The sequence below is a fragment of the Phacochoerus africanus genome, chromosome 8, assembly GCF_016906955.1.
Source record: "Phacochoerus africanus isolate WHEZ1 chromosome 8, ROS_Pafr_v1, whole genome shotgun sequence".
NCBI classification, from domain to species: domain Eukaryota; kingdom Metazoa; phylum Chordata; class Mammalia; order Artiodactyla; family Suidae; genus Phacochoerus; species Phacochoerus africanus.
In genome coordinates, this window is record NC_062551.1 from 75,009,604 (window position 1) to 75,135,624 (window position 126,021).

The 126,021-nt window shown below is 45.9% G+C and overlaps 3 protein-coding genes across 11 annotated transcripts in view; all 3 read right to left on the bottom strand.

The window, feature by feature from the left end:
- Window positions 1–11,032, bottom strand: part of ARHGEF19 (Rho guanine nucleotide exchange factor 19) — a 17,132-nt gene extending 6,100 nt beyond the window's left edge. Inside the window, exons 1-10 of one of the 5 annotated variants that reach the window (XR_007136493.1) lie at window positions 8,029–8,204; window positions 3,872–4,315; window positions 2,933–3,214; window positions 2,654–2,762; window positions 2,502–2,578; window positions 1,925–2,187; window positions 987–1,147; window positions 751–903; window positions 338–467; window positions 118–192 (exon numbers count right to left, since the gene is read on the bottom strand). Coding sequence is in view for 4 of the 5 variants with exons in the window: in XM_047792052.1 (XP_047648008.1) it covers window positions 118–192; window positions 338–467; window positions 751–903; window positions 987–1,147; window positions 1,925–2,187; window positions 2,502–2,578; window positions 2,654–2,762; window positions 2,933–3,214; window positions 3,872–4,286 (1,665 nt within the window). In the remaining variant the exon portion in view is untranslated. Of the gene's footprint in view, window positions 1–117; window positions 193–337; window positions 468–750; window positions 904–986; window positions 1,148–1,924; window positions 2,188–2,501; window positions 2,579–2,653; window positions 2,763–2,932; window positions 3,215–3,871; window positions 4,316–5,375; window positions 6,370–8,028; window positions 8,205–10,926 lie in introns of those variants that run through there. The other 4 variants (XM_047792052.1, XM_047792053.1, XM_047792049.1 and 1 more) reach the window with 4 other exon arrangements.
- Window positions 11,033–21,581: 10,549 nt separating this feature from the next.
- CPLANE2 (ciliogenesis and planar polarity effector complex subunit 2) lies at window positions 21,582–26,652 on the bottom strand. 3 transcript variants are annotated; one of them, XM_047792946.1, is made up of 6 exons: window positions 26,542–26,652; window positions 25,974–26,087; window positions 23,893–24,045; window positions 23,237–23,361; window positions 22,798–22,934; window positions 21,582–22,290 (listed from the first exon to the last, which is right to left on the bottom strand). In XM_047792946.1, the coding sequence occupies exons 2-6, from the start codon at window positions 26,083–26,085 to the stop codon at window positions 22,041–22,043; spliced, it is 777 nt and encodes a 258-aa protein (XP_047648902.1). In that variant the 5' UTR covers window positions 26,086–26,087; window positions 26,542–26,652; the 3' UTR covers window positions 21,582–22,040. The 3 variants fall into 3 exon arrangements, with proteins under 3 accessions (XP_047648902.1, XP_047648901.1, XP_047648903.1); XM_047792945.1 differs by having other exon boundaries at window positions 25,974–26,123; XM_047792947.1 differs by having other exon boundaries at window positions 25,974–26,123; window positions 26,497–26,555.
- An 18,211-nt stretch (window positions 26,653–44,863) lies between these two features.
- Window positions 44,864–121,380, bottom strand: FBXO42 (F-box protein 42). Of its 3 annotated transcripts, XM_047792065.1 has the most exons (10): window positions 121,168–121,380; window positions 89,921–90,187; window positions 86,147–86,263; window positions 74,762–74,896; window positions 51,476–51,629; window positions 50,588–50,698; window positions 48,507–48,603; window positions 47,971–48,027; window positions 47,088–47,204; window positions 44,864–46,597 (listed from the first exon to the last, which is right to left on the bottom strand). In XM_047792065.1, exons 2-10 carry the CDS (start codon window positions 90,168–90,170, stop codon window positions 45,482–45,484), a joined length of 2,154 nt encoding a protein of 717 aa, XP_047648021.1. In that variant the 5' UTR covers window positions 90,171–90,187; window positions 121,168–121,380; the 3' UTR covers window positions 44,864–45,481. The 3 variants fall into 3 exon arrangements, with proteins under 3 accessions (XP_047648021.1, XP_047648023.1, XP_047648022.1); XM_047792067.1 differs by lacking the exons at window positions 86,147–86,263; window positions 89,921–90,187; window positions 121,168–121,380 and adding exons at window positions 65,987–66,087; window positions 66,378–66,508 and having other exon boundaries at window positions 74,762–74,865; XM_047792066.1 differs by lacking the exons at window positions 74,762–74,896; window positions 86,147–86,263; window positions 89,921–90,187; window positions 121,168–121,380 and adding exons at window positions 65,987–66,087; window positions 66,378–66,958.
- Window positions 121,381–126,021: the final 4,641 nt, after the last annotated feature.

Here is a 126,021-nt window from a genome sequence, read left to right on the forward strand (position 1 = left end):
CCTCGGGTTCCCACTGGGGAACCAGAGACTCTGAAGGCTGGGGTTCCCTTAGAGGTACCCAAAGGGTCGGGGGGGAGGCCCTTGGGGGCCAGACACCCCCTGTCCTGCCAAGCTTACCTCCTTGAGTGCATTGAAGGCCTTGGTGGCCATGTCTTCGTCTTCAGAGCCCTGTGCTGTCCGCTTCAGGATGTTCTGGAGGGTGAGGTCAGTGCAGTGAAGCAGGCTATGACCTCTCCCAGTGAGCCTGCCCAGCCGTGGGTGCCCAGAAGGGGCCATGGAAGGCACAGTGGCTTCTACCCCACCCAGCCCTCACCACAGCCTGGTGCTCTCTAGGTACCTCCACCAGCATCTTGAGGCGAGTGATCCTCTGGAACGGCAGGATGAGGAAGGAGGTGAGGGGCAGACGTTGGCACACGGGGGACTCCTCCAGGCGGGCCAGGATGCCGGGGAACTTGGGGTTCTCCAGGCTGGAAAATGGGGAGGGTCTGCGATCACAGGTGGCCCTGAACTCCTGGGCTCCATGACTCCAGCCACCCCACTGGCTCTTCAGGTGCCTTCTCAGTACATCCTTCCTGTCCCATAGGGTTGGGTCTAGCCTTCTTCTGGTCACAGAGCCTTTTCAGGTGCCCCTCCCCTCCCAGGCCACCCTTCCTCACTCAGCACCGCCCCCCCCCCAAGCACCCACCGCTGCCTGAGACTCCTCTATCCTCCCCACCCCCCACCCCCCACTTTCAGAGAGCCCAGCCCTACAGCAGGCGCTGGTAGGTGCGCTCCTGATAGGCCTGATTGGTGACATAGGGCAGGTAGACTCGACGGAAGGCAGGGTAGTGGTGCAACACAACATCGCAGACGCTGAAGCGGAGGACATCTGCCTCCAGCCGCTGCTCCAGGTCCTGTAGGAATCTGAAAGGTCAGCAAGGGGTCAGGGCCAGGAGCCAACTGCAGGTTCGGTCCCTGACCCTGGAGAGGCCAGAGCACTCCCTCACCTCTCGCTGGTGCTCTTGACCTCGGGCAGTTTGGAGAACAGCCACTGCTTGTCCTGCGCCCCCAGACACTCACTCAGCTCAGCTGAGCCTAAGAAGTGGCCCACAGCCACGGACAGACTGTGGATGTATGAGGCCTCGGACGTGATCAGCTCAAACTTGGCCTGAGCGAGGGCGGACACAGGGTTGAAAAGGCCGAAACAACCCATCCTGAACCCCCTGGCCTCGCACACCATAAACCCTGGACACCACATCTTTAGACTTAGCAGTACTCTCGTGTCTCCGCCCCTTGTCTAGCCCCACCCCACAATCTGGCGCCTGGGAGGGTTCGGGGGACTCTCCTCCTGCTGCTCCCAATCGTTCAAACCCAGCTGAAGCTCTAGTAAGCAGCCCTATCCCTGACCATCCGCCCATCCCGCTGGACCCTAGTCTTGGCAAAGAGCTGTCCCTCCCATTAGCCCCGCCCTCCCATCAAGCCCCGCCCCTGCCCTAGGCCCCGCCTGGTCCCGCGCACACCTTGCGTTTGGCGCTCTGGATGGCTCCCCTCCGTTTCAGAGACCTCCATCATAGGCCCCAGACAGATTCTGCCCCGCCTCTGTCTCTAGCCGTGCCCTATCCTAGGCCTTGCCCTGTTGGCCCCGCCCCTCCGTCCCGCTTTCCCACTCGCCTTTGGCTCCAGGGCTCCAGGGTCCTCGCTTGCAGCAGGTCCCGCTTTGTCAGGTCCTAGACCCACCTTCCCCATCGACAGTCCCCTTTTTGTGGCCCCACTTTCCCCTTTGCATCCCTTGCCCACCCACTGCAGTTTGCAGTCCCGCTGGCCTAGTACCCCTACGGCCCGGGTCGCCGAAAAGTCCAAGGACCACCTACTGCTGGCCCCACCCCTTCGGGGCCCCAGGGCTGGTAGCCCTGCCGGCCCCGCCCCACTGCGGCTTTGCGCCCACCTCCTGCAGTTTGCAGTCGCGCAGGCTCAGCGTGGCCAGGACGCCACTGCCGCGCACGTCGGGGATGTCTTGCCACAGCGAGAAGGTGGAGCCTCGCGCCGAGCGCTGCGCCCGGAAGGAGCTGCTCGGAGAGAGGTTGGCGCGCGGAGGCCCGGGCCCCTCCTCTGCGCCCTCGGCCTCGTCCCCCGGGCCCTCCTCCTCGCGCTGCTGCCGCCGCAGTTCTCGGGCGCTGGCCACGTCGCTGTATTCCTGGTAGAGGACGGCTGGGCGGGAAGAGGAGCGGGAGAGGGCCGTGGGGCGCCCGGCAGCCGGGCCCGGCTCCTCCCCGGCTCCCCCAAGGGCCCGCCTTACTTAACCAGCCTTTCCGACCTTTCGGATAGCGGGACACAGTGAACTCATTCATTCACTCATTCCACAAACACTGCGTGAGCACCAACTGCATACTAGCTCCTGTGCTGCATACCAAGAGTTCAATTCTTTCCCTCCTACAAGAGCCCTACCTTTCAACTCTCCGAACCCCAGTTTCCCAGCACCCCGAAGTCCCCAGCCCCTTAGTCGGTGACCCCCTCCCACGTACAGTTGAGGAGGAATCGAGACTGGCGCCGCTCACTGGCACTCCCGGAACCCAGAGCCGACTCTTCCTGCGCGCCCAGCCTAGGAAAGGGAGTGTCAGGGCCCTTCTTGTCCAGTACCCTGCCTCAGACTGGGTACTGGGCTGGGAGGTGGTACCTGGGCTCAGGCCAGCTGCCATGGCCCCCACTCGGGTCAACAGGTGCCGGCATCACGGTAGTGTCCAACCTCATTTCTACACTGCGTGACTCCCTTCCAGATGCTTTCCCTGGAGAGGGGGAGAGCTGAGGGAGGGTGGCCCTGACAGTGGCCCTGGGCATGGGGACACCACACTCCAGTTGACCAGCCCCCAGCCTCAAGGTCCAGTGTGTGTGAGTCGTGCCCCACCCCCCATCTGGCTCTTAGACTGCTCTTAGGGCCCAGAGGAGAAGCTGGTACCTTCCCGAGCAGTTCCAGTGCCTGGCCCTGGGGTCACTGCCCGGGCTGCTGAATTCCGCCCCAGGCGCAGGGACGAGTGCAGCCGGGTCATCAGCTCAGAGGCTGAGAAGCGCCTCCTCTCAGGCCCCTCAAGGCCCACTCGGGTGGGCCCAGGTAGCTCCAGCGGCCTCGGCTCCTCTGTGCTCAGGGCCTGCTCTGTCGCCTGGCTAGGCTCCAGGAAGACAGCGTGGGCCTCCGGACTGCCAAGGGCCTCTTCTCGCTGGTACACCCGCATCTTGCGCCCTGCAGAGGGGTAGGAGAGAGAGCACAGGCTGGCATCCACTGGGGTCTCTCCCCACCTCCTCCCTGCCACTGGCCCTGAGCACTGGGGACGGGGACAGGTGCCCAAGAGAGAGGCCAATGGTTTTTGTGTTTTTTTGCTTTTCAGGGACGCACTTGCAGCATATATAAGTTCCCAGGCTAGGGGTCAAATCAGAGCTACAGCTGCTGGCCACAGCCACAGCAACGCAGGATCCCAGCCGCATCTGCAACCTACACCACAGCTCATGGCATTGCCAGATCCTTAACCTGTTGAGTGAGGCCAGGGATGGAACCCACATCCTCATGGATACTAGTCAGGTTAATAACCTGCTAAGCCACAATAGGAACTCCTAGAGAAGCCAATGTTTTTGCCAGGATCTTTCCCCAGAGTAAGGGGATCAACAAGAAGGGTAGAGAGAAGGCAAAGTGCCTGACCGCAGTGGGCAGAGGGTCACGGAACCCAGGACAGCCACTCCTTGTGTAACCTCAGGCAAGTACCTCGGCTTCCCTGAGCCCTAGCTCTCTTATCACTAATGTCCTGCCTATTTGGGGGAACTCGGGGGCTTAAGGGTCCTAAAAGAGCCATCCAACCTCTCCCCAGTCCTCTCCACCAAGCCACCCCCCGCCCCAGTGACTCACAGGCTGACTTCTTCTCTGAGCCATGGCTGGCCCGGCGCTGTGGCTGTGGGTGATGGGGACTCCAGGATCCCTCCAGAGCTGGGGTCTGGGCACTAGGGCAGTGTGGCCAGCTGCCAGCCCTGCTGGGCCGCATCCCCCCACTGGTGGAGATCTCGGTGTCTGGGCCTCGTGGGGATGGTGGCCATAGCAGCCCTTGGAGAGGAGCCGGGGTCCCCAGGGACCAGCGGCTGCCAGGTGCCTGCAGCTCCTCTGGAGTGACGGGGAAGAGATCCAGACACACAGGACTGGGGGGCTGCAGAGTGGGCAGCTCCGCAAAGGACAGGCTCTCCTGCTGGCACACTGCTACTGGGTGGTGGGCAGTGCCAGGTGGCCCGGCCAAATGGGACTGGAGGGTAGCAGGTGGCCCACAGTCCATTCCTCCTTTGCTCTGCCACCCACCTGGGCCTGCAGGGGAGAAGGCATCAGAATGAGACACAGGACAGCAGGGCTGGCCAGCAAGTAGGTCCCGGAGTCCTGGACCAACCCTTTTGCACACAAGTATACACACAGCCATACAAGCACTCACACAGCTAATTATATAGTAATAACTAATGCTTACTTGGCACTTACTGAATGACAGGCTAAGTGCTTTACACATATTATTTCATTTAATCCTCACAACAACCCTGAGACGATGCTATTATTAGCCCCATTTTATAGATGAGGAAAGTGAGGCACAGAAAGTGTTATTTGGTAAATGCTGGAGCCAGGATTTAAACCCAGACAGTCTAGCCTCTGAGTTTGTGCTTTTAAACACCTTGCATATTGCCTAATTCTCACTGACATGTGATCAGACACACAGATACACAGGTTGTCACACAAATCCATGCCAGTTCCATGTACATCCACACACATCTTCTCCCAAGTACACAACTGACATGCACACTTTCAGATACACTCAGGCATTTTAAATTCACAGGCTCACACATTCACACACATTTTTTAATACAAGTACATATATCCACTCAGACTTCCACAAACACTTATACACTGGCCCATCAAGTATTTTCATGTCCACTCAAGCTTTCTCACACTCCTGCTCCATTCACACTCAAACACCATGATGCAGATACAAACACACAGGCCCAGAGGCCCTGGCTCTGGTGTTACCCAACCTCCCCTCCCATGCCCAGAGTCGCAGCCTTCAGCACTGTGTGGCGCCCACACCCATGCCAAGCTGGCTGGGAGGGTCACAGACTGGCAGGCGGGCCACCACCCCCATCAGCCTGGATCCTCCCAGGAGAAGGGCAGGGACGTGCCCCAGCCCTCCAGCTTTGGGTGAGAGAGGGGTTCTTCCCTACCCCAACTCCAGCCCCAGGATCGGGCCAGGCTGAGCAGGTCCTCTTCTCTGAGCAGGAAGTCATCCTGCCGGCGGAGGCTCCCAGAGCCTCAGGACCAGCCTAATGACCTGGAGCCCTCACCCCCAGCCCTCGCCCCCTGGCCCTTCCCTCCTCCAGCCCCTCACCTCTCCAGCCGAGGCCCGCTGCTGATGTCTTTCGGCTGCTCCGCCAGGGGAAGCCCTGTCTCTGCCCAGCTGGCTGGGGGAGATCCCACCCAGACAAAGAGTTTGATTCATCAAACCCTGTGGTGAGGCAAGCTGGTAGGGAGGGAGGGAACAAGCAGCGGGCTGGGCGGGGGCCTACCCGAGCCTGGCCTCGCTGTGGGAAGGCTGGGCAGTAAGGACCACCCCCCCCAGAGGCCCCCTTGGGCCAAAGGGGCAGCGCCCAGCCTGGCAGGCCCAGGAGACCCAGGAGGCAGAGCCTGATAGCCTGAGGGATTGAGACCTGGAGAACGGAGACCCTTTAGACAGCAGAAACCATGACCCCAAAACACTCAAAACCAGAAAACCACAGATGCTGAGACATTCAGAGACCCAGCGGTGGAGACAGAGAGACAGAGACACTGAAAATTTCAGACAGACCAGATACTCAGAGACAGATGTGAAGCTCAGAAAAAAACTCGAAGAGACAGATGGGCAAATATTTCATGCCCTGCGGGATTGCCAGTCTCATGGAGAAGCCAACAACAAAAACAGTTACAATCCCGGTTGGCAAGCACCAACTCAGAGGAACTGTCAGAGTAGGGTGCTGGGCTCAGCTGGACCTGGGCATTCCAGGAAGGCTTCCTGGAGGAAGCAGTAGCTAACTGTTCTGCCTGAAATACCCCGGGACCCAGTGCACAGAGATAGGGAGAAAGCATTGGTGTGAGGGAAACACTGACACTGTCAGGGACACAGGGAGAGAGGGAAGGAGGGGAGGACCCAGCGGGGGACAGCTGGAGCTGTGACTGGGCTCTCTGTTCAGCTCCTCACCCTGCTTCTTCCTGCTTTCTTCATCTCCTGCCTAGAGTGGAGACGGGATGGTTCCTCCCTCTTTCCTGGTCTGATAAATAGGATAGCCATGCTCCAAAATGCTAATACAAAAATTAATAGTAATGCTTATCAAGCACACAGCCCCAGTACACAGTGGAAGCTTTGCAGGTGATAGTCATTCTTTTTTTTCTTTGGTGATAGTCATTCTTTTTTTTCTTCTTTCTTTTTTTTTTTTTGCTTTTTAGGGCCTCACCCAAAGCATGTGAAAGTTCCCAGGCTAGGGGTCAAATCAGAGCCCTAGCCACCAGCCTACACCACAGGGACAGCAACTCGGGATCTGACCCCAAGTCTGTGATCTTACACTGCATCTTTATTTAACTCACTGAGCGAGGCCAGGAATTGAACCCACATCCTCATGGATCCTAGTCAGGCTCTTAACCCACTGAGCCACAACAGAAACTCCTGACAGTCATTCTTTGAAGTACTATCAGTCTTGCTCTAGTCAGAGGATGGCTTGGGCCCTGACCACATGGGTAGGAAAACTGAGATAGTGAAGGTGAGACACATCCTATTTAATAGGAGCATGTGGCAGGAGACACAGGAGGGCCACCGCCACCAGACAGGTCTCTTTCTGCTGGAATCAGCAGGCCTTAACACAGAAATCCCACTTGCTTCTGTGGGTACCCACATGCAGGAATACATACATGCCTCAGACCCCTCCTGCTATGGGCAATTCTCTCCACTTGGGCTCTGGAAGCCCCTGGAGGGCAGAGAGGAACCCTCCCAGCCTTGTCAGCTGCAGGGATAAATGAGAAAACCAGGGAACAACTTGGAGCAGGAGCACCTCCTATTAAACCCTCAGAGGAGAAGGCCGGGTCAACAGAGGGGGGCATGTAAGGCTTCCTGGGGTGGGGAGGGGGTTGACAAGGCTGGAGGCAGGTCCCTAGGGAGGAAGTCAGGAGTGGCTCAGCCTCCACCTCTGTCCAGGCCAAGGGGCAATGGGAATGACCCATCCAACTGGGATGCCAGCCCTGAGGTTGTGCCAAACTCAGTGCCAGGGCCCAGGAAAGGGCAAAGCTATATTCATTGTGTTTACGGCTTATCTCTGCTAGGAAAAAACAAAAACCTCAGGAAGAGACTGGCCCAGGTAACAGGGACATTACCTGCCCAAGAAATGATCACAAGATCCTCTACTGTCCACCAGACAAGGGTCGTTCTGGAGCCCACAGAGGAAAACCCCTGCCAATGTTCAAGGCCCTGTGTTGACCCTGACCAGCAGTGTGGTCTTAGGCCAATCATAGCCTGGGCCTGAGTGTCTCCATCTGTAGAGTAGCCCTTAGGGCCCCTCCCAGCTCCCCATCTAGGAAACCTGTGTCACCATGAGTGTCTCTGCGGGCTGAGAAGGATGGGCAGGGCCCAGGAGAGTCCCATCCAGGAGGCACTGCTAATTGCAGGGACCACGGGCCTCCGTGGCAAGGCTGGCAGAGGGTCCCTGGATACTACCGCAGTCTGGGGAGAGCGCCTCTGGCCTCCTGCGCCCAGCTTTTCCCTGCTCCCTCCCTGGTGCCCCTTGCCCTGCCGCCCACTGCCGGAGGGGTACGGCCCTGTCAGGGCTCATCTTCTCCTTAAGAGAGGAGGCCCAGTGGGAGGCCATGGCTGGAAAGGGGATCCAGGCCCAGCCAGCTGCGGAGCCCCCTTGGCCGTAAGTGGGGGCCTGGAGCAGAGACCAGGCAGGCAGCACAAAGGACTCACTCGGGAAGACTGGTGGGAGGAGGATGGGGTTGCTGGCAACCAGGTGGGGCCCTACCTCAGCCAGGGAGCTCCGTCCAGCTTCCAGCACGGTCCAGGGCTCCAGGCCACCCTGGGGGCTCTGGGCTTGCAGCCAGGTCCTCAGGGGGCGATGTCAGCATGGCCCCTGAGCCAGGCGATGCAAGCTCCTGGGTATTGTGTGGGGCAGGGAGGGGGGAGGCGAGGGCGGAGGGAACCTCGCAGGCGGGCAGGCGGCTGTCTCAACGTGCCTGCTCCCCGCCCCCCTTCCCCAGAACCGGTTAGTCCAGTCTGAGGTACAAGAGGGGGGCTGGAACAATGGCAGTCCTATGCCATTGAGAGGCTCTGAAGGACCCCAGACCAACATCCTAAAAATGAGGGAGGCACTGCTTTTCCTCCCAGGGAAGAGGTCACCCCTCTTCTGGGGCCTTCCAAATGTACTCAGCGGGGTTCTTGGGGCTGCTGAGCATCCTGGGAGCTTTGCAGAGAAACTTCCAAGCTCTGAACTCTGGACTTCTTAGGGACCCTGAGAACTCTGCAGTGTGCTGACCTTCTCTGAGCCAGCTACAGCATCTCTCATCTCTATGGCTGGGAGATGGAAATAGCGATGCAGCACAGCTGGCACTATCCTGGCCATCTGTCCAGCATCACAGCTCCTTATGTGCCTGTAATGACCCACTTCACTATCTCCAACACCCTCCTGCACCAGACCTCCCAGACTCTAGTCCACACTGACTGAGTGAGCCCTCAAAAAACCAATTCAAGGAGTTCGCCTGGCGGCACAGCAGAAAGGAATCCGACTAGGAACCACGAGGTTGCAGGTTAGATCCCTGACCTCAGTCAGCGGGTTAAGGATCTGGCATTGCCATGAGCTGTGGTGTAGGTCTCAGATGCAGCTGGGATCCCATGTTGCTATGGCTGTGGGTGTGGCCAGCAGCTGTAGCTCCAACTCAACCCCTAGCCTGGGAACTTCTATATGCTTCAAGTGCGTCCCTGAAAAGAAAAGAAAACAAAACAAAATAAAAACATTGGCCTCTCTCTTGGGCACCTGAGGTCAGATCCCAGGTTGCTGTGGCTGTGCCATAGGCTGGCAGCTGTAGCTCTGATTAGACCCTAGCCTGGGAACCACCATATGCCACAGGTGTGGCCCTAAAAAGCAAAACAACAACAACAAACAAACAAACAATTCAAGTAGCCCAAGTAGAACCTGCCTCCATTAAGGAACGCTTACTCTGTGCCTGGCAAGCAATCTTTGCAAGCCTGAGAAAGGGTAAGCTGCTTTCTCCTTAATACCACCTGGTTTTTGTGTGTTTGTTTGGCTTTTGTTTTGAGGTTTTTTTTGGTGGGTTTTTTTTTAGCATTTGCCAGGTACTTAATGTGAATATGTATACAAGTACACAAATACTAATACTCATGTCGCTAATAACATGAGTGCATCCAGTATGTGCCAGGTACTGTTCTAAGCACTTCACACTTTTTTTTTTTTTTTCCATTCCTGAAGCAGTTCTTGGGCCAGGTGCCAAACCAAGCCACAGCAGTTTCAACACCAGATCCTTAACCCGCTGCTCCACAATGAGACCTTAAGTGGAGTTCCCATTGTGGCTCAGGGAAAACAATCCAACTGGTATCTGTGAGGACGCAGGTTCGATCCCTGGGCCTCACTCAGTGGGTTAAGGATCTGGCATTGCCGTGAGCTGTGGTGTAGGTCACAGATGCAGCTGGGATCCCACGTTGCTGTGGCTGTGGCATAGGCCGGCAGTTGTAGCTTGGATTCAGCCCCTAGCCTGGGAACTTCCATATGCTTCGGGTGAGGCCCTAAAAAGCAGAAAGGAAGAAAAAAAGGAAGAAAGGAAGAAAGAAAGGGAGAGAGAGAAAAGAACTCCACTTCACACCTATTTATTCTTTTTTTTTTTTTTTGTCTTTTTGCCATTTCTTGGGCCGCTCCTGCTGCATATGGAGGTTCCCAGGCTAGGGGTCTAATCGGAGCTGTAGTCGCTGGCCTACACCAGAGCCACAGCAACACAGGACCCGAGCTGTGTCTGCGACCTACACCACAGTTCACGGCAATGCCGGATCGTTAACCCACTGAGCAAGGCCAGGGATCGAACCTGCAACCTCATGGTTCCTAGTCGGATTTGTTAACCACTGCGCCACGACGGGAACTCCCCCTATTTATTCATTTACTCTCCACCGCACAACCCTCTGGGATAGCCACTATTTCTGCTCCCACATCAGATGAGGACAGGTTAAATACACTATTCCATTTAAATCTCTCATCAGCTCTATAAAGTCCCTGTCGTACAGGTGATGAAACTGAACTTGTCCAAGGTCACACAGCAAATAAAAGTCAGAACTAATCTTCAGACCCAGGTGTGACTCCACCACTAATCTGTGCCCTTAACTATTGCCCAGTACTGCCTGCCCAGGCTTTGGGGAGGATCTAGTGAAAAGTGTGTGAAAGTCCATTGGGAGGTGTCTCAGCTGACCTAACTAAATTCTTTTATTATTCACACACCGCAGGCCTTGAGGAGCATATAGGAGCGTGAGCTCTCCCTTACCCACTGGTGACCATTCGGTTCAGAGCAGTCAGGTCCCCTCCCTCCTTCACATCTACCTTGGCCCCCCCCAGAGCATCATCCCACAATGAGAGGACATTGCACAGAGTGGGTGGGGAACCAGGTGTCCACGGAGAAGCGGCATGCTGGGGCACAAAGAGGTTTATTGTCAGCATTGCACACAGGGCAGGAGACCGGGGAACGTGGAGAGGGAGGCAATTCAAGACTAGGGGTTTTCAGAGAACCCTAGTCCCCCCATCCCAGCTCCAGGGCCAACCTCGGCACCGCTGGCCAAGGTACTGCCCAGACCCCTAGCTGGAAGCAGAGGACCCCAGTGGAGGAAGCATCCTGGGGGAGCTAGGGTCCTGAAAGGGCAATCTCACCTCACTCGCCCCTGCGTCCTGGGCTCCAGGGACAGAGACCCTGCTGCAGTGAACAGAAAGCACGGCTAGGTGAGTCTGAGCAGGAGGCCCTCCGGAGCTGAAATGACTTGGGTGGAAATAATGTGAAAGAAGGGGCGTGGCGTAGGCGGGGCCGTATGGAAATTAAAGGGTACGCAGCCCATCCTCCCTCTGAGCGAGGTCAAGCAAGAGGGCGGGACAAGAAAACTGAGCTTAGGCCTGGGAGCCGGCAAAGGGGCGTAGTCAGAGGGGGTGGGGCCAGAGGCCGCAGGCAGTGCCGACCGAAAGCAGCGCCTCCTGGTCGTCCGCCAGCGCCTGCTAGACCAGGGAGCGCTCGCAGTTTATCTTGGTGGCCAGGGCGGTTGGCACGTCGGGCAGGAGCCGGGCGGTGAGCCGAAGGAAGAACACCACATGCTGGGGAGAAGGGGGGCTCCAAAGAGAGTGATTGCTTTAGCAATCTTAATTTGCCGAGCGCTAAGTGCAAGGCACCATTCTGAGGGTTTCCAGATATTCATTCTTTTAATCATCACAACTCTAGGAGGTAAGTAAATTACTTCTTCTGTTTTACCTGTGAAGAAATCGAAGTATAAAGAGGTTATTTGCCCAAAGGCAGAGAGGTATAATACGAACCCCTTAATATTAGGGACCTTGTTAGAGCTAGAGAAAGAGGATCTTGAGCAAAGGTTGAAGGAGCAAGCTTGCTCCCCTTCCTCCAGGACTGTTGCCAAGGGATAATAATAGTAGTCGTGATATTAATTCACTGAGCACCAACTTGGCTGTGCAAGGGCTTGCCACTGAATCTTCATAGCGACTCTAAGTAGATCTTATTCCGTAATATACCCTTTCTACAGCTAGTTGGCTGTACAGCCTGAACTCGAACCCAGGTCTGTCCATTGCGCGAATGACTGAGCCTGCCTCGAAGGCAATGATGCAGCCAGACACACAACCATCAGCTTCCAGAAGAAGAGAGTGAGATTACCCTGCACATCGCAAAAGGCCTTGAACCTCGGGTCTGCAACTGGCACTCCCACCCCTCCCCGCCCTAGAGCCGGGAACTTCCGGGTTGGCAGTACACTCTGCCCTCTAATCTGCCCCTCCAGACTCAGCTTCCCACCCTCCCAGTTAGGCCCCCCTCCCCAGGTTCATCACCCCGCCTCCAGATTCAGCATCCCTGTCCCAGGCTGCAAGCCCAGGATCCCTCTCCTCAGGCGGGCCCCCGCCCTGCCCCAGCTGGTTCTCCCACCTTCAGGGCATGTGATTGCCCTGGGCAAGGTAAGCTGGAGGTGCGAGAGCCAGCCTGAAGTTGGCTGTGGTGTTCATACTGGTACAGGAGACTTGGCAGCACATCCGAGGTGAAGGCAAAGAGAAAAGCCTGCAGGGGGCTGCAGGGGGGAAGGTCCTCCAGCCTTGCAGGGCCCAGTCTCCTAACTCACCCCCACCTTGGTCCAGTCCCAGCCCTGCAGGCAAGATAAGCCTGTGCCCCAGGATTCTAGCCCTCTGCCCCTATTTCCCAGTCTCTGATCCTGATTTCTAGGCTCAGCCCCCATTTCCCTGTTCTGGAGCCTCCTCCCAGTCTCTGATTTTCATTCCCCCTCTGACCCTGAATTTCCTGCCCTTGCCCCACACTCACATTCATGATGACAGAGAGATGGGTCATGGCTTCAATCAGGAGCAGCCAGATCCCAAGGCTCTGGGCCCGGCCGCCTGTACTCACACACGAACTTGTAGGCATCCAGTCAGATCTCCACCCAGTTGCTGAGCAGAGCAAACAGGAGTGCCCGTGGGAAGACTGCCATGAAGATGGGGATGAATCCAAACTGCAGCAGTAGTTGTGGGGTGTTGGGCCAGGGTCACCTCCTCTGCTGGGCAGGCAGGCCCCCAGGGACCCTGCTGAGCCACTGCTCACCCATCTCCAGATATTCATCAAACAGGCCCTTGCACTCAGTGAGCTCAGAGTCCTCTTGCCAAGTGCCACTGCTCTTGCTCCATTTTGGTGTCCTGCAGCCTGGCCAGCTGTCTCCTATGCCAGCTGCTTCCTGACAATGTCAGGCCAGACAATGTCATTTCCATCCTCCCAGTCCCTTAGAGATAGGTACCGATCATTCCCACTTTATAGATGAGGTAATGGAGACTCAGAGACATTACCCAAGGCTCCCCAGGTTATAAATAGTGGAGCCAGACTCAAATCCTGTTTGTTGGACTTAGGAGTCCAGGGCTCTCTTAAATTCTGTGCTTCCTACCTGGCTATTCTCTGTCTCTGGAAGCCCCTTCCCTCTCCAAAATACTAATGGAAAGCCCCATTGTACAGGTGAGGAAACTGAGGCTTATTATTATTGGCCACACCCATAGCATGTGGAAGTTCCAGGGCCAGGGACTAAACCTGCACCACAGCAGGGACCAGAGCTGCTGTGTCATGATGCCACATCCTTAACCTGCTGCACCACAAGGGATCTCAGAGGAAACTGAGGTTTAGAGGGAAGCAAAGCCAGAGCTTAAAGGAGGCAGAACTAGGACTTTTGTCCATGTGTCCTGACTCCCCGTCAGGGGGATTTTCTGCTTTGCTCTCGTAAAAGCCCCCTACCCCAACCTGTGCACCCAGCACATCCCTTGCACTCATGGCGCAAGGAACTCGTCCACGTTGAGGACCAGTTGTTTGCCCACCATGATGATTAGAGCTGCTGAGTGAGCTCGAAAAGGCAGCCTCTGGGGCCGTGCTCTGGTCAACAGACACATGGCACCTTACTCACCGTATGTAGGTGCTGGCCCCTTACTCCTTGGAGGCCCCAGAGACAGATGCTGCTCTGCCAGACCTGAGGGTGTGATGCCCCCACCCTCCCTCAAGAGCTGGCTCTCCAGGGATACTCACATCCTCGTTCCAGATGCCAAGGTACTGACCAGGGTATCACCGTAAAACTGCAGCCCCAGGAGCTCCCGTTGTGGCTCAGTGGTTGGTGAACCCAGCTAGTATCCATGAGACTCGGGCTCAATCCCTGGGCTTGATCAGTGGGTTAGGGATCTGGTGTTGCCCTGCGCTGTGGTGTAGGTTGCAGATGTGGCTTGGATCTCGCGTTGCCATGGCTGTGGTGTAGGCCGGCAGCTACATCTTCGATTGGACCCCTAGCCTGGGAACCTCCATATGCCGCAGGTGCGGCTCTAAAAAGACAAACAAACAACAACCAAAAAACTGCAGGCCCGCTGCATCTGCTGGCAGTGTGCCCTCCCCTTCTGGAGCTAGGCCACAGCTACACTTCATCCCTTGGCTGACCCCTCTTCCTACGGTGCTCCTGATCCTCTGGCCTCCCATCCATTGAGAGGTAACCCTGGTGACTGGGCTGCTGGGAGGCCTTGTCCCATCACCCCCATTGAGGCTGTTCCCAAGGCCTGTTGGGACCACAGTCCATATCTATGGCTCAACCCGTGAGAAGCCAATGGGCATTTCTGTCCCAGGAAGAGGGAGTCATGCTGCTGGGCAGCAGGTTCCTTTGCTGATTCTCCCTCCCCTTCCTGCCAAATGACAATGGCAATTCCACAGTAACAACACTACCCAGGAGTCTAGCCCTTGGGGACTCCTGACCCATCCTTATTGAAATCTGGAAGCTCTTGGCAGGAAGACTCAGCTCTGGTTCATTCTTGTGTCCCCAGCATCCAGTCCAGAGTGCACAGTGGAAAAGACCACCACAAAGATGGCATTGAACCCAAATGTCAGCAACGGAAAGTGGGCGTGTCAGGCCTGGACCCTTCAGTGAGGGTTGTGTGAATGCATGAGTGCTGGTGTGAGAGTTTCACATTCACCCAGGGATTCGCTGATATATCACAGTTGAGAAAAATGGTGTCTCTTTCTTTAATTTTTTTATGGCTGCACCCACGACACAGAAATTCCTAGGCCAGGGATTGAATTTGAGCTACGGCTATGAACTATGCCACAGCTGCGGCAACACTAGATCCTTTAACCCACTGCGCTGGGTCAGGGATCAAATCTACACCTCCACAGCAACCTGAGCCACTGCAGTTGGATTCCTTTTTTTTTTTTTTTTTTTGTCTTTTTAAGGGCTACATCTGCAGTATATGGAAGTTCCCAGGCTGGGGTCAAATCGGAGCTACAATTGCCGGCCTACACTGCAGCCTCAGCAATTAGGGATCCAAGCCACGCCTGCAACCTATACCACAGCTCCTTTACTGAGCGAGGCCAAGGGTCGAACTTTCATCTTCATGGATACTAGTGGGGTTTGTTACCACTGAGCCACAACGAGAACTCCTGCAGCCGGATTCTTAACCCACTGTACCAAGCAGGAACTCCCACAGGTGAGAAAATCGAAGCCCAGGGAAATCAAGGACCAACTTCAAGGTCAACAGTAAGACCTTGGTAGAAATAAACCTACAGGCTCAAGGATGCTGCCACTCTGCTGGGCCACTTCACTCGGAGGCAGGAGACTTGGTATTGGGTGGGGGATGGTTCTCACCTGCCTTTGAAGAATGACATATAGAAGGGAGAGGAGTAGAAACTGACAAATAGGAAGATGAAAACTAAAAGTAAAGGCATCTTCACGGAGGGTCTGGATTCTGTGCATCTCTGGGCAAAGGGCAGAGCTGGTCAGTGTTCTATTGAGCGTAGGGGGGCGCACTGGGTCCACTCATATGCTTCTGTCCCCAGTCCACTTTCCCCTAAGGCCAGCCAAGTTCCCCTGGCCACTTTTATTTGAGGATGGTTGAGCAGGCTGTGGACACCAAGGCGGGGGCTGCAAGCTCTGAGGTGCAGGGAGCCCTGCATCAGGGTTCACAGTTCCCTGCTGATGCCAGGACACCCCTGCGATCCCCTGCCCTCATTCACCCCACCTGGTGAGCTGCTCAGCCAGCGAGGTACAGACCTGGCCCCAGAGAAGGATCAGTACCAGGTTGAACACAGTGCTGCTGGGATTGGCAATGCTGCCAGCCCAGGCAGAGTGATGGCCATCGCCTGGAGCACAGCCACGTCAGGGGTCAGAAGGAACCTGAGGATGCCCACGTTGTGCCTGGAGTCTGGGATGGTGGGTGGTCCCACTCTCCACTGCTCCAAGGGGCAATCATTCACTTGGGTCCTGAGCCCAGGGTTGTCTGCATGGAACAATACAGTGTGATGGTGCCATGACAAATGATGACAGACACCAGGAAAATCGTCACCACAGAGCTGGGGGCCAGCAGGAAGAGCCGCCAGAGCTGGAAGGCAGGTCCACCAGGGTCCTAGCCCACCCTGGAGGGGACGGTCCTTTCAGAGCAAGGGCCCAGTGCCTCTTTACCATAATGAGGATGGCTGCAGAGCTGATGAGTAGGTGGGAGAGATGGGTTCCAGGTGGGAAGTAGGGATCCTTCAGGGCTGTCACTGGGTTCTAGGCCATTTGTGGGGCCAGAGCAGCAAACTCTGAATGTAGGCACTTCTGCAGAGGGGGCAAGAGAAATATTCAGCCTGGGACCCAAGAGGCTGGGTGTCATGATCCTGGGATGGGGGAAACCTCCTGCCTTTTCCTGTTTGTGAAGGGAGCTCTGAAAACACAGGAATGAGTTCTGATTCATTTTTGTTTCAACAGGGCCTTTTTTCCCTAGGGGCCTGGCTAAGAGCCTGTGGGTGGATGGTGGGTGAATAGAAGAGAAGTAAACGATGGATGGATGCACATTTGGGAGAGGTCTGAATAGACTGAAGGATAGGTGGGCAGTAGGTGGACAGGTGGGTGGGCAGACCTGACAGGCAAACAACTGGCAAATCTTTAGAAGTGGGTGTGCAAATGGCTGGCTGGACAGGCAGATGCGTGGCTGGCTGGCTGGCTGGCTGGCTGGCCAGGTGGGGGAGCAGATGAGGGTGTGGTTGGATGGATGATGGGCATGAGGATGAATGGGTAGAGAGATAGTTGGCTGGATAAGTAGATCATGTATTAGGTTTATTCAATAACTATTAACTGACCTATACACTGCAGGAGATACTGGATATGCCGTGATGAACAAACTGGACAGAGCCTAAGCCCTAACAGAGTTTACAGTCCAGTTGGGGAGACAGAAATTGGATAAATGAACACACATATGTAATTGTGAATAAGCCCTAGGAGGGAGAACTGGTTTTCAGGAATGGTCGCTCAGAGGAAACGATGGTTTAGCTGAAAACTACAAGATAAACAAGTGTTAAGGGGAGAGTGTAGGGGAGGCATTCTGGGGGGGTTGGGAGGGGACTGTGTGCAGAGACAGGGCCACTCCTGGGGTCACATGAGCTGTATACTACACTGCTCCAAGAGGTGCCATTCACACCAGCTCTGTTCCTTCAGTGCCTCCTTCCTTCTTTTTCAGTCCTCCAGGACCTGTTTAACCGATCAATACCCATGTTAAATTATTTCTGTTGAAACATCTAGTCTGGTTTCTATTTTCTTTTTTCTTCTTCCTTTTAACACCTGCACCTGCGCCATAGGAAGGTCCCGGGTTAGGAGTCAAATTAGAGCGGCAGCTCCTGCCTACGCCACAACCACAGCCACGTGGGCTCCAAGCCTCATCCACGACTGACACCACAGCTCAGGGCAATGCCAGATCCTTAACCCACCGAGCAAGGCCAGGGATGGAACCCCAACCTCATGGATACTAGTCCGGTTGTAACCCACTGAGCTACAATGGGAACTCCCTGCAGTTGGATTCTTTTTTTTTTTAATTTTTGAATTATAGTGATTTACATTGTTCTGTCAATCAATTTCTGCTGTACAGCAAAGTGACCCAGTCATACATCTATACACACTCTCTTTCTCATATTATCTTTCACCATGTTCCATCACAAGTGACTGGACATAGTGCAGTTGGATTCTTTACTTTTTATGTCTTACTTTTTTTTTTTTTGGTCTTTTTGTCTTTCCAGGGCCGCACCTGTGGCATATGGAGGTTTCCCAGGCTAGGGGTCTAATTGGAGCTGTAGCCGCCGGCCTACGCCAGAGCCACAGCCACAGCCATGTCAGATCTGAGCCACGTCTGTGACCTACACCACAGCTCACGGCAACGCTGGATCCTTAACCCACTGAACGAGACCAGGGATTGAACCCGCAACCTCATGGTTCCTAGTTGGATTCATCTCTTGCTGTGCCATGACAGGAACTCCCTGTGTGTTTTACTTTTTAATTTATTTTGTATTATAGTTGATTTACAATGTTCTGTCAATTTCTGCTGTACTCCAATTGGATTCTTAACCCATTGCACCACAGTGGGAATTTTGGGGATTAGGATTTCAGTGCATAAATTTGGGGGTGGGGAACATTTAGTCCACAGCACTCCCCACTTGTAGGGAAGGGCTTGGGGGAGGGAAGAGGAGTCTGGCATGTCCTGACTCTGGGACAAAAGCACCAGGGCTGGGCTCCAGCACATGCACACCCCCACTCCTGCTCCCACGAGCTTCCCTCCAGAGCCCTAAAGTCTGTGGGTTCCAGGGTCCTGAAGAAGAAACAAGGCCACCCTTTCCCAATGGTCCCCCCTAGGTCAGGGCCCACCCGTCAACCAGCCTGGGGGCCTCATCACCACCCTTTCCCTCTATGGAGCTTCAGGGCCCACAGTGGGAGCAGCATGGTATTTGCCTTTGAGCTGTTGTGAGGCTTAACCTAATAGGGGGATTTTTGACATCAAAATGGAGAGAAGGCAACTTCCTGACTTCCCGTGGCCTTCTGACACTTCCCAGAACGTCCTCTGTCTCCAAGGCCCTAAGAGAGGGACTTTATCTGCAGTCCAGACCCTCTCCTCGTGCAGGACCTACCACATAATTTGTGGTGTCCAGTACAAACCTATTGAAAAATTAAGAATTTCAAGATGGGGGAGTCCCCGTTGCGGCTCAGCAGGTTAAGGACCCTACACAGTGTCCACAAGGATGCGAGTTCAATCCCTGGTCTTGCTCAGTGGTTTAAGGATCTGGCATTGCTGCAAGCTGCAGTGAAGGTTGCAGACACGTGTCAGACCCTGCATTGCTGTGGCTCTAGCATAGGCTGGCAGCTGCAGCTCTGATTTGACCCCTGGCCTGGGAACCTCCATATGCCACAGAGAGGCAGATTTCAAGATGGGAAGTTCCAGGAGTTCCCAGCGTGGCTCAGCAGAAACAAATCCTACTAGGAACCATGAGATTGTGGGTTTGATTCCTGGCCTTTTTCAGTGGGTTAAGGATCCGGCGTTGTTGTGAGCTATGGTGTAGTTTGCAGACGCGTCTTGGATCTGGCGTTGTTGCGGCTGTGGCATAGGCCGGCAGCTGTAGCTCTGATGCGACCTCTAGCCTGGGAACCTCCACATGCCGCGGGTGCAGCCCTAAAAAGTAAAAAAAAAAAAAAAAAAAAAAAATGTGGAGTTCCTGCTGTGGCACAGTGAGTTAAGAATCCAACTGCAGCAGCTCTGCCAGCAGAGTGAGTTAAAGGGTCCATCAAGCTCCAGCATTGCTGCAACTTGGATTCAATCCCTGGCCAGAGAACTTCCATGTGCAGCTGGTGCAGCCAGCAAAAAAAAAAAAAAAAAAAATCAAGATGCCAACAGCAGAGCATTAAACCAGGTGTGGGATCCCAAGTGCAGGGACCTGTGGACAGCGCAGGTGCCAGGCCCACAAAGCTGGCCTGAATAGTGTGTACACACCTCTCTTCTCACTCGCTCTCCACAGGCTGCCAAGAGACCACCCTGCAGGGACAGACACCAGCAACAGAATTATGGCTTTGCAGCTCCCTCTTCCCTCAGGTGGGTTCCCAGTTCTCTGCACTTTGGTGGAGGCCTCTAGGGAGTGGCCTACTAAATACTAAAGTGGCACTGGGCTTGGGCTCAGAAGGGCTGAGAAAGCAGCGCTAGGATGGCAGGTGGCCAGCTCCAAGACCCGCCCAGTTGCGGCCCCCACTTTGTTCTTATTCAGGAGAAAGGGACTCTCTCACCCCTTTGGGGTACAGGCGAGTGAGGGGTCGACTCTCTGGAGCAGGGCTAACCAGGAGAAAACAGCCCTGCCCTGCTCCACGGTGGGGAGGGCCTGGGTTAGTCCTCTGGAACAACTTCTGGCTCTTGGCTGAGCTGGTGCCCAAGAAGGATGCTGAAGCTTGAAGACCAGAGAGAAGTGGCTGGGATGTGGGATAGCTGGCGCTTACAACACAGGAATCCGAAGCTGGAAAGTCACACTCAGGCCCAGCATCCCACTTTGGTGGGGTAAGGTCTACTGGAGCTAAGAACCGAGGGCAACGGGCCAAAGCGGCATGGAAGGCGGCGGTGGGACACACCATCACCTGGGACCAGAAGCTGGCCTGTGGGCTGTGCTGTCTGTGCAGCCGGGGGTCTGCCCCGTGACCTTCCTTCTCCAGGGTATGGGATAAGCTGACGTATCAGCTCTGAACCTGAGTTGCAGGTAAGAAGGTGCTAAAATCAGTCCTTTAGACCCTGGAAGTTTCAATGAACCTACAGGCAGTGCCCAGCGTGGCCAGACTGGTAAGCAGTGCCATGCAGGCCATCAGGATGCTTGGTAGCATGAGCAAGGGAGGGCATGTAGGCGCCTCCTGTGTGTATCCGGAGGGCAGCGTTTTAGGACTGGTGTGTGTGGGCACATGATCATGTGTATGAGGGTGGAGCGGGCAAATCTACTGGTGCTGCTTTCTCAAGAGGGGCCTCTGAGAGTTCCCGTCGTGGCGCAGTGGAAACGAACCGACTAGGAACCATGAGGTTGCGGGTTCGATCCCGGGCCTCGCTCAGTGGGTTAAGGATCAGGCGCTGCTGTGAGTTGGGTGTAGGTCGAAGACTGGTCTCAGATCTGATGAGGCTGTGGTTGTGGCGGGCAGCTGGAGCTCCAAATGGATCCCTAGCCTGGGAACCTCCATATGCCATGGGTTCGGCCTTAAAAAAAAGAAAAAAGAAAAAAAAAAGAAAAGAGGCCTGAGAGTCAGCTGGCTGCCCCGGGCATGCAGGGCCCTTCCAGTTGGGTCAGAGGTCAGACTCAGACCAGCCCTCTGCCCAAGGGTCCATCTGTGGGTCTGGAGAGGGTATCACTGGAGAGGGTATAAAGGGCCTGCTTTGTAGGCACCTGTCCATCCCTCCCACCTCCCCACCCCCACCTACACCTTAGCCTGCCTTCGCTAGTGACTGGCTGATGGGGCAGGGGCACAAGTTCACTCACCTTCCTGCTCCCTGTTTTCCTGGCCTCCTGCAGGACAGAGCTGCCTGTCAGGCCCACTTACGCCTGACCCAAACTGGTCCAGTCCCGGCCCAATGATGCTTTTTGATTCCCCGAGGCTGGCAGGAGCCATCCTGAGCATAGCCTGACAGCTTTATGGTCAAAAAAGGCACTATAGATGAGGGAGGGGCTTCCGTCCCTGACACACAGGGGGACTACATTACCCAGCCTCCCCTGCAGCTGCATGACCATGTGACTAGGTGATGGCCAATGGAATGAGGGCAGAAAGGAGGCCTATCACCCTAGGCCTGGTCCATAGAAACCCGCTGCGTGACCTTCTACCTGCGCTCCTTCCCCGCCTGCTGTCTGACTGGATGTTGATGCCTGGCACAAACTGAGAAGAAACTCATTGAGGATCTCAGGGCCTGGGTCTTTGATGACCGTACAGAGCAGAGCCCCCGCACGCACTTCACCACCCACTGACGTGAGACATAAAGAAGGAAAAAAAAATTCTATAAAGTGAAGCCACTGAGAGTTCAGGGTTTATCTGGTACAGCAGATGGTGTTACCTCAACTAATACAGGCTTCTGATGGAAGTCACTTGTGGTCCAGGGCCCAGTTGAGGCCCCCACTCCCCAGTCACCCTCCATGGCTGCTGCAGAAGGGGAAGGGCAGCAGGAGGCGGGGGCAGACACCTGAGCCCTCCGGCCCTGCCCACACAGTTCCTCAGTTTCCAGAAGCCCAGACTCCTAGGGTGGAGGGAGAAGGCCAGAGGACACCTGATGCCCTCAGCCCTGCCCACCACTGCCACGAACGCCACGGGAAAGTGCTGCTGGGGCAGAGCCTTCTCAGGCCACCATCCTCCCTGACCAGGCCCCTCTGGCCAGTCCTCAGGATGACACCGATATTCCTGTCCCAGCCTTAGGCCCTGGGTCCTGTCCTGGGTCAACTGAGGGTCGGGAGTATCTGCTCATGATGCCACCACCCCTCAGCTGGGGGTGTCCTCTGGTGAACTGGGGAGCAGGCCGGCGGCCACCTGGTCCTGGTGCCACAGCTGCTCTGCCAGGCCATTGAGCACGTGGGCAACGTCGGCCAGCCCAGCCCGCCCATCCAGTGTGCGTCCATCTGCCAGTCGCCGCCCTGGCACACTCTTCACTCGCAGGAGGGGCAGCTCCCAGGCCTGCCTGAAGGCTGTGAGGTCACGCTCAGCCACGTCCGTGTGCATATACTGGTCAAATCTGGAAGAGGGTCAAGGAGCCTGTCTGGTGTCTCTGCTAACCACCCCATCAAACCCAGCCTGCTGCCTCTTGCCACACACCTAGGGTCTGGGGAAGGCCCTGCGGCAGCCTTTAAGATGAAGCCCATGGGGGAAGTTCCTGTCGTGGCTCCATGGAAACGAATCTGACTAGTATCCATGAGGACGCAGGTTCAATCCCTGGCCTCGCTCAATGGCTTAAGGATCCAGCGTTGCCGTGAGCTGTGGTGTAGGTCACAGACACGGCTCAGATCCTGCGTTGCTGTGGCTGTGGTGTAGGCCAGTGGCTACAGCTCCGATTTGACCCCTAGCCTGGAACTTCCATATGCCATGGGTGCAGCCCTAAAAAGACAAAAAGTAAGTAAATAAATAAAGATAAAGCCCATGGGACTGGAGCCCGTGGCTGGGTCAGGGCAGGGTCCCTGACCCCCTTGCTCCCTGCCTTGCCAAGTGTGGCCCCTGACAGTCCTAGGGGCCACCCAAAAGATACTTGGAGCCGATGACCATCCTGACCACACCAGGGGCCTCGCCTGCTACTCGGGCCAGCTGTCCAGGGAGGTCTTCAAAGGAGGCTCGGTCAGTGAAGGAGAAGAGGAAGAGGAAAGCATCTGCTTTCTCCTTGCAGGCCTGGGGATGGAGAGGCTGATGTGAGGCTCGTAACCTTGGGACCAGAACCTGCGGGCTGCAGGGCCCTGAAAGTCTCAGCACCTCCCTCCTTCCACAGCCTGGCAACTGAGACCGGGAGCAGGGAATGGCTGGTCTCAGGGCAGAGCTCGGGCTGGGGCCCAGTCCCCAGTGCCAGCTCAGAGCTCTCCCAGCAGGGAGCATCCTCAGTCCATTCATGCCCAATTCTGGCTCCTGCAGACCGGGAAGGCCAGGCTCGGACGAGCAGCCCCTTCTGGACCCACCCAGGCCCACCTACCACTCACCGGCAGCATGTGATCGAACTTTTTGAGCGCAGACTCCCCGCAGTCCCAGAACTCAAAGCGGAACATGATGACACGGTTGCTGGCCTGCAGCTTGGCCGGCCAAAATACCACGGTGGTCTGGATGCCTGGGGAGGCCGGGGTCAGCCACACAGCATGGGAGAGGCGGAGGTGGAGAGGAGTGGGGGACCAGGAAGGAAGAGGAAGAAGAGATATGGCCCTGCCTTGGTGGGTCCTCTGTCTGATGGGGAAGGCACAGTCCCTGAGGTGGGAGAAATCTCAGTCTGATGGGGGTATCGGCCCTGCCCTGGAGAAGCTGCCAGTCTACCAGGGAGATGCAGCCCTAGCCCTGGCCATGGCAAAGAAAGTTCCAGAATACTGTCAGATGTCGCAGCGTGATGGCCAATCAGCATCCAGTGGAAGGAAATAAGAAAGGAAGATTAGTGTTTCCTGAGCACCTGTGCCCACTCACTGCGAGGCATGTAACCACCACTATCTCTAACACCAACACCACAACAACCCCGAGGGGTTGGTACTATTATCCCTGTTGGACAGAGGAGCCAGTGTAGACTCAGAGGTGAAATGACTTTCCAAAGCTGCAGATAAATGGTGGGGCTGGTGACAAATCCACCCAGGGAAGGCCTCCTAGGGGGACTCACCAGTTGTTTCATGATGCACCACGGGCACCTCCAAGCCAGCCAGCTTGGCTACCAGTGCTGTCTTGCCCACGCCACTCTTCCCAGACACAAAGATCTTGTAGCTGGCAGTGTCAACGGCCACAGGAGGGGGCAGCACTGGTCGCTCGAGCAGCCCTGGGGCAAAGAGGGAGCCAGGTGGGGTCAGAGGGCCAACATGAGCTTGTCCCATCAGACCCTGGGTCATATAACCTCATCTCGCAGGGTTTTTTCAGTGACAATCCACCATTCTCTATATTTGTGACAGAGGCCTGGGACACAAACAGTATCCCCAGAGGAGAAGCTCTGCTAAGAACACCTGTGCTCTGTGAACCGGGCCAGTGCCTACCAAAAAATAACACCTTTTTTTTTTTTTTAAGTTTGATGCATGAGATGGTTTTTGTTGATACTATTATTGCATGTTCTGGATTTTTTTTTTGTCTTTTGTCTTTTTGTTGTTGTTGTTGTTGTTGTTGCTATTTCTTGGGCCGCTCCTGCGGCATATGGAGGTTCCCAGGCTAGGGGTTGAATCAGAGATGTAGCCACCGGCCTACGCCACAGCCACAGCAACGCGGGATCCGAGCCGCGTCTGCAACCTACACCACAGCTCACGGCAACGCCGGATCGTTAACCCACTGAGCAAGGGCAGGGACCGAACCCGCAACCTCATGGTTCCTAGTCGGATTCGTTAACCACTGCGCCACGACGGGAACTCCATGTTCTAGATTTAAACCTGGTAAAAGCAAGGTTTTTCATAGTTCTTTCCTCAATGGAGAAATATCAGCAAAAGTATTACCATAAATAAACTCCTTAGAATCAATATACTGAGTTCTTGGAGTTCCTCAGTGGGTTCTGAACCTGACTAGTATGGATATGGGTTCGATCCCTGGCCTCGCACAGTGGGTTAAGGATCCGGCGTTGCCACAAGCTGTGGTGTAGCTTGCAGACAGATGCACCTTGGATCTGGTGCTGCTGTGGCTGTGGTATAGGCTCACCCCTAATCTGGGAACTTCCATGTGCCACAGGTGCAGCCCTAAAAAGAAAAAGTGTGTGTGTGTATCTTGAGATGTTTATGAATGCTTTTATTTATTTATTTTTTGTCTTTTTTTTTTTGCCATTTCTTGGGCCGCTCCTGCTGCATATGGAGGTTCCCAGGCTAGGGGTCGAATCGGAGCTGTAGCCACCAGCCTATGCCACAGCCACAGCAATATGGGATCCGAGCCACGTCTGCACACACTATAGCTCACGGCAACGCCGGGTCCTTAACCCACTGAGCAAGGGCAGGGATTGAACCTGCAACCTCATGGTTCCTAGTCGGATTCATTAACCACGAGCCACGATGAGAACTCCTTTATGAATGCTTTTAATTTAAAACTTGTGGAAAAAAACAACCAACCAAAGAAAACAGAGAGTTCTCCCTGTGGCATAATGGGTTAATGATTTAGCTTGTCTCTGGGGCAGCAGGGAAAAAAAGGAAAAAAAAAAAAAAACAGTCTAAACTGACACATCTATAGGCATGAGACCTGGAAGCCCTAAAGTACAGGCTGCCCTCTCACTCTGGTCTTAGGACCCCTGGAGCTTTGCGTCTCCTGGCCAGAGCTGGCCTCATGCTGATGCCAGGCCCCTTCCTGGGTGAGTTAGTTTCACCCTGAGGACCATGAATGTCTTATCCTGGAGACAGCAGGGCATGGAAGAGTCTTTTCTCTGTACACCCAGGGATCCTGGACAAGCCTGCTATGTGCCGTTGAGACGGTTCAACTGGAGTCCATTGTATAAAGTGCCCAGCAGAGGGCCTGGCACTAGGCGAGGGGCTCAGTCAACAGCCTCTCTGGTGACAGTGGTTCTTGGCAGGGTTTCGGTTGTTTCCGTGTTCCTGACTCTGAGGATGGAATTAGCTCTAAGGAGATTTGGGGGTGGGCTCTGAGGACAGGGGTCCCCAAAGCTGAGGAGTATAGTGGAGCAGGCCCTCATTGCTCTGCTTCTCTGCTTCCCCACAGGGGAGGGACAGGTAACACTATTCTCCCCAGGGAGGAACAGGTGGCAGCCTGGGGGAGGAGGGTGCTTACCAAACACACGCCGGCGGTTCTTGCGCAGGATGCAGGCCAGGTACTCCTTGCCCTCAGCGCTCTCGTGCCAGTCTTGGACAATCACTGAGCCCGGGGTGGGTGGTCTGGCCATGGCTGGGCAACCCAACAGGGAGGGGAGATGGCAGAATGCTGAGAGTAGGAGATGAGAGAGGGCCACTGTCCCAAGCTGTACCTGTGATCCCTCTTCATCTGCCCAGGGACCCTCCAGGAGCCCTAACTCCCTCCTCAGGGGGTGGAGGAGCCCCACTCCTCTTATCCTAATTTTGGTATCCAAGCTCCCTTTCAATATCCTGAGGGGTGACACACCCAGACAGAGCAATTCCATGGCCCTTTCTCCTCTGCACTGCTCCCTGGCCGACAGCCATCCCATTATTGCCCGGAGAGCTTTAACACACCTCCTCACTCCCTAGTCCCCTCCTACTGGGGGAGGCGGCCACAGTCGCACAGCCCTGCTTTTCCTCTACCTCCTCGATTCCGACTCCCAAGGCCACCCAGCCCTCACCATCAGCAGTCCCGGCGGGCGAACGGGCCCAGGTGGAGACTGTACCTTTAAAAACTCGTCCCGCTCTCCCGCCGTCCAGCCCGCCGGGCCTGCTTCCGCCCAGCTTGCAAAAAAGCTGCAACTAGCTTCAGCTCCCGCTGCCCTCCCTGGCGCGCGTGCAGGAGGCGCATGTGCGGCGGCTGTTGTCATGGAGACGTCGGGGGCGGGGTTGGGCTGCCGGGTGGCCCGCAGGGCTGGTCTCTCCTAAATTTGCTGCTACCACCTCGCAGAGACAAGCTGAACAAGGACCCTTCCCCCGTGGGCCCTGCGGCCTATCCTCTTCTCCATTGCTCAGTCTGGGCCCCAGTCTTTCCTCCAAAACTTGATAATCCCCCTTCTCCAGGAGCCTTCCCTGCCTCTTTGTGCCCCAGTTTCGTCTTCTATAAAGTGGAGGTAAAATACTACTACCTCCTAGGGTTCTTTACAGCAGTGCCTGGTCCACAGCAGTGCTCAGTAAGTTTACTTATTATTATTAATCCTGCTCAGTAGGAACTTGAGGTGAATTAAACAACTATGGCGAAAACAAAAAAAAAAAAAAAACTATGGCTTCACAGATGGGAGAAAAAGCTGCTGAGAGAGGTCAAGGGACTTGCTCAGGTTCTTAAAAATGAATCAGAGGCCTTCCAGTCACTGATGGATGGATTGATTGATTGATGTCACTCATTCGACAAGTAACTTCTGAGCCCCTACTGCGGGCCTGGCCTTTTCCAGCTGCTGAGAAGGCAACGGCAGCAAAAAGTCACCGCGCTCCTGGAGCTGATGTTTCAGCACTGAGCTCCTCTCCACTGTTCCAACACTGGGCATGGGGCCTGTTCGTTACTCAGAAGATGGGTGCTCAGTAAATGCCTGGTAGTTGGACAGGATGCAGGTGGCTCATTAATGAGAGGTTGTCTGTTACACTTAATTTTTATCAGTATTTTCTTGCCATACCTTCAAGTAGGGCAAATCACTGTTTTGTAAGGAATAATCTAGAAGTTAACCCTTATTGAAGGCCAGTTTAGTTACTGCCAGATGGTGGGGGCTCTACAGAGGTTAGCTCATTTAATTCTAGAAACACACCCATGGAGGACCTATTATCCCTCGTTTCTTTCATAGATAGGGAAATTCAGAGATGATGTTATTGTCTGAAGTTACCACAAACATGGTCAGTGGGAAAATGAGACTCAGAACCCAGGGTTTTGGATTCTGAAGGACATCTCTGTTTGGTCAGATTGGGTCTTTTGTGATTTTTTTTTTTCTTTGTCCTTTTAGGACCGCACCCGTGGCAATTGGAGGTTCCCAGGCTAGGGGTCTAATAGGAGCTATAGCCGCCAGCCTATGCCACAGCCATAGCAACTTGGGATCTGAGCCGCGCCTTCGACCTGCAACACAGCTCACAGCAACACCAGATTGCTAACCCACTGAGCAAGGCCAGGGATCGAACCCGAAACCTTACGGTTCCTAGTCGGATTCGTTAACTATTGAGCCACGACGAACTCCCGGGTCTTTTGTTTTTTTAAGGCCACATCCAAGGCATATGTCAGTTCCTGGGCCAGGGGTTCAATCCAAGCCATAGCTGCAGCAACACCAGATCCTTTAACCCACTGTGCCCAGCCGAGGGATCAAACCCTCACCTCTTCAGCAACCCAAGCCACTAAAGTCAGATTCTTAACCCACTGCACCACAGCAAGAACCTGGGTTTTGTGTTTTTAAAACTTGCCCCCAGGAGTTCCCATCATGGCACAGTGGAAACGAATTCCACTAGGAAACTTGAGGTTGCAGGTTCAATCCCTGGCCCCCCTCATGGCTCAGCAGTTAACAAAGCTGACTAGGAGCCAAGAGGATGCGGGTTTGATCTCTGGCCTCACTCAGTGGGTTAAGGATCTGGTGTTGCTGTGAGCTGTGGTGTAGGTCGTAGATGCAGCTTGGATCCCGAGTTGCAGCGGCTGTGCTGTAGGTTGGCAGCTGTAGCTCCAATTTGACCCCTAGCCTGGGAACTTCCATATGCTGTGAGTGGGGCTCTAAAAAGCCAAAAAGAAAAAAAAAAAGAAAAGAAAAGAAACCATTCCTACAGGATTCTGCAACTAAGCAGGGCCCCGTAGGGCTCCTGGGCACATAAGCCTTTCTGTGCCTCCATTTCTTGTTTTTAGGGAACAAGCTTTAGCCTCCAAGACCTTCCTGAGTCCCAGAGGGCAGGTTCAAACAGTTGCTAATCAGGAAAGGGAGAGGTGGGGGAGAGGATGCAGAGACAAGGGAGGAGCAGTCAAGAAACCACGGTGCAGTCTTGGGACAGGGTCCTGGTTCCTCTTCAAGGGATATACATAACAAGATCTTCTGCAGAATTAAACCCCCCAACAGCTGAAAACTAGAGAGGAGGACCACCAGAACCAGTCCTGGGGCCACCAAACACCAGCTCTGAAGAGGAATGAAAGTGTGCATCTACCCTGATCCTTATCTGTGACCCTGTTTTCTACTCCCAAACTTACAAAACCACTTTCTGTTCTTTCCCAAAGGAGGGCACGGTCTTTAGGGCATTAGCCTGCTCTGGTCTCCTTTGTCTGGCAAAGCAGTAAAGCTATGTTTTTCTCCTTTGCCCAAAACTCTGTCTCTGTGTTTCTATTTGGCACCAGTGGACAGAGGCTGAGTTTCCGCAACAATTCTGCAGCCTGAAACCATTGCCCATAATCCCAGGTCACTCAGTTCCTGCTGCATCTGTCCAGACTCAGGGTTATCCACAGCTATGTGAAGCTCGCATTGTGGACCAGGAGTGCCTCGGCAGCAGAGTTCAGGTCTGACTTATCTCTGGGTTTCCCGACTTCACATCCAGCCCTTCCCTGGCTTGGCATGTGGAGGGCTCAGGAGAGTGTGAGGAAAGGGAGCAACTTGGCAGAATGAGCTTGCTAATTATCCTGGAGCCAGATAAGAGGTGAAGTCCCCTTGGGCGCAGAGAGGGAGGCTGGCAGTCGGAGGAGCTAGTGGCCAGAGGCTTGGGGGAATCAGTCTTCACCACCCTCAGGAGCCCATGGAGAGGACTTCAGTGGGCATCAGGAGCCTGTTCAAAACAGGGATTCTTGAGCATTCCCATCGTGGCTCAGCAGAAACTAATCTAACTAGAAACCAGGAGGGTGCAGGTTTGATTCCCTGGCCTTGCTCAGCAGGCTAAGGATCCAGCGTTGCTGTGAGCTGTGGTGTAGATTGCAGACTCGGCTTGGATCCAGAGTTCCTGTGGCTGTGGCATAAGCTGGCAGCTGCAGCTCCGATTGGACCCCTAGCCTGGGAACATCCATATGCCACAGGTGCAGCCCTAAAAAGACAAAACAACAGCAAAAACACCACAGGGATTCTTGGGCCTTGACCCCCAGAGATTTTGCTGGGGGGGTGGCGGTGGGTGGAATGGGTCTGTGAGCCTGCACATTCAACAAGAATAGTGGGCAGTTTGGAAGTTGGGTTCTGTATCTGTCTGCTTGGGCTGCCATACAGAGCACCACAGACTGGGTGGCTTAAACAAACAGAACTTTTTTCTCACAGTTCTCGCTGCTGGAAGTCCAAAATCAAGGTGCAAGCAGGGCTGGTTTCTGGTGGAGACTTTCCTCCTGGCTTGTAGGCAGCTGCCTCCTCACTGTGTCCTCACACGGCCTTTCCTCTGAGTACTCACACCTTTTCCGTTGCTTCCTCCTTTGGGAAGGACACCAATAATACTGGATTAAGGCTCCACCCTTTGACCTCATTTTTTTTTTGTCTTTTTGCCATTTCTTGGGCCGCTCCCACAGCATATGGAGGTTCCCATCAAACAGGCTAGGGGCTGAATCGGAGCCATAGCCACCGGCCTACGCCAGAGCCACAGCAACGCGGGATCCGAGCTGTGTCTGCAACCTACACCACAGCTCACGGCAACGCCGGATCGTTAACCCACTGAGCAAGGCCAGGGATCGAACCCGAAACCTCATGGTTCCTAGTCGGATTCGTTAACCATTGCGCCACGACAGGAATTCCCAATTTTTATTTTTTTTAATTTTTATTTATTTATTTATTTTGTCTTTTTGCCATTTCTTGGGCCGCTCCCGCAGCATATGGAGGTTCCCAGGCTAGGGATTGAATCGGAGCTGTAGCCACTGGGCAACACCAGAGCCACAGCAACGCAGGATCCGAGCCGTGTCTGCAACCTACACCACAGCTTACAGCAACGCTGGATCATTAACCCACTGAGCAAGGGCAGGGATTGAACCGGCAACCTCATGGTTCCTAGTCGGATTCATTAACCACTGCGCCACGACGGGAACTCCTTTATTTTTATTTTTCCTTTGACCTCATTAAACTTAATTACGTCCTTAAGGCCCTACCTGTAAATAAGTTGCATTTGGGGTTAGGACTTTAATATATGGATTTTGGGAGTGGTTGTTGGGCAACACAGTTCAGTCCAAAACAAGCCCCAAAAACCTCCCTTACATAATCACCACTGCTGGGGATGGGAGGCCAGTCAACAGTTGGCACTTGAGAGGGCTGCGGTGGGAACTGCATTTCAGAAAGATGCTATGAGGAGTTTCTGTTGTGGCTCAGCGGTAAAAACCCAACTAGTATCCATGAGGATGTGGGTTCAATCCCTGGCCCTGCCGGTTAAGGATCCAGCGTTGTTGTGAACTGTGATGTAGGTCGCAGACACAGCTCAGATCCTGTGTTGCTGTGGCTGTGGCATAGGCTGCTAGCTCTGATTCGACCCCTAGCCTCCCGGGAACTTCCATATTACGCAGGTACGGCCCTTAAAAAGAAAAGGAAGAAAAAAAAAGGAAGGATGCCATGAACATGGTTTAGTGAATTCCTCTCTCCTGTGGCCCTTTGATCATTAAATTGTGTGTCCTTGTAAAGGTATCCTCTGGGTCTCAGGTGAAACAGCTGGACCATCTACCTAAAGGCCCTTCTAGTGCAGAAATTTCTGTTTTTTTGTTTTGTTTTTGTTTTTGTTTGTTTGTTTATTGGCTTTTTAGGGCCACACCTGAGCCATATGGAGAGTTCCAGGCTAGGGGTCAGATTGGAGCTACAGCTGCCAGCCTACACCACAGCTCATGGCAACACCAGATCCTTAACCTACCGAGTGAGGCCAGGGAGTGAACCAGCAACCTCATGGTTACTAGTCAGATTCGTTTCCACTGAGCCACAACGGGAACTCCAGAATCTTCTGATCAATCCATTCATTTCTTCATGGCTTGGTCTCCCCCTCAGATTGAGCACCTCCTGGACAAGTCTCTACAAAGCCTCAAGCGGAAGATTTGTCAAGGCAAGGACACAGGTGGCCAGGTGGGTAGACACACACAGAGACACGAGGAGCTGGAGGGTGGGGTGGGGGCAGGGGGGTGCCCAGGGAGTGGACGTGGAGAAGGGACACCATCAGATTCCTGTTTCCACCTCTCGCCTGGACGCTGCCTCTGGGGCACCGCACAGGTCCCAGAGCAATCTTTCTGCAACAGAAAGCCAGCACTACCACAGTCCTGAGTACATCTTTCAGCAGTTTTCACTGTGCTCGGAATAAAATCCATACTCCATGGCTTCAAAGCCTGTGACTGGCCTCTGACTGAGACAGGCTGGGACCTGGGACCTGGGACACTTGCTGCAGTGGCTACAATGCTTGGACCTGGATGAACATCTCCTTGAGCAACAAAATACAAAAAAAAAAACTATAACTAAAAGTAACTGCAGACATGTGCAGCGGGGCCAATTATGAGCAAGAAGATACAAAAATACCCTCAAAACACCAACTGCCACCTCCGAAGAGCCAAGAGCAAAAGCGGGTACCATGCCTGCCCCCTGCACACGACACCACCAAAGGCCTGGGCCGACCACCAAAGCCACCTCTCTGACCCAACCCTTAGACTTCACCCCATATAAGGAACACCCCCCCACTCCCCCCAACTCCCCGCATGGAGCAAGGGAACCTATTGTTTGTTTTTGCTCCCCCTTCTGTAGCAGGGGCCCCCAATAAAAGCTTGCCTGGCCTCTTATCAATTTTTATTGATTAAGGAAGGTCAAGAACCCAGGCCGGTAACATGAGCACCTCTTGCTTTCATTTCAACCACCACCTTCTTCCCCGGGGCCTGCTGCACTCCAGCGACCCTGGCCTTTTTCTGTTCCCACTTAGGGCCTCTGTGTTGCACTCCCCACCCCTGGAGCTCTCAGCACCACCCCCGGTGACTCACCCAGTGGATGGCTGCTTCCCCTCAAAGTCAATGTTACCAGCACAGAAGCCTTCCACTATGACCACTCAAGGGTCATAGTGCACCCCAGGCTCACTTTCACATCATCCTGAAATGTTTTCAATCCTGAAATTTTGAAACGTATGGTCTGTCTCCCTCACCTAGGATGAAAGCTAGGATTGAGGGATCAGCTTTTTTTTTTGTCTTTTGCCTTTTCTAGGGCCACTCCCACGGCATTCCCAGGCTAGGGGTCTAATTGGAGCTGTAGTCGCCGGCCTACGCCAGAGCCACAGCAACGCCGGACCCTTAACCCACTGAGCAAGACCAGGGATCGAACCCGCAACCTCATGGTTCCTAGTCAGATTCGTTAACCACTGCGCCACAGTGGGAACTCCGCAGCTCGGTTTTTTGTTCTGTTATATCCCTGTACTAGTTTCCTGGAACTACAATAATAAAGTACCACAGGCTGGTGGCTTAAACAACAGACATGCATTTTCCTAGTTCTGGAGGTTAGAAATCTGAGATCAAGATCAAGGTGTTGGGAGGGTTATTTCCTTCTGAGGGCTGAGAGGGAAGGGTCTGTTCCAGGACCCTCTCTTTGGCTTTTCAGTGGCCATCTCCCTGGGTCTTCACATCGCTTTCCCTCTGTGTAAGTCCCTGTCCGCTTTCCTCTCTCTCTCTTTCCCCCCCCCTTTGGCTGCACCTGCAGCACACAGATGGTTCCTGGCCAAGGATCAAAACTGCACCACAGCAGTGACCCAAGTGGCTGCAGTGACAGCGCTGGATCCTTAACCTGCTGCTCCACAGGAGAACTGTTTCCTCTTCTTATACCAGTCAAATTCTCGTAGGGTCCACCCTAATGATCTCATTTCACTTTAATCACCTGATTTCCAAATAGCACATTCTGAGGTGCTAGCGTTTGGGACATCAACATAGGAATTTTTTTCAGGGTGAGGGAGACGTAATTCAGCCCATAACAACCCCTACTACCTAGGGTAGGTCTGAAATAAAATATAGTAAAAATTGGAAGCCCCCCATGGCACAGTGGGTTAAAAATACGGCATTGCTGCAGCTGTAGCAATGGTTGCAATTGTGGCACAGATACAATCCCTGGTCTGGGATGGATGCGGCCAAAAAAACCCACAAACAAAAAGAAACAAAAAAACACCCAAACAAACAAAGAAAAACAGCCTTAATGAAAGTGAGCTGACTGACAATGGCTACAGTGTGGAGAATGGCCTAAAGAGGATGAGCTTGGAAGAAGGGCCAGTTAGGAAGCAGGGTGAGGAGTTCCCATCGTGGCGCAGTGGTTAATGAATCCGGCTAGGAACCATGAGGTTGCTGGTTCGATCCCTGGCCTTGCTCAGCAGGTTAAGGATCCAGCGTTGCTGTGAGCTGTGGTGTAGGTTGCAGACGCAGCTCGGATCCGGCGTTGCTGTGAGCTCTGGTGTAGGTTGCAGACGCAGCTCGGATCCGGCGTTGCTGTGGCTCTGGTGTAGGCTGGCAGCTACAGCTCCGATTTGACCCCTAGCCTGGGAACCTCCATATGCCGTGGGAGTGGCCCAAGAAATAGCAAAAAAAAAAAAAAAAAAAAAGGAAGCAGGGCGAATATTCTAGGCACTAGTGGATGAGGACGTGTATTTGTCAAATATTTACGAGCACTCTCGAGTGCCAGGCCAGACACTAGGAAGACAAGTGAAAGAGATACAAGCTTTGCCTTGTGTGTTCCACACTCTGGTGGAGACAAACGAGCAGGGCAGTAGAGAGGATTCTAATCGGCAGATTTAAAATGTCCAGATTCCCTTTGAATATAGGATGTGGGGCTGGAGCTGCTTAAGCATCCCCCAGGCAGTTCTTTTTAGGCTGGGATGAGACAGGCCTGGGCTTGGCCACAAGGCTGGTGTCCTTTACTTGGACAGCCTCATGTGTCACTCCCCTGCTTAGAACCCCCCAAGGACTTGCCACTGTACCTAATGTCCACACCTCTCCTCACCGTGGCCTGCAAGGCCCACCTGTGCACTCTGCCCCCCTCCTCAATACTGTAGCACTTCTCCTTGAACTTGTCAAGTTCAGACCAAACTCAGAGCCTTTGTTCTTGCTGTTCTCTCTGTGTGGAATCAAAGGCTCTTCCCCTCCGTTGTCCCGTGGCTGCTGTTTCTTACTTTCAGGTTTCAGCTGAAGTGCTCCTCCCAGAAAGCCTGCTCAGATGAGCCCAACCCCATCATACTTTGTCACATTCTATTTTCTTTCTTTCTTTTTTTTTCTTTTTGTCTTTTTAGGGTCGCATCTGTGGCATATGGAAGTGCCCAGGCTAGGGATCAGAGCTATAGCTGCTGGCCTACACCACTGCCACAGCAACATGGGATCCGAGCTACGTCTGCAACCTACACCACAGCTCCCGGCAATTACACCACAGTTCCCGGCAATGCTGGATCCTTAACCCACTGATCGAGGGCAGGGATTGAACCTGCGTCCTCGTGGATGCTAGTTGGATTCATTTCTGCTGAGCCACAGTGTGAATTCCCACATCCCATTTTCTTCATGGTATTCATCTGGAATAATCTTGCTTAGTTGTCCACATATGCGTCTGTCCCTTCTCCCCACCCTCTGCTGAAATGTAAACTGCACAGGGCAGGGAAAGGCCTGGCACATGGCAGGTACTATATATTTGCTTAATGCAGGAATTTGTGCTTGCTAGACACCTCCTCCTCCACCTCCACTTGGCCACCAGAGACTGATTTTTCTCCCTATGTTTTATTTCCGCATCCACTCTTCATTGCAGACAGGGTTCGGGAATCCACGGCTGGGGTCTGCCTCTTGTCCTCCAGCTCTGGGTCATTCTCCAGTTCTGCCCTGTTCACTCTGGTCACACTCATTTCAAGGCTCTGGAGGGGTCAGTTAGGCCCAGATCACTGCTCCCTCCACTGGAAGACCCTTATCTTTCCTTCCTCCAGCACTTACCAGAATCCCTCTCATCTTTGGTTCTTGTGGATTCAAGTACTTCATCTGACTCCTCTCCTTCTAACTGGAGCAAGTACAAGTTTTTAGCTCCAATGATTCGGACACTTAAGAAACAGAGCTTTAGGAGTTCCCGTTGTGGCTCACTGGAAATGAATCCGACTGGTACCCTTGAGGACCCTTGGCCTCGCTCAGTGGGTTAAGGACCCCTGGCTTCACTCAGTGGGTTAAGGATCTGGCGTTTCTGTGAGCTGCGGTATAGGTCGAAGATGCGACTCAGATCCCATGTTGCTGTGACTGTGGTGTAGGCCGGTGACTGCAGCTCCGAATTGGACCCCTAGCCTGGGAAACTCCATATGTTGCAGATGCAGCCCTAAAAAAAAAAAAGGAAAAAAAAGAAACAGAGCTTTGTTTCCTCTGCCTCAATTTAATCTGTCTCTGCTATGCAGACATTTTAATCCAGCAATTTCCTGGTAAACTTAAGTTCAGTGACACCTCATTCTCTACAGCTTAACCACTCAGTCTCTTCAAAGCTGTTTCTCTTTGTCTCCCACTCCTCTGGCCCTGGGGCTCACATTCAGTGGGGTGGTGGGGAAACGCTTACCCAAATGCCAGGGAAGTTTGGCAGAGTGGGGAGGCGGGCACACACTCCTCAGACGTCATCTTTTCTGGGCCTGTGTGGGCCTCCTGCTCCAGAGAGAACTTTCCTCTGTACGTTTGCCCTGGCCTCATCCATGCTGCCTGTGTTGGGAGTGTTCTCTCCTCCTTTCGTGAATTCTGGTTATGTGCTTCTTCTGTCCCTGCTACATCTGAGAGGATGATCTCTGGTCATGACATTGTCCTCAGGCCTGAATACCAGCTCCTCTGGACATGTCAGCCCCCACCCCCCGCCCCCTGCAGCTCTTCTGCACCCTTCCTGGAGTGCAGCGAGTCTGTCTTTCCCAGTCTGAGGCCAGAAGTCCACATATCCTGCACGACTGACCGCCAGAGGCCAGGCCTGGACCCCACACACCTGGCATCTCCCAGAAAGGCTCTCTCCTCATCTGCCCTCAGCCCCAGTTTAGCAGAGCGAGGCCACGACACGGGAGAGCAACTTCCTAGTTCTCTGGCTTCTTCTTAGCTGTCCTGCTCCTGCTGGCTGCTGAGCTACCAACTCCACCTTCTTCCTATCTTTTTAGCATGACATACCTGGACTGCCTTTTGGCCTCAGAAGTTCAGGATTTGTCATTTTTGTTCAGCCCAAGGTGACCTCTCTCTGGTTTGTGATGAGGTTGTCAGCTCCTCCAGGGGTGGGCCTCTTTTCCATTCATCTGTGTCCAGTGCCCCAGGTGTCAGGACACATGCAGGGAACACACGCTGAGAATGAGTGATCCCCAGGACAGTCCTGGGCCCTTGCAGCCTTGCCGATGTGTGGGCAGCAGCCCAGGTCCCTGGGGCAGGAGCACCCTTCTTTTCCCAGGGTTTCTACCTGTAAGTCCTGGCCTTCAGCACTCCTTCTCTTCCTTGCAGTGAGTGGACAGACAGTCTCCCTGGTGGGGGTGTGAACACTTTGCCAGGTTGTCTCAGATTTGTGCATACTAACAGGGCCTGGGCCCAGAGTCCAGCCCCTGGGGAAAACACTGGCCTTCCCATTGCTGGGGGCTGGAGCAGAGAGTGTGGATGGGTCAGCCTGGGGATGGAGCTCAGAAGAACACCAGAGGCCAGAGAAGTGGTCCTCCCAGGGCTTTACCTGCAGAGGTAAAGGAGAAATGGACATTTTTCTCCTCCAGGCCATTCACTTTACTTCTTCTTCTTCATATAAAAGTTCCTAGACTAGAGGTTGAACCAGAGCTGCAGCTGCCGGCCTACAGCAACACCACAGCAATACCAGATCCGAGCTGTGCCTGCTACCTACACCACGGCCACAGCAATGCTAGATCCGAGCTGCCTCTGTGACCTACATCACAGCTCATGGCAATGTCGGATCCTTAACCCACTGAGCGAGGCCAGGGATCAAACCTGCATCCTCATGGATACTAGTTGGGTTTATTACCACTGAGCCACAACGCGAACTTTTTTTTTTCATTTTGGTTCTGAAGACTGCTTCTGATGCTGTCTAGGGCTCAAAGCCTTTCGCAGGGTGCCCCCAAGTGGTCTTTTGAGGAATCACACCCATGCCATATACTAGCAATGACTGCCGGTTCCTAACCTGTAATTGCTAACTTGTAAAGTCGGCAGCATCAATGCCATTTTAGCTGAGGCTACGAGAGGTGGGATGTCTTGCCACCTCTCTGAGCTTTTGAGCCAAAGTCAGCTTTTGGACCGAGGTTTTTCTTGATTCACAGTCTGTGCCTATGTCCCTGTCCTGCAGCTTTTCTGGGAAGTCCTTTCTGAGTCCACAGAACCACATCTCAAGAATTGAAAGGGTTGGGAGCTCCCACTCTGGCACAGTGGAAATGAATCCGACTAGTATCCATGAGGATGCGGGTTCAATCCCTGGCCTCGCTCAGTGGGTTAAGGATCTGGTGATGCCATGAGCTGTGATGTAGTTTGCGCACTTGGCTCAGATCTGGCGTGGCTGTGGCTGTGGCGAAGGCCAGCAGCTGCAGCTCTGATCTGTAGCCTGGGAACTTCCATATGCCATGGGTGCAACCCTTAAAAAAAAAAAAAGGAAAAAAAATTGAAAGGGTTAAAAAAAAAAGAATTGAAAGGGCATATAGAGACCCTTTGTTTCTTTTTTGGCCATGTCCACAGCATACGGGAGTTCTCAAGGGCAGGGATCAAACCTAAGCTATAGCAGCAACCCAAACTGTTGGAGTGACAACGCAGGATCCTCAACCTGCTGCACCACAAGAGAACACCACCCTTATTCCCATTCTTGCTCTGATGCATAAGTCAGCTCTGTCATCCCCTCCCATGCAAGTTATCAGTCTCTGCTTGAATATTTCCAGCAACAGTGAAATCAATACCTCACAAAAATTTAGGACTGCTTTTGTCATTGGTATATTGCAGGGAAAAGGGATGGTTATGGCCACTGAGAGCGGAAGGCAGACTTTAGCTGGAGATGCTCCCCTCTGTTGGGGCGGGGGGGCGGGGGGAAGGGGCGGTGAGAAGGGTGAACCCCAGTCACTGTGGTGACACTACAAGCAGACCATCCTGCAAGACTGAGGTGAAGCCTCCTGTCCTGCCTGGACCCAAGGGTGCTCGCAGCCTGGTCTTTCCTTGGTTCCCCAGATTAGGGCGATGTGAGGTGAAGTCTGGGCCTGAGGAGCTAGCTCAGGGTAGTAACAACATGTGCAAGGCCTTGGGCTCCTTGTTCGTGGTTAGTGACTCCTGCACTGCTTCCCCACAGGGCCAGCTGGAGAGTCCTGGGAAGCAATAAGGACAGTGTGGCATGGCCCTTCTGTTGGCTGGGTGCTGTAATTCAGACTGAAACGTACACAGGCCTCTAGGCCTTTAGTCCCCCGGGTAGTGACCAGGGAGTACTTTGCTAGGAATGCACGGGAAGGCAGTGGCTGCCAACTCCTGCAAGTCCCGGGGAGAGTCACGGCTCTACTCCAAGCTGCATTCTCCTTGACATTAAGGTTTTCTCCTCAAGTTGGCAAGTCCCCTCCCCTCTATTCCACATCCCCTCTGACCTGGGGCCAATCACATTGCTGTCTTCATGCTCTGACCTCCTCCAGAGCAGAAGCCTGCTCATCAGTAGTCAGGAGCATAGCCTGACAGACTGACTTAGGAAGCTGTCAAGGAGACTGGAGGCTGGGCATGTGGGCTGTTCTCCAGGATCAGCAATCATCACTGGCACCCTACCCACCAAACACTGCCTTCTCTACAACTTCCTAGTCTGACTCTCCAGGCAATGTTTGGATTCCTCCAATGATGCCACACTAGTCCCACTCATTACACAGAGCTCTGGCCGTACAGAGTTCTTCCCAATGACCTTGAAATCTCTTCCCTAGATCTTCCACCTATTGGACCTTCTTTAGCCCAAAAGAGCCACAAGGAGCAAGGCCAATCCTTCCACAATGACAACTGCGGAAGGATTCAAAACAATCATTCTATCCCCACCATCACCAAACCAGTAGCTGCCAGCAATGGTGCCAGGCCCTCTGCACCCAGACCCTTGCTCACGTCATGGTCTACTTTGCACATGCCTCAAAGTACAGAAAACAGGACAGAATCACATGTTCTTAGAAATGGAAAAGTTCCATCTGGCAGCTCGGGAAACACAAGCGTGCAAGACAGGACAAGAGCTGCGGCACCTGAGCCTGGGACAAGGTCCACACTCCGTATGCATGTGTTGAAGTGAAAAGAAAGTAATGGGGGAGTTCCTGTTGTGGCTCAGCAGAAACAAACCCGACTAGTTCCATGAGGACATGGGTTTGATCCTTGGCCCTGCTCAATGGGTTAAGGATCCAGCATTGCCAGTGGTGTAGGTTGTAGACACCACTCAGATCTGGCATTGTTGTTGCTGTGGCGAGGCCGGCAGCTGTAGCTCTGATTTGACCCCTAGCCCGGGAACTTCCATATGCCATGGGTGCAGCCCTAAAAAAACAAAAAACAAAAAATGGTGCCTGGCACAAAGAACTAAGGGTATGAGAAACTGGCACAGGAGTTCCTGCTGTGGCACAATGGGATTGGCGGTATCTCTGGAACGCTGGGATGCAGGTTTGATCCCCAGTTTGGAACAGTGAGTTAAGGATTTGGTGTTGCCACTGCAGTGCAGGTCACAACTGTGACTCAAATCTGATCCCTCTTGGCCCGGGAACTCTGTATGCCGCCAAAAAAGAGAGGACGAAAAAAAAAGGAAACTGGCACATACTAAGTAAGTGGCTTCAGGGCTGTAGCCCCCTCTCTCCTGGTACCTGGCTCCTCCCAGGCCCCCATGTCATCAGCTCCCAGGTAACACTTTGAGCTTGGGAGCCACCTAAGTGTGCCTTTGAATCCAGGCAGGATGTTCTATGTGCTAAGAGGTTGAATTCAACTGGCAAACCAAAGAATAAAGTCCAAAGGGAGATGAAACAACTGAGACCATTGTGACCCAATTTATGGCAGCAGCTGCTACGTACTGCTCTCGAGGCAAGAGCCTCAGAGGTTCTCATGGTGACATGTCAAAGATGACGCAGGCAACTGCAGAGATGCATGATGCTTAGCAGGGACATGTTCCTAACAATTTACAAACTGCGCCCAGCACTCTCCTTTGAGAGCACGTATTTTCTTCAAGGGCTAATTATAAATAATAGCCACCATTTACTAAGCATTTACTATATGCGAGGCACTGCAGTAGTGTTTTTTCATACACAGCTTGAATGAATCTATATGGTCCTATAAAATAGAAACACTGTATTTATAGAGGAAGAAACTTGTATTCAAGGTAAAGGAACAAATAGGTGAAGACAGGATTATCCACAGGTCTCTAGGGCTTCAGGCTTGGGTTCCCAACTCCCATTTGCTATGGTGTTTCAGGACCCCAAGGCCCTGGGTCCTCATCTTTGTCTCATCAGTGATGACGCTGATGGCCCTGGGCCTCTGCTCCAAGCTCATCGCCTCTCTTGGGTCTCCACTGAAGGGTGGTGCTGTGGCTCTGAAACGCTGAGTCCTTCAAGCCTGATGGAGAGAGCTGCTTTATTATTATTATTACTATCATTGCCGTTTCTAGGGCCGTACCAGCAGCATATGGAGGTTCCCAGGCTAGGAGTCTAATCAGAGCTGTAGCCAACGGCCTACGCCAGAGCCACAGCAACTCGGGATCCAAGCCACGTCTGTGACCTACACCACAGCTCACGGCAACGCCGGATCCTTAATCCACTGAGCGAGGCCAGGGATGGAACCTGAAATCTCATGGTCCCTAGTCGTATTCGTTAACCACTGAGCCACAATGGGAACTCCGAGAGCTGCTGTATTATTAAATGACACTCTCCTCAGGGATGGGCAACCCTCCTAGAAAAGGAGTGTCTTTCTAACTACTTTGCTTCCAACTTCAATCTCCAGGTGCTTTCCATCACAGCTTTCCTTCTTTTACACTAATGAAACAGTTAAGACAGTTCCATCCATTTTGTTTTATTTGTTAAATTGCTAAAAAGTCATCAGGGGAAAACATTAACAAAAAATAAAACTGACAGAGATTTAAATATCAATGAAATCAAATCCACTTTTCATTCCTACACCATTATGTGCCTAAGATGATCATCTCAGGGTAAGCCACCCAGGACCCCTGAGGTGTAGGGGAAACATCACTCACAGCACCAGCTTCGCCAGGGCACAGCAGGTGTGCACTGACATGAACCCTGGTTGGTGGGAGGGGAGCAGAGCGAAGAGAGAGGGTACAGCGGAGCCAGTGCCTAAGGGTTGCTCTCATTTGACAATGAATGTGGTGAGATGGAGCCACTTACAGGTGACCGTGCAGAACATGCCTTCTGCAGTTCCCGGGGAGGCTGCATGGGGTGCGGGCCTGGACTTTCGGCTTCCTTGCCCCAGGGTGTGTTCAGATCCTCCCCACTGACTTGTGTGCTGGTAAGAGACCACAGGTAACACAAAGCAGGGCACATCAATCATGCCAGCATCACCACAAGGACAGGGACAGACAGACAAACCAACCAGGAATATCTCTTTGAAGGGGAAGGAAAGAAGCAAAGCAGAAGGAAACCCAGAAAGATTCAGGCAAAGGAAAGGGAAGCATCCCCTTTTTTCCATCAGCTGGTGGCTTTCTGTCCTTCAAAGTCAAGACTTGAGTTGCTTTTCTTTCTTCCTCTTCTTCTTTTAAAGAGTTTCAACACAGTTCCTAAGATAGTTCATGGTTTCAGCTCTTGATATAAAACTCAAACATTAAAATCAAATCAATCCGTAGAGGGCTGGGAAGAGGGTACTAAAGCCCACTATTGCCTCACAACTGAATTTAAGCTTGTTCTGACACCAAATTTGCGCTCCCAAATGTGGTGTGGGGGTGGGGGAGTTGTGAAGCCCATCACCCAAGTGCAGAAGCGGGGTAGAAACATGAGAAAAAAAGAGAACCCTCCCTGCTGCACAGCCTGCAAAATGAGAAAACAGGAAGCTCTGTTCAAGAGGGTAGGAAGTGACTAAAATTCTCACGAGGTCAACGAGGTGGCCAGTAGAGTCAATATAACGTGGGGGCTCTCAAGGCACACTTGCAGGAATGGAAGGGGTTAAAGCTTCAAGTAGAAACAAAACATATTTTAAATACTTAAATACTGATAAATATTTACTTTAGGTGCTCCTGAGGGTTTAAAAAAATATTTTGTCTCATTTTCCTCAGTGAATTTTAAGACAAAATTGGCATCATGTCAAAACCAGAGCTGTGGTTAAATCTGATCTGACTGAAGCATCCATGGTGCTGTGGAAACGGTCACCTCAACTGAGACGCCTGAAGTTTCACTGCTCATGTGGCTGCACAAGGGCCTGAGGAGACACCGTGACCGCGTTGAGTCACTCTCCCAAGGTACACGCCCACAGTGCCTAGGAGCCACCAGGACCCACCGCCCGGTGTGGAAGAGGCAGATTTTTCTTGGAGAGCTGTAAACTGACAGTCTGGTTCCAAGTGGAGTTGGTAATACTGGGATGCCATGGAGTTCCGAGGAGCCAAGCTACTTTCTAAGAGAGTTACTGTCTCTGTTGCCTGCCTACTTGGGGAAAGTAGAAGGAATCAGCAAGTTAAGAGCTGGCTTAGGAAGGCCACAGGACAAAGGGAAAGACGACAAAGTTGAGATTCTGAACTTTCAGGCTTCCAAATACTATCTGTTTAAGTAGGAACTGAGTTTGGAGGCACTGTCCATGCACAAATGCAACATCATAAAGAAAGTTCAGCAAGAGCAGTAATGCTGAAATTGCTAATCTAGGCTAGCTTTCTCTTGTGAATCAGGACCCCGGCACGGGCTAACAGTCTCTGCTAAAGAAGGACTAGCGACAGGCCCAGAGCAGAGAGTCTGGAAAGCTAAGTGCTGAGCTGGGAGCAGTTGGACACCACAGTGAGTAGGCACATGGTAGTCTCTGTATCTAAAGGAGCACAGAGAGCAGTTTCTGGAACACATGCCTCCCCATGAGCTGGCCCTTTCCTGGGCTTGGCACCAGGGGGCTTTGCCATCAAGACCACCTTGTAAAAGCTAATGGCTAGGAGAAAGGATTCAACATGATGTAACAGGAGAAAACATACTTAAAAGACTGCTAGGAACTGGCTGGGAGCCAGGACCCAGGGCCAGCTGTAGCAGGCTTCTTCTTGGGAAATGCGAATAAGAAAAAGGGGAGTGTGGGGATGAGAAATGCAATGTTTCGATATTTAAGTCCTAAAGGCAAAATAAAAATTCTCTTTCCACTGATGAGAGATCACCAAAAAATAAAAATAAAAAAAGAAAGAAAAAATCCACATTTAAGTGGTGTCAACGAGATCTCCTACGTCCAGACTCTGCTTTAGAGACTGGAAGCTTGTACTTTCCTGTATCAACCGAAGAAATGCTCTAGTTGGTTACACATTATCTCAGAAAGGACATGAAAGTAAAAACCCAAGCCTTGTCTGGGTGACGGGTGAACAAGACAATCACAAAGGAGCTGCTCCCAAGGTCAGCCATGCATCGAAGAGGCCAAGCACATGATATTCAACCCAAACACACTCAACAGCCAGACAGAAGAATGAATATCACAATTAAGGGCAAAAATCATTTCTAAAAGGTAGTGTTTAGGATTTTCTCCCAAGATTAATTTCCACATTCTACAAACATGGATGGGTATGTCCAATGTGCTTTGGAAACAGAAAGAACCATAAGGAACAAAACAGTAATTTTTGATGCTTCAAGGATTTCTCACGATACCAGTATCTTGAAATTCCCGACTGGCCCCCTAGTGACGCCAGAAAAAGGGTTCCAGAAATATTTCTAAGACATTTCTCTGGGTACCCAAGCTTTGTCAAAAGAAACTGAGAAAGATTTTAGGGCTTAAAAAAAAAATCCATAAATGAAAGAAAAAGGGGACGAGAGGAAGGAAGGAAAACAGTGTATAAATGGAAAAGGCAGCCTCTGAGGATCAAGTTATAAGGAAAGGAAAAAAAGAACAAATGTGGTTTTTGGCAACTGCAACCAAATAAGACTGTCAGAAAATTCCACATTCAGACACCAGAATGTTTTCTGAAATGTGGCGGGAGCACTCAAAGACCAATGGACACTAGGTGGACAGGTGCTGCTGCATAAACATTGCTTCTTGATGATCCTGGCACACAAACGTGGAACAAGATCCCTTGTTGGGCAACTTTCTTCAGTCACAAAGGGCAGAATGGAGCCCGGCACAGGGCATTACTGCAAGGAGTTTTCACAGGTCCTCTGGGGAAGGGGGTGGGGGGAAGAGTTTTCTACAGGTCACTTTCACCCTGCCAGCACCTGAAGCATGTGGATCTGAAACCTCTACCTGTGCATCTTACACATGACCTTTCTTTTTCTAACTCTGCAAAGGCCAAATAAGACTTACAGGTGGTTCTTCAGCTTCTTTAGGAAAGTTCTGGTATTAGTCTGTTCCCTAAATTCTTGGTCCAGTTACCAGACCAGCAAGGTAGAAAAAGGCAGCACAGCCTCTGCTAAAACACAGCAACAATTTTATCTGAACCAGGACGGAGAGCTCTCCCTCTTTGTAAACAGAGTTGTCTATATAATATATATTTATATACTTATATAATTTTTTCTTAATGGAGATTTGATCCCAGCCTAGAGTGAGCAAGGTTGGGAATCGGGGTTTTGGTTCATGAGGGTAATTTTGTCCTTCTGTTTTCTCAATCCTCAGTCCAAATGCTTGCACACTGGAAAATTCCAGATTAAAAGCCACAGAAAGGGAAAGAGTTTTAGAACATATTATCTCTTTGCTCGCACAAAGTACAAGGCGTTTGTTTTTGGATAGTACTTCACATTCTGTTTCTTGTCCATGAGTCCTCCAAATATGATGAGTTCACCCCTGCCTTGTACCACTGTATGCAGGCTGGTTTCAGGAGGTCCAACCACAGAACTGCTGTTAAATACTTTCCATTTGACTCGCCCCTTCTCCTTGGTGTCTTTAATGTCCAGCACGTACATCTGCATGGGCTTGCAGTTCATACTCTGGTACAAGGGTTTGCCAACATTTAGGGACTGTGGAGGGTGGTGCCCCAGGCGGCGGGCGATGGGAGGTAAGGAATGTCCATCTCCTTGGGCAGGCCCTGGGCGGGGAACGGGCACTGTTTCTCCACTGCTCAGGTTCTGGCTCCCAGGGGAGCCTGGAGAAGAGCCCAGAGGAGGACTTAGTGCTGCGGAGGCTGGTGGGCCTTTGGATGACATTGCTTTGATGGCTTCTAGGCTCCGACGCAGGGCGCTTGGGGAAACGGCTCCAGCGAGGGCACTGGCCACATGGGGTGGGGTATGCACACCATTCGTCTGTTCGGGAGGATGTCTCATACTTCCTCCAACTGTCCTGTTGTCCACACCATCCATATGATTGCTAGTGGAAGCCGGTTTCAGATCCCAATTCAGATCTATTGATCCTAATCTTAGATCTTTCTGGTCTGGTAGTGACCCTCGTCTGGGGGCCAAAGAAAGTCCCATTTTTAGGTCATATCCTTCGGTGGTAGATGGAGTGCTAGGAGATATAGCCTGTACAGGGCTGTCCAAGGAAGAGCCACCTACAGCTGCTGATCCTGGAGATAAGCTCCCACCATTGAGGATGGGAGAGCCATCTCCTCTGGCTGGGGAGAGGCTTCCTTCTCGGGAACTTGAGGGGGTCTGCCTTTGAGCCCTGGGCCTCAGTGTTCCCCAGCGACCATTAACACAGGGAGCTTCATCCATATTCCTTACTGGAGACTGAGAACGGTATTCTCGGGTTTCGGGAACCAGGGCTGGAGGAGTGGCACTGATGGGTGATGGGCGAGAGTTCAAACTGGGGCTGAGTGGGGCTCTCCCACTAGGAGCCTGGCTGAAGACCACCACACATTGCCCTACCTGGAAGACAAAAGACCTGTGCTCAGTTCTGATCATTCATTTAACCACCAAATATCTTATCACGAGCATCTGGAATGTGCCAAGATAGAGAGATGAAAATGCAGTGCGCCCTCTAGGCTCTTACAAGTGGGGACAGACATGGGAACAATCTGTTGCTATAGTGCAACATGTGCTATCATTCAGCTGATGTCCACAGGATAGGGGTAGAGTGGAGGGAGATACCAGTTTTTGTTTGGGGGACCCTGGGGGAAGTTTTATGAACAAAGAGATGCTTAAAGCTAGGGCTCAAAGGATGAGTGAGACCTATGTAAGTTTTTCCATCTAGTGGCTCATGTATGTGAGAAATGCCCAAGGAGCTATGGTTAATGTCCACCTCTTTTGTGACATTAGGGTGTTTTCAATTTCCATACAAAGTTGCTTGGAAATATGATGAGCTAATTGGCTTTACAGTTTAGGATCTCTCCTGCTGGCTTGTTAGGTCTCTGCTTACCCGGCAAGCTGGATGGCACCACAGTTCTGGGGCCCCATGATCTTCATTTTCTACCTTGAGTGGCTGCCAGGCCCAGGGACCTGAGTGCATGTGCAACAACCAAGCATCTTTGAACAGCTGTAAGAGAAGGACCAACAAGAGGACTCAGGTGTGGTGCATGTTACAAAACACACACATGCATAGAGCTGGAATCTCAAGGCCATGCTGTCATCGAGTATTCGGACTCTTCAGAAAGAACAGAAATCTTTGCACATGAAATTTTACTTGTAACCCCACGAATCAGTTTTAAATGGGTTTGAATTCTGCCTGTTGTTTTATGTGTATGTGTGTATATTGATGGAAAGGGTAGATAATATATATCCAGAATGACTGAATCTGCATTCTTTTATTTATTTATTTTTGGCTGTGCCCACAGCACATAAAGGTTCTTGGGCCAGAAATCAAACCCAAGACACAGCAGTGACAATGCCTGATCCTTAACCTGTTGAGCCCCCAGGGAACTCCTGATTCTGCATTCTTAAATAAATTTCATGTAAACCCTGGCCATTATCAACCTGCTTTTCTGTGCCATCCCCCCTTGAAAAAAATGATAGCAGCAAACCTTACAGCCTAAAGACTAAGTGGGAGTAGGAAAACTGCGGATATAAATATTCAAGAGACAAATGTCTCTGACGAAAAGTGCCCCTTGATCCCCCTGCCAAAAAAAAGAGTGGAGAAAAAGGCCAGAAAATTCAAAGGCTATACACCCAAAGTGGAGAAGGTTATTTTCTAAATGAAAATGCCACAAAAATGGCCTTGTATACTCTTACAAGATGACACAGGGGAAGCAAGTTTTGAACACACAGCAGCATATGCATGAGAAGGCCACAGCAGCAATACTCACAGCATTGGGACCGCCACATCCCCCAAGGATTAAGATAGTTGCATCATCTATGACAATCTGAGGAGAAAAAGAAATTTAAAATAAACCTACAAAGACACAGGCATCTGACCTCCTATACTTCAGTGGTTTATGAAAATAGTCCACACAGCTCCTAAGTGCGAGTATTCTATTTACCATAAGCTCTCCATTCCAACATCATGTCAATTCCGATCCCTGTCAACAAATTACTGATGATTCACCTGAATGGATTCTTTATTGATCAAATATTAACAGGAGAGAGTGCCAACTAAATAAAATGAAGGGTTCTCTTGAAAAATAAAACAGCAAAGTAAATGCTTTCGGGAGAGGCACAATATAAAGCCACCAAAAAATTTATAACCCATTGGAAGTTGAAAAATAAATACCAGCAAAAAAAAGAATGATAAACTCTCTTTACCTCATGTATGCTGGCATCTTACCTGACTCCCTCCTCCCCTCCTGTCCTAACTGAAAGATGCTACAGTGTTTGCTGAATAGTTATTTTAATTCCTGAGCACCTGAGATTGGCCACCTCGAGGATGAGGACTGGGGCCAGAGATGTTCGGCTTGGACCACGCCCATTGCTCGAGGTCAAGGACCCAGACATCATTGCTCCTATAAGATAAAGACATAAGAATGAAGGAGTTGGGAGCTCTCAGGGACTATAGGAATAGACATAAATGAAGTTATATTTATAAGGATGCCCCCAAAAAACTGCCATGCTCATAATTAGCACCTAACTATATTTTTATTCCCCTCCTTTCCCTGGAAAAGAGACTTCAAATCTTGGCTCTTTCCATTGACCCCTAAGGCCATGTGAGTCATGGCCAAACACTAATACCTAAAGGAAGAGTTAATTGGTGATAGCAGGAAATAGCTACTAGTCAAGATACAGTCTTTCAAAGGCAAAACCCACAAGGAAGAAAAAAAAAATTATTCAAAAGGCATGGCTATCATTGTCCAGGAGATAAAAGATTTATCGATTTGGAGAGTTTCCATTGTGGCTTAGCAGGTTAAGAACTCGACACAGTGTCCATGAGGATGCAGGTTCCATCCCTGGCCTCGCTCAGTGGGCTAAGGATCCGATGTGGCTGCAAGCTGCGTAATGTATGTAGGCTGCAGGTGCAGCTTGGATCTGGTGTTGCTGTGGCTGTGGCACAGGCCTCAGCTGCAGCTCCCATTCAGCCACTGGCCTGGGAACTTCCATATGCTGCAGGTGCCTTAAAATTTTTTTTTTTATTGATTTCAGCTACAAAAAGTAATTTCAAGATAGCTAGTGAAAGCTGCAGTTTCATGACAAATTGGCATCTCCAATCCTCAAGGACAGACTCCTAAATGGCAGTCTCTATTTAAATACGGTCCCCTCTTTTTTGTTGTTTGGTTTTTTTAGAGCCACACTCGTGGCACATGGAAGTTCCCAGGCTAGGGGTCGACTAGGAGCTGCAGCTGCCAGCCTATATCACAGCCACAGCAATGCCAGATCTGAGCCGTGTTTTTGACCTACACCACAACTCATGGCAACCCAGATCTTAAGCCACTGAGCAAAGTCACCCTCGTGGGTGATAGTCAGATTCATTTACACTGAGCCACAACAGGAACTCCCAAGTACCCTCTTTAAGGTCATCTGTTCACACATAGGAATGCACAGGAGTAAGAGCCCCAATACTTCAAGCCCTAAACTCCCTCATTGGGAAGGCAGCGCTCACAGTCTCCTTTAAAATTAGATGGAAAGTACCCTAAGTGAGAACAGGGTTGGGTCTGGAAAAGTGTTATGGCTGACAGCTCGTCAACGTCCATTTCAAAGCACAGGGGAAACGACCACTCCTAACGCCCAAGCAGATAAACAGCGATTCAGACACATTGCTCTGGCTCTGGCTCCAGCCTGAGATGGTCAGTTGTGGCGAAAGGAGGAGGACAGTGGGTAGGGAGGACAACTCACAGAGATACCTCAGGCCTGACAGTTATCCTGCTCCTACTCATTGCCTCAACCCTCCCATTTGGAGGGTGAACCATTTCCACCTAGCCTGTCAATCTACCTCTCTCCTTCTCTAAAGCCCCAAGGGACACAAGCTGGGCCACAGAGGAGAACAAGTAAAACTTCTCTGGAGGTACGGGTAGAGACCCCATCAGAATGTGATCCCACTGAACTGAACCACATACCACACAAAAAAGAGATTCTAGGAGTTCCCGTTGTGGATCAGTGGTTAAGGAATCCGACTAGGAACCATAAGGTTGCGGGTTCGATCCCTGGCCTCGCTCTGTGGGTTAAGGATCCGGCGTTGCCATAAGCTGTGGTGTAGGCTGGCAGCTACGCTCTGATTAGACCCCTAGCCTGGGAACATCCATGTGCCTCAGGTGTGGCCCTAGAAAAGAAAAAAAAAAAAAAAAAGAGAGAGAGATTCTACATAGCCCTGATTTTATGGAGCAAGTTCTTCAACTTACTGGTCTGATTAGACTCAAAAAATAGAATACTAGGGTGAGATAACATATTGGATTAATTAGAGCTATGTTCAGGATTACTGACTAGTTAACTCTTCTGACCTGTTATTTCAGGAGTATTTACCTTCAGGTTGATAAGGAACAAACCAAATACACTTACATTTGCCGGGATCCTAGGGAGCCACCAAAGACAATCATTTTATCATCTATCACACAAGACGAATGCCCGGCCATGGGAGGTGGGCCATGAGTCGTCACAATGCAGTTCCACCTAATACAAAAAGACAAGCAGAAGCCAAGAAGTCGGCCCCTCATTTAAAATGACAAACCTATCACCTTCAGTAGAGAAACTGCCAGGATAATAACTAGAGGATGGCATAAGGTATTTATGCCTTTTCTACAAACCTACTAGAGTTATATTCCCTTTTGACTCCTCAATGTGGATGGCTTTGAGGCAAAGTGAAGAGATGAAAAAATAATGAAAAGGGACTCCATTATGGTTCCTTAGCTGCTTCAGCCTAGTTTGCTGAAGGAGTACACCCTGCTACTCCTTTCTACAGGGCCGACCTCATGGGCAGCAGCTGCCGAGAGCCCTGTACTAAGCAGTCCAGGACAAGGAACAGACATATACAGTCATTTCAAAAAGGCAAGTTTGTAAAACAACTGGGAGCCAGTCTTGGAGACACAGTAGGAGGTAAAGAATCATGTGGCTCCACAGCACTCCTGGGGGCATCAGTAGCCAAAGCTGAAAAGATCCCCATTACTCAACTGGCTCATTCATTTTTCTTGGAAGAGGAATAAATGTCCTCTAACTTTTCCCTTTGGAATAAGAGCTCTTAACTTCAAGTTTTCAGGGAATCCTGTAAATCCTGTGAAATTGTGGGCAAAATTTGTGCATTAATAAAGTCCTCCCCCCTTCCCCGGGAAAAGAGTACAAAGCTTTCATCAAATTCTCAAAAGAGATTCCTGGATACAGACAAAAAGATAAGGAAAACCCAGTCATTTTAAATCTACTCCAGATTCAAAGGATCTTATCTTTGTGGCTTACCAATTTTTAGAGGGTGAGTAAGTATGTATTTCATCAAAGAATCTCTCTGGTTGGTGTAGGGGATAAGGGCTTGGCCGAGTCCAGCCACCGAACAGCACCAGCAGGTCCTTGTATACAACCAGAGTCGCTCCAGCTTTGGGGGAAGGATAGGACCCTGGGAGAAGTCAACAACAATGTGGTTAGGATTCAGGGCCTCACAAAAAGCCCTAAGTAAGCTGCCTATAGATCACCTTTCCCTGGAAGAGCAACAAAACAGGAACCAATACTATTAAGCATAATAGAGAGGAGGCTCAACTGGGTTCACAGGTCTGAAAGAAAACCATCACCAATTTATACATCTTTTACAACTGCAATAAAGAAACCTAAGGAGTGAGTTCCCGTCGTGACTCGTGGTTAACGAATCCGACTAGGAACCATGAGGTTGCGGGTTTGATCCCTGGCCTTGTTCGGTGGGTTACGGATCTGGCATTGCTGTGAGCTGTGGTGTAGGCTGCAGATGCAACTCAGATCCCGAGTTGCTGTGGCTCTGGCGTAGGCCAGCAGCTACAGCTCCAATTAGATCCCTAGCCTGGGAATCTCCACATGCTGCGGGAGCAGCCCTAGAAAAAGGCAAAAAGACCAAAAAAAAAAAAAAAAAAAAAGCAGCGTTCCCATCATGGTGCAGCAGAAAGGAATCCAACTAGGAACTATGAGGTTGCAGGTTCGATCTCTGGCCTTGCTCAGTGGGTTAAGGATCCGGCATTGCTGCGAGCTGTGGTGTAAGTCACAGACATGGCTCGGATCCTGCGTTGCTGTGGCTGTGGCATACTAGGCTGGCTGTAGCTCTGATTAGCTTCAGGCCTCATAGCACAAGTGGAAGCAGACTTTCAAGGCTTGATATGAAAGCCTGCCAATAAAACTACAGGTCTTACAGCAAGAGTGGCTACTAAGGCCCTCTAGGCTGGACCTCTGAGCTATGCTGACAAAATTTCAAAATGAAAGAAATCTGGCTTATGCTGGAAAAATTTAAGGATAGCAAATGTTCCATAGGAGAATACTTTTTTAGAGCGTTTTGTCTTTGAAACAATTGCTATTCCTCCAATCTTTTACTCTTATATGTCACTTTTTTTTTTTGCTTTTTATGGCTGGAATTGTAGCATATGAAAAGTTCCCAGGCTAGAGGCTGAACTGCAGCTATAGCTACCGGCCTAAACCACAGCCACAACAATGTGGGATCCAAGCTGCATCTGCGACCTACACCACAGATCACAGCAATGCTGGATCCTTAACCCACTGAGCAAGGCCAGGGATCGAACCCACATCCTCATAGATCCTAGCTGGGTTCATTACTGCTGAGCTGCAAGAGGCACTCCCTCACAAACAGAAGCTTTAAAAGTTCTCTTGAGGCTCAGAAGGTTAAGGATCTAGCGTAGTCACTGCTATAGCTTTGGTTACAGCTATGGCACAGGTTCCATCCCTAGCCCACAAACCTCTGCAAGCTGCAGGCATAGCCAAAAACCAAAACACACACATGCAAAATAAATACAAGCTTTAATTTCACTATCTTACTTAAATATCTGGACAGTTACATAATCATACTGAAATGATGTTAAATTGTGCTCCTCCACTTCAATTTACAAGGAAAATAGGAGAAAAATTACCCTATAAGAACAAATGAAGCAGGGTGGGGAAGATAGAGAATTCAACATACAACCTCTACACAGTTAGTTCAGCCACAAGAGGTCAAAGATGCTGGTATGTCAAATTTCCTGTGACCCAATTATGCATGTAATGTTTACATTATTTGTTGCAAATTGGATACTTTTAAATTCTTGTTGCTTAAAATCAATATGGTGAAGTCTTTGCCAAGAGTCCCTACTTTAATCACTTCTAAAATTTACATATTTCATATTTTGAAATTGTTTATAAAACAAAGGGTCTTCAATTCCCCTCCCAATTATCTTAATGCAAGGTCTACGAATGAAATAAACTTATGGTGAGGTCAGATTGAAAAGGTCAATAAATTTAGGCAATTTTTATATCTTAAAAAATAAACAGACTCTATCCAAGTTATGGAAAGCAAATAACGTCTTTACCAGAATTTTGAGTAAAACAAGAAAACTCATTTTCAAATTACATACTTTTATTCACTGGGTTTTTTTGGTTTGTTTTGTTTTGTCTTCTTAGGGCCACACCTGCAGCATATAGAGGTTTCCAGGCTGGGAGTCGAACCAGAACTATAGCTGCCAGCCTACACCATAGCCGCAGCAACTCAGGATCCAAGCTGCCTCTGTGACCTACACCACAGCTCATGGCAACACTGGATCCTTAACCCACTGAGCAAGGTCAGGAATCGAACCTGAGTCCTCATGGATGCTAGTCATATTTGTTTCCGCTGAGCCACAATGGGAACTCCTTATTCATTGTTTTAAAGTTCCAAGAAAAGCAAGCTATTTAAAGTACGTCTGTCTGTTTGTCTTTTTAGGGCCAAACCCTCAGCATATAGAAGTTCCCAGGCTAGGTGGTGAATCAGAGCTGCAGCTGCAAGCCTACACTTCAGCTCACAGCAAGGCAGGATCCGAGCTGCGTCTGGGACCTACCCTGCAATGCCAGATCCTTAACCCACTAAGCAAGGCTAGGGATCAAACCAGCACCCCCCCATGGATGCTAGTTGGGTTCATTAAGGCTGAGTCACAACAGGAACTCCTAAAGAGCAGTATTTATAAACTTTATCTTTAAAAAAATGACCTTACATTCTTAGGCAGGAAAATAACTTTTTTTTTTTCTTTAGGTGGCTGCACCTGCGGCATATGGAAATTCTCAGGCCAGGGACTGAATCTAAGCCACAGCTGCAACCTATGCTGCAGCTGCAGCAACACCAGATCCTTTAACCGAGTGCACCAGGCCAGGGATCAAACCCCACTTTCATAGTGATCCAAGCTGCTGCAGTCAGATTCTTTTTTTTTCTCTTTCTTTATTTCTTTACTTTTTTTTTTGTCTTTTGTCTTTTTAGCACATGGAGGTTCCCAGGCTAGGGGTCAAATCGGAGCTATGGCTGCCAGCCTACACCACAGCCACAGCAATGCCAGATCCAAGTCGAGTCTGGGACCTACAGCACAGCTCACAGCAACGCTGGATCCCCAACCCATTGAGCGAGGCCAGGGATTGAACCCACAGACCTCATGGTTCCTAGGTGGATACGTTTCCGCTGGGCCAATATGGGAACTCCTGCAGTCAGATTCTTGACCCACTGCGCCACAGCAGGAACTCTGGGAAATGACTTTAAGATGGGCTAGCCTTATATACAATATCAGGTCCTAACCTTTGAAGAACTGCAACTACGCACAAATAATTCATTCCATACAGTGGCTAGAATGATATCAAACAGTTAATGTATTTTTATGAAAACACACCCATCTATGACACTAGACACTGAATGAGTCACTGGAAATCTTGTACAATATAGGGGAGTTTGACAACAGAAGACCCTCTGTGGTTAAAAGACCTATCACCATTATGGTGATATATGATAAAATAATATCATTCCCTCTAGAGAACTTATAAATGAAGATCTTATACTCATTAGAACATTTCTTGGCCTGCCATCAGAATATGAGGCCACTGGGCCTCTAGACAGAATCAAAACATTGTTGTATCACAAAAGTAGAGAAAGAAAGGGTATCACTTCCATGTAGGTTCTCAGCAAGCATCATAGAACCAAATATGCCCACCTCGAGCCTGGAAAGACATGTTACTTGAGCCTATTCGTCCCAGAGCAGATGGTTATCCTCACAGGCTTCTTTCCCCGAATACTAACGGCCTCTAATCACACAGCAGATATGATCAATGGAGCAAATTTCAAAACAAGGCATAAGCCGAAAAGACAGCTGTGGGAAACTGTATAATCAGATAGGCACCATATCAGAACTAACATTCCCTAAAATCACTAATTAGTTCAGATGTTTCCCAAGGTTCCTATGAAATCAGAAGAAATTTTCATATGAGACACAGTGGTAGAATTCAAGGCGTTCTCATTTACTTTTGCAAAGCAGATAGTAAAGGTGAAACAACTCCAAATTCTTGTTTGGTGTCTATGCCACTTTCCCACAAGTGTGGTTTCTACTTATGCAGAACCTAGCACTAAAAGAGAAGCTCAATTATTTGACACAAGATAAAACAAGCACCTAATTTATTTATTTATTTTTGTCTTTTGAGGGCCGTACCCGTGGCCTATGGAGGTTCCCAGGCTAGGGGTCTAATCGGAGCTGTAGCCACCGGCCTACACCACAGCCACAGCAATGTGGAATCCAAGCTGCATCTGCGTCTATGACCTAAACCACAGTTCACGGCAATGCCGGATCCTTAACCCACTGAGCAAGGGCAGGGATCGAACCCGCAACCTCATGGTTCCTAGTCGGAGTCGTTAACCACTGAGTCTCGATGGGAACTCCACAAACACCTAGTTTAATTGGTGCGCGTGTGCCCTGTATGTTATGCATGACTAAAAAGTTATTTTTACATCCCCATACTATAATCATTATTTATTAATATTATCAGTGTATAATTAAGGTGTAACAGTCACCATTTCCCTAGAGTTGTAGTCCTCAAACTTTAGTTGCATTGGAAGTAGATAAAGGACTTGTTACAACACAGGTTGCTGGGGCCCACTTCTGAGTTTCCTATTTAGTAGGTATGGGGTGGGGTCCGTGAAGCTACATTTCTAACAAGTTTCCAGATGATGTCGATGTTTGGGGACTAGACTTTGAGACCCATGTTGTAGACAATTAAATAACCCTTGGGTGAACCTGCTCCAATATGACATTAAAAGGGAATATGGCCATCCCAGTTTAGTTGATTTTCCTTAACACCGAATCTGTCCAGACTCTTTTCTATATATACACTCTGTATACAGCTACATGAACAAGGTTCCAAAGTGGGTTTTCCTGCCAAGTGCTTTGATCAAAGGGGCATTGAGGAGTTTCCACTGTGGCTGAGTGGGTTAAGAACCTTAAATAGTGATCCTGAGTCTTCGGGTTCAATCTCTGGCCTCGCTCAGTGGGTAAAGGATCAGGTGTTGCTGCAAATGGCAGCACAGGTTGCAAATGCAGTTTGGATCCAGTGTTGCCATGGCTGTGGTGTAGGCTGGCAGCTGCAGTTCCAATTTGATCCCTAGCCTGCAACTTCCAAATGCTGCAGGTGCAGCCGTAAAAAGAAGAAAAGGGGGAGGGGGATGCTGAAAGAAACTACTGTAACATTTTCGATATACAAACATTTCCTTGGTCATCCTCATCTATGTGTTACTGAACCTACACTCTACAAAATAAACAGGAAAAAAATGGTTTCACCTATTGCCTTCAGGCAAATCACTTTTAGACTTATTTACAGCAATGTTAGGAGTTCCCATTGTGGCTCAGTGGTTAATAAACCAGACCAGTATCCATGAGGACTCAGGTTCAATCCCTGGCCTTGCTCAGTGGACTAAGGATCTGGCATTACCGTGAGCTGTGGTATAGGTCACAGATGAGGTTGGGCCTGGCGTTGCTGTGGCTCTAGCATAGGCCGGCAGCTACAGCTCCTATTCGACTCCTAGCCTGGGAACCTTCATATGCCTCAGGTGGGGCCCTAAAAAGACAAAAAAAAAAAAAAAGACTTATTTACATCAATGTAATTGGCTTGCTAATAGTACTCCATGACTCTGAAATCAGAAAGACTTAATGCTAAGAATTAAGTACTTACAAGAGATAAAGTTTGAAAACAAAAAACTTTTCCCTGGATGCTTTCAATTACTTCATTTCATAGCAATGATGCCCAAGGGGACATGAAAGAATGAATAGTGGGACAGAGGTTTCCAGGCCATGCTCCCCATTTCATACCAACAAGTCTTCACTCGCATTCATTTTCTCAGGGTAATAAGCCCAGTAAAAGGCAGCTCCACACGAGGTACACTAGTCCTTGCCACACAAAACTGTCCTTGAGGGCAAAATAAGACCAGACAGAACAGATAAATCAACAACTCTACTTCACAGTCTCTTTTGTGTGGGTATTCTTGCAGCACTGAGGAGCCTTGAGCTGGTGTGCGTATGGGGGTGGAGAGATGAATTCTGCTGATAGGATCCAATCTGGGTCTTGGGAAGTGGACTAAGCTTTTGGCTTGATAGAGCTGTCATCATGGCAGTGTGTGAAGTGACTGACCTTGATAGCAAGAGCCAGAGGTCAAGAGAATAACTGGAGAGGCATTTCCCAGAACACCACATTAGCATCTGAATCAGAAAACCTACAGGGCACAAGAGGACAGGCTGGCACTTATAACTCAGGAGGCAAGAGACCCTTTAAAGAGAAACTAGTGGAATAATATAATTTAACTGCTTACATCTCTAACCTGGTTTGATTTTATAGGTAATTGGAACAAGAAAACCATGTGGTTTAAGGAAGAGAGAGACAAAAGGAAAACTGAGAAGAACACAGTTCAGTCTTAGGCTGTAAATCATTTGAAGACTAATAATAACTATTCAGAATGGTCTCCAAAGTATGCAGTCAGGACCACAGAAGGTTCTATCTGGAAGAGATACCAGTTTCTCATTTGCTGACAAAAATGTTTCCAATTTAGCATCAATGTAGCCAATAATAATTATGATGAGTCTTTGTATTTATATAGATGCCCATGGAAGATACAAAACTATAACTCATATTTTAAAGAACAAAGGTAGGAAGTAAATATAAAGTTACTCCTCAGCAAAGTCACTACAGAACCCCTAAACTCTTGCTTTCCAAGACTTGGTTCTAGCCAACTGTGTCCTTAACTCAGCCTAATAGAGAGATTTAAGTTAGTACTCAAGGCTATGGTACTAAATGCAGAAGAACTAAACTCTCCTGGCCATGGCTTTCTTTAGTACCCCTGCCAGCACATCCCTTCCCATGCTGGGCTAAAGACCCTCTAAGGGCGAGGTAAATGGAGAGGGGATATCCTGTAGCTAACCTCAACCTGAGCATTTAGCATAGTGCTGAAAAGACCCATTTAGAATCTCCCATAAGATATTATTATTACATCATCCTAGAGAACAGGAATTATTAAAGAACTGAACCCATCCATAGAAGCTAAATGGTTATGGATCCCTCCTGGATTGGGATGAGAACTGGCTCCAGTTAATCATAAACTACACTGGAGCTATCGGTGGACCTTTCAGCAGGAGAAAAGCCAAACACTTCTTTGGGTGTTCCCATCACGCTTGATTTTTTTTTTTCTTTCTATTTTATTTCTCACTTGCAACATGGCCAGAAACTTATTAATTGACACCAAAACACCTCACTAATATTAGACAAAGTCTGTCTGGATCTCAGGCTTTAGGGCATATATTTTTATGTGGATCTTTAAAAATATCACTCCTTGGGTCATTTACAGAACAACAAGAGGAACTTTTGTAACGGGCATGAGAAACTTTTAGATCCTGTATAACTACACAGGTCACAGGCATAAACAAAAAGAAATCCCCTGTTGGCACTGTTTTCACTTGTAAACAAAACCACGTGAAAGACAACCTGATGAATAAGGCAGTGCTTATCAGCTGAAAATTAACAACATGAAAACCAGTAATAATTCCTTGTTACCATTTCAAGTAGTCTTTTGATTCAGTTTCTGGGGAAGGAGATGAGGTCCAGAGTCTGAATTTAGTCTCATAACTTGTTAACTGCAGTTCTAATGGGTGTGTGTGTGTGCGCCCTTTTAAGTGGCTCTGTTTAGAAGTGAAAACAGTGTCTCTAGTCATAAAGTTTCTGGCCTCATGTTAAAATAGGAAAATCCTAGTCAGGCGGGAGGAAGCCAAAGTGAAATTATGGTATGGTCTTATCTATTCTCTCCCCTAGAGGATTTTAGTTTACCCAGATATGTGCTTTGCAAATTTCCCCACTCTTCTCCCCCGCAGGAGAGAATCGGTACCCCCCCTTAGAAAAGCACGTATTCTGGAAAAATCTCAAGATCTGAACTTTATAAATAAACAGAAAGGATTTCTTCCTTTCCTAGGGGAACCCACTGGCTCTGCTCTCATTCACATCTCCTGAGACCACCACAGATCCAGGTTGTTCCAGGATTGCACAGGGCTAGAGGAGACAAGAAATCACCAACTTATAAAGACAAGTAGCTAGTGGGTCCATGAATCAGGAAGGAGCTAATACAACGAAGAGTTTAAAGTACACTTAACTAACATCCTATGTCTTCTTCATAGACAGTAACACATGTAAGAGATGTCTGGGCCCTGGGTGAAGTCCTTCAATGGAAGGCAGCTCTACTCACCACCATACCACCAGCTAGTGCACTGGCTGGGAATGAAAGCAAACAAACAAAAATGGAGATGGAGATGCAAATACGTCAGAGTCATTTTAAGCAAAAACACATAATCTTTTCTTTTTCTTTCTTTTTTTTTTTTTTTTGCGCTTGTCCACAGGGTGCAGTGGCTTAATGTGGGATCTCAGTTCCCAGACTAGGGACTGAACCTGGGCCACAGTGGTGAAAGTGCTGAGTCCTAACCACCAGACCACCAAGGAACTCCCAAAAGCACATAATCTTAATAAAAACAACCAGTCTTAAAAATAAATTGTAACAGGAGTTCCCGTCGTGGCTCAGTGGTAACGAACCCAACTAGTATCCATGAGGACTCAGATTCAATCCCTGGCCTTGGCCAGTAGGTTAAGGATCTGGAATTACCTTGAGCTGTGGTGTAGGTCACAGACATGGCTCAGGTCCTGTGTTGCTGTGGCTGTAGCTCAGGCTGGCAGCTATAGCTCTGATTCGACCCCTAGCCTGGGAACGTCCATGCCACAGGTGTGGCCTTAAAAAAATTAATTAAAAAAATTTCATCAGATTTCCTTTAAAAGCCTATCCATCCATATATCCATCCTGGCTCTAGCCACATTTTATAACTTGTTTAAACACTGATATCTATTCTCTTGCATCACCAGTTATTATTTTCTTAATTCTTTATTCTTTGTATTTTTTAAATTTTCTTATAGACCCTGCTGCTTGTTCACATCTATATTTGCAGTGCCTAGAACAGCACTGGGCATAAACACTCAATAAACAAAGGCATGAAAATGAACAAAAGAATGAATATAGTCACTTTTCAAGCTTTAGACCGTGAGGATAACTTATGGCCATTCTACTCCTTAGCTAGTACTTTAGTATATATAAAGGTATCAACTCAATCAGCTTCCACATCCCCTCTCCATCTGAGTATTGCATTGCATATAATCTGAACAAAAACTATGAGAGGTAGGTATTATCATGCCTACTCTAAAGGTGAGGCAAATGAGATGTCAAACAACCTGTCTAAGGTCATCTGGTTACTAAGCAACCTTAGTCTCAAGAGATCAGATGCAAACCTGTGTTTGCCTGGCACAAAAACCATGCTCTTAATGCTACCATCGACTAGCCTCCCTCCCTCCTTCCCACAATACATTCCTCCTAACGCTTTAGGTCATGAGGCCCTAATAGTGAGTATACCTTTAATTACTAGCTAAGTGGTCTTTTCTCCACAAACCTCTATAATACTTAGTTACAGCTTATCTTCCTACTTAGAGCAGGACTAAGTGAAAAGAGAGAGCACTCTCCAGATACTTACTGTGTCTACAATATTCCTTAAAGTTGTTGACAAGTAGGTCTTAAGTAAGAAATGGGTATGTATGTCCGCAAACTTACATAAGAATGTTGATTGCAGCTATATTCAAAGTGGAACTAACACAAGTATGCATCAAAAAGAGAACCGTTTTTGTTTTTTTTTTTAAAGTGGTTTATTTACATTGTGGAATACTCAGAGCAATAAGAAGGAATAAACCACTGATAGATGAAACCACATGGATCAATCTAAACCCCCCCCCCCAAAAAAAAATTACGGAGTTCCCGTCGTGGCACAGTGGTTAACGAATCCAACTAGGAACCATGAGGTTGCGGGTTCGGCCCCTGCCCTTGCTCAGTGGGTTAACGATCCGGCATTGCTGTGAGCTGTGGTGTGGGTTGCAGACGAGGCTCGGATCCCGCGTTGCTGTGGCTCTGGTGTAGGCCGGTGGCTACAGCTCCGATTGGACCCCTAGCCTGGGAACCTCCATATGCCGCTGGAGCGGCCCAAGAAATAGCAAAAAGACAAAAAAATAAAAAACCCAAGATGTTAAGGACTTGGCGTCGTCACTGTTGGGGCTCTGGTTACCCAGGATTCAGTCCCTGGCCTGGGAACTTCTGCATGCTGTGGGCACAACCAAAAAAAACATGAAAAAAAAAAGCCCCAAACCTAAAATGTGTCTCAAAAAAAATCTGTTAGAAGTCAGAAGAGTGGCTACCTCTGTATAGAGTGGTACTGACAGGAAAGGGGCACGAGGGAAATTTCTCAAGTGACAGAAGTACATCATATCTTTTTTTTTTTTTTCTTTTTATGGTATATGAAGGTTCCCAGGCTAGGGGTTGAATTGGAGCTACAGCTGCCGGCCTACACCACAGCCACAGCAATGCCGGATCCTTAACCCACTGAGCCAGGCCAGGGATTGAACCCACAACCTCATGGTTCCTAGTCAGATTCATTTCCTGGCTCTATAAAAATCTTTGAGTATACACTTAAGATCTGTTCATTTTCCTATATGTAAACTATGTCTTAACAAAGTTAAGAGTGTTACACTGTTGTCACATGGCATCACTCACTAGGTTCACCAGTGAACAGAAACACCAGCAATCCATTGTCAGAATTAAAATTCAATAAATAAGGTCTTTTAAGACCTCATATAATATGTAACTATCTGTAACTCATATATATACATCAAATAGCAAGGAACAGAGTTCCCATCATGGCTCAGTGGTAACAAACCTGACTAGTATCTATGAGGGTCACGGCCTTGCTAAGTGGGTTAAGGATGTGGCATTGCTGTGAGCTGTGATGCAGAATGGCAGCTACAGCTGATTCAACCCCTAGACTGGGAATTTCCATTTGCCACAGATGTGGTCCTAAAAAAAAAAACCCAGACAAATAGCAAGAAACATTTTAAGATTGGGCAGTGGGATTTCAGAGAGCTTACTAAAATGGGAAGAGAAAAGCAAAAAAGGAACATAGTGTAAAGGCCAACAAACTGACTATAAAATCCATAGCCCATAATCACTTCCAGAGAGAACCATGGAAAAAAGAAAATTATTAGGGGTACTACTTGTTGGGTAAGTATTCAAGAATCAATTAAAGCATAATTCAAGAGTTCATCTCCCAAAGAAGAGATGAAAAGCAGCTTCTGGGCTTTGTAAGAATAGAGTAGCTTCCCAGAATTCTGGTTGATTTTTTTTTTTTTGCTTTTTAGGGCCGAACCCACAGTGTTTGGAAGTTCCCAGGCTAGGGGTAGAATTGGAGCTACGGCCGGCCTACACCACAGTCACCGCCACATGAGATTCTTAGCTGTGTCTGAGACCTACACCACAGCTCACAGCGTCAGATCCCCGACACACTAAGGGAGGCCAGGGATCAAGCCCGCATCCTCATGGATACTATTCGGATTTGTTTCCGCTATGCCACAACAGGAACTCCCCCTGGCTGGTATTTTTAAGTTAATAAATGACCAAACACAACTCTCACCTACCTAGGAAGAATACTCTGTAGCTTTACAAAATCCAAGGTCATGAGAGTTGGAAAACTTGAGAAACTGGCCTGATCCTGTATTATATACAGAAAAAACAGCCAAACAACATCATTGGTCATAAGTCCATACACTGTACTGCCTTGTGTCCCAGAAACCAATAGGGTCATTCATGGAGAAGGAGAAGTTAAAAATGACTCAAGGATAATATCTTTTGTGTTCCCCCATATAGGATCAGCCTTCTACAATTTCATTCAGGAATTAACAAATCATACAAAATGAAATTTACTGTGGTCATAAAACATTAAGAGCTACTGGGACAGGGGAAAGTTATGTGGATACCTGAGAATAAACAGAAACACTAGATGGTCTGAGAGTTTCACTACCCGAGGAATTCAAGAGCAACCAAAAATTGCTTGTCAGGAAGGTAGGCAGACAGAATCACAATGCGTAGACAGGAAAATTCAGAATGCTAAGGAAAGTCACCACTTATTCTCAGGGACACTCTGGACTTCTATCTAAAATAAGAAAAAAATTGGAGGGTTTTAAGAAAGGACAGAAAAGGCTCATCAGGTGGACTAAAGCAAATGAATAAAGTTAAAGGCTGTAGAATTTCCAAAATGAGAGAAAAAAACAAGGACTGATTTCAATACATTTTGGAAATCATGAAAAGATTTATAGGTAGAATTAATTGGGCCTTCTCAAAAAGAAAACATCAAACAGTGAGATCGAGACACACACACACACACACACACACACACACACATATTTTTAGGGCCACATCTGTGCATATGGAAGTTCCCAGGCTACAGGTCGAATCAGAGCTGCAACTGATGGCCACAGCCACAGCAATGTGTGGTCCGAGCTGCATCTGTGACCAACACCACAGCTCACGGCAACGCCGGATTCTTAGCCCACTGAGCAGGGCCAGGTATCAAACCTGGGTCCTCATGGATACTAAGTAGGGTCTGTTACCACTGAGCCACAGTGGAATTCCAATGCTATGTTTTTGAGAACAGAAGCTTGGAGTGTATCAGAAAAGCATGTAACAGTGTCTTCTGTTAGTCTTGACACTGACCAACTGATACACATCCATTTCTCCCTCATCTCCACAAATGGGTATTCTGTGAAAAGGTTTTTATATAACGACAATTTTTTAAAAACCTATAAAGTCTTGGAGTTCCCTTCGTGGCTCAGTGGTTAACAGATCCGACTAGGAACCATGAGGTTGCAGGTTCGATCCCTGGCCTTGCTCAGTGGGTTAAGAATCTGGTGTTGCCATGAGCTGTGGTGTAGGTCGCAGACGCGGCTCAGATCTGGTGTTGCTGTGGCTGTGTTGTAGGCCAGTGGCTATAGCTCTGATTAGACCCCTAGCCTGAGAACCTCCATGTGCCGAGGGTGCAATCCTAGAAAAGACAAAAGAAAAAAAAACCCTATAAAGTGTATAGGAGTTCCTACTGTGGTGTAGTGGAAACAATCCAACTAGTAACCATGAGTTTGCAGCCTCGCTCAGTGGGTTAAGGATCTGGACTAGCCGTGAGCTGTGGTGTAGGTCACACACATGGCTTGGATCTGACATTGCTGTGGCTCTGGCATAGGCCAGCATCTACAGCTCTGAATTGACCCCTAGCCTGGGAACCTCCATATGCCATGAGTGTTGCCCTGAAAGAAAAACAAACAAACAAACAAACAAACAAAAAACTATATAGTGTTTAGGTGCAAAACAATGCTAAAAAGCAGAACAGTAAAACATTTTAGTCTGGGAGTACCCTTTGTGGCTCAGCAGTTAATGAACCTGACCAGGATCCATGAGGATGGGGGTTCAATCCCTGGCCTCACTCAGTGGGTTAAGCATCCGGCATTGCCGTGAGCTTTGGTGTAGGTCGCAGACTCGGCTCAGATCTGGTGTTGCTGTGGCTGTGGCTGTGGCGTAAGCTGGCAGCTGCAGCTCCGATTCGACCCCTAGCCAGGGAACCTCCATATGCCGTGGGTGCGGCCCTGAAAAGCAAAAAAAAAAAAAAAAAAAATTTTATTCAAAGAAAATTCCACATCCAGCTATTTCAAGGTCAGCACTGACACTTGGAACCCAAGCCAAGGGAAGGACTGGGTGATCTTCTCCAGAATAGACTCTTCTGTCAGCTGTTTTGGTTATACCTATTGCCAGATATCCATCTCAGACTTGTTTTCTTTTCTTTTCTTTTTTTTTTTTTTTCTTTTGCTAGCCAGAGCTTCTAACCCTGGATAGCTAGAAAGATCTTGATTGTGTTAGGTCATCATAAAAGAGAGATTTTGTCTTCAGCATCTCCTGCTCTCCACCAAAAACATTATAAAAGGCAAATCATGTTGATATTTTTAAATTCTCTTAAGCTATGGAAAGATTTCTTCAAAAGACATACCCTCTGGTTATCATCCTTTCCTCACTCTGATAACAGACATAATGGCCAGATAGCTCAGTTATTCCCCTCCACACTGAATGGAATGTCAAGGACCAAAGGCAACTAGAAATAAAAGAGTCATAGGAAAATAAACTACAAAAAGAATTTCAGGAGTTCCTGCTGTGGCAGAGTGGGCTAAGGATATGGCATTGTGTCTGTGGTGGCACAAGTTAGATCTCTGGCCTGGCCACAGTGGGCTAAGGATCTGGTATTGCTGCAGCTGCAGCCCAGATTCAATCCCTGGCCCAGGAACTTCCATATGCTGTGGGTGCAGCCAAAATAAAAAAAAAAAAAAAAAAAGAGGGAAAACAAGAATAATGATTACAGTGTAGAAATCTAATAAACACTTATCTCAGCCAAGTGAAAAGGTTAACATTAACAGTGATAAATCATGTTGACAGTATGTACCCTTGATAAGACGTATGAAAAGGGCACTACACCACTATGGTCTTCTTCCCCCAAACCTGTAACTCTAGTCTAACCGTAAGAAAAACATCAGACAAACCATAACTGAATGACAGTCCACAAAACATCTGATAGTAGCCCTCAAAACTGTCAAGATCACCCAACAAGGAAGTATGGGAAACTGTCACAGCCAAGAGGAACCTAAGGAGATATGAAAACTAAATGTAACATATCCTAGATGAGATCCTGGAACAGAAAAAGGCCATTAGAATTTAAAAAAATAAGGAAATCTGAATAAAGTATAGACTTTGGTTAATAATAACATCAATATTGGTCCATTAATTATCATAACTGTACTATTATGATTAAATGTTAGCAATGGGGAAAACTGGTGCGCAAACTCTGTTCTAAAATTTAGAAGACGATTTAAAAAGTTAAAAAAATTGATAATGTGAAATTAGTAAACTATAGAAAGAAACAAAACTACTCACAGCATGGCATAGTAGGAAGAAACACAGACTTTAGAGATAAAATCTTGCGTTTCAATCACTGCTCCATCACTTATTGGCTGTGTGATCTTAGGTAAATTATTAGGTGATTCTCTTAGCTTCAGTTTCCTCATCTGTAAAATGGGGATAATAGTCGTGCCAACCTAGTTGGGTTGGTTTGAAAGTTAGATAGTATGTATGATAAATCTGGGGCCACTAACACCCCACCGCCAAATCCTTCTCCATAAGCATTTCCTCAAAAAGTAGGCTACTCCTGACTAACCAGGGTAACAGGTTACCCTGTTAGTCTACAAAGGAGCAGCTAAGAGCACAGAGGAGCCATTCTTCTTTCTTAACAACAGTTAGGGAGTTCAGTTTGGCATATTACACACCCACCCCATAGACTGTGATAACACAGTGAGGTCATTGTTTCTACAAATAAGAAAGCAAGAAGATTTCACAGGGATCCAGGATTTCCAAATTTAGCTGAGTTTAGAATCAACTGGGATATTTTCTCTTCTTTAAAAATGCAGATCTAGGAGTTCCTGTTGTGGCTCAGTGGAAACGAATCCGACTAGGAGCCATGAGGTTTCGGGTTTGATCCCTGGCCTCGATCAGTGGGTGAAGAATCCGGCGTTGCCATGAGCAGTGGTGTACATTGCAGACGCGGCTCAGATCTGGTGTTGCTGTGGCTGCAGCTGTGGTGTAGGCTGGTGGCTACAGCTCCGATTCATCCCACAGCCTTGGAACCTCCATATGCCAAAGGTGTGGTCCTAAAAAGCAAAAAAAATGAAAAATAAAAAAACCTAAAAAATAAAAATGCAGATCTACCACTCTATACCCAATCCCTTGAGATTAGATGGGTGACTGTAGGCTGAGGAATCTCTATTTTTAATAAACTTCCCAGGTTATCTAACAAAGATGATCTGCTATGTGGTTTTAGGAACAGTGGTCTTATCTTTCCTCTTTATACAGGGAAGGAAATGGAGGCCCAGAGAATGCAGAAGTGATTAATTTCAAAGGCAAGTAGCTCAGGAGTTCCCATCGTGGCTCAGTGGTTGATGGATCCAACTAGGAACCATGAAGTTGCAGGTTCGATCCCTGGCCTTGCTCAGTGGGTTGGGGATCCAGCGTTGCCATGAGCTGTGGTGTAGGTCACAGATGCAGCTCGGATCCTGCATTGCTGTGGCTCTGGAGTAGGCCGGTGGCTGCACCTCTGACTGGACCCCTGGCCTGGGAACCTCCATATGCCACGGGAGCAGCCCTCAAAAGGCAAAAAGACCAAAAAAAGATGCAAGTAGCTCAGTAGTGGCAAGGCCAAAATTAGAACAGGCATCAGGCTTGTATATCTCTGACCTTGAGTATGTTTTTCTACAACAAAGGGCCTAAACCACAAGCCATCACTTGGAACGGCAGGTGTGACAAAAAGGGAAGAAACGGAAAAAAAAATCCTTGTGAGGAGTTCCCAATGTGGTGCAGTGGGTTAAGGATCCAGCATATGTCACAACTGCTGCTCAGATTTGATCCATGGCCTGGGAACTTCTATATGCCAAATAAATAAATAAAATAAAAAATCCTGGGAAAGAAGTCTATGAGGAGAATGTAGTAGGAAGATCAACTGTGCTGCACAACTAGAGTTTACTGAGCTTTAAATTTTCACCTAACATTTACAGATTCCCCAATATTTACAGACTCTCATAACTACGGAAAGTTTTAAAACTGAAATGTGTTCCCCTTTTGTAAATGGGCGTGGGCTGATGTTTAAAAAGTTTTGAAAATTAGAACACTCCAATATAAAGTGTAAAATTTTCCACTTAAAAATTTCTGCCTTAGGAGTTCCATGGTGGCTCAATGGGTTAAGAACCTGACATAGTATCCATGAGAATGTGGGTTGGATCCCTGGCCTTGCTCAGATAAGGTTCTGATCGCCGTAAAAAGAAAAAGAAAAGAAATGAAAAAAAAAATTCTGTCTTGATTTAAAGTAACCAAAAAAGGATGCAATTTATGATATTATATATTAAAGAGATGCCAAAATTAGCCTCAGTTTGAATAAAGGGTATTTTAGAAACAATGATTTAAATAAACATTAGTCTTTTGAAGAACCTGTCCTAAGAACTGCTCATTTCCTTTGGGAACTGAACACAAGCTAAATCAAATGGAACTGACTAAGAATTAAGGTGTGGAGTTCCCGTCGTGGCTCAGTGGTAACAAACCCAACTAGTATCCATGAGGACTCAGGTTCTATCCCTGGCCTTGCTCAGTGGGTTAAGGATCCAGTGCTGCCATGAGCTGTGTTGTAGGTCGCAGATGTGGCTCAGATCTGGCATTGCTGTGGTTCTGGCTGTGGCTGGCATCTACAGCTCCCATTTGAACCCTAGCCTGGGAATTTCCATATGCTGCAGATGTGGCCCTTAAAAAAGTCCCCTCCCCCCAATAAAAAAGAATTAAGGTGTTACCTTAAGTATAATACCAGAAGGTGAAACACTCACCTTAGAACCACCTGGCAAAGACTACACTGTATATAATTGCATATTCATAATCACTGGCCAGGATTTCCAGCAGCTTCTGTTCTGTTCCATCCTTCTTTTATCTGAATGATAAAGCACTCAACAGAGAACTTCCACCAGCTCCCACATCTACCCATCCACCAGCATCTATAAGCATATATTCCTTCTTATTCCTATGAACAAAGGATCGATGTTCCAATCCCTTAACTTGAAATGTAGATTCTGCCTTTGTTATTACTTGAAGACCATGTCCTAACAATTCCTCCTCTCTATCCAAATCGATTCATCCTTCTAGAAAATCATTCCCATCAGCATATAAACATGCTATATCTGCCATCTTAAAAACAAAACAAAACACTTCTCAACTCTACATTCATTTCCACTTAGCACCTCACTTCTCTATTCTCCTTTACAGCAACACTTCAAAAAAAAATTAATGTATTAATGTATTGTTCATACTTACTGTCTGCAACTCCTCTCTTCCTTCCCGTTTCTCTTAAAACCATTCCAAATAGGCTTTCACCCCTACCATTCACTGAAAATATTCTCTCTACTAAATTTAAAGTCAATTCTCAGTCATTACTTGACCTCCTAGCTACCTATGACATGGTTGATTATTTCCTCCTCTCCTGGAAACACATGCAGGTATGTATGGTGGCTTCCAAGACGCTACCTTCTCCTGGGTTTCTTTTACAGCACCTGCTCCCTGTTGTTCTTTTCTAATGTTTTGCTGTTTCCCCCTTTCCTCCCTGATCTCCAAGTGCTGGAGCCTTCCAGACTTAGCCTCCTCTATCTTTGCATACTCCCTTGGTAATCTCCTCCAGTCTCACTGCTATAGATCCATCCATATGACTCTCATTTGGCTATCTAGACAAATGTCTCTAGCCTGCATGTATCCCCTAAATTCTAGACACATAACCTTTTTCTGTCTGGATATCCTAATGTGTATTTCAAACTTAACATATTTCAAAGTGAATTTCTCATTTTGCCTGCACTTTGCAACCCCGGCTACCCACAGTTTAACTCATCTCAGTGAACGGCAACTCTATTCCTTCAAGGACCCAGGCTAAAAATCCTTACAGCCACCCTTGACTTCTCTCTTTCATGCTCCACCTCCAAACTGTGGGCCCTATCCAAGCCATCTAATTTTTTATCTTTCCGCTAACACCCCAGCCGGAATCACCATCATTTCGTGCTTAGATTATTACTACCATTTCTTAACTGATCTCCCTTCTACACCTGCCCTCTTATAGTCTTCTCAGCAACCTAAATGACCAGCCACTTCACCCAAAGAATATGACAAAGTCCTTACAACAGCCAGAAGGCTCTGTGTGTGTGTGTGTGTAGCACCTTCTCCTCCATTATTTGTCCAACTTCTCCTAGTACTCTCTCCTTTGTTAACTCTGGTCTAGTCACACTAGATTCCTCATTATCCCTTGACTGTCCCAAGCACACTCCCACCTCTGAAACCTGCACTGATTATTTTCTCTGCTTGCAAGGTTCTTTGCTTCAATATCCACGTAGTTCACTTCCCGTACCAATCAAGTCTTTGTTCTGATGTCACCTTCTCCACAAGGTCTACCCTAATCACCCTTATTCCTGATCCCCTGTACTACATTATAGTTTTCTGTCAATAGCATTAATCATTTTCTACTATGTACTTCTTTTAAATATGTCTCCTCTCGTTTGAATCTAATCTTCATTAGGAATAGGATTGGCTGTTTTATTCACTCTTGTATCTCTGCAGCATCTAAAACAATACCAAGCAGAGTAGGCAATCCATAAATATTTGCTGCATGAACAAATGAAGGATGAGAGAACTGACTGAACAAAAGGACTGTACTGTCACTTAAGGGAAATCAAGCCTTCTATTTTAAACTCCAAATTCCCCATAACAGCTAATTACTTGATACCATCACTTAAATGCTTAAAGGGATTTAAAAAACAAAAACAAAACTCTTATAAACATTTATTCTCATTTCAGTAAATGGCCCCACTATCTACCTAAGTGTACAAACCTGAAACATAAGTTAGCCTTGGTTGACCTTCTCACCCATCCATATCCAATCCACCAAGAAGTCTCATCAATTTTAACATAAAAATTCAGCTTAAGTTCATTCACTTCTCTTCATCTCCACTGCTAGGACCCTAGTCCAAGCCATCAGTGTTGTACCTGTACTACTTTTTTTTTTTTTTTTGGCCGCCCCACAGCATACGGAGTTCCAGGGCCAGGCCGCAGTTGTGACCTATGCCACAGTTTTAGCGTCTTTGGATCCTTAACCCACAGTGCTGGGCCAGGGATCAAATCTGCATCCCAGCACTCCAGAGATGGCACCAATTCCATTGTGCCACAGAGGGGACTCCTCACCTGTACTACTTTGATAAGTTCCGCAGGCCAGGGATTGAGCCCATGCCACAGCAGTGTCCCAGGCCACTGCAGTGACAATGTCATATCCTTAACCCACTGCGTCACAAGAGAACTCCCTGTCCTTTTCCTTGCACATGCCATTTTCACTTCCTTCCACTCTTCATCTTCATATCTCAGCAAAGAAGGTTATCTCTGGTCTAAAGTAGCTCTCCTCCTCTGTTATCTCATTCCTTGTTTTCTTCAAAATTGTTTTTGTTTCTTCTCCATTACAATATAATGGGAAGAGAAGGTACTTCACTGGAAATGTCTTGAGAAGTACTGCAGGTCTCTTTCAATTGTAAGAGCTGTCATTCCAACACCACCACTGTGGGGATACCACACACCACCACACCCTCCAGATGCTCCCTTCTTCTATCACTTCAAAAGGAATGCAAATCACGGTTTCACTGGCAACCTGCATCCATTCCAACTGCTATGGAACAAACTGTGTCCTCCCCAAATTCCTATGCTGAGGCCCTAACCTCAGTGTGGTGGCATATGGAGATGGGACCTTTAGGAGATAATTAGGTTTAGGTACCCATAAAAGGAGGAAGAGACACCGTAGAAACTGGCACAATACTGTAAATCAACTATAATTTTAAAAAGGGGTGGGGAGAGATACCAGAACTCACTCTCTGCCATGTGAGGACAAAGCAAGAAGGCAGTTCTGTGACAGCCAGGAAGAGAGCCCCCACCAGGACTCTGATCCTGGACTCTTAGCCTCCACAATTGCGAGAAACAAATTTCTGTTGATGAAGCTATCCGGACTATGGTATTTTCTTACGGCAGCCTGAGCTAAGACCCCAACCAAAAGGAGATGTTCCAATTTCATCTGCAATTTAACCAAATACACACGTAAAAAGATACTTGATACATTAGCATTCTTTATCCAGACTCTCTACTCCCAATCCAAACTGTTCCATTGTTTGTTCAATGTTCTTCTCCAAAAAGCTATCCTTTGAGGACCGAGCACTATTAAGACCATCACTCTAGATACTCATCACTTGCAAATACTTCAACGCTGAAAGAAGACTTCATTTCACATCTGGTACCAAAGGGTAGTAGGTAGCATCCTTCCCTCAGCCACCATCCAACTTACCGCTATACACTAAACTGGGTGAGTCAGGCACACTAAGACATCCTAACAACTGTGTTTTATTCAGAAAGACTCATTGATGTTTCAGTTAAGATGCAATTTTGGTTAGGACTCATGACAGCATATCGCAACATTTCCTCAGGCAATCTTCCCATGGGATTTCTGCCTAAATAAGAATCTCATGGGACTCTTCATTAAACTACTGTTTTGTTTTTAAAGCTCATTTCAAAAAGCATTTTGACATTTCAAAAAGCTTGGTTCCCCCCCTCTAAAACTAGGCTCTAATTGTAGATTAGAGTTATTAAGTAGAAACTAGATTCTCTGAGACATTTTGTTAGAAAATTACTTTCAAACATTCAGGAGCTTATATGTTTTATCAAAGGGAACTCTATGGAGTTCCTGGTGGCCCAGCAGTTAAGGATGTGGCGTTGTCACTGCTGTGGCTTGGTTTGATTCCTGGCCCAGGAACTTTCGTACGCCACAAGCACAGCCAAAAAAAAGGTGGGGGCGGTCTAACATATTTAAAAATTTTTCAGATTCATTGTAGAATCTGAATTACAAAGTCAGTTATTTTCTCTGATACTTCTTACCTTGGATATTTCAAAACACAGTCTTTCAACACAGTAATTTTAAAAAATCCCTTATCTCATAGGGAGAAACAGGGAAAAAAATTAAGCAAAGTAGTTGCCAACAGGCTATGCAGGTCCAGAGATCCAGATATAAAAGAAAGAGCAATACCCAATGCCAAATTACCAAAGGCATAAAGCTTGGTTACAAAACAAAGAATGGCAGTATTCATATTTTGTGACTGGAAATCAAGCTGCTCGGAAATGGGGCCTGGACAAAAAGTACAGTGGCAATAGGCTTAAGCTGAAAAGACCCTCTACATTTTAGGATCTGTGATTCCAAATATTAATCAATATGGCACTGAGTGCAACAGGGGATAAAGTGGTAGAAAAGGAAATGCTTCAAAGTACAAAATTCTGAGGGTTCTAAAACAGTTCTAATCTGGAGTTCTCTTGCGGTGCGTCGGGTTAAGGATCTGTCATTGTCACTTTATCAGCTTGGGTCGATGCTGTTGTGTAGGTTGGATCCCTGGCCTTAGAACTTCCATATGCCATGGGCACAACTCCCTTCCTCCCAAGAGTACTAATCTTCAAAATTTTTTTTAAAGACTAACACTTCTTCATCTTCCAATAATTTTAAAGAACTTCACCTGCACAAAATCCAGCCCTACCTGTGAGTACCCACATCAGTCTGCGCCTCCCTCCTATATCTGCCTATTACAGAGGGAAGGATCAGGAGCCCACAGCTTTGGGGAAGCAAAACATAACTTCTCCTCATAAAAAGATTTTAGGCCCCTTAAAATTCACTGCAGTCATTACAGAAAAGGAAACATAAAACCTATTTAAAAACAGAATCTTCTGGTCCTCCTCCATATTTCTCCCAGAGAGAAACTTGCTCATAGTTACATGGAGAATTGGTGATTTTTGCCAGGAACTGAGAGACACGTATCCTCACTCTTAGTCCAGTGCCCTTTATAATAAACCATGTTGCCTTCCATTTAGGAATCAAAGTAAATCAAGACCTAAATAAATTTAGAATCTGCCCAAGGAATACCCAAGTCTCCTTAGTCCTAGAGTGAATTCCAACCTTGACCAAATGAAGAATGTTTGGGAAAGACTTGCCAACAAATCTAGCTGAATACTTTATTCTCAGTGGACTCTATTTCTCCATCACACCAGCTCCTTCAATCTTATAACTGTGTCTTTTCAAACTGTCCCACCTCGTGAACAGGAAAAAAAACTGTGTGTGTGTTTCTTCCCCAAGAAAGGTTAGGTCAAAAGAGAATATGAATCTGGTTTCTTTCTGCCAGAATTCTGGCATAATGGGACCGTGCAGGAATGTACCTTCTGTGGAATCTTCCCACACTCCTGAGTTGTTAAAAGTAACCAGCAGAGGCATGATCCATACACTCCCCAAATACCTGAGCTGGAAACAACAGAAGACATTCAGAGATCTTAGCCCTGGGACATTAGCACCTGTCAGTCAACTACAGTTCTCACAATATGCTTCTGCTCTTACTTCAATTTCATACCAAAGAGCATATCACACCTGCACAAGTTGTTGAGAAAACAACACAAATGAATTCACACAGTAGTAGAGCAGTTTGGGCAGGGTACCAATATTAATAATAAAGTATAATTTTTAAAAATCCAAAGACCTTATACAAGCATGTTATTCTTAGCATTTACAAGCAGATATGACAAAGGACCCGGAGCCCTGGTAATCTGACCTTGAGACCAATACCAAAAAAGATCAGGTAGAGTTTCCAAACAAAGGGAGTTGCCGAGTAAGATGGCATTTTATCTCTTACCTGAAGCTAAAGGTCGGATCCACTCTTTGCTATTTAGGTCGAGTCTCCAGAGGTCATTGAAGGCAGCATTGCAGCTGCTCTGGGTACAGCCTCCAAACACATACATAGACTGATTAGCATCATAATAGCATGCACCTAGAAAGAAAACAATAAATGAATAACTGATGTCTAATTCTTTTTTTTTTTTTGGCTTTTTTTCAGGGCCGTACTCATGGCATATGGAGGTTCCCAGGCTAGGGTCGAATCAGAGCTTTAAGCCATCACCCTACGCCACATCCAAGCCACCTCTGTGACCTAAACCACAGTTCATGGCAATGCCAGATCCTTAATTCACTGAGCAAGGCCAGGGGCCAAACCCATGTCTTCATGGATACTAGTCAGATTTGTTTCTGTTGAGCCACAGCATGAACTCCCTGATGTCTAATTCTGAAGCCCTTCTAACACCTTAACTATAGCCCGTATCTTCCAAAATCAATTATTTCACACACACACAATCGTTACCAAGTACCAACTTCCTACATCTAGCCTCTTGTCTTCATGTTAGTCAATATCGCATTAACCTTTAAAATAAGGCCCAGAGAAAAGCTATGGAAATGTTATTTCTGAGCACACTAAGCACACTGACAATAATATCATTAAATTAAACAGTATAATTTTAGCAAGAGCACACAAGAATTCAGATTCAGGGTGTTCAAAGAGTGAAGTTTCAGCACAGCTGCATAATTAATTCTAATCTTCATCATTATCCTCTAGGGCTAAGCAAAGATAGTGCTAACAGAGTACTCTGTCCTCTCATCTCTCTCCACCAGTCATCCTCTTGTTGCTTTTGCTTTCAATGACACATGAGGCACAAACCAATACACGAAACTTTATACAAAAGAGAACGAGAGAAAACAATCTTACTCAATGCCATAAAGTAACCACACATACAGAATCCATGTAGCTCCAGGATCTCTGAGGTAGTATGGCCCCAAAACAACTGAGAGGAAAAACATTTAAATAATTAAGCCTCCAGGTGTAAAATCACTAAAGCTGACTGTTGGGTGCTGAATAGAAAACCAATACAGTATGTAACATTTAAAAAGCACCAAGGTCTCTAAGAAGAGGACTTTTATTATTACTTTATTTTTTTTTTGCTTTTTAGGGCCACACTCAAGGCATATGGAGGTTCCCAGGCTAGGGGTCGAATCACAGCTGTAGCTGCTGGCCTAAATCACAGCCATAGCAATGCCAGATCTGAGCCGCGTCCGCGACCTACATCACAGCTCGTGGCAACACTGGATCCTTAACCTACTGAGCGAGGCCAGGGATGGAACCTGCGTCCTCATGGATGCCAGTCAACTTCATTTCCACTGAGCCACGATGGAAACTCCAGAAGAGCCTTTTTAATCAGATGATTATATACATCTCACCAATGGGCACTATTCTGAAAAAGAGTCAATGACTATGAGAGGGGCAATTTCCTTAAAACCAGAAAGACCAGAGCCAGTCTAGACAAGAGGCATGAAAGCTAAGCTCTGCCACCTTGCTTCTCAATGCAAAGTTCATTTAGCCTCTATCCTTTACAAAAGATGAGCATGGCTCCTTATGGTACTGCATTTACTATCTCAGATTTCAGGAAATGGACTGAGCAAAACTTTTCATTCATTTCATGCTACCAGCGGGGGGAAAAAAGACTTCTCAATGTGAAACTAGGCTAGAAGAGTTAAGCGTCACATAAAAGAAAGGAGAAAGGGAAAAGAAATTTAGAGATTCAACCTATTAGTGCATAGTTTCAGTGATCATCCCAGTTTACTTGTAGGTCTAGTTCTGTTCTGCACACCATTGTTTTTATTTTTGTTTTTTGCTTTTTAGGGCTGCACCTGCAGCATACGGAAATTCCCAGGCTAGGTATCGAACTGGAGCTACACCTGCCAGCCTACACTAACTTGGGACTGAGCCTTGTCTGCAACCTATACCACACAGCTCATAGCAATGCCGGATCCTGGACCCACTGAGCAAGGCCAGGGATCGAACCCACATCCTCATGGATACTGGTCAGATTCATTTCCACTGGGCCACAACGAAAACTCCCCAGCACACCACTGTTTTTATAGACCTCTTCTGAACTCTAGTACCATTTATTCAAGTTCAGAAAAAGGGAAATACCATTGCTATGGTTACCTCTGTGATACATACTAGCTCTGGTAATAACCTTCCTTTTTTATTTTTTCCTAACTCAGCCCACTTTATAGTCCTTTAAGGATTCCCTACACTAGGAAAGCCAAGTTAGAAAATTGGATGAGTTAAGATAATAAAAGCAGTATGTTCAGTCACTTATTCGCAAAAAGCTCAGCCAGTGGAAGGAGTAAATCCAAAACATCTGACCTCTGACACTGTGCAGTAATGGATCTGCAGATATTCAAATTAACAAAGAAATTAAAGAAACCAGAGATGTGAAAAATGAAATACCATTTAATCATCAAGCAGCTCACATCTGCAAAATAATTACTCCCAGAACTCAAACATGCTACAATGGGATATGAAGGTTTAAGTGATCTTACACTTTCCAACGACTTTCTTTGCCTTTTTTTGTTTGTTTGTTTATATATGATTTTAATTTTTTCCATGATAGTTGGTTTATAGCTGCCTTTGAAAATGACTTCTAATTCATACCTAAATCAACTTTATTTTTTTTAATTTTTAAAAAAATTTTTGGTCTTTTCTAGGGCCGTACTTGAGGCATATGGAGGTTCCCAGGCTAGGGGTCGAATCGGAGCTGCAGCCGCCAGCCTGAGCCAGAGCCACAGCAATGCGGGATCCGAGCTGCGCCTGCAACCTACACCACAGCTCATGGCAATGCTGGATCCTTAACTCACTGAGTGAGGCCGGGGATCAAACCCGAAACCTCATGGTTCCTAGTCGGGTTCATTAACCACTGCGCCATGATGGGAACTCCCAGCTTTTTTAATTTACATCCCAACAAGAAAGTCTATTAAGAAGTAAAATTCTATTTAATTCCACTGCTCATATTTCAGATTTGGGAAGAACTGCAAACGATAAAGATCAAATTAGAGACATTAGACAAACAAAAAGGATAATTACTGAAGCCACACTTTAATCTCCACTAAAGGAGCTGAGCTTCAGATATCCTGGTCTTCTCACGACTTTTTTGAACTAGCTACTCTAACTGAACCAACTAGTGCCTGGAATAAAAGAACATTCTATTTCTCTCGATAATCCACACCCCCAGAACAGAAATTAGCCATGTCCTCGGGCTTCTGAAATCTTAACTGATGTCCACTGTAACAATGTTTAATGAGACAAATCCATGCTTTCATAACTGAAAGAGTCAGGGACTCATTTACATGCCACTATTCTTCAAAGATCAATTTTGGCAGCTGCTTCCTTCAAGCAGCAAAAGAGCACAGTGCCTTTATTTTTCAGAGGTAGCAAACATTCTTCTTCTCTATTTGGACTGAAAACCCAGCCAGCAGCTGAGCCCCATGAGGTCCTCACCACGTGTATTTTAATCCTATACTAAAATAAGGCAATCGGTATTTTCCTGCTTCTCTTTGAGCAAACAAAGGTTTCTGGAAGAGGAAGGCACAGCCCAAACTCTGTGCAAATCTAAAGGGACTGAAATGACAAGTTTCACACACTGCATTTTCAATGCCCAACAGTCATTACCAACAAAGCTTGGAGAGGAAGGGAGTCCATTTAGGCAGCTATGTTTAGAACTCAGATATAATGGGAATGAGAAAATAGCCATCAATAATACTCTCAAATATTTTAAGCATCTTACTGAACTATGTTTATCTATTTTTATTTAAGACGCCTACATGTTTGTCTGGGTGGGGGTTGGGAACCCAACACGTTCAATGGGCCTTTTAGAAAAAATTAAGAATTTAAGCAAATACCAGCGCTCAAGTGGTTATTTCCTTTTACCAAAGTTCTCCACCCAAACAGAACATTTTTCTTTCACAACATCTAGACCACTGGAATGTGCTATCCAAAATTACAGTTCTTAGTACAATATGACACTCTGCTAAGAAATAACACTGGGTATGTGATTATTCCAATAGCTAGATCTCTTCAGATTTTCTGAAATGTACTTGATTGCTTCATGAACAACTATTACTAGTCACATACCTCAAGTTAAAACCTAATAACCCCGATTCAAAGACAAGTCAAATATTCACAATTACACACACAACAAGCAAAGAATTCTTTAGTATTCTGAATACTTTCCTACCATATTATAATCCTCAGAAGTGCAAAGTCTTCCAGATGTTTCATATTTTCCATGTGTAGTCGCTAAACTAGTATTTGCTGAACTCTAATTTTTTGCACTTTCAGATGTTAAATTCTCTTTTGTTTCCTCCCCTTGTCTCCAGGGAACGGTCTTGTGGTGTAGACCAATGCAGCTGCAGCAGCGGTCTACACCACAGCCATGGTAACACCAGATCCGAGCCACTGAGCAAGGCCAGGGATCGAACTCACATCCTCAGAGACAATGTTGGGTCCTTAAACTGCTGAGCCACAATGAGATCTCCTAAAACATTTTTCAAAATACAATACTAGGAATTCACGAGACGCCCTATATCAATCTGAAAAAGGCATCCTACATTAATCAAGGGTTGCATAATTGGCCATGCACGCACTCACCAAAAAACTGCGAGAACTGGCTTCTATTTACTTCCCCTGCATTTTTTTGTCCCAGACTTTTACATAATAAAGAAATCCTATCGCTCAGATCTTTGTTACACAATTCCACAGAATGTAACAGATTCTTGTTGTGAAAGGTGCACAGATGTCTAAGACGTGGAACCTGGCTGTCCTCAAGTGGACAACAATCTTACGCAGGAGACATCATTATCATCCTATAGTTTTGCAGGTTAAAACCTATTTTTATAAGTATTTCCTCAATTAAATTTCATAGCAACACTGTGACATTAACAGAATTTGTCATACATATTTTTACAGATGAGGAAATTGTGGCTTAGAGAAGCCAAGGAACGTGCTTCCCGAGTCTAAAGTTTTTCCTTTGGGTGCAGCCTCTCTTACATAGATAATTATGGTAAAAGACAGATGGTAATGGGAGTTTCCTAGTGGCCTAGCAGTTAAGGATTAGGGGTTGCCACTGCTGTGGCTCAGGTTCCATCCCGGGCCCAGGAACTTCTTCAGGCCTCAGGTGTGGCCAATAAATAAATAAATAAATAAAGGAGTTCCCGTCGTGGCGCAGTGGTTAACGAATCCGACTAGGAACCATGAGGTTGCGGGTTCGGTCCCTGCCCTTGCTCAGTGGGTTAATGATCCGGAGTTGCTGTGAGCTGTGGTGTAGGTTGCAGATGCGGCTCGGATCCCGCGTTGCTGTGGCTCTGGCATAGGCCGGTGGCTACAGCTCCAATTGGATCCCTAGCCTGGGAACCTCCATATGCCGCGGGAGCGGCCCAAGAAATAGCAACAACAACAACAACAACAAAAAAAGACAAAAAGACAAAAAAAAGTTTAAAAAATAAATAAATAAATAAATAAAGATAGTAATAAACATTAAGAAGGAGGTGAGTATGTTAGGGGAGTATAAGCAGAGGAAGAAAAGAGCTCAGTCTCCATGATGGGGAATTTGAGACTAATGTGAAAGAAGGTGGCTTTTGGCTTTGTCTCTGAAATGGATTTTAGAGGACAGGATATTTTCAGTCAATTAACAAGGGCTGAATAAGTCTAGGGGTGAAAAAAGAATGAAAGGGGAAGGGAGAATAAAATGAGGGCACCCAAGCAAAGCCATTAAGTAGAGAAGTTTGAGGCAAACAAGGACTCTCATGTGGGTAGAGCCTGGCTGTGTAAGGACACAGCAGTGAGTCAGAATGAAAAGATAAGCTGGGCCCTTGAATGCCAGGTGGTGTAGAAACTTGTTCAGGCAGTGCAGTAAGCCTGAGGCTTTTTGGCAGAGGAATGACAAGTCTGGTTTTTGGTTTCAGATTTGCAGTGTTTCCCCACAGGGGCTCCTGTCGTTTTGGGCAGGTCAATTCTTTGTGTGCAAGATCATCCTTGCAGGACACTTAGCAACCTACTGCTAACCTTGCCTACTAACTGCCTGTAGCATTTTCCAGTCAAAACAATACACAATGACCATACAAATTTCCAAATGCCTTAGGAAGTGGCACTGTCCCTGGTTTCAGAGATGGCTGCCAACAGTGTGGAGTCCAGGTTCAGATAAAGAGAGAAGAAAAACAAGACCAGTTAGAAAGATTTAGGAGAGATGGAATGATTCAATCATAGATGTGAGAGCAATGAGGGGAAAGAGTGTAGATATGAGAGACTGCAGAGATAGAACAGAATCAACATGACTTTTGTTGTCAAGGGAGAGGAACTGAGAATGAATCTAAGATTTCAAGCTTGTATAACTGAAAGAATGATAATGCCATTAACTAATTTAGGGAGGAGAGAAAATCTAGGGGAAACTACTGAATTCTACTTTTAGCTAACTAAATACGAAACATCTGTGTACATCTGTGGCAATATGAGCAAAGAACTAGAAATGTCAACCTCAAGCTCAACATAAGATAGGTTTGGAATAAAATAGAGCTCAAGGGAGAAATAGAGTTGGAAGTTGAAGAAGCTAAGGAAAGAAATTAATGGAATTCCTGTTTTCAATCTATTTTGAAAACTGTCCATTCTCTGTAACAATCCTCTTCCCTTGCCAGTTAGAGAGCATGTAGAGACAGATGGAAGGAAACAAAAGACAGAAAAGACACAACAAAAGACAATGAGATATAGAGACACCATTAAAAAAAATTTATGGCAACTTTTCTTGCATTTCAAGTAAAGATATGAAAAAAATTTTTTTTTATTTTTTATTTTTTGTCTTTTGGGGGCCACGCCCATGGCATATGGAGGTTCCTAGGCTAGGGGTCGAATCGGAGCTACTGCTGCCAGCCTACACCAGAGCCACAGCAACACCAGATCCGAGCTGCGTCTGCAACCTACACCACAGCTCATGGCAACGCCGGATCCTTAACCCACTGAGGGAGACCAGGGATTGAACCTGCAACCTCGTGGTTCCTAGTTGGATTTGTTTCCACTGCGTCACGCGGGAACTCCAAGACATGAAAAAAAACTTTAAGCAAGAACAAGAATCAAAACTCACCAACCTCTGAACTTCCGTGAGCTTACAGTACTAATCCCTTCCACTTCCCCCTCAAAAACCTGCCTCTATTGTGTGGTAATACTCTTTTCAAAAGCTAGGTAACTGAAAAATATTTTTGACACAGTGGAATTCGGCAGCAGCTCTGCAGGGCCAGGATGCAGGTTCAATTCCCAGCCTGGCACACTGGGTTAAAGGATCTGGCATTGCTGAAACAGCTGTGTAGGTTGAAACTTTGGCTTGGATCTGATCCCTGTCCTGGGAACTCCATATGCCATGGGGTGGCCAAAAAAGAACAAAAGAATAAAAAAAAGGAAAGGAAAGGAGAGAGGGAGAAAAGAAAGAGAGAGAGAGAGAGAGAAAGAGAGAGGACCTGTTGCTACGATAATTATTCATCCCTATTTGGTATTCTTGTTTCTATTTCACCCAGATTCATTTGATTTCTCTCACTCGGGACTCTAAAACTACTTATTTCAAAACATCATCCTAAAAAAGTCTTCAGTCTTTAGAAACCTTGTCTCTACTTCTTATTCTAATTATCTGTAGGTAACTAAAGTTATCTTTCCCTCAACAATAAATACTGGACCTAACATGGATCCTCTTGTAATTTCATTAAATATTCTCAGCAAGGCTTCACTTACCTTCTATCGCAATAATTATCAAAGTGTGATCTGTGGAGTCCTAAAAACATGTGAGACTCTCCTTCAAAAAAAATTTGGGGGGAGTTCCCGTCATGGCGCAGTGGTTAACGAATCCGACTAGGAACCATGAGGTTGCGGGTTCGGTCCCTGCCCTTGCTCAGTGGGTTAACGATCTGGCGTTGCCGTGAGCTGTGGTATAGGTCGAAGACGTGGCTCGGATCCCGCGTTGCTGTGGCTCTGGCGTAGGCCGGTGGCTACAGCTCCGATTGGACCCCTAGCCTGGGAACCTCCATATGCCGCGGGAGCGGCCCAAAGAAATAGCAAAAAGACAAAAAAAAAAAAAAATTTGGCCATGCTTCCAGCAGGTAGAAGTCACTACAGGGACAACACAGGATCCTTAACCTGCTGCACCACAAGGGAAATCTCAAAATTATTTTTATAATAATAATACTAACAATAAAAGGAAAAAGAAGAAAGTAGTAGTGCTAGTAGTAGTCATCGTCAATGTAATAACTGTTTTTTTCACTGTGCTGACATTTGCACTAATAGTGTAAAAGTGGGAGTTCCCATCGTGGCGCAGTGGTTAACGAATCCGACTAGGAACGATGAGGTTGTGGGTTCGGTCCCTGGCCTTGCTCAGTGGGTTAAGGATCCGGCGTTGCCGTGAGCTGTGGTGTAGCTTGCAGATGCGGCTCGGATCCCGCATTGCTATGTATGGCTCTGGTGTAGGCCAGTGGCTACAGCTCCGATTAGACCCCTAGCCTGGGAACCTCCACATGCCACGGGTGCAGCCCTAGAAAAGGCAAAAAGACAAAAAAAAGAAAAAAAAAACAGTGCAAAAGTGACGCTGGGCATAACTGCTGCAGCCTGTGAGGAATCAAGGTAAGGGCACTTTACCACTCTAGTGATCACTGTGCTTGTCACCACCACACACTCACAATTTAAAACAAACAACTATGCCAGTTCTCGCTTCAAAGATCCCCAAAGGAGTCTCAGAGATGCCCTCTACCCTCAAAGTCCTAGAATCTCACTTTGAGATCTACTGCTCCAAGTTTAGAACAGCACAAGTAAAAACAGCTCGCCGAAGAGTTCCCGTCGTGGCTCAGCGGTTAGCAAACCCAACTGGCATTCATGAGGAAGTGGGTGTGATCCTTGGACTTGCTCAGTGGGTTGAGGATCCGGCGTTGCCGTGAGCTATGGTATAGGTCGCAGACGTGCCTCAGATCCCATGTTGCTGTGGCTGTGGTACAGGCCGGCAGCTAGAGCTCCAAGTCAACCCCTAGCCTGGGACCCTCCACATGCCACAGGTGCGGCCTAAAAAGACAAAAAAACAAACCAACCAACACCCCGCCTCCCCGCCCCACAAAAAAACAGCTCCCCGAGAGAACTGAAAACCCAGCAACCAGTGTGGCCTGATCCTTTGATCTATTCAGAGCCAATTCAGAGATGATGATGAGTTATCCTTACTTACTGAAGTCTCCTCTGGGTGTAACAGTACAGCATATGGTCTGGGGGAGTCAACCTCTAAGAGGTCTCCAATGATCCTCACTTCCTGGTATTTACACTCTTGGTCAACCCCTGTGTGACCCACAGAATAGAGCAGAAAAGATGGCATTCACTCCAGAGACTAAGTTATAAAAGAGATTATGGTTGCCATCCACCTTGGTGCCTGTCTCTGTCTCTCTCTCTCAGATTATTCTTTTTGTGGGAAGCCAGCTGCCAAGTTATGAGCATCTCTATAGAGGGGTCCATGTAGTAAAAACCGAGTCTCCTGTCAACAGTTGCTGAGTGAGCCTGTTAGCAGATTCCCCAAGCCTTTAGGTAACTACACTCTGACTGACAGACTGACTGCAATCGCAGGACAGACCCTGAGCCAGACCTCCCAGCTAAGCCACTCCCAAACTCCTGATCCTCAGGTACTCAGTGAGATAATGTTGTTTTAACTGCTAACTTTGCAGGTAACTTTTATGCAACATGAATAATCAATAAAGCTCCTTCCCTTCAAGAGTTCAAAATATGGCTTAAAAAAAAAAGGATACACAGATAAGCTAACAATGAAAGACAGTGTGAGTTTAGTGCCAAATTAGAATTCCAAACAACATAAGCTAAGAACAGAAAAAATTTTCAGTGGGCTAGAACTTCAGCTGAATTTTCATGGAGAAGCAGGCTTCAGCTAGATGGGGATACTCCAGGGAAGGAGAAACGAGTACAGCAAAGTAACGAAAGAGGAGAGCTCTCGGGAAAAGCTGGAAGATGAAGTGGTTAATTTAGAAGTAAGTCAAAGAAGGTTTTAAATATAAGACTAAGTTTAGCTTTTATCTTATAGGCATTGGACAGATACTGAAGGTTTCTGAGCAAGGAAGTAATAGAACTAAAGCCATAACTCTGAGAACTTTCTAAGAGGCTTGCTCTTCCTCTCAATGAGCTTTCTTTATGCAAAACTATCAATAAATACATGTTCACTGGCCTAAGATATACCACATCTTAGTCTCACTCTGATAGAGGGATATACATCACTAACAATTAAATGGGATCTACAAAAATCAATTAAAACGGAGAGTTAATTCCAGAATAAATAAACTTTACGTCTACCTGCCAGAACATTTCCCTTATAATTTTACTACATAAATTTGCATTTTATAATCAATACCCTTCATGTTCAAAATTTTTGTGTGACCTAGTCAAATTCAGTGTTTGCTGGAGTTCCCATGGAGGCTCAGTGGTAACAAACTCGACTAGCATCCATGAGCACGCGGGTTGGATCCCTGACCTTGCTCAGTAGGTTAAGGATCTGGCATTGCTGTGGCTGTGGCATAGGCTGGCAACTACAGCTCTGATTCAAACCCTAGCCTGAGAACTTTCATGTGCTGTGGGTACATCCCTAAAAAGACAAAAAAACAAAAACCAAAAACCAAAAAACACCCAAAATAAAACGTAGTGTTTGCTGAACATACACTATGTTAATATAAAGAGTTACTGTAAGACTTAGTGCTCATTCTGCCTACTCCCAAAGCAGGCTCTCCTTTCCCTGACATAAGCCTTCCCTTGTTTTCCTCTTACATGCTGCCAGATGTTTAAAAGTCTAAGCATAACATCTTGACCTCTTTGGAGCAGAGATACTAGAAAAATCCAATGAAAAAGCAGAATATAGGAGTTCCCGTTGTGGCGCAGTGGTTAACGAATCCGACTAGGAACCATGAGGTGGCGGGTTCGGTCCCTGGCCTTGCTCAGTGGGTTAAAGGATCCAGCGTTGCCGTGAGCTGTGGTGTAGGTTGCAGACGCGGCTCGGATCCCACGTTGCTGTGGCTGTGGTGTAGGCCGGCGACTACAGCTCCGTTTAGACCCCTAGCCTGGGAACCTCCATATCCCTTGGGAGGGGCCCTAGAAAAGGCAAAAAGACCAAAAAAAAAAAAAAAAAGCAGAATATAAAATTATGCCACAATGCTTATAATTTATTGAGGCTCATCTTCCCTAATTCTGATTATAAAATTAATATAAACCTTCATTTTACATTTTCTTCATTAAAAAGTCAGAGAAAACATAAGCCTCCAAAGTAGTTTTTGGAAACGTGACCATCCTGGAAGCAGGATGAGATCTGCTTTCACAGTAAATACTTACTGTGTGAGAACCGCTGAGTGATTGGGGTTCCAGGATAAGGGTAAGTCCGACTCTCCCACTGAATGTTTCCTTCCTGAACAGCCTTTATGAAACCATGATAACACTGGTGGGCTACACCTAAAGACAGAAATAACAAATACCTCAGCCTGGACTCTTCACTTGCAAATCAAATTACTAAAACTGTATCTATTAATGGATAAACAACAAGGTCCTACTATACACATGGAACTTTATTCAATATACTCTAATAAATCATAATGGAAAATATGAAAAAGATTATCTACAAATGTGCAACTGCATCACTTTTCTGTACAGCAGAAATTAACACAACGGTGGAAACCGACTATACTTCAATAAGTAAATCTTTAAAAAGTGCATCTATTAATTGCCTTATCACTTTTTATAAGACTCTTCAAAGACAGAAAACAGAATCAAAGAATTTCAAAACTAGAAGACCAAATTTCATTTTACCAAGGTTAAGTGATTCGCTCATGGTTACAAAATCAGCTCACACTTTATAACTCTTCTCCCCTTTATGTCATATCATGAGGCAACACATCAAAATAACTGGTGCTATTTACTCCATAGCAAAGGGGCTGGGAGATAATTTAACTTCTTGAGAAAATGTTTGGTAAACAGTCTCTGGAATATAACAGCCATTCAGTAAATATCTATAGTATACTAGTATCCAGAGGTCACGGGTTGGATCCCTGGCCTTGTTCAGTGGGTTAAGGATCTGGCATTGCCATGAGCTGTGGTGTAGGTCACAGAAGCAGCTTGGATGCCATGTTGTGGTTACTGTGGCATAAGCTGGCAGCTACAGCTCCAATTTGACCCTTAGCCTGGGAACTTTCACATGCCACAGATATAGCCCGAAAAAAACAAAATAAATAAACAAACACAGACCATGGCAATCAAGTATTCTCCACCTTAAACAAGGAGATAATAATTAGATGACAGTGGATTATAAAATGAAGAATTTACCAAGGAAAGCAGTTTTTTTTTTAAAGAGTTTTTACTATAATGGTGGATATATATAATTTTATAAATTTGTCCAAACTCACAGAATGTACACCAAGCATGAACCCTAATGGAAACTATAGACTTTGAGTGACAATGATATATCAACACAAAGTCATCAATTTTAAGAAATGTTCCACTCAGGTGAGAGATGTTGAAAATAGGGGAGGGGAGTTCCCATTATGGTTCAGTGGCTAACAAACCCAACTAGTGTCCACGAGGACGCGGGTTTGATCCCTGGCCTCACTCAGTGGGTTAAGGATCTGGCATTGCCATAAGCTGTGGTGTAGGTTACAGATGTGGCTCAGATCCCACATTGCTGTGGCTGCGGTATAGGCCAGCAGCTACAGCTCCAATTCAACCCCTAGCCTGGGAACCTCCATGTGCCTTGGGTTTGGCCCTAAAAAAAAAAAAAAGAAGAAAAAAAAAGAAAATAGGGGAGGCTGTGCATGCGTAGGGGCAGAAGATATACAGGAAACCTACAAACCTATTCAATTTTGCTGGGAACATAAAAATATTCTAAAAAAACAAACTATTAAAAAAACGTTAGGGCTTCATTTTTTTGGAGTAATCTATTTTCCAACACATGAAATTACCTTATCTCAAAGAGAAACATGTTGAATTAAGAGTACAACCAATAATTTACATTTGAAAAAATAACATTTTTGAATTTATGCCGCCTTAGTGGATCCTTAAGTGGGGATCACAGAACATGTTTTCCAGTGATGATCATTATCCCTTTGCGAAATTCTCAGTTAAGAATTGGAATATTAAAAAGACATGGCCGGAGTTCCCATCGTGGCGCAGTGGTTAACAAATGCGACTAGGAACCAAGAGGTTGCGGGTTCGATCCCTGGCCTTGCTCAGTGGGTTAAGGATCCGGTGTTGCCGTGAGCTGTGGTGTAGGTCGCAGACGTGGCTCAGATCCTGCGTTGCTGTGGCTCTGGTGTATGCCGGCGGCTACAGCTCCGATTAGACCCCTAGCCTGGGAACCTCCATATGCCGGAGGAGCAGCCCTAGAAAAGGCAAAAAGACCAAAAAAAAAAAAAAAAGAATGCCAAATAAAACCTAAGAATAAATTCACATATTTGATTAGATCACCACCCCTTCTCTCCCACCTCTATTTTAGAGGTAAACCATCTATTTTCACAGTGCAGGTAGCCAATCTCTTCTGAAGAATCCATTAACTCTGCAAACATAGGCAGGCTATGCATACCGATATTACGAGTGGTGAGCAGATAAGCAAAGGACCCAGCAAACTATTCCAAAACAGCTGGTCCTTACTGGCCCTCCAGGTTGGATTTGGGGCAACTGACAAAGACCCTACTCCTCTTCACAGAACAACTCTGATCTGATGAAAAGATTTTAAGACTGATTCTGGTCTAAAAGTTTTTCTCTCTCCTATTTCTGGATGTCTTGTTCCCACCAGGAAAGAAAAATACTGGTACAACCCTTGCTTTAATCAAAGATATTCAACTGGCTCAGTCATCTTCATTCAAAAATAGGCCCTTTCCACCTAAAATTGAATGAAACCAAACAACTGCTATTAATTAAAAATACAGTACAATGAGAAACCTCAACATTTAACTAAAGTTGATATCTTGATTAGAAAATGGAGGAGGGAAAAGGAGAGAAATTCATTTTAAAAACTAAAAGATACAGGGCCTGTGCTGTTTAGAGATAAAGTCAAGCAGTAAATGCTTTCACTATCCCACATATGCCACAATTAGCTACTTTAAGCTATTCATAATTTGCTATGAGGATTATAGATTATAAAGTAGTCACAATAGGAAGTTCCTGTTGTGGCTCCTTGGGTTAAGAACCTGACTAGTATCTGTGAGTATGCCGGTTCAACCCCTGGCCTTGCTCAGTGGGTTAAGGATCCAGTATTGCTGCAAGCTGAGGCTCAGATCCGATACTGCTGTGGCTATGGTAAGGCTTGCAGCTGTGGCTCCAACTGGATTCCTAGCCTGAGAACTTCCATATGTCACGTGTTCAAAGCTAAAAAATAATAATCATAATAATAAAGTAGTTACAATAGCCCTGACAACAGTAAAAGTTACATGAAAGTTAGCTATTACTGTCAACACATATCCACCCCTATTCTACTCACAATTTTCCAAATCACTCTGAGAATATGCAGAAAAAGAATTCTCAAAGTGGGTTAAATACTATCACATTCAAGCTGTTCATAAAACTAGGCAGGATAAAGAGAAAATGTTCATTGCTTTTTGGCTTTGCCCATAGCAGGCATATGGAAGTTCCCAGGCCAGGAATCGAAACCTCACCAGAGTAGTGACAACACGGGATCCTTAACCTGCTGTGCCATAAGAGAACTCCAATAAATGTACACTGTTAATTGTCTAACACTAAATTTTAGAACCACAATTTTTTTTTCTGCTTTTTGTTTAGGGCCGCACCTGTGGCATACGGAGGTTCCCAGGCTAGGGGCTGAATCAGAGCTGCAGCTGCTGGCCTACACCACAGCCACACCCACTCAGAATCCTAGCTGTGTCAGTGACCTCCACCACAGCTCATGGCAACACCAGACCCCTGACCCACTGAGGGAGGCCAAGGATCAAACCGGCATCATCATGGATACTAGTCGGATTCGTTTTCGCTTCGCCACAACGAGAACTCCCAAACCACAATAAATTTTAAGAGAGAAAAGAGAACATAAAATTGGGAGTCCAAAAATAAATCATTCAAACAAATTTTAAATAAATAAGTAAACCTTTCCACTTTCCACAGTACCTTTAATAAGTCGATACCACTGTTTGCAGACAAGGGCTGCAGTTTTGTGTTCTTGGTAAGGTGAAAGAAAGGACAGTATATACTCCAAAACCTCTTCTGGCAGCTCAGACATGGACCTATTATGTCTAGTCTCCTCAGCCTCCAATACTGGGTGGGGCTCCTCATCTTGCTCCATTGTCCCTTCCAACACAGTTTCTTCTTGGTCCACAGCCATGAAACTGTCATCTTCACTGTCCGAGGAGCTGGCCATGACATTCCACTTGACAGCTACAGTGGGAAAGAAACAAACATCAGTATTCACTGTCTGAAGTTCTGAAATAACTCAGGCACAGGCACATCCAAGTTGTTCACAGGCACATCATTGTTCATGATTTTTTTTTTGGACCATCAATATGAAATCTGTCTTTAGCACTTTCCCACACTAGTTGTGAGCCACCTGAATTTGTCAGGTACCACTTCAATATCAAGCCTATCCCAAATATCTAATAAATCCCTAGAGGCTTCTATGCTATTTTTCTTTTTCTCTCTGCTGAACCAGAATGACAGTCAAATTCTAGTATAACCATAAAATCTCTAACAACTCCTCTAACCCAAGGATTTGACTGGCAGACAGCAAAGGGAATAGTGACAAGTAGCTTCCCTTGGCCAGTAACATGATTCAAGACCTCAAAACCTCAAACTCAGACGGAAAAACTAACTGTAGGTCCTAAGAGAATAAAAAAAATTTTTTTGAGGATGTGGGAATAAGAAATGACAGGGTTTTTTTAGCTTTTACATAAGACAATTCACTTAAGAGGATAATAAGTGTTCCAGTAAGGCTTAACTAGCTGTAATACCAAATGCAAGGCAATATAGGAAACATTATAACAGATCCAAGGAGTAAAAAACTGGAAACAATACAAACACCCATCAACAATAGAACAGATAAACTGTGGTACATTCACATCATGGAATACTATACAGCAAGGAACCATAGACACACACATGGATAAATCTACCAAACATAATACTGGGCAAAAGAAGACAGAACAGCACATACTACATGATCATGCTTATGTCAAATTTAAAACTAGGGAGTTCCCGTCGTGGCGCAGTGGTTAATGAATCCGACTAGGAACCATGAGGTTGCGGGTTCGGTCCCTGGCCTTGCTCAGTGGGTTAATGATCCGGCGTTGCCGTGAGCTGTGGTGTAGGTTGCAGACGTGGCTCGGATCCCGCGTTGCTGTGGCTCTGGCGTAGGCCGGTGGCTACAGGTCCGATTCAACCCCAGCCTGGGAACCTCCATACGCCACGGGAGCGGCCCAAGAAATAGCAACAACAACAACAACAACAAAGATTTTAAACTAGGCAAAATTAACTTATGCTGTTGCAAATGAGGATAATGGTTACCAAAGGTAATCACTGGGAGGCTTTTGGGGTACTGATAAAGTTTCCTGACTGGGTAATGGTTACATAGCTGTGTTATGTTTGTGAAAAATTCACCAAGCTGAATACTTAATGCGCTTCTCTAAAGTTTACCAGTTACCTCTAGTGGAGATAATTAATTTTAAAAAATCATTATGGATTTTTTTTTTTGGCCACACCCACAGCACATGGAAGTTCCTGTGCCAGTGATCAAATCAGAGCCAGAGTTGTGACCTACACCACAGAGGCAGCAATGCCAGATCCTTAACCCACTGCGCTGGGCTGGGGATTGAACTGGTGCTCCCACAGAGACAAGGTGGATCATTAACATACTGTGCCACAGAGGGAACTCCCATTATGGATATTTTTAAACATCCTTGTGCTATTTATATTTCCTAAATTTTCTAGAAAGAGCACAATTAAAACACACATACAGGTGGAGTTTCTTTATGGTGCAGTGGGTTAAGGATCCAGTGTTGTCACTGCAGCAGTTCGGGTTGCCACTGTGGCTTGGGTTTGATTTCTGGCCCAGGAACTTCTGCATGCCATAGCAGTGGCCAAAAACCCAACCAAACAAAAATAAACGCATACAAAGAGGCAGGCAATTCATTTATACCATGCCACTGATATTTCATGCAAAGACTGAGGTAAAACAGTAAAACGAAGGAAACAGAGTGCTTTATATAAGTGTCACAGGTTAGATTCTAGAAGAAGCAGATGTTAAATAAAATTAGGAATGAAAAAGGTTTGATGGGGAGAACACTTATGAGAAGAAAAGGGTAGGACTAAGCAGGAGGAGCCATGAGACCATGGTGCAGATCTGACAACGCCTGAACAACAGAAACATTGGGAGCAAGGACAGCCAGTATGGGCAAGAAGGCAAGGCTCTAGATCACTGCTCTGCTCACCGCCACTGGCTGGGACTGCTCTGAGAAGACAGCATGATCCTGGTTCCAATGCTGAGGCAGACCCTGAAAGGACTAACAACTGTCTGCAGCTACACTACTTACAGATGGGCGGCAAGTCTTTTTTTTTCTTTTCTTTTCTAGGGCTATGCCCTTGGCACATGGAAGTTCCCAGGCTAGAGGTCAATCACAGCTGTAGTCGCCGGCCTACACCAGAGCCACAGCAACACTGGATCCAAGCCTCATCTGCGACCTACACCACAGCTCACAGCAACACTGGATCCTTAACCCACTGAGCGAGGCCGGGGATTGAACCCAAAACCTCATGTTTCCTAGTAGGATTCGTTAACCACTAAGCCACAACGGGAACTCCAGCAAGCCATTTCATAAATGGGCACCTGAATTTTAATTTTATAATTTGTTTCCTTTTTTTTTTTTTTAGGGCTGCACCTGTAGCATGTGGAAGTTCCCAGGCTAGGGGTCAAATCAGAGCTGCAGCTGCCAGCCTATGCCACAGTCACAGCGATTGGGATCCAAGCAGCATCTGTGAGCTATGCCAAAGCATTTGGCAACACCGGATCCTTCACCCACTGAACGAGGCCAGGGATTGAACCCACATCCTCACAGACTCTAGTTGGGTTCTTAACTTGCTAAGTCACAAAAGGAACTTCAATTTTATAATTTTTAAATTAAAAAATTTTATATCTATAAAATTTATATCTATACATATTTTTATCTATTTATACATATTTACATCTATTCCTTGGACCATATACACCTACCCTGACCATTCACTATGCCATCCACCTTACAAATTTCCAACATTCTCTCTAGCACTAACGAGAAGGATAAGAAATAACAGGAAGAGAAGAGTGATCCTGAAACACACTTTGGGGCCTTGAGAAAGACCCGAAATGTTCCAAAAGGTGAAGAGGGGTGGTGGAAGGGAGAGATCAAAGAACAGAAACCTCCCATTCCTATACCATTCTACCACTCCCATAATTCACAAACTCATTACGCGCATCTTAAAAACTGGAAGAATAATCACACTAAGGAAAAGGAAAACACGAGTCAAAATCCATGGAATTGCTTCCAATATAATTTATCTACAAAATTAGCTCGTGATTCTGCAATGCGTCCCAGTGAAGTGACTGCTAATTTTGATGATGATGAAAAATTAGTGGCTAATTAGAAGTAGGGGAGTAACCTAAATCCTCCTAGTTGGGGGAAGGGGGTGGCGGGGGAGCAGCAGCAATTCCCTCCATTCCTCGATAGTAGAAAAGTACTGGAGTTTCTGCTGTGTCCCAGTGGGTTAAAGAATCCAGTGTTGCCACAGTTGTGGCTCAGATTCAATCCCTGGCCTGGAAGCCACAGGTGTGGCCAAAAAAAAAAAAATGTAGAGAAGCATTGTGATAGGTTTACCATAACTTGTGTTAAATAAAAGATCCTAGATAGTTAGCCACCTCCATCCACTTGGGGTGAACTGCTTTTCCATATGCTTAACTTGCTAGAGGAAGGCCTTTCCAATTCTAGTCCCAAGTCTTACCCTAAAGAGTACAGTTACATTACACAGAAAACAGCAATTTGAATTTTTTCTGGCCCCTCCCCCAAAGTGCCTTTTTCTACTGGAAGAATAACCACTTCCATAATCCCCCTTACTCTTTCCCAAGTTATCATTTTTCATCTCCTGTTGGCTATATTCCCTAATTTATTGATTTTCTCATATTTTTAATCCTCACTCAGCTCTAAAATTCACCAAGGAAAAGAGTCCAAAGAAACAGATTCTTTGAGTCTGGCTGTATCTTTCACATCTGAGTTAAATATAGCATCTCAAAGATAATTGTTCCCTTACACAACATCTTGACAGTCTGTGAGCCTAAGGTCTACTTCTGAACAAACTGAATCAATGAAGGCTGCAAAAGGTTATTTATATTACTATTTTGTTCCCAAACAAAATAAAGCTGTTTGGCTCAACAAAACAACTTGTTACTCTTTTTCTAAATCATCTCAAAATGAGCAAGCCTAAATAAAGGGACTCACCTTTGGTAACACCGCTTCAGGCAATTCTCATCATCCAACTGTTTTACTGTACACAAAAGCATCAAACCCCACGGCCTCAAGGGCATGTTTGCTAACTTGACTCTGAGCAAAGATGTCAATGAGAATGGGCTCGGATGCAATTCCTCTGTAAGTATACGCCCAGCACTAATTTTTACAGCCCTTCATTTTTACGACCATGATTAGGTAATGAAATCATCACTCATACTCCCAGAGGAAACAGGCATCTTGAAATAGTTTTCCATTTTTTCATGCCAAAAGAAGCCCTACAAAACATTTCACATGTAAGTTCATTAACTCAATGAAAGTGGTTTTCATGAAAGTCCAAGAAATCTCCCATACCCTTCACGTTTATGTTAAGACTCAATTTCCCCAAAGTGACCAAGTCTTTGGGAAAAACCACAAACTGAAGTCAATGTACTAGAATTTGAGCTCCCTGACAGCAGAGACCATTTGCCTATACACCTTGAATTCCAAGCATCAGACATTCAAAGGGGGAAAGATTTAATGACATTGCCACTCACAAAACCTTTTACACTATTTTTTAATAGAAATTACATCACTAGTATACCCAAGAAATAGCAGACCCTACCCTTATATGTCACTAGATGCTATCAAGATATTTTATTGATCAGACTGGATATACCTCTCTGATTCCTTGAACTTTGTTTTTTTGTTTTTGTGTCTTTTGTCTTTTTAGGGCTGCAACCGCGGCACATGGAGGTTCCCAGGTTAGGGGTCTAATAGGAGCCATAGTCGCCGGCCTGTGCCAGAGCCACAGCAACGCCAGATCCAAGCCATGTCTGCGACCTACACCACAGCTCACGGCAACGCCAGATCCTTAACCCACTGAGAGAGGCCAGGGATCGAACCCACAACCTCATGGTTCCTAGTCGGATTCGTTTCCACTGTGCCAGGATGGGAACTCCAAGGAAAATTCTTAATGATGATGATAAAATAAAGCACTGGGACATTAACTAAAGAATGTGTAGCTGGATTGAATGAAAAGCAGACAGTGATCTACAGCACGAGGGCCTCTCAAGCTTCAAAGGCAAAGCAGCAGCCTTGCACAGATGTCACTATGAACTCATGAAGTTACCCACCTCAGCAGCACTAATGGAATTAAGCATTAAATGCTACTCTTGAAAATATAAAATACTGTTGCATGAAGATTTACACACCACAGTATGATCCAATCTAAGATGAGACGAAGTCTTATTATCAGTGTACTTACTCCAATAAAAAAGTTGTAACAAGTAAAAAATGGTAAAATATAAATTTTTACCTTACTTTGTGCACTCAGTAAATATCAGTGGAACATTTGTTAAAAGTGAAAATACTGTGTGTAGATCCCATGGGAGTTACAAAAAGAAGACATTTCCTCTCAAAGAGATTAACCCAGTAAAAGTCAAAGACACAAAAAGATACCACCACAGGACAAACCGTAGCACCAAACAAGAAGCTCTAGCAGTTCAGGGAAGGAAGAGATGGCTTCCGACTAGCATGTAAAGGAAGTTAGTTACACAGAAAGAAGCATCTGGGCTTCAAAGAATAGGTAGCATCTGAGAGAATGAAATGCATGAAGGTGGAAAGATTTTCAAGCTATTATCTCTTGTACTGATGTTCTTTCCCACTTTTAGAATTACCTTTAGGACGAAAGGGCAAAATTATTTTCTCCTTGATGGGCATTTTAACGCATGTACATACTACTTAATATTTTATCTACATTAACAGAAGCTCATAATCTGGAGCCTCCTTAGTTCCTGACAGTCAACATTTTGACGAAAAAAGGTCTAGAAATAGAATAATCTGGCATAACCACTGTTGCTATTAGCAAACTGTGAGCTATTTTGACAAGTAAATTCAGAGAGCTGTTTCTAGAAAGCATTCCAAATTTAGCAACAGATACCAGCTACAGTTAGACTTTTTTTTTTTAAATAGTTAACTCATCAGTGTGTTATCTAAGAAAGATTTCCTTTAATGAAACTGAAAAATAAAGTATTTCCCCACGGTGTACATCAGTATGCTTTCTTATCGTTCTTTGTAATGGCTGATATTACACGAAAGCACTTTATGACTATCACGGAATAGTAGCAGAAATGGACCAGTTTAAGAAGGGCCATTTTCCATATTCATATATAGCAACCAAAGGAGGTTAAATGGTTGAGAAAAATGTAATGGTTTCCAATCATCAATGAAGATATTCTAGGTTCTGAAAATTCCATATGGAGAATCACATATTCTAGATTCAGCAAAATGTTTTGCTTAGTATAAAATGAAAAAAGTACAACAGGAGTTCCCACTGTGGCGGTGGTAACAAACTCGACTAATAACCATGAGGATGCAGGTTCAATCCCTGGCCTTGCTCAGTGGATTAAGGATCTGGCATTACCATGAGCTGTGGTGTAGGTCACAGACATGGCTCGGATCCTATGTTGCTATGGCTGTGGTGTAGGCCAGCAGCTTCAGCTGATTCAGCCCCTAGCCTGGGAACCTCCATATGCGGCCCTAAAAAGCAAAAAAAAGTGTAACAGAACTTTAATGCCCAAATTTATATTTTGTGAGAGCCTAAATTTTTAGATTTTAAGAGAAGACAGTAATACTATATAAAGTAAGACCATCACCTCTAGGAGTTCCCTGGTGGCTCACAGGGTTAAGGATCCAGCATTGTCACTGCTGTGGCTCAGGTTCGATTCCTGGCCCAGGAACTCCTGCATGCCGTGGACATGACCTAAAAAAAAGATCATCTCTGAGGAAAAAATGGAGGTTTTGTGTTTTTAAAATTAATTTTTAACAGCCAAATATATCATACATACAAAACCATATAGGTGTGCAGCAACAGTGGCAAAGAGGATGCAGTTCCTCAAAAAATGAGTCATAATTACCACATGATCCAGCAATTCCACTTCTGGGTACATACCCAAAAGAACTGAAAGGCAGGGACTCAAGTAGGTATCCGTATACCCATGTTCATAGCACCACTGATCACAACAGCAAGAAGGAAGAAACAACTCAAATGTCCATCAGTGGATAATGGATAAACAAAATGTAGTACACTCACACAACAATTTTATTTAGCCTTAAAGCGTATATAAGTGTATATATATATGTGTATATATATATATATACACATATATACATACACACACACATATGGGAATAAGCTTCACAAAATAATGTCCTTACAGTATACTGATATTTTCTATTGTATTTATCAGTTAAGAAAATCACTGGTTAAATGCCATTAAATTGTCTTCATTCTAATGGGTGGCAAGCTACAGGGTGAAAAACAATGCTCTAGGGTTCATACTGGGAGTGAAATTAGTGGGTGTAGGTTATAGGCACTTACATCTTTACTAGACAATGTCAAATTGTCTTCCAAAGTGATTGTTCCAATTTATACCACCTGCAACGTACACCACAAGTGATTTTAATTTGATTTGATTTTAAAATCATAAATGGGCTTTGAAAATTCATCACATGTTTTTGCTGCATTAAAACATCATTGTTCCTGTTGGTCTGTTGGTCACATAAATTACACTAATTGCTTTTCTAACGTTAAAACGAGCTCAAAAAAAAAAAAAATTAAAAACAAGCTCAGGGAGTTTCCATCGTGGCTCAGTGGTTAACATATCCAACTAGGAACCATGAGGTTGAGGGTTCGATCCCTGGCCTTGCTCAGTGGCTTAAGGATCCAGCGTTACCATGAGCTGTGGTGTAGGTTGCAGACGCGGCTCGGATCCCTCGTTGCTGTGGCTCTGGCACAGGCCGGCGACTACAGCTCCGATTAGACCCCTAGCCTGGGAATCTCCATATGCCACAGGAGTGGCACTAGAAAAGACAAAAAAACAAAAACAAAAACAAAAACAAGCTCAGGAGTTCCTGTTGTGGCTTTGCGGGTTAAGAAGCCAACTAGTATTCATTAGGATATGGGTTCGATTCCTGGCTTCACTCAGTGAGTTAAGGATCCAGCACTGCTGTGAGCTGTAGTATAGGTTACAGACTCGGCTTGGACCCCACACTGCTGTGGCTTTGGCTGTGGTTGTGGCCGTGGCTGGCAGCTGTAGCTCTGATTCAACCCCTAGCCAAGGATCTTCAATATGCCACAGGTATAGCCCTAAAAAGCAAAACAACAACAAACAAACAAACTACTTTGCTAGCACCTTGATCTTATACTTGCTAGGCTCCGGAACTGTGAGAAATAAATCTCTGTTGTTTAAGCCACCTAGCCTATGGTATTTTGTCATGGCAGCCTGAGCTGCCATGACAACCTCCCTCTAAAACACCCCATTAAAAATGTCAACATAAGTCTATAGGAAATAAGCTACAATGAATTTACAGCATAATAAATAAACTTTTTTTTTGTTTTTTTGTTTTTTAGGGCCACACCCATGGCATATGGAGGTTCCCAGGCTAGAGGTCTACTCAGAACTACAGCTGCCTGCCTACACCACAGCCACAGCATCGCTAGAACCGATCTGCGTCTGTGACCTATACCATAGCTCACAGCAATGCCAGATCCTTAACCCACGGAGTGATGCCAAGGATCAAAGCCACAACCTCATGGTTCCTAGTCAGATTCATTTCTGCTATGCCACAATGGGAACTCCATAAATACACTAATATTTTAAAGGACTTAGAAGAAATATATGTAATATATTATATATAATATATATTTATATGTAACATATAACCACGTCTTCATAGATACTAGTTGTGTTTGTAATCTGCTGAGCCACAACGGGAACTCCTCCAATATCTTTTTAAAGTATAAGCAAAGCTCTTGGTATGTGTGGTTAAATTTACTGAAGATGGCAAAAGGGCAGTGACATTTTAATTTCGTATGTCCTTCCCCCCATATCTGTTTGTTATCCCAGAATCAGTCAACATATCAGTAACTTTTTTGGGGGGAGGGAGGAAGCAGTGGAGCACATACAAAACAGCATTCCCAAATCAGTGGATCTTTTCTAAGGGAAAATATACTGAACCAGAAGTGATTGAATATTAAAGATGAGCTATAACCAGTAATGTAAAAAAAAAAGAAAAGAAAGAAATATGAACATTTTAATAAAATAAAAAATGCCAAGGACTTAACAATGACATGATTAACAGCTCTTTTTTTTTTTTTTTGGTCTTTTTAGGGACACACCTGCGGCACATGGAGGTTCCCAGGCTAGGGGTCAAACCAGAGCTATAGCCGCTGGCCTACGCCACAGCCACAGCCATGCCAGATTCGAGCCGCGTCTGCGACCTATACCACAGTTCATGGCAATGCCATGATTAAGTGGATCCTTAACCCACTGAGCCAGGCCAGGAATCAAACCATCGGCCTCATGGATGCTAGTGATTCGTTTCTGCTGAGCCACGACGGGAACGCCTAAGATTTCAATTCAGTCATTTTGAGCTACTTTTTCTGAAACACCGTAAGGTCTTTTCCCTTCTTTGGTCTTTGTTCTTGCTGACCACATCCTCTTCCTAAAATACTTGTCTCCTACTTACCAGTACAGCAAATTCCGACTCATTATTTCAGTTATTCCTTTTGTGAGATTCCTCCATCCCCTCCAGCCAATTAAGTATGCCTCTAGCCTTCTATTCATTTTGTACAGTATCTTCATCATCTAAAGTTATATAAATATTTGTTGAGTTAGGTGGCCTAAAGACCTAAGCCAACATTAGATAAATAATACAGATAGTTTCTACTTTTCACCACTTCACAAGTTACAAATTCTGCTCATTAAGAATCTACCTAATTAAAATGCATATTTCACTTATTACTAAAGTTTTCAATAAAGTCCAGACAAAGGCAAGAACACAAAAGGCAATCAAGATGCAACATGTTCAAAAAAAAAATAGATGAAACATGCATAACCAGAATTTTGCTTTAAGGCAGACAATATGCCTTAAGATAGAACATCCAGGAACATGTGAAAATTGCCAATGCTAACTGCTCTCTTATATGTGTTGTATCATACATACTGTACTTCAAATGAATAGAGTGATGGCTAAAAATCTTTTAATACCCTAATTCATTTTTTTTTTAATTTTAGGGACGCACCAATGACATATGGGGGTTCCCAGGCCAGGGGTCAAATTGGAGCTACAGCTGCTGGCCACAGCCACAGCCACGCATGATCCAAGTCACGTCTGCAACCTACACCAGAGCTCACATCAGTGCCGGATCCTTAACCCACTGAGCGAGGCCAGGGATCAAACCTGCATCCTCACAGATACTAGTCAGATTTATTTCTGCTGAGCCATGATGTGAACTCCCCAATTCAAATTTAAGAATCAACATTTTTTTGGGGGGGGTCTTTTGTCTTTTTAGGGCCGCACCCGAGGCATATGGAGGTTCCCAGGCTAGGGGTCTAATCAGAGCTGTTGCTGCCGGCCTACACCAGAGCCACAGCAATGCCAGATCAGAGTCGCATCTGCGACCTACACCACAGCTTATGGCAACGCCAGATCCTCAACCCATTGAGCAAGGCCAGGGATCGAACCTGCAACCTCATGGTTCCCAGTTGGATTCATCTCTGCTGCAGCAATGGCAACTCCAAGAGTCAACATTTAAAAGGATGGAGTCAGGGAAATTATTCTCTTTGACTGCCTTTAAAATTTGCTATAATCTCAAGGAAACTGATTCTGTATACTATACTAATTGTCTGATTAAAAAAATGGAAAAAAAAAAAAAAAAAAGACCAGGAATGTCAAAATGCAGTATTTTGTTTTGTTGTTGTTTTCACGTTGGCCTTTGGAGTTCCCAGGCCAGCGATCAGATCTGAGCTGCAGTTGCGACCAGATCCTTTCACCCACTGTGACAAATCAGGGATGGAACCTGCAGCCTGGCACTGCAGAGACTGTCGCACCATCACCAATCTGCCTCAGTGGGAACTCCCGTACCATTTTTATAAAAATAAGTAAAGACTGTGCAACCTACAAATGTCTTCAAAGAAGGCTTATAATATTAAATTCTAGATAGAAAGAAATAAGTGATGGCAAAATTTTGTACTTGGAGCCAAAGGTCAACTTATGGTCAATTCTAAACAGCTAACTTTTAAATATTCTTTAAAAGAAACCCATAAACGGGAGTTCCCGTCGTGGCGCAGTGGTTAACGAATCCGACTAGGAACCATGAGGTTGCGGGTTCGATCCCTGCCCTTGCTCAGTGGGTTAAGGATCCGGCATTGCTGTGAGCTGTGGTGTAGGTTGCAGACGCGGCTCGGATCCCGAGTTGCTGTGGCTCTGGCGTAGGCCGGTGGCTACAGCTCCGATTGGACCCCTAGCCTGGGAATCTCCATATGCCGCGGGAGCGGCCCGAGAAATAGCAAAAAGACAAAAAAAAAAAAAGAAACCCATAAACGGAGTTCCTGCTGTGGCTCAGTGGTTAACAAATCTGACTAGGAACCATGAGGTTTCGGGTTCGACCCCTGGCCTCACTCAGTAGGTTAAGGATCCGGTATTGCCATGAGCCCTGGTGTAGGTCGAAGACATGGCTCAGATCTGGTGTTGCTGTGGCTGTGGTGTAGGTCGCCGGCTATAGCTTTGATTAAACCCCTAGCCTGGGAACCCCCATATTCCAACAGTGCAGCCCTAGAAAAGACAGACCAAAAAAAAAAAAAAAAAAACCCATAAGTAAGAACATAATATAAAACTAAATGCCTCTAATTTCACTGCTTCACATTTACTTTTCTGGATCAGTTTACAAATTCTAAAATCAAATTGACATACATTTGTAGAATTCCCACCCACACAGTATCACCGTACAAAAGAAAGATAATATTTAGTTTGTTAGGAATTATATACTTCTCTGCCACTTCTTTAAAGCTGCAAACCATAATCAAAACTTCACCCAGGAGAAGTGTTAAATGGAGAGTACATGAAGATGAACCAAAGAGGCACACAGGTATGAAGAAATACTCAACTTCTCTTATTCTTATACAATGAAATTCTCTGGATGAAAGTAAACACCTATTAAATGGAGTTTCAGAAAGGTAAACAGTGATCTTGAGATATCATCAAGAGGAATATATTTGAAAAAATAAAATTACCTAATCGTATAAGAAGCTGGTGGCATAACACTAGAGAGAGGAATTAGTTCAAGTAGCTTTAAAAAGTAATATTTCTTACCACATGTATCTTTTGTGGGTTTTAAGTACAGAAAAGAACTCATGAAAAAAATAAAGCTCAGAGTTCCTGTTGTGGGTCAGCAGGTTCAAACCTTGGTCTTGCTTTGTGGGTTAAGGATCAGGGGTTGCCAGGAGCTGTGATGTAGGTCATGGATGCGGCTTAGATCCAGTGTTGCTGTGTCTGTGGCTGTGGCTCTGTCCGGCAGCTACAGCTCTGATTCGACCCCAGCCTGGGAACTTCCATATGCTGCAAGTGCAGCCATAAAAAAATTTAAAAAGGCTATATTCAGTGTCTTGCCTGTAGTAGCAACACTGCCATTATTTTTCTGAAACTACTATAGGTACAGTGTAAAGCAATTAGATAATTGTTTACTCCATTAAAAACCAAAAAAAAAAAAGAAAAAGAAAAAAGCCCCCCCAAAACCCAGCATAAAAGGAAAGAGATACAAAAATAAAATTAAAGAAATTAAGGAAAACCCATGCAACTGTAAATATAAATCCAAATTATCAGTAGGAACTCATTTTTTCCCCTCTTAATGGAAAGTATTTCTTAGCCTTGTCCACTGAAAAAGATTCACAAGGAGTTCCCCTCGTGGCGCAGTGGTTAGCAAATCCGACTAGGAACCATGAGGTTGCGGGTTCGATCCCTGCCCTTGCTCAGTAGGTTAACGATCTGGCGTTGCCGTGAGCTGTGGTGAAGGCTTCAGACGCGGCTTGGATCCGGCGTTGCTGTGGCTCGGGCATAGGCTGGCGGCTACAGCTCCGATTTGACCCCTAGCCTGGGAACCTCCATATGCCACGGGAGCGGCCCTAGAAAAGGCAAAAAGACAAAAAAAAAGAGAGAAAAAAGAAAAAAAAAAGAAAAGATTCACAAGAGAAATAATGATATCTCATTAGCAATGAGTACCCCTAGCACCTGGATTGTGGTCTTCATATTCTATTTTCCACAAAAAAAAAAAAAAAAAAAAAAAAAGTAGATCTCCTGCAAGAAATGGCAGTTTCTACAAGTGGGGTAGGAAAGGTACAAGATGAGCCTGAAATATCTTCTTGCACCCAGAAGCAAAGGAACTATTAAAGACTAATGCAGTCATGTCAAAAGGTCAGAGAAGCCAAACTGAAGATACTCCTACAGGCCTAAGAGGAAACAATTTGAGAGTAAAACCCACAAAATCTAAGAAAACTATTATGGGAGATCCCGTCCTGGCGCAGTGGTTAACGAATCCAACTTGGAACCATGAGGTTGCAGGTTCAGTCCCTGGCCTTGCTCAGTGGGTAAGGGATCCAGTGTTGCTGTGAGCTGTGGTGTAGGTCGCAGACGCAGCTCGGATCTGGCATTGCTATGGCTGTGGCTGTGGCTGGTGGCTACAGCTCTGATTAGACCCCTAGCCTGGGAACCTCCATATGCCGTGGGAAGCGGCCTTAGAAAAAGCAAAAAGACAAAAAAGAAAAGAAAACTATTATGGCTTCTATTGTATCAAATATATAAAAATTTTAAGTTCAAAATGATACTAAAGAAAATTTATTGGTCCCCAGGAGAGACTGATAAGGGACTAATTCACAATTACTATCCCTGGCTTGGGAACTTCCATATGCCATAGGTATGGCCATAAAATTGAAAACAAAAACAAAAACAATGGTAAAAGGGAGTTCTTTTGTGGTGAAAAGGGTTAAGAACCCGTCGTTATTGTTATCACTGTATCTGCTTGGATTGTTGCTGTGGTATGGGTTTGATCCCTGGCCTGGGAACTTCCACATGCCACAGGCATGGCCAAATAAATAAATAAATAAAATAGAGAAATATTTAGCAAATAAAAGGCAGTAAGAATAAAAGTATCATCATTACATAAAAAAGTGAATATAGTTAATGCCACTACACTATCACTTAAAAATGGCTAAAATGGTTAACTTTATGTTATGCATACTTTACCACAATAAAAAAGAAATTATCATGAGCCAGGTCAACTTAGATCGATAGAAGACAGTATTTTATTTACAGGTAAAAACAAAGGACAAAAGTTCCAAATAGGAATTTCTGCTCATATCAGCAAAAATCCAAAGTTAAAAACGTAGCTGAGTGGGACACTAATGTAATTCTATCTCAATCAATTATGGATCAGAAAAGATGAAAAACATGGCAAAGAGAAAAAGGAATCTTTAAGATTACATTATCATCGATCGTATGTACAAAATAAAATAACACCTTAAATTCATTTTAAAGAAATTTCTCAAAAGTTCCAACTTCATTTTGGCACTATCTTGATTCCTTAAATTCAGTTTAATTCTTGATGACTCTGCATATTCCCCTTGGTCTCTACTACCCCTCTGAACCCTCACTTTGAGGTTCCTTTATCCCTTCATACCCTAAGGGTTGAGATGGCCACCAAAATTCCATTTTTGCCTTATTTGTCCTTGATACATTCTCTCCTTAAGGAATCACATGGTTTCAAGTATGACCACTAAGAGAGTGACTAGCTAGACTGTGAAATCCTTGAGGTTATAGACTGATGTGTTCATTCCTTATGCCTGATAAAAGGCAGATGTGATGAAACATTTGTTCAAAAGGATGGACAGACAGATGGACAATTAAATCACTCCAAAACTCATTCTAGGCCTGATTCTCCTGAACTTCATCTCCCGATTTTCATTTTTAATTGCTTGCTGGACAGCTGACACCAAGTTCATACTGAACAGTTTCCCAGCTACCCAATTATCTTCCTTCCTTCCATTTACCCAACTTAAACCTGAGAGTCTTTTATCTTTCCTCTCACATCTAATTAACTGACAAATTTTTCTCACATTGTCCCTTCCTTCCAATTACCTCCACTGCTGCCCTAAAGGCCAAAATCATCGCTTAACTTCTGCAATAAAGAGAATCAGCTGGGTTTCCCGCTGTTTACTCTTTCCTTCTCCAATCTATCCTTTACTTTGCTTCAGGATTGTCACAGTGCAAATTTGGGTCAAAAACCCTGATTCCTCAGTATCTATTCTTTAATAATCAAAGTCTTTGGCATTTGCTTTTTTGCATTTATTTTTATTTTATTTTAAATTTATTTTATTTATTTTGGTTTTTTAGGGCCCAGGCTAGGGGTGGTATTGGGGCTGTAACCACCACCCTAAGCCACAGCCATAGCAATGCAAGATCTGAGCCATGTCTTCGACCCATACTGTTACGCCACATCCTGTGGCAATGCCAGATGCTTAACCCACTGAGCAAGGCCAGGGATAGAATCCGCATCCTCATGGATACCAGTCCAGTTTGTTACTGCTGAGCCACAACAGGAACTCCTAACAAATGGCAAAATTTCATTCTTTTTTATGACTGAGTAGTATTCCATTGTATATATACATACCACCTCTTCTTAATCCGTTCAACCACTGATGGACACGTAGGTTGCTTCCCTATCTTGGCTATCATAAATAATGTCACTATGAATATCAAGGTGCATTTATCTTTTTGAATTAATGTTTTCGTTTTCTTCCAAAATCAAGGCTTTATACCTAAATTATCCAAAATTTGCCAGACTTTTTTGAGCTTTACTACTTTAAAATGAAAATTTATAACATGGATATATCTCTAATATTTTGCAAAAGAAGACAACAAAGAATACACAAAGTATGATTCCATTTATGTAAAGCTGACAAACATACAAACCTAAACTACTATTTAGAGATACACAGTGATAAAAGTATCAAGAAAAGCAAGGAAATTATCACAAAAGAGAAAACAGTAACTACTTCTATATGAGCAAAAAATGACTATAATCAAAGAGGGATACAATGGAAGGACCTCCGGGGCACTGACAATATTAAATTTCTTGACCTGAATGATGGTTACACAGGAGTTTGCTTATAATTGTTCTTTAAACTGCACATGTTTCATGCACTCTTCTGAATTTCTCATAATATAAAAAAAGCTGGGAGTTCCCATTGTGACACAGTGGAAACAAATCTGACTAGGAACCATGAGGTTGTGGGTTCAATCCCTGGCCTTGCTCAGTGGGTTGAGGATCCAGGTTGCCGTGGGCTGTGGCTGTGGTGGAGGCCAGCAGCTGTGGCTCCAAGTAGACCCCCCGCCTGGGAACCTCCATATGCCGGGAGTGCAGCTCTAAAAAGCAAAAAAATAAAAAATAATAAAATAAAATTTAAAAAGCTAAACCTTGCTTTTAATACAGTTTAAAATATGTAAAAATTTCTGTAGGTGAAATTTTATTCTGAACATGTGCTCATATATTTCATCTTAAATAGTTTCAGCTGGAGTTCCCACTGTGGCACAGCTGGTTAAGGATCCACTCTTGTCTCTGAGGTGGCACAGGTTTGATCCCCAGGCTGGTGCAGTGGATTAAAGATCAAGTATTGCTGCAGCTGTGGCTTGGATTTGATCCCTGGCCTGGGAACTTCCATAAGCTGTCAGTGCAGCCAAAAAAGGAAAAATAAATAAATAAAATAAAATAGTTTCAGCTAACAGTGTACAGCAAAACCAACCCGTTAAAGTTAAAAAGAACTAAATTATTAGGAATTCAGATTAAAAGAGGAAATCTCTTAAGGTTCCAATGCTTCTCAAATTTTAATGTGGATCTCAAACTACAGATTCAGATTCAGTAGGCCTGGAGTGGGATCTGACATTCTGCCCTCTAACCCTGGTGATGCCAATGTTGCCAGTCCATGGGCTCTGAATACTAACTTCTTAAGAAACCATTAAAGTGCAGCTGGTGGAATTCCCATTGTGGCTCAGCAGGTTAAGAATCTGACAGAGTCTCCATGAGGATGCAGGATCCATCCCTGGCCTGACTTAGTGGGTTAAGGATCCGGTATTGCTGTGGCTTTGGCACAGGCCTGCAGCTGCAGTTCTGATTCAACCCCTAGCCTGGGAACTTCCACATGCTGCAGGTGTGGCCGTAAAAAGAAAAAAATATAAAATGCAGCTTATGTCAAGACTAGCTGATAAAAGGAAAAGGAATCAACAGGTATTGAGAATATATGCCAAATGCCTTATCTCATTTAACCCTATCTCAACTCTATGAGGGACTATATCAGTTATATGTTTTACAGATGAGAATAATGAGTCCCAGATAAATTAATTTGCCCACAATTAGCCGGCTTTGTTAAAAGAGAAGGAACCAGAATTTGAGTCCAATACGTTCTGAAGTCTCTAGAAAGGAAGTCACTAAACATGAGCAAGTGAGAAGCATGGTGAAAACAGTGTTTCAGGAAGCAAAATTCAAAAGTACTCTACAATCTAGGGGGAGGGATGGGATGGAATGGGAGTCTGGGATTAGTAGATGCAAACCATTGCATTTGGAGTGGATAAGCAACAAGATCCTTGTGATGGAGGATAATGTGAGAAAAAGAATGTGTGTGTATATATATATTTATATAAATAACTGGGTCACTCTGCTATACAAAAGAAATTGACAAAATACTATAAATCAACTAACACAAAATTTTTAAAGTATAATCCACAGCACTCTGATCAAATCTCTCAGTTTGCATGGAGAAGCTTGCTCAATGACATAAAAATATTCTGCAAAGAATACATAATACATTTTACATTGTGGCTCAGTAGTTAACGAACACGACTAGTAACCATGAGATTGTGGGTTTGATCCCTGGCCTCACTCAGTGGGTTAAGGATCCGGTGTTGCTGTGAGCTGTGGTGTAGGTCACAGACATGGCTTCGATCCAGTGTGGCTGTGGTATAGGTGGGCAGCTACAGCTCCAATTCGACCCCTAGCCTGGGAACCTCCACATGCCCCAGGTGTGGCCCTCAAAAGCCAAAAAAAAAAACATAATATATTTTAGAGTTCCCGTTGTGGTGCAGCAGAAATGACTCCAACTAGGAACCATGAGGTTGTGGGTTCCATTCCTGGTAGCAGCTGTAATTCAGACAGATTGGAAGTCCTGCTTCAACTGTGGGTTAAGGATCCCACGTTGCCGTGAGCTATGGTATGGGTCACAGATGCAGCTCGGATCTGGTGTTACCGTGGCTGTGGCGTAGGCAAGCAACTGTAGCACTGATTCGACCTCTAGCCCAGGAATCTCCATATGCCATGGGTGCGGCCCTAAAAAGCAAAAAAAAAAAAAAAACAAAAACAAAAAAAACAAAAAAGAATATGATACATCTTGACAAGATATTGTTAAGACAATGGAAAATTTCATTTCCACTTATATTTTTTTCTGGTGGTGGTCAGAGCAAAGGAATCCATGACAGATAAATATCTTAACTACTCCCTATCCTCAGGAAACCTAAAGGCCAATGGCATACATCCATGAAATAAATCTTTGTTTCACAAGCTTGCTTGACCATTAAAAAATAAAACAAAAAATCACCTAGTAGGTACATTTCCTGGAAATTGTTTCAGAAAACAGGGATGGGTCCAGGAATCTTAATTTTTTTTAACAGAGCAAATTCAAGGTCAGAAAACCCTCAGCAGTACTTCTAAAACTTAACCTTATGTTCTTATTTATAGTTTTCCTATGCCTTACATATCTTACTGAGCAATATGTTAAAATATGGCTGGAGTGCCCTGGTAGCCTGGTGGTTAAGAATCCAGCATTGTCACTGCTGTGGTGCAGGTTCAATCCCTGGCCCAGGAACTTCTGCCTGCCATGGGCACAGCCTAAATAAATTAAAAATTAGAAACAGGAGTTCCCATCGTGGTGCAGTGGAAATGAATCTGACTAGGAACCATGAGGTTGTGGGTTCAATCCCTGGCCTTGCTCAATGGGTTAGGGATCTGGTGTTGCCGTGAGCTGTGGTGTAGGTTGCAAACATGGCTCAGATACCACATGGCTGTGGCTGTGGTGGAGGCTGGCAGCTGTAGCTCCAATTCAACCCCTAGCCTGGGAATCTCCATGTGCTGCAGGTACAGCCCTAAAAAGCAAAAAATAAATAAAAATAAAAATAAGAATAAAATAAAGAGGAGTTCCCATTGCAGCTCAGCAGAAACAAGCCCTACTAGTACCCATGAGGACTCGTGTTCAATCCCTGGCCCCGCTCAGTGGGTTAAGGATCTGGCATTGCCATGAGTTGCAGTATAGGTCACAAATGAGGCTCAGGTCTGGCATTGCTGTGGCTGTGATATAGGCCGGCAGCTGTAGCTGCAAGTCAACCCCTAGCCTGGGAACCTCCATATGCCATACCCATGGCCCTAAAAATAAATAAATAAGATTAAAAAATAAAATAAAATATGGCTAATAAAACTTCCAGGAATGTATAAAATATTATAAAAGGAGATCTTAGAGATTATAGAGATTATGGGGCAGTTGAATCCTTATTTTATTTATTTATTTTTGCTTTTTGAGGGCCCCACCCACAGCATGTGGAAGTTCCCAGGCTAGGGGTCAAATTGGAGCTACAGCTGCTGACATACATCACAGCCTCAGCAATGCAGGATCCCAGCTGAGTCTACAACCTACACCACAGCTCACAGCAATGCAGGATTCCCCACCCATTGAGCAAGGCCAGGGATCGAAACTGCATTGTCATGGATACTAGTTGGATTCCTTTCCACTGTGCCACAACGGAAACTCCTTGAAAACAGATTTTACAAGTATGCAAACTGAAGTCAAAAATCTTAAGTGACTTTAAGGTCATGTAATTAGTGTCAAAATAGAACCCATATCAGCTCAATGCTCCTTCTAATACACATACCAAAATCTATTTTTTAAATTACTTTTTTTTTTTAATTTTTTTCTTGTTTTGTCATTGAGCAGCATATGGAGTTCCTGGGCCAGGGATCAAACTAAAACACAACTGCAGCAACACCAGATACTTTAAACTACTGTGCCAAGCCAGGGATTGAACCTATGTCCTAGAACTGCAGAAACACCAACAATATCACTGTGCCACAGCAGGAACTCCCAAAATCTTTTTTTTTTTTTTTTTTTAGGGCCACACCCGAGGCATATGGAGGCTCCCAGGCTAGGGGGTGAATCAGAGCTGCAGCTGCTGGCTTACACCACAGCCACAGCAACGCCAGATCTGAACCACATCTTCGACCTACACCACAGCTTTCGGCAACACAGAATCCTTAACACACTGAGTAAGGTCAGGGATCAAACCCACATCCTCATGGATACTAGTCACATTCATTATCACTGCACCACGATGAGGACTCTGGGAAAAGTCTGCTTTAGATTATGATGCAAAAACTCAGTAACAGACAAATGCAATTTGGGAATCCTGACTGAATCCTGGTTCCTACTTTAGACTTTTGTACTAGCTGTTCACTGTGTACCCAAAACTTAGCATTAAACCTCCTGCCTTCTGTCATTAGTCTGGACATCACCTTCTCATTGAGGCCTTCTCTAAACCAGCCAACCTCAAGTAGTCTTCCCTTTCAGTCCCATGTCATCATCATAACACCCTCTTCGATTTTCTTTGAAGTACTCACTACTATCTGAAATTTTGGTCATTAATTGCTTTCTTCATTCACAAATATAAGACACAGGAAATCAGAGGGCCTGACTATTTTGTCCACTGAAACCTAGTATCTTGATCCATGCCTAGTACATAGCAGCATTCAGTAAATGCTTGTTGAATAAATGGACTAATGAACAAAAAGGCAAGAAAGACTCAAAAGACACTAGGCATCAGGCAATGCCTCAGAAAGCTCAGGAGGAATATCAATCTATCAGAATCAAATGTATACACTGAATGAATATCTGAGTGCCTAATAACGTAAGTACTACATGAGCCTATAAAACACAAAAAATATTACATATGAATTATACTGCATGCTATATCCCTTTTAAGCTATTTGGCAGGAATTTATTAGCACAGTAATTTTCTTTTTTTTTTTTTTTTTTGCTATTTCTTGGGCCACTCCCGCAGCATGTGGAGGTTCCCAGGCTAGGGGTCGAGTCGGAGCTGTAGCTGCCAGTCTACACCAGAGCCACAGCAACTCGGGATCCGAGCCGCGTCTGCAACCTACACCACAGCTCACAGCAACGCCGGATCGTTAACCCACTGAGCAAGGGCAGGGACCGAACCCGCAACCTCATGGTTCCTAGTCGGATTCGTTAACCACTGCGCCACGACGGGAACTCCCAGTAATTTTTTTTGAATATTAACTTTAACCAAATTGTACAAAAGTAACAGTGGTTAAGTGTTGGAGCACAGAGGAGATAATCTGAGTGGATAGAGTAGTTAAATGAAAAAAAATGCCTGTCTAGAAATGGTCCAGTTATAAAAATGAACATGATATACATGACAGGCAGTAAGACTAGCCCAGCTTGAACAGACTGCATGATGGGTGACATGGAAAATAAGACTCGAAAGGGACAAAAGGGCCATATGGAGAGCTTCAAAGATAAGTAAAGGAGTAAGACAATAATGAGTTACCATAGGTTTCTGATCAGAGAAGAAATATTCAGATAGTAGTCCTTTAAGACTGGACTGTCGTAATACTGTCACTTCAATCTTTTTTAAAAAATGTTTTTATTTAATGCTTTTTATTTTTGTTTCATTATAGCTGGTTTACAATATTCTGTCAATTTTCTACTGTGCAGCATGGTGACCCAGTTACACATACATGTATAGATTATTTTTTCTCACATTATCATGCCCCATCATAAGTGACTAGGTATAGTTCCCAGTGCTACACAGCAGGATCTCCTTGCTTATCCACCCCAAAGGCAATAATCTGCATCTATTAACCCCAAGTTCCCAATCCGTCCCACTCCCTCCCTCTCCCCCTTGGCAACCACAAGTCCATTCTCCAAGTCCATGATTTTCTTTTCTGTGGAAAGGTTCATTTGCAGCGTGTATTAGATTCAAGATATAAGTGATATCATAGGTTTTTGTCTTTCTCTTTCTGACTTACTTCACTCAATATGAGAGTCTCTAGTTCCATCCATGTTGCTACAAATGGCATTATTTTGTTCTTTTTTATGGCTGAGTATTTCATTGTGTACATATACCACATCTTAATCTATTCATCTGTCGATGGACATTTAGGTTGTTTCCATGTCTTAGCTACTGTGAATAGTGCTGCAATGAACATGTGGGTGCATGTGTCTTTTTCAAGGAAAGTTTTGTACGGATATATGCCCAAGAGTGGGATTGTTGGGTCATATGGTAGTTCTATGTACAGTTTTCTAAGGTGCCTCCATACTGTTTTCCATAGTGGTTATACCTACTTACATTCCCACCAGCAGTGTAGGAGGGTTCCCTTTTCTCCACACCCCCTCCAGCATTTGTTATTTGCGGACTTATTAATGATGGCCATTCTGACTGGTGAGATGGTATCTCATGGTAGGTTTTTTTTTTTTTTTTTTGGCTTGTGTCCTTTTAGGGTCGCACCTGCAACATATGGAGGTTCCAAAGCTAGGGGTCTAATCAGAACTATAGCTGCCAGTCTAGGCCAGAAACACAGCAGCACCAGATCTGAGCTGCATCTGCAACCTACACTACAGCTCACAGCAATACCGGATCCTTAACCCACCGAGTGAGGCCAGGGATCGAACCTTCAACCTCATGGTTCCTAGTCGTATTCGTTTCCACTGAGCCACGAGGGGAACTCCTCATGGTAGTTTTGATTTGCATTTCTCTAATAATCAGTGATGTTGAGCATTTTTTCTCTAATAATCAGTGATGTTGAGCATGTGCTTGTTGGCCATCTGTATATCTTCTTTGGAGAAATGTCTATTCAGGTCTTTTGCCCATTTTTCAATTGGGTTGTTGGCTTTTTTGCTGTTGAGTTGTATAAGTTGTTTTGCATATTTTAGAAATTAAGCCCTTGTCAGTTATTCGAAATTATTTTCTCCCACTCTGTAAGCTGTCTTTTTGTTTTCTTTCTGGTTTCCTTTGCTGTGCAAAAGCTTGTCGGTTTGATTAGGTCCCATTAGTTTATTTTTGCTTTTATTTCTGTTGCTTTGGGAGACTGACCTGAGAAAACATTTGTAAGGTTGATGTCAGAGAATGTTTTGCCTGTGTTCTCTTCCAGGATTTTGATGGTGTCTTGTCTTACATTTAAGTCTTTAAGCATTTTATTTTTGTGCATGGTGCAAGGATATGTTCTAGTTTCATTGATTTGCATGCAGCTGTCCAGGTTTCCCAGCAATACTTGATGAAAAGACTTTCCCATTTTATATTCCTGCCTCCTTTGTCAAAGATTAATTGACCGTAGGTGTCTGGGTTTATTTCTGGGTTCTCTATTCTGTTCCATTGGTCTGTATGTCTGTTTTGGTACCAGTACCACACTGCCTTGATTACTGTGGCTTTGTAATATTGCCTGAAGTCTGAGAGAGTTATGCCTCCTGCTTGGTTTTTGTTCCTCAAGAGTGCTTTGGTAATTCTGGGTCTTTGGTGGTTCCACATAAATTTTTGGATTGTTTGTTCTAGTTCTGTGAAAAATGTCATGGATAATTTGACAGAGATTGTATTGAACCTGTAGATTGCTTTGGGTAGTATAGCCATTTTTACAATATTAATTTTTCCAACCCAGAAGCATGGACTAGCTTTCCATTTCTTTGCATCTTCTTTAATTTCCTTGATTAATGTTTTATAGTTCTTAGCATATAAGTCTTTCACTTCTTTATAGTTCTGAGCATATAAGTCTCACCTCAGGTTTTCCGAGGTATTTGATTTTTTTGGGGGGTGCAACTTCAAAAGGTATTATATTTTTGTATTCCTTTTCTGATATTTCATTGTTAGTAACAGAAATGCGACTGATTTCTGAATGTTAATCATATCCCGCTACTTTGCTGAATCTGTTGATCAGTTCAAGTAGTTTTTGGGTTAAGTCCTTAGGGTTTTCTATATATAGTATCATGTCATCTGCATACAGCTGTCACTTCAATCTTAATCATTTCCAAAGATTACCAAGGAGAAAAACTGAAATACAGCAACCACTTTTTTTTCCTCCCAGCTGAAGCATATGGAAGTTCCTGGGCCAGGGGACAAAACCCTGCCACAGCTGCAACCTACGCCACAACTACAGCAATGCCAGATATTTAATCCACTGTGCAGGACTGGGGATCATATCTGCGCCCCCTGCATATAATTCTAGATATTTAACCTGCTGTGCCACAGTGGGAATTCATAGCAACTACTTTTCATGGAGTGCTTACCATGTGTTAGATATTTATTAAATATTTTACACAGGTCATGAGGTAGGAATTGTAACTCCCATTTTGAAGATGAGAGAAATCATACAACTAGGAAATAGCAGGGGCCTGGCTAAGAATTACTGGAGTACTTCATTTTGCCTTCAGCTCATGAAAGCCTGATCTAGCGAAATGTCAGCAAATCCAATGAGGAACAAACGGGGAAATCTGAGGAATTCTGAAGAAGATAATACAGAACTACATGACAGAATACAAGAGTTTTTTTGGCTTGTTTGTTTTTGTCTAACCAGAGCTGTAGCCACCTACGCCAGAGCCACAGCAATGCGGGATGAGAGCCATGTCTGCAACCTACACCACAGCTCACGGCAACACTGGATCCTTAACCCACTGAGCGAGGCCAGGGATCAAACCCGCAACCTCATGGTTCCTAGTCGGATTCATTAACCACTCAGCCACGACGGGAACTCCAAGATTTTTTTTTTTAAAGAGTATTAAATAATTCCATAGAGTTCCTGTTGTGGCTCAGCGGTAACAAGCCCAACTAGTATCTGTGAGGATGCAGGTTAAATCCCTTGCCCTGCTCAGGGAGTTAAGGATCCAGCATTGCCGCAAATGCAGAGTAGGTCACAGATCCAGCTTGGATCCTGCATTGCTGTGGCTGTGGTGTAGCCTAGCAGCTGCAGCTCCAATTCAACCCCCTAACCTGGGTGAGGCCAAAAAGAGACAATTAATTAATTAATTATTAGCAAGCTAGCCCACAGAGCATATTAAAATCATTATGCTTCCCGTGTATGTCTGTGCTTACATACACATTAATGCAAAAATTATCTTTTTTTTTAACGGCTGCACCTGCAGCATATGGAAGTTGTCATCTGAACTGCAACTGCGACCTACGCCACAACTGCAGCAACACTGGCTCCTCAACCTACTGCACCCGGCAGGAATAGAACCCCTGCCACCAGAGACAATGCCCAATCCTTAACCCACTGTGATACAGTGGGAACTCCTAAATTACTTTTTTTTTTTTTTATCTTTAGTCTTTTTAGGGCTGTACCCGCAGCATATGGAGGTTCCCAGGCTGGGGTCTAATCAGAGCTACAGCTGCCGGCCTACACCAGAGCCACAGCAATGCCAGATCAGAGCCGCATCTGTGATCTACAGCACAGCTCACGGCAATGCCGGATCCTTTAACCTATGAGTGGAGGCCAGGGATCAAAGCCACAACCTCAGGGTTCCTAGTCGGATTGTTTCCACTGAACTCTAAAATTACCATTTTAAAATACGCAGTTCAGTGGCATCAAGTACACTGACATCATCGTGTAACCATCACCACCACCCACACCCAGAACTCAGTCATCACCCCAAACTCCATACCCATTAAACAGTAACTCCCCATTCCCTCCTCTCTTCACCTCCTGGCAACTACCATTCTACTCTCTCTCTCTCTGCATTAGACTATTCTAGGTATCTCATACAAGCGTAATCATACAATATTTATTTTTGTGTGTGTTGTTTCACCTAGCATAATGTCTTCAAATTCATTACCATTAAGCTACTTCTAAGTTAAATAAAATGTGAAATTCTAAACCACACACCATCATGCATCTCTATGAGGGATTATATTCCAAAATTCCATTATGATTTATGAAACACACTTAGAAGAGGGAGCTGTATTTCCTGGAAAAATAAAAAGCAATGGGGGAAGTGGTGAGGCAGAGAGACAGACAAATCAAAATTTGAAGGACCCACAGAAAAGTAAACTTCAGATTCAATAATAAGGAAGAGAGTGGCTTGCTTGATTTTGACTAGACCAAAGAGTCTATTTGGAAAGATATTATTAGGTATCTCAAAGCAAAAGCTAAGAAAGCAGTCCCAAAGAACAGACTGCAAACGTAACACTGCTGGATCAACCAAAAAAAGACAAAGACACAACACTGTTGCTTTTTGGCAAAAGATGGCAAGACTACTAGTAAAAAACCTTTAAAAATCAATACAGGGAGTTCCCGTCGTGGTGCAGTGGTTAACAAATCTGACTAGGAACCATGAGGTTGCGGGCTTGATCCCTGTCCTTGCTCAGTGGGTTAACGATCCGGCGTTACTGTGAGCTGTGGTGTAGGTCGCAGAGGCGGCTCTGATCCTGCATTGCTTTGGCTTTGGCGTAGGCTGGCAGCTACAGTTCCGATTAGACCTCTAGCCTGGGAACCTCCATATGCTGCGGGAGCGGCCCAAGAAATGGCAAAAAGACAAAAAAATAAAATAAAATAAATAAAAATAAATACAAAATAGAAGGATAAATTCCATTTTCCCTTGACTTCTATCAGAAAAGGCAGCAGATGGGAGAGGTGACACTTAGTAAAAACTGTATTTAGCAATTCATAATTAACATCAATCTTTCTCCAAACAATGCACCAAGAGATTCATTCTGGAAAAAAATTCCTTGTTCTCTATATAGCAACATAAATCAAACATTTAAGACGAAAATAATAAAGGAAACACAAATTTGGAAAAGTATGCCATACCAGTGAATTCCTTAAAATAGCTGAAGAAAAAGTTTCCTAAATACTGAATATTCTAAGGGACTATTAGTAGCTAAAAGTAAAACTTGTTTGCCTTTATAGAAATTAAACCAGCTACCTCAAATCTATGTATTACTAGAAGACAAAAGAAAATAAGTTACTGTGTAAGTTAAGTTACTGTCTAGAGTAGCAGAATTTTACAAGTAACTATTGCTTTATATACTATCTATACATTTATCAGATTTATATATCTATAAACAAGCATCAAAGCACCACAAGATCCTTCCACCTTTGAAGCAAAACAGAAGAGCAACACTGGAAAAAAATTAAATAAAAAACCTAGGAGAAAACTTTAGAAATTAAAAACTAGGAGTTCCCATTGTGGCGCAGTGGTTAACGAATCCGACTAGGAGCCATGAGGTTGGGGGTTCGGTCCCTGCCCTTGCTCAGTGGGTTAACGATCCGGCGTTGCCGTGAGCTGTGGTGTAGGTCACAGATGTGGCTCGGATCCCACGTTGCTGTGGCTCTGGTGTAGGCCAGTGGCTACAGCTCCGATTCGACCCTTAGCCTGGGAACCTCCATATGCTGCGGGAGCGGCCCAAAGAAATGGCAAAAAGACAAAAAAAAAAAGAAATTAAAAAGTAGAAATTTAATACAGGCAATCAGAATGCAAAGCAAATCTACTCTCCAATACATGTATGAGGAAGGAAATATAAGCTCTTGAGCTACAACAGTGCAACTAAGATTTTATTTATTTATTTATTTATTTTAGGGCTGCACCCGCAGCATATAGAGGTTCCCAAGCTAGGGGTTGAATCAGAGCTGCAGCTGCCAGCCTACACCATAGTCACAGCAACACCAGATCTGAGCCGCATCTTCCACCTACAGCACAGCCGGATCCTTAACCCACTGATAGAGGCCAGGGATCGAACCTGCGTCCTCATGGATACCAGTCAGATTCGTTTCTGCTGAGCCAGGAAGGGAACTCCATGGGCAAATTTTAAAATGATTTGTCTATAGGTCTTATCTTTCTACATGTAACAAACTGTTACAATACAGAAGAATGAACAAACACATCACCTTCACTCTTCTTTCAACCACTACCTAAAAGCACTCATTTTCAGCAAGATATGGACGGTATGTCTTCAATACTGTACCACTTATGGATTGCGCTTAATCCAAAAATTCATAAAATCTGTACTATGTTAGGTGACAACATACTAAATTAATTCTCAAATACCAAAGCACTAGGATGAAACTTATATTGAAAACAAGTTCAATATGAGAGGTGCTAGGCAGCCCAACCCACATAAGTAGAGTCTATAAAATAGTTTCATATAGTTCTGGCTTAAGCTATCAGCTTCACCTCAAAAAGAAAAGGACTTTCTCATTTTATTTATTATTGGGAGACAGGAAGCAGTACTAATAACCACTTATAGATAACATTTTAAGGGACTGACAACTAAACACTTATTAAATGTGATCAAATTAATATCATAAAGTATTCCTTCTGCCAGTTTACAAAACAAAAACAAAAGTATCATCACTCTCGAGTTGTCACCATTTAGTAATCTGAGATATTTTAATTGCAGCTGCAATGTTTGTGTATACTGCTGTTCATGTGACTCACTCTTGGAAAGGTTCTCCCAAGACTGGTGGATTTTTGAGAATGCAGAAACTATAACTGGGGCATACTGTGTGGGAAGTGTCATGACAGTGAATGAATAACGGGGAAAAGAACTCATGACAGAAATTTTTTTGAAAAGCAGGTTGCTCATACAAGGCAGATTTTTTTTTTCCCTGCAGAATATCAGCAAATGTTGGGGAAAGGCACCCTGGCTCTGAGAAGCCTTCCTTGACTCCCGTGGTTGAGTCAGTGCATTTCTTACTCTATAATATATTTAACTGGTTTTCCAGTCTGGCTTCCGACCAGACTGTAGACAACTTGAGACCAAAAGCTGTCTTAGAATCTTGAGTACCTACTTCTCAAAATGTCTAGCACACAGAGGGCCCTTAATAGGCATTTTCATAAAACTGATTATTAAATAACCAATCTTACATTTACCTTCTATTTTACAAAATGCTATCAGAATTATTACTCTTTTGCTTCACATAACAGTCTTGTGAAGTGGGAAGGGCACTATTTAAACAAATGGCTTTTGGTTTTATAGAGACTAAGACAACCCTGAAATCACGAAGATAATCACATATTTGTCCATCTCTGAGATAAATTCTCCTCAGGACCTCAATATTCTCGAAAAACCCAGCAATCTTGCTAGCATTTTCACAATAGGGAGCAATCCCACAGCTCTGAGTCTCACAGAAGGGTTTTAAGTATATAAAGCAGTGTTAAGAGAAGGTTCTACCAGAAACCAGACATTTAAGAAGCATCCTAAGCTTTTTCCTGAACCCCTTTTTGGTGACTCTGAGAAGGAAGAAATTGCAAAAGGCAAAATGCTGGACAGTGAGTGATGTCATGGATGTCACGAAGTTGCATCAATACCTGATGATGATTTAGCACAACAAGGCAACACATTATGCCAAGAAGCATAATGTCAAACCACCAGGATGTTTCACTGCATTAATTTCATGACTATTAGCAAATTGAAATGTAGAGTGGCTCTGCAATTTTCTAGAATGGAGAAGTTGCTGGTTTAGGTTTATATCCTTAACAAAGGCACTAAGAAAATCTAAAATCTATAGGGAAAAGACTTTAAGAAAAGAAAAAAATGGCCAAAGAATTAGCTCGTATTAAACTAAACAGTTGTCATTTCAACAATTAAAAGCTTTCTGAAGTAGACAAAACACTCATGGGTCAATGTAGATTGAGTAATGTATTTATATCAGGCTTGCCAAAAGCAAAGAGTTTCAGGATCTAAAATGACAACATACAATAGAAAGGAAACCAATTAGATTATACACATGAATATGCTCAAAATTAGGGATATGACACAGAGCATCACTGGCCCCTGTAAAAGCTACAGGCTGAATCTTAAGTATTCAATTCTAAATGATGCTATTTCCTCTCAAATTTCATCCCTTTAAACCCATGATGTCATCATTCTTAAGCACAAGCAAAACAAATTTAAGTTACAAAAGGTATTTGGTGTGTCCAAGCCAAAGCCTCAACAATTCCACAGCATAACTGCAACTGAAGCCATCATTCCTCAAGCCGGTTAGAAGAGACCACAAGCTTCAAACCAGCTTGCCTAAGTGAGAGAAACAAAATCAAAGTCTCCAAATTAGCATTTGAACAACAACAACAAAAGTTCTAAAAAAGGCTAACAAGTACAATACAAGGTCCCAGCCAGCAAGTGAGAATTGGTGATGTGTCTGAATCTTCACGCTGAGCAATCGGAACCCACCACAGAAAGTCTAAAGACTTTGGCAATTAAAAATGAAGCTTTTATTTTCCTAATAAAATTCGGGAGATAACAGACAAAAGCAATTGCGTGTTCCGAATCTTAACAATCCAAAGGTTTGAATCCAAAGGAACAAGGACTTCAATAAGCAACGAAGTTACTTTGCAGAGACCATCAAGATCTTACAATTGTTTTTTCTCCGTTTACAAATTGGTTCCCACCCTCCCCGATTCCCTCTGCACAAACAATTCTCACCAGAAGCCTTCCACACTCACAACGTGGATTGCTGTCTCAATCAAGGAGATCCTCAGTTTCTACTTCGCTAGGGCTACATTCAAAAAGCTAAAGGGTAGGAAAGGCTGCTTGTGTTTTATTTTTTAAGCCAATTTCAAAATCTTCCCTTTGCAACTGCAGCTTCAGAGATGCTGGCCCCTCTCCGCAGCCCCAATTTTCTGGAGGACATTGGCTCCTCTCCCAAGGCTTTAAAAAATTTGAGGGTGGGGTGGAAGATAATCCGAGACCCCCTAAGCCATCCTTACTCTGGTCACACACCCTTTGGTGGCCCCGGTGAGAGGACGAGAACCGCCCTGCTAGAGAGAGGCCGGGTTCGCCCTCATCCCAAGGATTGGCTAGAAAGGGGCTCTCCTCCTCCCTGCCTAACCTGAGGAGGCCGAGGATGACCAAAGCAAGGCCCCCAGGCCAGCCGTCACCGACCCCCGTGCCGGGCGCAGGGCCTGCGCCGGACCCAGGGCATAAAGGGCAGAAGGCGCCGGCTCCCTGCCGCGGCCCAGGGAGAGGAAGAAGCCTCACCTGGTCCAGCCCGCGCCACGCTCTCAAGTACGCTCTGCTGGCGAAGGCAGGGAGGGAGCCAAGGATGGGACCAGAGCAGAGGCGCTCCGCCCTAGGCCGCGCTTGCAGCACTCGGGGCTCCTCACAGCTGGCGGGACACCGAGTCGCTCGGGGCCGCCATCTTCCTCCACTCAAACGCCGCCGCCGCCGCTGCTGCTCTGGCCGGGAGAAGACAGCACGGAGCGCGCATGCGCCGGGGATCGGCGCGGAGGACGCGCGCGCACTTACGTCAGTTCGGCGGGACCGCGCGAGGCGACCTGTGGGCGGTGCCTAGTTGGGAAGGTACGTGCCGCACCCGGGACCTCCGCCGAGGTTCTTCGTGGTCGGTGTGTCGCCTGGGGAAGCAAAGCCTGGAAGAAATGTCGTGCTTCTACGCCCGCCTCCCTCGGGTCCCTACAAACGGCCTTAGAACTGCACTCACTCTCCTTTGCACAGCCTGGGATAACTAGACAATTTTCCCAACGGCCTGAGAATATGATACGTGGAATTAATTCGTTTGTACCTCCTGAGGGCCCCCATGAACAGAGGGGAGGGCTGTAGCGGATGGAAGTGCTCTTGGATATAAAGTGAGGGAACTCTCTCGTAACTGTGTACCAACACAGTATGACTTGTTATTAGCCCCATTTCTCAGATGAGGAAACTGAGGCACAGGAGGTATCATTTTCCCAGAGCCACATATCTTGGGGAGTTGGGATGAGGAGGTAGGACTTGAACTCAGAAACTAGTTCCCAGGCTCTTGTACTGAGTAGGTGGATTCCAGCAAAATCCCCCTTCCAAGGGAGCAACCTGGTGTGTAGGAGAGAGCCTTTATGAACTATCTGTACAGCCTAAGGGCTTCACTTGTCACCCTTGCATCTAAAAACTGAAGCAGGAGTTCCCGTCGTGGCGCAGTGGTTAACGAATCTGACTAGGAACCATGAGGTTGCGGGTTCGATCCCTGCCCCTGCTCAGTGGGTTAACGATCCGGCGTTGCCGTGAGCTGTGGTGTAGATTGCAGACGCGGCTCGGATCCCGCGTTGCTGTGGCTCTGGCGTAGGCCAGCGGCTACAGCTCGGATTAGACCCCTAGCCTGGGAACCTCCATATGCCACGGAAGTGGCCCAAGAAATAACAACAAAAAAAGACAAAAAAATAAAAAAATAAAAAATAAAAACTGAAGCAGGAGTTCCCACTGTGGCTCAGCGGGTTAAGAACCTGACATAGGGTCTATGAGGATGAGGGTTTGAGCCCTAGCCTTGCTCAGCATTTTAAGTCGGTGGCTACAGCTTTGATTCAACCACTAGCCTAGAAATTTCCATAGGTCGCAGCTGTGGCAAAAAAGACCAAAAAAAAAAAAAAATTTCCTCCAGTAGTGAGCATTTAATTTGTTTCCAGTCTTTTGTGGTTAAAAACAAAGCAGCAATGAAGCAGAAGTTCCCACTGTGGTGCAGTGAGTTAATGATCCAGCTTGTCTTTGAGGCAGTGCTGGTTCAGTCCCTGGCCCAGCGAAGTGGGTTAAGGATCCAGTGTTGTTGCGGTTGTGGCTCTTTAAATCCCTGGTCTGGGAACTTTCATAGGCCTCGAGGGTGGCAGAAAAAGAAAAAAAATTGGTAAGTTGTCATTTATTTCTTAATTGTCTGCATTGCCTCAGCTTGGAAATCAGATGGGAAGTTTTCTCACTGTGGGCTTTGCTCCTGTATTCCTCTCACTTATCAGAGTGCTTCATGTGGTGTTATCAAAGGTGCCTGCAGTTCTGAGTGCCAATTGCTAAGCCCCCAACTTGAATGGTACAACAAACATATTTCACAAGGAAGAGAAGCTCATGCTTTAGGGTTTCTACCTGTGCCCATATATGCCACTGTCTCAACTTTTGGGGCATTCTCCCTGGAGGAAAAAACTGCCACTCCCTCAATTTTTAAAATTATTACAATTGTTCTATTTTATTACTAGCTATTGTTACTTCCTCAGTTTTAGTCCTTATTTGGTTCCATCACCTCATTTTACAGATGAGAAAGGAACTTGCCCCAGATCACAGGAGGCCTATATGATTAGGGCTAGCCCCACAATGACACATTTGGTGAAACAAAAGCTGTTTCCTTTGCAGCATCTTCAAATGATCTCCAAGATCTCTCTTTCTGGTCTCTTAGAAGATGCAGTTTTAGGAATGCCCAACAAATTCATTTGGTTTTTTTTTGTTTTGTTTTTGGGTTTGTTTTTTTTTGGGGGGGGGTGGCAGTGCCTGTGGCATGTGGAAGTTCCTGGGCCAAACCTGCCCTGGCAGAGACCCAAGCTGCTGCAGTGACAACACCAGATCCTTAACCCGCCGTGCCACAAGGGAACTCCTCCAATTCCTTTAAAGCTCATTGCCGAAAGCAACAAAATTGTAAGAAACTATCTCCCTCTGCTGACTACATGCTGTAACTACAAAGCCTGAAACACCTTCAAGGCTTCGTTTGTGAAAAACTAATCACAACCCCAAGAGTGAGACTCAGGTGATGTTGATCCATCCACTATGCTGCTGCCAAGGCTCAGTGTGGATAATTTACTTAAAAGAATGAATTCACAGGAGGATGAGGATGTATTCAAAGTAAATATAGTTCCAGAGAGTGAACGAGACAAAATCCTTTATCTTTGAAGTTGGTCAAGCTGTGAACAGTGGTATTTTATAATATTTGAGCTGCTAGAGGAATATGTGTTAAGTGCCAATAAGAAACCTACCTGTATTGGAGTTCCCGTCGTGGCACAACGGAAACGAATCCGACTAGGAACCATGAGGTTGGGGGTTTGATCCCTGGCCTCACTCAGTGGGTTAAGGATCTGGCGTTGCCATGAGCTGTGGTGTAGGTCGCAGACATGGCTCAGATCCCACCTTGCTGTGGCTGTGGTGTAGGCCAGTGGCTACAGCTCCGATTAGACCCTGGCTAATCGGTTAGCCTGGGAACTTCCATATCCCATGGGTGTGGCCCTAAAAAGACAAAAAAAAAAAAAAGACACACACACAAAAAAAGAAATCTACCTGAACCTACCTGTATGAATTGAAAATATCAGGACAGTTCAGGGCTAGAATCAACTTTGGGAGTCACCAACAGTGGGTGGCATCTAGATAAAAGCAGTGGACTGAGGGCAGACCCAGAGATGACTGATATTCCAGAGACTGGAAGTCATGAAACCAGAGAATTAGTAAGCATGTTATTTACTTATTTCTTCTCTTTTTTGGCCACCCTGCAGCATATGGAGTTCCTAGGCCAGGGATCAGATCTGAACATAGTTGCAGCCTAAGCTGCAGCTACAGCAATGCCAGATCCTTAACCCACTGTGCAAGGCAAGGGATTGAACCTTCGTCCCGGCCCGGCACTCCAGAGAGGCTGCCAACCCCATTGTGCCACAGCAGAAACTCCTACTTATTTTTATTTGTTGGCCACGCAGGTCACTTCACCCCCACTCCAGACCCCCACACCTGCCTCACCCGAGGCACGTGGAAGTTCCTAGGCCAGAGCTAAAATCTGAGCCACATCTGTGGCCTATGCCACAGCTGCAACAACTGCAAGATCCTTAACCCACTGTGTCACAGTGGGAATTCTGTTACTTTAACTTGTAAATAGATTAGTAGAACTTCCCTTGTGGAACAGGGGTTAAGGTTCCATTATTGTCACTGCAGTGGCTTGGGATGCTACTATAATATGGGTTTGATCTCAGGCCTGGAAACCTCAACATGCTGCAGGTGCAGCCAAAAAAGAAACTAGTTAATAGTCTTTGAAGCGGTCACTTTAGAGAGATTAATGAACATATTCTAAGATAACTTGATTAGAGCAGCCAAATACAGCACTACTAAATCATGTTGTTAATATTGTGAGGCCTGCAGATATGTCAGTAAGAAAAAAATCACAAAGTTTTTTCTCCTGCTTTTGTGTTTTGGGAAAGGATGATTACAGAAATGTGAATTATAGGAGTTCCCCTCATGGCGCAGTGGTTGACGAATCTGACTAGGAACCATGAGGTTTCGGGTTCGATCCCTGGCCTTGCTCAGTAGGTTAAGGATCTGGCATTGCCGTGAGCTGTGGTGTAGGTTGCAGACGCAGCTCAGATCCCGCATTGCTGTGGCTCTGGCACAGGCCGGCGGCTATGGCTCCTATTAGACCCCTAGCCTGGGAACCTCCATATGCTGCGGAAGCAGCCCTAGAAAAAGGCAAAAAGACAAAAAAAAAAGAAGAAAAAAAAAGAAATGTGAATTATAAATCTTCTTAAGGTGGGAGTTCCCATTGTGGCTCAGTGGAAATAAACCTGACTAGCATCTATGAGGATACAGGTTCAATCCCTGGCCCTGCTCAGGGGGTTAAGGATCCAGCGTTGCTGAAAGCTGTGGTGTAGTTTGCAGACATGGCTCAGATCTAGCGTTGCTGTGGCTATGGCACAGGCCTGCAGCTGCAGCTCCGATTTGACCCCTAGCCTGGGAACTTCCATATGCCACAAGTGTGGCCATAAAAAGCAATAATAATAATAATAATAATAAAATAAATCTTAAGGCAGGCAAGCCCCCTTGATGATAACAGCTTTACTGTGGGTCAAGCATTTGCTTAAGTTTTTCAGCATAGTAACTTGTTCAATCCTTGCAGTCCACCTTTAAAGCAGCTATTATCTTTTTTACACTTGGCAAACCTGAAGCACAGAAATCCTAAGTAACTTCTCTAAGATCACACAGCATGTTAAAGTTGGAGGTGTCCAGAGTTGCACTTTAAAATCCAGGGTCTCCAATTCTGTACTGTAGGAAAGTAAAACAACATTGGTTTTTTTTTTATTTGTTTTTTTGTCTTTTTGCTATTTCTTGGGCTGCTCCCGC

Coding starts and splice junctions, on each gene's coding strand:
- CPLANE2 (XM_047792946.1), bottom strand. CDS start 26,085: ATGGCCAGACCACCCACCCCGGGCTCAGTGATTGTCCAAGACTGGCAC. Junction 23,362..23,892: donor GGTGCATCATGAAACAACTG/GTGAGTCCCCCT, acceptor CGGCCTCCCCAG/GCATCCAGACCACCGTGGTA. Junction 22,935..23,236: donor AGTTCGATCACATGCTGCCG/GTGAGTGGTAGG, acceptor CTCCATCCCCAG/GCCTGCAAGGAGAAAGCAGA.
- FBXO42 (XM_047792065.1), bottom strand. CDS start 90,170: ATGGCCAGCTCCTCGGACAGTGAAGATGACAGTTTCATGGCTGTGGAC. Junction 51,630..74,761: donor GATCCGACCTTTAGCTTCAG/GTAAGAGATAAA, acceptor GACTTCTCCCAG/GGTCCTATCCTTCCCCCAAA. Junction 48,604..50,587: donor TCCCTAGGATCCCGGCAAAT/GTAAGTGTATTT, acceptor TTTATCTTATAG/GAGCAATGATGTCTGGGTCC.